Below are 144,179 nucleotides of genomic sequence, written 5' to 3' on the forward strand. Positions count from 1 at the left end.
AAAACTGAGATAGAGAAAACTCTTTTAAGGTTTTTAACGAGTTCTAAACAAGATACCGTTATTTAGGTAAGTTCATTAGGTGGACATTTCTTTAAGCTATTCGACGCCATAAAAATCAAGATTTTGAGATACCGCTTTTAAGCTTAGCACGGCAGAATACCTCTTTAAATGTTGGTTTTAAATATTGGCATCAAAACCTTAGCATTTGAATACGATAGTAAAGACTACGATCCTGCCCGACTAAAACTTTAGTCTCTGAACACATTAAAATAAAGCTATAGATTTCCATCTAGCCGGGGCCTATGCCTTGCACATTTCAAAACAAATATCTAATGACGTAATAGGTTTAATGCGAGCCTAAATAGGATTAATAGCGACAGGTCAACGACCCATACCATTAAAACTAGATGGTTACGTAATTGAAATTGCCAGGTGCAACCGTTGCTCTATTTGCCAGTTGCCAATTCGTGTTGCGGTCGCAGTTGATCGATGTTCCATGTGGGTTTTTGTAATTGTCGGAAATTTTCGGTTTTCGAACATATTACGTTTTGGTTAGAGTTTTGAATGAAATAGATTTATGCTTTTTTATCTTTGTTGTGTGTGGTTCTTTTTGAGAATTGTTATATACAGCATTCAATTAAGATGAAGTTTGATTTTAAGACTATTTCTTAGTAATTTAGGTTTAGCGGCGTGGAGATAAATAACAAAACGAGAGTACTTGTGTTCAATATTTAAGTTAGGAAATGTAATATATCTTAAAACGTTTCGTCAAGGATTCGATTCTGCACTTACTTATGTGTATAATAAATAATTGACTTTTGTCAAGCATAAGGTGTCGTGTAGACTGGAAACATGTTGCATCAGACACACACAAAATGGCGTAACTAGTTAATAATTTGTTTTTATAAAAAAATATAAATCACTCAAATTCATATAGTAAAATTTTATTACTTCGTTTCTTGATTAGCATATAGTGATTTTTATTATACGCATTGTATTTTCCTTTTTTCCATAGACTTGTAAACAAAATATTCTTGGAAAACCACGGTAAATAAGGTATTATATTAATATTGTAAGGTTTATGATCCCACAATATTTGCATATGCTCTTAAATGTTTGTTTTTTTATTTGCATATGCACTCACGACTGCGCAAGAGCTTTGATTTTACTCCTATCTTATAAATCAATGTCACGTCATATTACGTAATAATTATAATTTTATTTTAATAACTTGTAATTTATGATCAACTGTTGAAAATGCAGAAGCAAAACTTCAATGTGAAAGAGGCGAAAAGGTGTTTCAAGATCGCATGCGGCGGTCAATACTCTCTGCCTACCCCTATAGGATGAGTTCGTGTGTATGGGAGTGCTATCATTTAATTTAACAAACTAAGCCTTAACGCCGTGCTCCTAATATCTGACCAGAAGCATGTTTCCGTGTACTTGGATGTCATGGTCTGACTTCAGAACATGCCGTGGTTTACGGTCGATCCATGACGAAAGGTGCAATTTTCCAAATGGCAACTCGACACAACATATAGGTATGCATATCGTTTTACAAATCGTTCTGATCAGAAATAGCGGCGCAAGGTGAAATTTTCCGAAAGAGAATCAGACATAACATATACGTACTTATATGCAAAAATTGTAAAGCGTTCTAACGATAATTAGATTTTACAGAAATTCTACATGAAGGAATCGGGTTCTATGGACCCTTCACTGCGATCGATGCCAATAACCTATCCAAACCGTTAACTACTAGTTTATGGTATAATGAACCAAGTAAGTCATTTGTATGCTTGTCAAACAAACTTTGTTCTGATTGGTTCAATTTTACCATGGATCTGACGATAGCGGTTAAGGTAGTTTATAGGAATTGGCTCGTAGCGAGTTTTTTCCTATGCTAATCGATACTAGATACAGAGTGAAGTATGAACCTTCCCGCTCCGACTCTTGCGAGGGTTGGGGTAGCATGCCCCTGCGCACTTCGTGACCTTCGGTCTCAGGGAGAGAGTCTAATGGCAGGGTTTTAGGCGGTAGGATGGTTTATACCAGCAAGTCTGGCAGAAATCCGTAAATTTCCCCGTGTTAAAAAAAAGGTACCTTCCCGCTCGTGTTAAGTTTTAAGGCAATAATGGCAAAGGAAATAAATCTTACGGCCAGCTTTATTTAATAAATATTAGACACAATATATGAGATCCCGTCCATTCAGTGTGAACTTGGTTAAGGTTAATCAACAGATAAAGTATTCATAGTATAAAATAGAACATAATTGGATTAAACATGACATTGTATCAAGAGCGTTGTTTAATTTTGTCCACATTTATAATCAGTCGGGTTATAAGTTATTTCATAGGTAAGTTTTATTTTCGTTTAAAAATTAGTTCTTAAAGGAATAGTAATAAGTCAGTATTTTACTAAAATATTTCCTTATTCGCGATGACAATCGCATTGTGAAGTTCCGATTAATTTGGATGCAGTGTTTGATTTTACTGCGGTCAGATTATAGTCATATAACCTCTTTGTTTCGTGGAATCGTTATGGGATATGTTTTTACTGTCGGAGGTACTTGACTTGACTTTAAATGGCCAGTGCCATTTTGTTGGCGTTTGATAAATCGGTAGCGTTGATTAACTTTGTGGGTTCTAGATTCAAATTTTATATCGGGCAACACTGACAGAATTGAAATGAGCTGCATAATTAAAATAAAATATTAACGGTTTTTGTAATTTGTTTAGAAATAATAAATAATATTTATGTGTTCATTGTAATAACATTTTTTTATTCAATCTTTATCAACGCATCCAGTTAGGAATGCTTCATGAACGATTATAAATTATCGTTTATACGCCTAATGTAACTGATAATAATATATTTTTTTAAATATGTTTATTTATTTGAATAAGGAATGTCTAACTGTGAAAAAAATTAAGGCCGAAAACATACGGCCAGTCTTGATTATGAAAATCAAGTCAATTTCTGTTATAATCGTCTAGGCTATTAAGGCTATCAATTAAATAAGAACTTTAAAGACAAAGGGATAACGTAGGTATTTGAGTATTCCCGTTGCCTAGTCAATGTAAAAAACGACTCAGAATTCGTGGAAGGGTTTATTTAATTTCTCAATCTGATTTTATTCTTAAAAGTGGATGATCTCTAATATCCTTTGATTTATTAAACGTTTTTAGTTGGCTTCAAATTTGTTAAAGAATGTTTTGCTTAAAAATCGGAAAAGTACAATCCTGTTAGTATAATTACAGATTCAAGCCCTGTCATTTTATATCAGATTACGGCACAGTCCATCCCACGCACATTTCGGGACATCTTCCGTTCAGTATTTTGTTGAGAAAGAGCGGCGGTAACCTAATGTTAGGATAAAAATAGCTTGTTTCAAAATATTTGTTACTCGTGATTTTGTGATTTTTTCTACAAAATTCATTCTGTTTTGTATAAAAATGAAAGATTGTGAGGGCCATTAAGCTATTGAATTTTAAGTAAATTGACAATTAGAATACTTTTAGTGACACTTACTCAATTGTAATCGGTGATATTATTATTCTACGGCCAACCTTCTTTACCCTCACATTTTGTGAGGTTAAAATTATAATAGGAGTGGGGTTTTAAGCCCTGGAAATCTCAATCACTGTACTAAATGCACTGAGGCATCATTTAGGTACTCTTGGCACGAATTTACGCGTTTTCGTAATAAACGAGTTTGAGTTATTTTTGTATAGAAATTTGAACAGCGCCCCGGTGAACGTATTTGGAACTAAAATATGACATGAATATTGCGCGCGTGTAAATTTCGAATAGTAATTCGTGTAACCATAGACAAGCGTGACCCAAAACGTATGGAAATCGCCAGCATGTGTCTCATTTCGGCGTATGGTATCGTCTAATCAATACGAAATATGTTACCTTACTCGATATTGGATACTCGATAATGCGTAAATTCATTCATGGGTAGTTTTCGATGAGACAGTATTACTCTCTCAGGTGTGCTATTCTATAAGATGTCACTAATAGGACAATAGTCCTTATTTGTAACTGGCATTTCCAATAAAAATTCCCGTTCGCTATTTAAATCGATTGTGAAAATGGATCATCCGGAACAGAGTTTTGACATGTGTAGTTGCCAGCTTAACTACTCGACATAATAAGAAATTACTTCTCACGTCTCAGGATAGCGAGCGCAGTGGAATACCAAACAATATTTTCTCATTCGAAATGTTGGATGGACTTCTACTGTTTATAGGCGATCGTATCGTTCACCATCAGGTGAACGGCAAGCTCGTCTCGTCATTTAAAGCAATAAAAAAGAACTACGGGCTGGGCAAAGCGACCGCCCTGCTCCTGATTTTAAAGTAATATAAAAAAAATGATTACAAACGCCCTTTTATTAGTTTATTGTCGGGAACTAATCGAAGTTTAACAATTGTACTGTTATTTTACCACCGTAAATCTGGAGTGGAAAGACTTAGCGACCACTAATTACTAATTACTAATTCAAGATGTTGGATGGACTTTCTACTCTTTATGGGCGATCGTATCGTGCACCACTAGGTGAACGGCAAGCTCATTTCATCATTCAAAGCAATAGAAAAACAAATAAAAAAAAGCATAATTTACCCGAGTGTCTATAGTCATAATTCATAATATCACTTCACGTATTTATACAGAATAGCACTACATACCGCTATACTTATAGCTTTACCGCTTATCTCTTATCTTAAGCAGCTGGTACAGCAACTGTCAATACACGCAACCCTTTCACAAACGAGTTTAAAGGCGCGTAGATCACGAGCAAGTGACTACGCAATGCGCACGCGCATTGGGAGTGTCCGTGGCGTACTGGACGCCAGTTGTGAAATAATGGTTGCAGGTTGTGTTCCCGTGCGGAGGTAAGTTTGGTTGGCAAATGTTTATTTCGGGTTTGCATTTTTTAATATATTTTAATCAGTTGTAATATAAATTCATAAATACATGTTTATGATTTTATTTACTATTTTCTTAGATACTTTAATTAAAAACAATAATAAACAACTTAGGTATAAGTATGTTAGACACTAGCTTTTGCCCGCGGCTTTGCCCGCGTTATAAAGTTTTTCGGGCTAAAGTTTTCCGTACAGATGCAGCGGGCTACTTTCTTTTATAATATATTTTTGTAGGACTTTTTAAGAGGAACAATCCCGTCATACATCATTGTTGCATAACTTTACGCAGCGCACGCAACGTAAGCTCTCAAAACTAATAAATTTTCCCCGTTTTTGCAACATTTTTCATTGCTGCTCCGCTCCTATTGATCATAGCGTGATGATATATAGCCTATAGCACTCCACGAACAAAGGGCTATCCAACACAAAAAAAAAATCAGTTTGAACCGGTAGTTCCTGAGATTAGCGTGTTCAAATAAACAAACAAACTCTTCAGCTTTATATAATAGTACCTATAGATAGCTGATAAGTAGATATGAATAATTTACATTTCTTTAAGGTAACTGCCTTGGTGGCGTAGTGTGTGTTGATGAGGGAAGTGCTGAGGTCTCGGAATCGATCCCCGGGTCGAGCAAAATTATATTGGGTTTTTGAACCTAGTACCAGCCCGGAGTCTGGAATTTGTGCCTGATATGGCGATAGGTTCCTATCACATCATGGGACGTAAAACACTCGGCGGAAAGTGGGTGCTCTGCCAACCCCTTCGGAAATGAAAGGCAGTGTGTGTACTCCTGAAAGATCTAGTAAATACACTTTATATCACGGTGTAGTATATTTCTTTTAACGATTAAGGCATATTACGATTTACCATAATATTATCTCAGATCTTCGAATTAATTATGCTCAACATAAATAACCTAGCATTCCTATTGTCCATGATTCATAGTAACTTAATAGTCAACCGTCGATCTTGTAATTTGCAGTACTTAGCTCGATATTACATTTCCGTCGTATTGCCAGACAGTGAGGAATTTTAATCGAATTTCTAGTATTCTGGCTTTGGTCTGAGCATTTGAACGACTATATTGATGCTCTCTAATTCATTTTTATTATGTGGTGTTAATAGTATTCTTCGTGTATCTATACATATTATAAAACAAAGTCCCCAAAAGCTGTCTCTTTGTATGGATTTTCTCAAAATCTACTTAACGGATTTTTATGAAATTTCAAAAAGATGTCCATCTGTATGTGATCGAGTTTCTCAAAATCTACTGAACGGATTTTTATGAAATTGGGTATAGACATGTTAACCCTGGGAAGGTTTTAGGCTACTTTATATCCCGAGGAAATATATAGCGGTTGTTTTATTCTGGAACACTCTTTTACAAGGACGAAGCCGTGAGCAAAAGCAAGTTTTATCTATAACTAGCATTTGATTGCAGCTTCGCTCGTATGTAAAAGTTTTTGCGTTATAAAATGTAGTCTATGTCCTCCCAGGGTCTTAAATTATTTCCATACAAAATTTCATCAAAATCCGTTTAGTAGTTACTGAGTTTATCGCGTTCGGACAGACACTGCAGGGGACTTCGTTTAATATTTAAGAATTCCACATATTAATTGATTTTTAATTCTGCAAGGAAATTTGATAAAATGATACCAAATAACAGTAAAATATTTCTATTATAACAGCAAATCGTTTTCCTTACTGCCGTAAGTTTAGATTATAATTAAACCGGTAAGCTATTGTTTGTTTTACCCACGGCCTTACTCTTGGACGGAGTTATTATGTCAACCATGAACAATATCAGTGCATGAGGACGTAACTCGTCAGTTTTATTTTTGTTTTTGGAGATCTGCCGTGGTTATCACTGGGGGTACCCTGCGAATGGTATATAAGCGATCCCCGGTTTAACAACCACGGCAGTCTTTGTGAGGATTTGGTGGGCCCTACCGTTATCACCGAGGGTGCCAGCGGACGGTACGCTGGCGACCCACGGCTATCCGGTCTCTGGGCCTGGGAGGAAGAAGGGAGAGGATAGGGTGAAGGAAGACAACAGGAAGGAGAAGGAGCCATCTCTGGATAGTTGGAAGGAAGAGGGAGGGAAAATGTTCGCGAACCCTTATAGGCCTTAATGTGTATTAAGCAACCATGAGGTATACACACTGAACTGTGTGGCTAGGGCCGTGGGCATTTGGTGTGGAGATCAAGCGCACAAAAATGGCCTCGGTGGGTTGTTTCCCCCCGGTAACTCTATCGGTTAAAAATATTTGAATTATTAGTATAATACTAGTGACAAACATAAGTTGAACTCAGTTATGATAAATTGTATACCAGAAAATATCCAAAACTAAGTTATTAATGTTTCACACGAAATTATTCCAATTTTGATGCTTTAAATAGATCATATCATAAAATAGATCTTGGCATATTTTGTTGCATCAACATCTATTTATATCTGACACAAAAAAGGATAGTAAATAAAATCATATCCATCACGCTGGCCTTGTGCGGATTGGTAGACTTCACATACCCTCAAACGTCTTATACAGAATTTCTCAGGTATGCAGGTTCCTCACGATATTTTCGTTCATCGTTAAAGCAAGCAAAAATTCACAAGAATACACACATTATTTTAGGAAATTCAGAGGTGTGTGCCCTTGGGATTTGAACGTGCGGACATTCGTCTCGGCAGCTCGTTCCATATCCAACTAGGCTATCGCTAATTTTAATGTATACGTGAACCAATCCACTTATTTTTTATAGTATATGGAAAAATCCAGATCTATCAAATAACATTTTTTTTAAAGTTTGTACATTTTGACATAACTTGGTCCAGTTGATATTTGGTGAAAATTATCAATTTACTATATTCTCTCATTGACAGACTGAAAAGATTCCATTGATTCTAAACTCAATATGGCGGGGGGCCTAAGATGTTGGACTAGTTATCTTTCGTGCATATCCATGATATGAGTATCAAATGAAGGGGTTTGCTGAAAAGGTACAAATAAATTTTTTTGCACTCTAAATCTAATTTGGTAGACCACCCAAGATGGCGATCTAGTTATTATTACGTATTATAATATGGTTATTAAATTAAACAATTTTCTGCGAAAAATATTATTAAGTATTAAAAAGGATTTTTAAATACGTTTTTATTTAAATGCCTTAAAAAGAAACAAATAACCTTTAAGAAAATTTACTTTTAAATTTAATTTTCTCTCTCCGGTCAGCATCAGGGTTGAATCTGGAGCGGATTATCTGCCTCCACCAGTTTCTGTGAAATTGAATTAATCTTTCTTTTATACTATTTAAATATTTATTTTTACTATATAAAGATAAAGCTTGTCGTGAAATTTAAATTTAAATGTGTATAGATAGTACAATAATTATGCAGCTTGATCTTGAAAAAAGTAGATCTCGCGACAAACTTATATCTACTATTATATAAAACAAATCTTATTCATTTTAAAAGTTATTTATTATTAAAGCATTTACTTTATAATTATAAAAAAGAATCCTTGCCAAAGAGAGAAAAAAATTCCATTCCAAAAATTCCAATTTCAAAATGCACAGCGATTCTAATTGCTGCAAAAGTACTAACTATAACAGAACAACTCGTCACCGCGCAACATGTTCCGTTTTTATTGAAACTGTTGGTCTTGTCTCCATTGTTACCAACTTCCAAACAACTGTTTGTTCAAACTCGTTACAGTGTTGTGCTCTAACTCAAATAACAAGAAGACAAAGGAAAACGACAGACGTAGGACCTGTTGAATAAGTCTTTGTCAACTAAATCTTATTTTAATAATATATTGGCGCTGTAATCGTGTTTGCGTTTAAGTTGGGATATGTTTGTGTGCTATGTTTGGCGTAGTGAAATATCAAATTGTTAGTATATAAGACAGAAATACCTGCATACGATTTAGATGATTTTCTTTTGCTAAGCCAGTTTATCCACTAGATAGACTGGCATAATTTGATGACCATTGAGGAAAGCAATATCTCTCGTCGGTAGAATTATTCATCACAATTAGCACAAACATTAAGTAAGTGGACATAATTCGGATATTTAGAAACGTATCGTCTCTCGATAGTATTAGAAAAAAGCCGATTCTTTTTAAATATCAGATCAGTTACAAAGACTGTTCGTAGGCTTGTCTAATCTGTTATAGTTGTTGGACATGTTCACCTGTGCATTGATTGCATCGGCATGCGGTCAGCGCAGTCGACGCGCATGCGCAATATGGCTCGTGACAAATTTTACAATTACGTATCAATGGAATATGTACTATTAATATCTAATTTAACTAACTATACTGTCTTTTGTCTATTTCTATCAAGTAATGAACAAGTGCTTATGTTAAATTATAGTTACTGATTTGAGTGTTCTGTTATCTACCAGAATTGAGAACCTTATAATATTTATATGCAGTTTTTTACGGCCTCTGCATAGATTTTTTTTCCGCTAGTTAAGTATTCGAAATTGTACTTATAATTATCACAATTGTGTCCCACATAGGGATAGGGTGAGGAGAGACGAGGTTCCGCTATTTGATACGCAATTCGTCCCCCCCTCCCTAAGTAGACTTAGCATAGTTACCCCCTGCACCTGATGGTAAGTGCAGTGGAGTCCAATAGAATGTCAAAAAAAATATTATTGTCTGGTATACAGGAACAAAATAAACAAAAAAAAAATACTATTACTATAGCGTATATTTAAGCGATATAATATTTTCTTAATAAGTTCATTACACTTAGTTCGTACAAACAAATTAACAGATCTTAAAAAAACGAAAAAATAATAAAATCTTCTTAAATAGCCATTCCTATAGACATTAATTGGTGTTAATTTGATGTAAAACAATAAACCACAACCGCAGATCACGAGAACGTGACATTGGGATTAATATCCTTTAAATATCATTCAGATGTCATAACCTAAACTAAGACATTATTAAACTTATTCCTACGCGCAAATAATTTGACAATAAAACAAAACATTGACATTTGTTAATAAAAAATAAACATCCCACGAAAAATTTGCGAGTTTGTTTATTTAGGCGACGAATTTTGGTCCAATTTATAAGGTATGAGATGTTTAATTCATTAACACTACAGTGTTGGATCGTCATTATATACTGTGACATATAAAGTAGGTATGATGTTGTATTAAGGCGCGTATCCAATAAAGATGTGCGAGAGAGCTAAGTTAAAAATCTATCAATATGATACTAATGACCCACATTCACTACTACAACTCCAGTACGTCAGTAGTAGGTAGAATTAGGTAGTAGTAATTTTATGACATCGAGCGGTGAAGCTCGGCGAGTCTCAGGGAAACCTTATTTGTCTTTATCCTGCAACGAAATTATTGCAATAGAAATATAGGATAAATAAATAAATAAGGTGGAGGTGGAAATATAAAAAATCCACCAATAGTATAACTTAATTTTCTAAATCTTTGCTGTTAGTATGATATTTGCAACTGTCCGGATAGCGAGCACCATATACATGTTTTAAAACCCGCTATAATCATTCGTCCACGTAAGGGTAATACATCCGGGATCAGCCTGTGTATATACGGTTATAAACAGGCCGGCATAATTGTATCGACTGGCAAGGGGACCCTCTCGTCAGTCGACACTATTTAGATACTACTCCACTTACGGTCAAGTGCAGTGTGATCGTCACCGAGTTCGTTAAAAAAAAGTCATGTTTGAGAGGTAAGCTACAGAGATAAAACAAAAAAAAATCACTTCATTTTTCCAGCCTCGCTTAAAGCAGTTGGGAAAGACTAACATACACATTTGACAGCGTCACTACGGGTCCTCCCGCAGTTTAGCAACGTCATACATCTGTAAATGAAATACTTTTATGCGGGGCGCATGGATGAAAATAAAACATAGAACATAGTTTACAGAGTTTGCGGTCTACATGCGAGTAGGAAAATATATCTCACCTATGTAAGCTAAGTTAAATAACGTAGCATAGGTTTCGGTCTGCAACCGGCGTCAAAATAGGTTATACGTAATTTTTTAAGAGTTTGTTTTAATACACGAATATGGAACTACTGCACTGATTTTCAAAATTCTGGTATCAGTAGTGGCGTACTAATGATAAATTTGTAAAAGCAGTGATAAGCCTAGTTGGGTGTGGAACGGACTGCCGAGACGCATGTCTGCAGGATCAAAAACCGAAAGGACACCTCTGAATTTTCTAAAACTATTTGTGTATTCTTCGTGAATTATCGCTTGATTTAACGGTAAAGGAAAACATCGTGAGGAAACGAGCATACCTAAGAAGTTCTCTATAGGCATTTTTAGGGTGTGTGAAGTCTACCAATCCGCACTAGGTCAGCGTGGTGGACTAAGGCCTAATCCTTCTCAGTAGTAGAGGAGGCCCGTGCCCTACAGTGGGACAGTATATAATACAGGGTTGATATTATTACTAATATAGCAAGAACGAACTATAATAGACGGAATCAAGAGCTAGACTTAGTGTTATAAAGCAGGTTTCTTGTATGCTGGATTGAGATCAGGTATGTACCACAGTACACCAAGGATCCAAGTGTAATTGCTGCTGTTCCGATTTGAAGGATATTGACGTTAGTTTTTTAGTTACATTAGACCTGATCCTTTATTGCATAAAGTAATACTTGTTTTACTGGTTGAAATAATGCTATAACATACAATTCTAGGGGGAAATAAACAGGGAGCCAAAGGTTAAATACAAGTTTAATTTATATAATAGCACTGGAGGTATCGTGTAGTTATGTAGTTATATAACACTAACTTGTTTACTTATAACAATTGTTCACGGTTGTCGTTATTGATTGTGTTTGAATGCATATAAGATATATTGTTTCTTACAATGGTATTTACTTTTTAATAAATCATTTGTGTGTTCGATTTATTTTCTGCTATTAGACTCTTGAACTGGGTCCTAAATGGCTCTAAGAAGTAGAATCTTCCAATTTTTTTAGTACATCTTAATTACCAGAGTATATTATTATATAACAAAAAATATGTGCACTATATTACTTACTAAGCAAAAAATAAAAATCTTATTATTATTAGACCCTTGAACTGTTAGGACTACAAGCTCTTATAAAGACTGCCTTGGTGACGTAGTTGTATTACAGTACGATAGCAGTGGTCTAGGGTTCTATATTCTGGTAAAGTTATATTGGGTTTTTCTACTCAGTATCAGCCCGGTGTTTGGAATTGTGTCGGATACGGCGATAGGCTCGCCTTCTATTACATCATGAGTTGGAATACGCACGGCAAAAATTGGTGCACCAGTTGCGCCTCTGCCTATCCCTTCGGGAATACAAGGCGTGAGTGAGTGTGCGTATGTGTGTTCTTTTATACAATTGTATGGCGCGAAGTAGTTGCTCTCCTGTTTAGAAAAACTCGAACAAAGTATAGCTCGACTGGACTCTAATTAGGGATATTTCGATCCATAATCCCTGTATAGTGTTTCTAGATAAACACGACATAACTCCTAATTCCTTAATATGATGTGCTAAGTGTTATGCTGTGTCATTCAATTGCTTTGTCATCTGGGAGTGTGTTCGGCCTATCATAATTCATCACTGGGCAAGCCACTAACTCTTTTAATAAAGTATTATGTCACTCATATATTTTTTGTCGTCGCTCAGTACTAGATTTGCTATATTTTACATTACCGTTAACTAAAAAAGAATTATCAAAATCGATTCACCCAGTTTAAGTTCTGTGGTAACAAACATAAAAAAATATGTATAGATACAGTCGAGTTGAGAACCTCCTACTTTTTTTGAAGTCGGTTAAAATGGTGACGAGCGTATAAAAAATTAATTGAAGTATATTAAAAATTATGCCTCGCGTAGATGTCACCGTTAACTGCAGCAAAAAGACCGACACAAACTATAAAAAAGAATTTTGTAATTCGATGTAATCGTTATCGTAAATGGTTTCCAATAAGTACCGTAATGGAAATTTATTTCTTTTTTGATATAACAAGTTCAGTTTGTTATGTACAGTGTAGCTGATTAAAGATACATTCAAAAAGTAATCATATTATGCTCCTATACTGAATACTTTTGTATTAAAAAATGTACTGTATGCATCGATATATATGTACTACGTACTAGATCTGGTGTTACATACACTCATTGTTCGACTCAACTGTACTGCAATCCATACACCTGACTTTAGTATGATTTCAAAATTGACAGCGTTTGGTTATGTACGGAGTGACGCTCATAATAAAAGAACTCGAGTCTATTACCCGCTTATTCATAGACGTTTTTTATCTAAGGACGGAGTAAAGCTGTGATAACAAGCTTGTTTCTTAGTGCTAACGGCATGGCAGCCTTCGCAGTGCGTAGCCATTGGGCTGTTGTGATTGGCTAATATTGTATTTCAATTTACTACCTTTCTACAATTTTGACATTATGCTGGGTAACAGTTTTAAATTTCCGTGACATATTTTATTTTATATTGACTCATTGAATTATCAATGTATAATAGACGACCGACCGATCATTTTGTTGCACCAGCCTTAAAATTTATAATCTAAATTATATTGACCGAGATCTATGACAAAATATGAATGAAAAATATTATGTTTGTAAATGTAGGCGTATGCACGCTGTACACTGACTGTTTCATAGTTTTTATAATTTTTTTAGTATTATTGTTTTTTTTCGTTAATTTTTAGTTATTGCTAAATACTTTTATGTGGATTTTCTCCGCACTTTTACGGTGATGTGCGTGTATTAGCTTATATAATTAATCAGACTTTGTATAGAAAAGACTTATTAAAAATATATATATATTTAATAACAATATTATAAAAGAATGGACAATTGATGATAAAAATAAAGCCCGGAGTTTCTTTCTGCCTTTCTTCTTCGGGTAGTCATCGCTTAGGTAGTTAGTGAAAGGCTGGTAGGTTAGCTAGGTTAGGGCTTCTATTGTCCTCACCGGTGAGGATCGCGACGCGTTTCTCCCTTATTGCTTATTTAAAAATACATATATACATAATTTTATTTCTTCTTCCCTGCCAGCCCGAGCTGGCTTCTTTGTTTACCAAGTATATTTTTCATTTATTTTATTTTCAATATAAATTGTCTTTGTTTATATAAGCTAATCTAATTAAGTAATAATTTAATATTCTCATGTACCTTGACTTATCATAAGTGGAACTATGTTCGCCTACGTGATGAATAAAGCATTTTTATTTTATTTTTATTTTTTATTTTATTTTAAAATTCTATCTCAAGTTAAGGTATTGAACTATTTGAGCTATCACTTAAGCGTTTGTCGTCAGCTGAGTTAGCGGAGTTCAAAATCTGTAACACGCTACGATTTAAGATAACATGATTTGAGATGTTGTTAAAATCTGTTAATGAAATAACGACGACATTAAAATGCTGTCTGTCACTTGAAAGCGTCTCAATTAATATAGCACTTCAGACCAAATCTGAGTTGCATCTATTCATACATGCTCAACTCCGAATCAATAGAATTTTCCTTGTTAGCTGATGGCTTAGAATGACAGCATTTTATCTACTTACCGTAATTACTTACTTGCGGTCATAATTCAACGGTTGTTAAAATAATATAACCTTTAACATTTAATGGATTGTTATGATCAATAAACACGCCAGAGGAATTAACTGCTTGTCGATGAAGCTCTTATGTGAAGTATTTCGTGCTAGATGTAAATTATGTCTATTCATATATTGTGTTTGATGTGATATCATAATTTATGTTAACTATGTTTCAATCATTTATGTATAGAGAATAACAGTTTTGACTTTCAATGGGATTATATCACGGATTTCGTAGTATAAGAGAGTTCAGGTACTAAAACATACACATACCTCTGAAACACAGAAATATTTTTTTCGAATTGAGAATCGAATTCAAAGCTCTTGTTTAGTTAGCTCACTGACCGCCGTGTGCAGCTTAGGTGTCAGCTCTCAAGTCTATGAATAAATTTACTAGGATCACGCTTTGTCTTCTTTTCAAAGCAAGGATGTCACACCTATGTCTGATGTACCTAACTATGAAATAGATGGCGAGTTTAGAGATATTTAACGGCAAATTTAGAATGCTTCGGTGGCGTAGTTGTATAAACGGTATGACTCCATTTCTGATGTTTCGAGTTCGATACTCGGTTCTAACCAAGTGATATTAGGTTTTTCTACTCACCATCAGACCGTACTCTAAATTTTATGCCCGATGCGGCGATAGACTCGCTCACTATCACATCACGGGATGAAAAGGGCGAAAAGTAGGTGCACCAGTATCGCCTCTACTTACCTCTTTGAGGATAAAACGTGTCAGTATATGTATAAAGCCTGCGTGAAGTTGAGTAGAAGAACTCATCACTTTACTCGGTCGAATCGGACACTTCGACCGGTAATTATATCGTAATATAAGCCATCGATGCATTATAAAATAACTGTTATTAAATCTTAAATCATCGGCACATACAAGGGTCTGTTAAATATTCCGCTACTAAACCATTCTACGTCACTTAAACAACGATGTACGCGTTCTGCATCATAATTCTACTGGCAGAAATAGACTTGAATTTACGTTATGAACTTGGGTGCGATTGTGACACCTGAATGGAGAGCGGGGTTAATGGCTGTCGAAATTTGGAAGGTTATTCAACTGTTCGGATGTTTTTAACGACGTAAACGGGGTGGATAGGAACGAAATTATAAATGAATGCTATAAAAATCATTTTGCAAATCTATAGTAATAATAAAGCCGAATTATCTGGTCTGAACGTGGTCATTTTAAGAACTAGAAAACCAATTTAGATTTTTTCTCACCAATATGAAGCAAAATTTCTTTTGAGTGCTAAATACTACTCGGAAAAATTCTTTCACACGGGCGAATCCACAAGCAAAAGTAAGTCTTCAATAAGAAGGGTTAGTAGAACTGTAGATTTTTATTTTAGGGGGTCGGCATATTTATATTAATACACCTGATAGTAAACGAAGTGAAAATAGTGTTCAGTCCATTTGTTTAAAATACGTCTTCTGCATAGCCCCTTGAGAGATTTTACCATATTACGCACGATGCTCGCTGTCTAGATGGCTATTATTTTTATTTCAAATACTTACGTCTTATTCATGTCACCGTTTATTTCAATTACTTGAGTTTTACTCTCCTCATGTACTGCGTATGCTGCGGGGTATAAGGACCTTACAAAGAAAGATAAGTATATTTTTGAGTATATTTCGCAACATGTGAATTTTAACAGATCGCATCTCTTAATTTACACGTTGTTTAAAGGAAAATATTTTATAGTGTGCAATAATACTCTTCAGAAATATCACACATTGGTTTAAGGCTACCTTTGGCTTTGTAAAGCGACGTGACCACTTTCCTTACATTTACTGTCAATATAAAAAAACAAGCGGCGATAGCATTTGTGTGTGGACGGTGGAGATGAATGTCCGCAGGTTTAAATCCCAAAAGGCACACCTTTAACTTGTCTTAAAATTATGTGTGAATTATGGCGTGCTTTAACGGTGAAGGAAAACATCGTGAGGAAACTTGAGTTCTCTATTGGTATTTTGAGGGTGTGTGAAGTCTATTACTACTAGGCCAGCGTGGTAGACTAAGTTCTAATCTCTCTCAGTAGTGGAGGCGGCCCGTGCCCAGCAGTGGGATAGTATATAATACAAGGCTGATATATAATTATAATTATAAAAATATCAAAACATTTGTCAACCTAATTGTCGTTTTAAAGTAGTCGTTAAGCAAGGTATTACAAGTAGGGATAATAAATCAACAACTGGACGCAATTATAAAAGTTTGGAGAATATTCTAGCATGTATTATTTTATTTTAGTTAGCTGGGAATTCCATGCTCTAGATATTGTGATCTAAGTCTCTCATATTTGACACTACTGGATACTCTTACGTCTTGGTATAGTATACCATTGTATCTGCTTGATACTATTGTTATTGAATCTTAAAACTAGCGTTAAAACTCGTATTGCATTCATTAAACACACCTTAAATCTCAAAACATTTAAGTCTATCAACCTTATAAAATCATACTAAGTAAAATTTCACAATTAGGTCAATACCACAGTGCGAGCGATCGCGATTTGAATGCGTCGCGGTCTCGCGGCGCGCGGCCTGCTCCCGAAATGCTTAGGCATTCGCGACGGTCGCCAAGGGCGTGTGAGGACTGACTGCTAACGAGGGAGCACTGAGTTGTTATGACGGGTTTACTATTGTTCAATATTGACCGTGAAATGTGAGTTTGTTAATGTAACGGATATTGTAAAGGGTTCTGTCGCGCAATAAGGCAAAGACTTAGCGATAGACGCCATTGTGTGTAAAATGAGAAAGCGACGAGTGACTGTATTTTCTATAGTTCCTACTCCTCCATTGTGGGATCCATGGGAGTAGAGACCACGTCTTGGCAGACGTAGCGTGGGATGCCCTCTGGTCAGATGGCGGGACGACTTGCACAAGAGGGCCGGCAACGACTGGATGCATAACGCAGCAGACTGGTATCTGTGGCGTACCTTGGGAGAGGCCTTTGTCCAGCAGTGGACTGCAACGGGCTAATGATGATGATGATGATGATTGTGGGATCGGCATAAACATATTTTAACGCGTGTTACAGAAGCAATCCAGCTTACTTAAACTTACCGCGTTGCGCCGATCTCTTTATTAAATCAAAGATCTTGTCCAGACGGATCTGTTGGAATAATCTTTTCAGTGTTGTTCGATATTACAAACAATCCAAGACCAGTCGGAATATATACAGCTACACACTGTCAATAGACCAAAGACCGATGCAGTGTATATGTTTTCCTATTTCCTATGCTCGCGAGGGCACATAAACTGACAGAATATTTGAATGCAAGCGGTCCAAGTCAGAACATCATCAGGCTTATTCAAGGCGGTATATATTTCCACTTTTTTGAATCTCTTTCTATTTAAGTTCTCAACGCTAGGAAAAACTAAGAGGGAAGTTTATTTGAATGTCTGCACGTGTTAAGAGGTATACGGATAGTTGACAATCGCTTACTTCGAATTTCAAAAACCAATAAAAAAAATTGAAAATATTTCTAACAAATTTTATTCTGATTAGTCAATTTTCGTTTTTAATACGAAGGCATTGAGATCGTTTTTGGAAATTAGCTGACAATGGCCTTCGAAAACATGCTATTGATGACGATACGATTCAATTGAAATTAATTAAAACCGTCTTTTTGAAATAAAATTATAAATAGGTCGTTTCTTTAGTATTTTCGTAAGAAGGTAGGCATTGCGTCTTTTACATTAATGTGGATTTATTTGCATGTATTTGCTATTAATACTTTCATGGAAAGTATACCTAAATTTTATGCAATTCGATTTTTAAACTATGTTTTTTTTTTAAACTATTCTGGCCTTGTTAAAAATATATGTAGAACCCACTAATCTGAATGATGAAAATTAAATCACGGATATACCATTTCCTAAATTAACATATAGGCAACCTACTTTAATAACCGCTCTTTTATACAAACGAAGCCACGAGAAATACCATATATACATATATTTATAACACGCATTACCGGGTTTTAAAAAAGCAAAATTCACCACGGATTAAAAACCTAGGCACACATCAGCCAAAGCAGGTTGGGCATAAAAAAACTATTTTTTAATAGTGGCCATGCTTTTATTATGCAAAAGGCTTCAGAAATACCTAAGCAGCATACTAATGTATATAAATAGGCAATAAAAGCAAAAAGCAGTGGTATCGACCGCACGCATTTTCCTCTTACTATGTGTCACTATTGTTACAATAGCATAATGGATATGATAATAGGCTCGCCCCTTATCATATCATGGGACGGAACATATGGCAAAAGGTGGATGCTCTGGTTACATCTCTGCCTAGGGGATAGACGTTAGATGTGTATTTTTGTTAGTATCACAGTAGTTAACGTGTAGCTATCGACGAGAGATCATGATATTTTTCTCCTATTAAGTAATGGTGTGTAAATAGTATGTGTTTTTTTATTGCAGCAAATATATAGGAGGTGTTACGTGATTTTTAACGCTCATGAACATTTACAATATCAAAAGGCTGCAGATTTTATTTTTAAAAGACTTTATATTATAACACGTGATGCCGATTCTCAAAAAAACCAGTACAGACAACAGACTTTATTTTCCCTATCTTTTAGGGATAAAAAAAGAGATGAGGGCCTATGAGTTGCCAAAAGTCACATTCACAACCACCCAGTAGGTAAACAACAACTGGGATACATTTAATGAAGAAAGTTTACGATTTCGCGGTGGCTTTAACTTTCAAATAACTCAAAAATAACCATAACTTTTCCTTAAATTATTTCTCTACGGTCGAAAAATGGTCTATATATAAGTTCATAGGCTTCATAGTAATTTCAATCTAAATTTAACACTTCCTTATATTTATAAACATGTGTAGCATTACGAGTTTATTAATGACACTTGTAATTTTCCACTATTTTGGCGAACGTAGAATTATACGCAACTAATCTGTTTACGCATGAGAAGAAAAAAATTCCATTGGGATAAATGATTAATCAAACATTTATTTATATTATATAATTGACGTATTTGGTGATTGATATATAAATAACCTTTTATATGGTGACGTCAAACCTACATTATTATATTATTAGATATCAAAGAATTATACACAAAACCAGTTGACCAATTAAACTATTCCAAGGGTCAACGTTCAGATGTTTTTCTGTTAGAACGAATACTCTACAAGGCAACTGAGCTCTGTCCCAAGCGTTGTCAAATATTTATAAGTAGCTCTTACTAGATGACCATAGGCGTGTTTAACTAACTTAAAATAAAATAGAGTATTAAGAACTTATAAATCTGTTAAAAAATTGCAATTTTTTTTAAACAGATTTATAAGAAAGTTTAAATATTTCTTTTATACATCTAATCACCTAAATAATCATTTAAATAACCGCGATGAAATCCTTAATTTTATTACGTTTAACATTCGCGTAAACATGAGAAATCATTATGAATGTAATCAATAATGTTTACTTAGTAACAACTAATCAGGTACCTAATTGTAATTAGTCTCTCGGTTCTTGTTACGTGTACACAAATGGAGAACTTAAAGTGATGATTAAATTTAATAACAATGTGAGACAACTAAATACGGGACCCTTCAAGAATGTTTAAACAATAGAATAGAAAGAAAAACATTGTCAAAGTAAACAAACGTTTTTGATGTTATTTGTCTCCTCGCAGTAAGTGTTAACCATTGAGTAAACTATTAAAAATTCAGTATAGCACCTGCAATGGGACGCATTATAAATCTGTCTGCCTTACACTTCTAAGGAAGGAAAGAGAGAAGAATAGTGAAGCGGAAGCCTGATATTTGCTTACACGTATTGTTTGTGATCGTCTAGATTTAATGTTTGTTCGAGCCATTACAATGTATTATTTTAAACAAAACGGTAGCACATTACACAGACCACACACAAGGATACCTTGTGTGACAATATCAAGAAATATGACAGACTTATCACTAAGATATCTATACATATTATAAAACGAAGTGCGTAAAATCTGTCTGTATGTGATCAAATTTGTCAAAATCTACTGAACGATTTTTTATACGATTTTTACTAAAAGATAGTGCACTTTTTGAGGAAGATTTAGGTTAACAGTGCATAACGGTTTTATGTAAACTGACTGAAATATAACGATTACTGTTGAAGAGGTCGCGTAGTCTTAAAAATATTCGTAGGTCGGGTTTGACGTGGGAAAAACTTTGTGACACACTGATTTCCACGCGAGTGAAGCCGCGAGCACAGTTAGTAATATGAAGTATATTTGAGCTTCATTGACAACGAGGATCAAAACTGTCCAGTCTTGGAGTTAGCCAGGAGATGCATTATAAAATCAACTTCTGTAGCTACCAAAGACCAAACACGATCTAAAAAGCCTCTTGGCGCTAAATTCGTAACCTAGAACTAATCATAGATCAAAAAACGACTTAAGTATTTTTAGAAGTACCCATAATGGCCGGATCTTGACAAGCCAAATTACTTTCCGTGGCGTTGTCAATGCTACAGGGAAACCATTATGGTGTTGAGGACGACGCGGCTCAACCATTTTCCGCAATCGGACAACTCCTTTGTCTAAAGATGGGAAGCGTGATGGATGAGGCAGATTAACTATGAGCTTCATTAATGGAATTTTAGATATGTGGTTCAAGTTCGGGAAAGGTTTTATTGTTCTGGAAAGGCCAGCTAATGATTTGGATCAAATTCTCTATGGTATTATAGACAAAAAATTACATATTTCGATTTTTTTGTGGAAAGATAAGACTAGAAGTCGTTAATACCAAGCACCAGGCTATTAAAAAAACAATGTTAACCAAAACTGTGAATTACAAATGCTGCATGGCACTCAATTGTTCGTTGCCTTTAATATACTTCAAACTGGATCAACAGTACACATTACTTAACGGAAGAAATGTGAGTGTGTCGATTTTGTAATCTGATGCATGCCGTGATTTGTTGACGATGTTAACAGCGTACAACCTTGCACTAATTTATGCATATTTCAATTGAGGTTTTGTGTATCAATCAATTTGTGTTTTATTCTACCTTACAGTTTGTTGTGATATTATGGTGTTAAGAAATAGAAATATTAATCTTTTATTGCAGAATTCAGATAATTAATGTACAGGTGGTTTTTAAATTTAAATTGTTCCAATACATTTTGCCGGGATAGATACCCTTGAGGTACGTGTGCAATACTACTGTAATTTATAGTGTTACTACTTTTAGATAGATTTTTATTATATATATTTTATAATATACATAGTACCTGTTTCATTTTTTTACTTTCAAAATATTTTATGCAGAACGGAAGTCATCATTAATTAATATATATTATATTCAAAGTATTCCCGTAATGCTATTAAAATAATTTGATAAAAATCAACTGTTAATTTTGTTTTTAAATGACGTCAAGGAATCAGTATCTTTTATGACGGATGGTATTTATTTTAAATTTTTATTGCCATACCATACACGTTGCTAAGCATTATAGACTTGCATTTGGGATATAAGATGAGTGATACAAGAACAAAAATTACTATATTTATACACTTTATGACTTATTTCAATTTAAAATTAAAGTATTTCAATTATAGTTCGTTCGTATTCGAAAATATTCAGTTGTGTCGAGGAGTTTTGTCATCCGTGTCTTTGACAGTAAAGGCCCTCACGCTTTTATATATTATATTTTTTAATACACACATACACACATCCCGAGTTTATCCTCGAAGTGGTATCCAGAGGCGGAACCAGGGCACTCACCTTTCTCCAAGTGTGTTCCGTCCCATGATGTGATAGGAGACGAGCATATCGCCATGTAGGGCACAAACTCCAGACTCCGGGCGGATTTATATTAATAGTTTCTGAGAAAATACCAACAACTATCATTTTACAATACAATTGAGAATATTGAAATTAGCTGTCGCGCGCTTCATTAATAGTTTTTATTCAAGTATTTTTCCCGCCATTAACCTTTAAAGTACGGAGACTTTCTCAAGTTCAAAGCAAATGGGAAAAGGACTCTTGAATGTTCAATGATTTTAGACATTACTGTAAGTATTACAAAGAGCTTGTTAAATAGAATTGTCTCATGTATTTTTAAGTTAGTAAAGGAAAAAGAAAGTAAAACGTTGTTAGTAGATTAAAAAAAACGTTTTAATTAGTTAAAAACCCCTCCTTTCTGTGATTCATATTAGCGGACAAGGTTATGTCAGAGTAGAAGTGACGTCAGCTATGCGTCATGTAATAAATTCATAGAGTGCAGACCGAGCAATAACCCCACAAAATGTTTAATCTATAGAAAAAGACAATACGGCCGTGCGAACCTTAAGTGTGACCAATATCTGCAGTTTCTGTTAGATGCCGGCATATTGCAGACTATATCTGGAGACTTGGATCAATCAGAATATTAAATAAAGGCCACAGACTTGTTAAAAATGAAGACGCATAATTCACCACATTTGGTCGTGATTTCAGTCAGTCAGATTTTAAATTCGACTTGATTCGCCTGGGATTTGAATCTTGGGTTAAAATTAGCTTGGTAAACTGTATACACCGTGATTCTATAGTCGTTATGGAACCGAAAATTTTATTTTAAATAATATCTATACCACCACATATCGGTTCCAACACGACTATAAAATCACGGTGTAAGTAGTAGGAACTTTACATATAAAGAAAATGATAAAGAAATTATTGTCATTGAAACTATGAATTATAAATTATAAACTTATATGTCACGGGAACGAAGATAACGGAGAACTGAAATTACAATTAGTTCGGAGTTTGATCAGTTGAATTGGAATGAGTCGGGCAATTGAAGTTTGACTAAAGCCATCCAACGTCCAACTTCCCTTCATCGGGGAAGCGAGGGGGATCGGATGCTTCCTTTAAACTCACGTAAACGTTTGTGAAAGGTAATATGGAAATGGAACATTAAATCTCCTTTGATAAGTTTTTCGACTTTTATAACTATTAATCAGTTAACTATTCATAGTATGTCTCCCAGAAGTAGTACTACAATTTGCCGCATTTATTTACAATCTATGTGATAATGTTGCCATATCAAGCTTAAATGCCAACCATGGCCACTCACGGGTGTAATGTAATGTATTAACAACTGTTACAAAATCAAAAACCTATACATATTTTGATTGAATTAGTGGTGAGACATATGACGTCACCGATTTTACGGCCAAGTCCGCTGCTATTACATCAAAGACGATCTCTGACGTTAACTTACCAAAAATCGAAAGCATTTTACGACTCTTTTAGTTAGCTATACTATACGTTGAATCAGCTAGTGCGTCATTAATAGCTAATATTTTCTTTTCAGTGTTCGATGCGTCAGCCAAGTCCCCACAAGGTCTTCTATTTGGCTCCTCGTACCATCTTGGTAATTTCGACGAATGCATCGCTATTCAAGACCCTGGGGATAATGGAGTCACCATCGAGGGACAGTACTGCCTTGCGACTATCAACTGGCAACATGAAGAGGAGAAGAAGGTAAATACATATACCTATTAATAATGAGTGTTGGAAATTAAAGGGAACTTTGTAGTATTCTGGACCGTTATAACAAAGAAATATCTATTTACTTTTCATACACCAGGATATACAAATCTTATTGTATTGCCTCTTCGATTAGTGAAGATTGGCAGACAGCATATTATTGTTTTCTTTTATTCTTTACACGGCGAAATACTTCTACAGCGCTTGCAATCCCCGCCCATTAGTTACTACGATATGACTAACCAAATGAATATTGCAAATTTTGTTTTTTGTTTTCTATTCTTATAAGCTTAAAAAGATAAAACACAAATCAAGGTACCTTCGATAGGTAATACACAAGTGTACACACACAAACACAATATTAGAATGGTTATTTCGATTCGTTTATTAACAAAACCACGTAACGCAGTACAAACGTTGGTGAAATGTATGTAAATAGCCATGTATACAAACAGATTTGTAACTTTGTAATTGATCCCGTTGAGCCAATTTACGACTTTCGCCCCCATGCAATTTACTTCGCGCATTATGTAAAGGCAATTCAAACTTCCCCATCTTAACAAACACGTGTACCGAACAAAGTTCAGGAGATCGATGCCCTGCATTATGGCCGAGTCGAAGTTCCATGCTAATTGAATCGGTTGTCTTTACTTCCTTTCTCATGAGTTGGTGGTTTGCTCAAACGCTTTGTTTAGTTATATATGGGTGTTTAGCTTTGTTGTGTTAGTTTAGTGATTATTCTGTTTGTAATCCAACGCATAAGCTTATTAAATTGTAAAATTTATTTGGATTCTTATTCGAATCAAACATGGGTAAGTAAACATTAAGAAATTACAAATTTTTGGATATTTGATTATATAGTGGATGTGGAACGAGATATTTTTAATATTGACAGATAGTATACTTGTTTATAGAACTTTAGTATAATTAGATAGATTGATTAACTAGTATTAATATTTTGAAAACTATTACAATTCACAGTTCCAGGTTGCCATTAAAAGTTAGTTTAAATACATTTCTTCACATCAATTCTAAAGACTCAAAATGCAATCAACGACACGAAAATTTTCATTTACCAAATTTCTATGAATTGTATTGAAATAAATATGTAAGGCTTCGTCAATTAGGTGCCAATTTCCACACGTAACGTCCGCATAGTGTAAGCGGTTACCGCGCCTTATAAGCAGTGTTACGTAAATCGACAATGTCATGTTTGTCGTCTGTATATTGGTAAGCTTCCAAGTGAATGGATGCTATTGTTTCTTTGGGACTGCATTGAGGCGTCGTTTGATCGGTCTAGAGTATTGCTATCGATCCTGATTTTAGGTCTTGGACTCAAAACATTTATTTTACGATTTTGATTAGTTTTTTTTTGACCGGAGAGTTATAAATTCGTCCCCGTAATAAAACAGAAAATAGAGATAAGAGACCTTACAGGTTCAATTGAGTTCGATGCATGGAGATTGTTCGCAATAATTCTATGGATTTAAATAAATAATGACGTCTCTAAAATATTGGATGATCCTTCTGAAAACCGCAATGTCCGTCTTATCGGAACACGTTAGTGCACACTCATTGGGTTTTGGGGAAATAGATTCTAAACTTCATAATTTTTCTGTACAAAAGTACCACAGTACTTTGTATTTATGGAGATGGCCTGACTTTTATGAAATCTAACACTTACTTACACATGTCACATTTCTCTATGGTGTTACATTGCGGAGTATATAATGCAACTCATCCGCATCATCACGAGGCGATAATACTTAAAGTAACTAAATATGATTTTTGTGGACATTTATATTTGTATTTAATACTGTATTAGCAGTATCTGAAGATATATTTTGTTTTAAGTGCTAATGAGTTGTTAATAGGAGATACGTACTTTGAACTTGCGTTTACGTCACACGTTCAAAATTTCGATTTGCTAATTTAATCAAGTTAGGTATTATGAAGTATCAATTTTAGGAATTTGATCATTTGATTTTAGGACCTTTTTAAATATGTTTATGTATGACATGTTTTTCAATTGGTAAAGACCAAAATGATCACTGCCATTAATATTATAATTTACCAGCAATTTGATAATTTATTTTTTTTACTTTAAACCATTTAACGTAAGCAATAAAGTGGTAGAACGATGATTAGTTTCAAGACGTTTTAATACTTAATATTGGCAAAAGATCGCGTTCTACTAACTTCTTAGTAGCGTAGTGGTATGGCTTGCGTGGTACCACCACCGCTGTGAGGTCCCAGATTCGAATCTGGGCTCGGGGAACATGATATTGGGTTTTTCTGCTCAGTATCAGCGCTGAGCTTGGAATTTATACTCGATATATAGCAATAGACCCGTCCTCTATCAATCATGGGATAGAACACACATCTATCTTTATTATTACTGTATATTGATCAAAATGTGAATATATAAATATAACAATACCAGTCCTATAAAATAATGTCCTATTACTATGTACGAGCCTCCTCTAGTACTGAAAGGGCCTTATCCACCACGTTGAACTAATGCGGGTTAAAAAACTTCACATATCCTCGAAATTCTTTATGGAGAATTTCTCAGGTATGCAGGTTGCCACACTATGTTTTCCTTCACCATTAAAGCAACCGACAATCCACTAAAAATGTGGTATTTTTTGTGTATATTCATGTCCTTGGGCAGTCTACAAATTATGCTAATTATCATTGTTTTGTCGACATCATACGCTTTTTATCTGTCTGTACGTACTTTTTCTATTTTGGTGTTTTTGCATTATTTCTTTTAAGAATGTTTTTAGATGTTTATTACTTTGCACGTCGCCTCTAAATCTTTTGTGTGGGTAGTCAACTAAAAGTTGAAATGAGTTTTGCAAATAAGAGCTATTTTTGGGTAAAAGATATATAGATAATATATCCTTTGTGACCTCAATAGTCTAGGTACAGATAATTCTTAAATCAAACCTACAAATCCTTTCAGTTTTATGACAGGACTCATTCAACGCATGTATAAAAGTAACCTCCGCATTTTATTCGGCTTAAATTTCAAGTCCAAGAAATTATAGTTCGTGTTACCTGTTTCTTTAATTAGTTTGAGCATATATAAAAATTCAATTTTAGTTGATATCCCAAAACAACGAACAACTTTTGGTGTCTCAATATTCTCATGTTTGCGGATCAGACAATTGATTTTTTCAAGCAGGGTTCATACCATCGGCTTGTGTTGCCGCTGGCACATAGCCTATAATATATAGCCTAGGAAAACTTAGTAAGTTCGTCCAATAACTAGGCATGGTAAGACTTAAATTACTTTCGTGGTGATAAACGCAAAGCGGTACCAGTTACCACAAAATGGACTGTAATCCAAAATTTTGGGTGTAGTTGTTACCGACGGGTGTAGACGTTTATCAGGCGCGTTGTTTGTGTTATTACCACTCACACAGCTATTTCAGTGTACACACTAGAAACGTCTATATCTACCTTAGAAAGACCCTTGCGCTTCTAAAGCCCTTATGAGACGCAGGTCTTACATAATTTTTTGGCTCTTTCCTATAGCTTCCGCCCTTAGAGAAAATCCGTAGCTATGTCAATGGTCATCATAATCATACAAAGGTGGCACGGGTCTAGAGATTCCTATGAGTCATTAAAATGTAAACGACATATCTATTCTGGGCTTTTTGAACTTGCCCGAGCTACGTGAGATAATGTGGTGAATTAATAATTCCATGTCAGTACTCATCGCTGATGTCGGTTGCCGATTGTCGCTTTCTGTGGTTGGTTTTTCCCAATACAAATATTTATTTTCGACTACAGACGACGGGACGCTTCCGCAATTGTGGTTGAAAAGGTGTTATATCTTGCGAATTGTCATAATTTGCTTAAACGCCTACTAATATTTCTAACGAAATTAGTAAAATCAAACAATTTTGACATGAGTAATATTTAAATGAAAAATTTTGTCATTCAAGTTCCCCATGATGAATTTGTACCGTTATAATAATGTTAATTTGAATACTTGAATATGTCGTAACTTCCTCAAAAGTATTAATAGACTAGAGCGATTGTAATTAATTAACTATCGAGATAAATGTTGCTGGTTTGATCTGATTTGTCTGACTTTTAAATATTTAATTGTGAAATAATAATGTATTCGTGATCAATTATATGATACTATATTATATTCTTGCCTGCCTTGGTGGCCTAGTTGTATTGCATGACCGGTACAATAGTGCTCTGAGGTTCTGGGTTCGAATCCCGGGTCGGGCCAAGTGATATTTGGGTTTTTCTGCTCAGAATCAGCCCGGAGTCTGGAATTTGTGCCCGATATGGCGATAGGTTCGCCCCCTATCACATCATGGGACGGAACATACTTGGCGAAAAGTGGGTGCCCTAGTTGCGCCTCATACCCCTTCGGGGATAAATGCGTGATGTTATGTATGTATGTTATACTCTTATCACTAAATAAAAATTGCTAGTGGAGGTTAATTTTTGTTGATAGCCAGATTAGGCATCAAATTCTAGTCACGTAGGATCGATTCCTGGATAGAGATCTATCAGTTTAGTGCTGAATATAAATCCTGTTTGCTTCATGAATATTAAAATTTTGGTTAGTACTCTTCGTTCGTTCCTTATTCACATATTTTTCTATGGCAAATTGATGGGGTGGACTTAATGTGAAGGATAGTTGTACCCAGCTTCCTTCTTTGGAATACCAGCACAACTTTTTTAGTACTAGTGGTCGTCGAATAGTCGAAATTCCACCGTCGAATTTGAAATATTCGTAACATATTATACATAAATTTAATATGACGAAATTTTAAAGGCAGAAATATCCATGATTATTAATTATTTTTACATTTTTCTTTCAACTGCGAGAACTAATCACTAACTAGACGTGAATTTAAATTCTTTACTTGCCAATACTTGTTTAGTTACCCAGATTAAAGCCGAAACAAAATGTATGAAAATGGACCTTGAGCTACCACCTTAAATTTAAATTTAAGCTATTAGAAACAAACAAAGAACATATCCAATCACACCAATTTGTGTGATCGGAGTGGGCCTCATACTTTGAGCTTTAATGTGGGCAGCATAAATAGCTTTTCGTCCATTCCAGTATCGGAAGAGGCTAAGGGTTTATTAAAAAAATATTGTGATTTTATAAAAATTTAGTAGGCATGGATAAAAGTGGACGTACAGAGCGACATAGTCGTGAAATAACGACCAAGCTCCTTAAATAAAAAAAAAAATCACACCAATCACTAATTATTTCATTCAAAATATTGTCTGATCATACGTCGTTTATAAACTGCGTATACTGCACGAGTTACGAAGAAATCTTACCTCAACCTTAACTTAATACTAATTATATTAATTCCAGGTTCGAACCGGGCGCGGTGAGACGTTGCGTTGGGCGGTTTGCGTTCCCAATGGCTGCAACGCTAACTCCGTCCAGAGCTTTGTAAGCAGCGTCCTTTCTTACACGGTTGGGAAGAACACTGGAGTTGATGTCACCGAAAGAGACTGTTATACCAGAAGACCTATGTCCATCACTAATTTGGATGTCGGATTTTTGTAAGTCATAAAGTTCTGTTCTATTAGATTTCTTTAGTAATAATATTCAGCCCATGTATGATTTTCTTGTTGAGTTCGGCTGATACCGCTTTCGTCCACTAATCTGTTTTAGTGCAGGTAAATAGTCATTGTCTATCTGCTAGATTTTCATGGTGAAGTTTACTTTTAAACCTATGTTTAATGAACCATTCATACTATGTAACTTAGAAAAATCTGTAGTATCTTGGGGGATGAGATAAAACATACGACTTCCGTCTAGAGTCCGTATCATACCCTACCAAGGCATCGCAATGAGCTCTTTTAAGTAGATAAGGTGTGCGGGAAATACAAGCCTTTATTTGGCTGAATTCTATTCGTGATGTTTATGGTCAGGACCGTTCACTTACAAATTCCTGGTTATATTGACGCTAGTACTTGATCAATTGGAAAAATTCTAAAGAAGTAGAGTATTCATCATCAATCAATCAGCCTATTGCTGTCTATTACTGAATGTAGGCCCCCCTAAGTGAGCGGCAACCGTTCTGGCCTTGAGCAGCCTGCATCCATCCGCTACTCACCGTCTTTTTCACCAAACTTAAATATGTTTTTAATTTTGAAAAAGTCTATGATGGCAAATTAAGTTCTTTTACGATTATTTACAATAGCTATGGCGTGGGCTACGCCCGCGTGAAACTGTTTTTCCGGGATAACTTTCATGCGAGCGAAGCCTCGAGCAGAAGCTAGTTCATCATAAATTGTTTGCCACTTGTCTTTCCCCATTTCAATACAGAGCGTTTTACAGTTATCCAGCAGTAGTAGTTTACTATGCTCTTATAAATTATTTAACAAAAACGAATATAAAACATAGAACCTGGTCATTGTCAGCTCAAAATCTCTACATAATCATATTTATACTGTCTAAACAAAACCAGGTCATAATTTACGCATCTTTTATTAAGAAGTTTCTAAAGATGACAGACCATTGTTTATAATACAAAAAAGCGTCGGAGTTTTTTTATTCTACTTTAAAAACGTTGCATAAATCACGAGCCAGCTGGCCGACTGTATGATATATCTTCATTTTTCAAGGGATTTCGGTGGTATAATCGTCTGGGGCATTGTGACGTAGAGACGAAAATCCGCTACATTTTGAATGTAATTACTGCGAGTGTGAATTTTCGTAGATTGTGATAAACGATCCCAGTCTAATTTTGTTTTGATGGTTATTTAATACTAGCTTTTGCTCGCGGCTCCGCCCGCGTTATAAAGTTTTTCAAGCTAAAGTTTTCCGTTATAAAAATAGTAGTTTCCCGGGAGCCTATGTTCTTCCCAGGGTCTCAAACTGTCTCCATACCAAATTTCATCTTAATACGTTGGGTAGTTTGTTATATTATTTAGAACTTTTTAAGTGAAACAATCCCGTCATACATCATTGTTGCATAACTTTAACCGTTTACGCAGCGCAGGCAACGGAAGCTCTCAAAACTCATAATTTTCCCCGTTTTTGCAACATGTTTCATTACTGCTCCGCTCCTATTGGTCATAGCGTGATGATATATAGCCTATAGCACTCCAGGAACAAAGGGCTATCCAACACAAAAAGATTTTTTCAGTTCAAACCGGTAGTTCCTGAGATTAGCCATAACTGCTCCGCTCCTATTGGTCATAGCGTGATGATATATAGCTTATAGCGGTCCACAAATAAAGGGCTATCCAACACAAAACGAATTTTTCAGTTGAAACCGGTAGTTCCTGAGATTAGCCATTACTGCCCCGCTCCTATTGGGTATAGCGTGATGATATATAGCCTATAGCACTCCACGAACAAAGGGCTATCCAACGTAAAAAGAATTTTTCGGTTTGGACCGGTAGTTCCTGAGATTAGCGCGTTCAAACAAACAAACAAACAAACAAACAAACAAACAAACAAACAAACAAACAAACAAACAAACTCTTCAGCTTTATATAATAGTATAGATTTTCGTTGAAGATATACGTTATTGCATTTACATATTTATGTATTTGTTAATAGCCTGTATTATTCTTTTGTAATAGAAGTTGTTTATCTTTATTTGGTGACGTGAAACATTTGTTATAAATGAATTATGCACCCTCTTCTATAACCGCTTTTAAATTTATGTTACTCTATTTAAAAACATCTAATTAAGTTCTAAGTAATCTAGAGATTTTAAAATTAGAATAATCATTTAAAGATATAAATATCGTACGTTTTAACTCGAATAATCTTTGAGTGTTTCTACCATTTTAACAACTATTTGTTTTTATTACTGAGAAATGGAATTCAGTAACTAAGCTACAAACTCCACGGTTCATCCTAAATCAGTAATGTTATACCAACATTTGAAACTTGTTCTTCGTCAGAGATTTGTACAAGAGGTCAGTTACTAACAATAACGCCCGTTTTGTTATACATTTAATGGAGGTTCCGACAATAGTGAAATTAAAAACCATTAACAGGGTAGTTTAAAAACGCTCCCTTGGTCCAGTAGAAATGTATGATTGTAGAATGGATTCGATTCTCAGGTCGGGAAATACTTTGTGCAAGTTTTTTAACACTTTAAAGGGGGATGATATCGTGCTGGCGCTGGTCGTGAAAATTAACTCAAATATTTCTGCAAAAATATTTTCTGGAATATTTCCTCGACCTCATTCTATACTAGTATAAGGAGATAGAAGGATAGAAACAGAAGTCAGGACTATATTGTGAGACTGTTGGGTTTCACTAAAACTCCATTAATTGAAAATAACTTCTCTTATAATACGCAAAGATACACACAGGAATAAACACACTTGTTCCAAGAAGCTCCTCAGCCACTTTTGACGTATTATGATTGATGTTATATTCGGTAGATAATGTTTCTTTTTCATTAATACTTCTGATAAGTTATTTGGAATATTTTAGGAAAATTGTATAGGGTATCAAAGACAATAAAGTTATCAGTATATAGTCCTATGAAGCATTAATTTATTAGCAAGAAACTGTACGTCTGTCGCATTGGTATAAGAATTTTAAGTCAGCATGGCTAGTCGAGAATGAAGTGTCATTAAAGTCTTAGGTTAAAACATTTTGAGGAATCTCACATACCTAAAAAGTTTTCTATAAGAATTTGCGGGTATGAGAAGTCTGCCAAACCGCACTAGGCCAGTGTCGTGGTCTAAAGCCGTGCCCAGCAGTGAGACAGTATACAATACAGAGCTGGTATTATGATTATTAAAGTCCTTAAGTACTTAATTTAATGTGAGTTTTAGTGTTGGATAGTTATTTGAGGTCTCAATTAGAACCTCTGATTAACTTAAGACGTAATTAGATCTTTGCTTTATGCATATTAGTTCGACCTACAACGTTGTCGGTGAGTTAATTTCAAATCATAGTTACACTATGAATGGCTTAAAAACTTATAGATTTTCACGCAAATATAATTCATTTTATTTGCAAGATTTACAAAAGATTTATTTGGTTTAAAGTGGGTTTAAGATGGTTAAATATGCTTCATGAATATAAAGAATAATGTATTGGAAAGTTTTGCTCAGATTTCCATACTTCGGCATGTGTTTTCTGCATTAATCCGTTTTATATACGGGTGTTGGATGACTTAATTTTGTTTAGGGAGTTAAAATCGTCTGTGAATATTTTATTTTGTAGTTAAAAATACAGTATGATCACTTCGTCTAACTTTACGATTGGGAATATTTGTGAAATATATTAAGGTATAGCCAAATAAATATAAAATTATTTTTTTACAGATCTTTGATCCTGGTGTTCATGGCTATTTTATTCCTAAGCACACTGTTCGAGATTGTCACCGTTTACATGGGAAAGAAGAAGGAATCTGCTATCAAAGATCTTATCATCTCCTTCTCCGTCATTAATAATGTAAAGAAGATCATCTCCACCAAGCAAAATTCGAGTCTTGGGCTGGAGTGTGTTAATGGCATCAAGGCTTTGGCCATGATCTTCATCTTGGCCGGTCATGCTTGTCTTTTATTGCCAGTGGACCTGTAATGGATGCTGCTGCTTGGGATCGGGTAATATATCATTTATAATATAAAATACATTTTTTTTAATTTAACATCTTCTTCTTCTTTTACCTTTAATTAATTTATACTTGATGAGTTCAGGATAGTCTTGATGTGTTAATTTAATTATGTATGTAAGTTTAAAAATTTTATATGCTTTTCTAAACTAATTGATGGAATCAGTATTGACATTACAACTAACTACAATATACAACAATACATCTTCCATTCTTCACATGTTATCTGTAGTCAAAATGAAACTATTGTTTTTATTGCAGTTAGTTCGAGATCCAGTGAATGGATTCATGTTGAACAATGCATTGTTGGTGGATACGTTCCTTTTGCTCAGCGCTTTCCTGTTCAGTCGACTTCTACTTCTAGAACTGGACAAGAGACGAGGAAGGCTTAATGTTATACCTATTCTAGTCTTTAGATATATAAGGTAAGAATCTTTTGTATTTTATGCGACTGTTTTGTTGCTCAGGTATAGGACGACACAATATATCGACTGCGGTCATTAAAGCATCGTTATTGGAAGAAATACCGTAGTATTATAGAGAAGGTTTTATCTTATATAGCTTAATAGTCTAACATTAAATAGCTACCATGATCTGCTGACGTCACAACTGAAAAGCAAAATTAACAATATAAAACATCAACAACTACGAAATAAAAAAAAATCAATCCAGAATATAAAATACAATTTAGAGATGCAAAACACTCCATTGCTCCGGGCGCTGTTCGCCATTACCAGTCGAATTGTACTATACTGCAATTGATAATACAGTTCCAAACTTATCTTTAACTAAAGCGTTGAATTCCACCGAGACTCGGCAACGTGATGCGATTGTGTCTAGTATTGTGCTCGTTTTAAGGACATCGTTGCTTTAGTTATCTTAGTTTGCAATGGCGATGTCTGAGTAGACTGAAAAAAATACGATAGTACTAAGCAATGTTTAAATTTCCTTGATGGATCACTTTTTTAAAAAGTATTTTGTTTAGTATTCAATTTGTCTAAATGAAATCCTTTAAATGATGAGACGCGCTTGCCGTACATCTGATGGTAAGCGAAACGACCGCTCATAAACAGTAAAACACCATTCAACACCTTGAATTACAAAGTATTGTTTGGTATTCCACTGTACTCGCCATCCTAAGGCATGAGATGTTAAGTCAAATCCAAATTTTCGAAGATTAGCGAGTGTTAACAACAGAGAAGTTTACTACTATGCTTAAAAATGTGAGATGGTCATTTCTACTTATATTTTATAAATAATATAGGAATACTGAGAATTATGCTTATGTATTAACAATTTCAATAAAAAAATTGTATACAATATTTTTTTTAAAAAAATCGCAAGTCATAATAATTTGAGCTAACATCGTGTGTATTTTCGTAGATTTCGTGGATATATTCGTAGATGTTACGTAAATATTGTATATTGTAATTTTATATGTCGACTGTTCGACATCAAGAATAGTTAATAAGGTTGTTTGTAGATATAAGATGATACTCGTGTTAAATGTTTCTTCCTTATTTTTAAACGAGTTATCAAAAGGCCTAAGAACAAGTTCCATCGAAAATATTAATTAAAAATTCAAATATTTGACTTTTTTAAGACATAAAAATCGATTTACCAAGGTTAAATAAGTAATTAAATAATTTAAAAAGAGCACTTATTACTGACAATTTGGATTTCCTCACTGGACAAGTTAATTTTTATTGTATGTCGTATTTAGGGGAAGCATATGAGTGATAATAAAGAACATATTATCTTTCTTCTAGGGTAACTCCATCTTACTTAGTGGTGATGCTGTTCTACATGACATGGTTTCCCAAGATGGGAGAGGGCCCGTTATGGGAAGATCGTTTGTTGCTCGAACAGGAGCGTTGCATGACCTCATGGTGGACGAATATTCTTTACATTAACAACTATGTGAACACTGATAAAATGGTAAGTCAAAACTGGAACAGATGTTGCGAAAATTTTTAATAACTTTAATTAAAGGAGCATTTATTTTTATGTTACTGTAGGTATTTGTGTATGGTTTATTAATATAGCATAGATACACAATAATATACCGATCAATGTAACTAGCTTAAAAAGTAACATAAATTAAGTAAAATTTGTAACCAGGTCTATGAAATTATAGAGTCTCTTTATTAACACTGGATTATTTGGTGAACCATGAACTGCAACATGTTTGTCAAAATAATGTTTGCCAGAATTAACATTTTATGATACAACACTTGCAAAAAGGCTAATTATAATCAAGAATTTTAAGTAACACATGTACTTATATTATTAAAACATCTTTTTCAGTGTATGTTCCAATCCTGGTATCTATCAGTCGATACGCAGCTGTTCTTCGTCGCTCCCATATTCATCTACAGCGTTTGGAGGTGGAGGAAATTTGGATTCATCCTGATGGCTTTTGGAATCGTCGTGTCGCTGATGATCCCAGCCATAATCACATATCGTGACAAGTTGGACCCAACTTTGCTGTTTTATGCCAAGTAAGTGAAATAGAAGCATGAATAAATTAAAATATAAATGTGAAATAACAAGAATAATTTAAAGCTCTTCAGATATGCGAAGAAGTGTCATGACTGCATCGTAGATTAATGTAACTTAGAGTTTTATGATGTGTATTTGTAAATCGTATCTTAAATAAAGGTGGCTACCGACTAAAGAACTACAAAAAAGTCTCAATTTACCCACTACATCGGGTACACCCGGGTGACATAAAAAAAAAATATTTTTCCAGGCAGTTGTGTTCTAAATGTGATAACAAGCACTGGCTTCTAATTGATATAATATTATTATCCATAAACTATTAATGTTTCCTAGTTAATCTTAAAAATCATTTCAATTACAGTCGTATTTCATTTAACTGAAAGCTCGTTGATGATCAAAACAGTTCACAAGTGATCACAAATCGAAAACCATTTATGCTGTTTGATGTAGCGGTATTTGATTAGTAGCAATTTTGGGAATTACATGAATATGGAGCGTATTATAATCGGTTGAATGGTGTTCCATGTTATACCATTTAAAGTTTGCATAGAATTATATTTATAATTGTAAAACTACATTGAATTGTTGCACATAAAATAACGTCTTAATAATTGTTTTATAAGTTAAACTAATATAAAAAAATTGGAAAGTTTTTAATTAGTAAAATCATAAACTGGTGAACTAATTTGCATATTTGACATATAGAACAAGTCCTAGATTAACGTATCAACAAATTTTCTCAAAAAAGTGCATAATGGTACGTTTATTTTAGAAAACGATTTAACACGGGCTTAGCCGCAAGCAAAATCAAATTTTATATAATAGTAGGGCATAACCGCAAGACACTTTTGTTTTCAATAAATGGTAACTGATGATTTGGTAGTATAATTTATAGAAATTGATTTAACTGAATGTGATAGTCTAGCGGTTGTTCTTTTCTAAAGAAATTTGTTAGATTAATTCAGTTTAATAATATAATAATAATAACACCAGCCGTGTATTATATACTGCCCACTGGTGAGCACAGGCCTTCTCTACTACTGAGAGAGTATAGGCCTTAGTCCACAACGCGGAGGTAGTGCATATTGGTAGACTTCACATACCCTCAAAATACTTTTTGTAGTAAAAAAGTAAGTTTCCTCACCATATTTTTCTTCACCGTTAAAAGAGGTCAGGTTGAAAAAGACGTATTTCATTAATTCTCGTTTGTTACAGAGAATTCACAGACATCGTGTCCAATTTTTATTTTAAAGAAGCGTACATCAAGACGCACATGAAAATGATAACTTATTTCTTGGGATTGTTGACTGGATACGTGCTACATCGGATTCAATCAGAAAAGTAAGTATTCATTATGTATTTCTTACATATAACAAGAGCTAGTTAGGCTTTGCTATGCAGAACAATCTTTTGATGATCCAGATTTTTTCTAATAATTTCAATATTTACCATTTGTAATGATAATAATTATGCAGTAAGAAGAAGAATTACAACACTGGTTGAGGTTTAGTTTCGATAAAAAAATTGTAATCTTTGAATTGATTTTGACGTAATTATTATCATTCGAACATAGAATGCGAATAAAATATAATATTATCAATAACCGTTATCAATACTGGCAATTGTATGATGACCCTCGCCATCCTGTGACATCGAATGCGAAGTTTTAATCAGAATCTATTTCGATACTGACACAATCATTAATTTCCCTACTGTCTAATTCCTTAGGTTTGATAATTTATTTTACTTTCAGCTACCAGTTGTCTGCTACGCTGAAGTCCTTCGGGTGGACGATCAGCACCATTCTCGGCGCAGTGACCACCTTCTCTGTCAGCATATTCTACCAAGAATGGTACCAGTACAGCAGTCTTGAAGCAGCCGCTTACATCTCCCTGCATAAAGTCGCCTGGGGCATCGCCAATGGATGGTTGATCATCGCCTGTGCCACTGGCAATGGTGGTAAGTTTTTACCGAATTCTTTAACTTCTATATGGGATCTGGCGGACTATGCTTTTCACGCATGTAGTAGAAAGGAATTGACGTTTGCATTGAATTAAAAACAGGGATTCAGTCATCATTATTATCAGCCGATAACAGACTACGGCTTGACAGAGGTCTGCCTAATACACGCCACTTTATTGTCTCTGGCTTGTCGAAACCTATGACCTTCAGTAAATTGTCATTCCAACCAGCTGGAGGCTTGCTACACAACGCTTGCCGATTCAGTATACTTTTCTAATTTCTGAATAATTTTTTAGGTATTCTTGGCAAGTTGTTATCCTGGAAATTCTTAGCTCCGATGTCCAGGCTAACCTTCTGCGCTTATCTGGTCAACGGTATTGTCGAGTTGTACTACGTTGGACAGTTAAGGCATCCGATGCATATCACATTCTTTACTGTGGTAAGTTTGAAAATTTCATCACGCCATCGATGTTAATGGTCTAGGTTTAAGGTCTTGGTATGGTTACCTTCTAGAATAAAATAAAGCTCCTTCCGAGAGACGTTGGCTTACATTACAGAAAAAAAGCTCATTACAGAAGATAATGTTTTAGTCAACATTTAGGCGAGTTACACAGATCTAGTGATAGGAAAATGGTATAGTAATAGAAAAGGAAAACATGTTTAAGATCTACTTTAAAGAATGCGGAACTAGCTATTAGGCCTTGGCAACCTCAGTGCTAAAAAGTAGAAATCGGATATTTTTTGTTATATTTAATTTATATATTTGGCGCCGTAAGCACTTAATGCTTTTAGTGGCAGGTGTATGGTCTTATTTAATTTCACGAAGATTCGAATAAATACTTGCGTAATAACCCTAAACTATACAAAATTTGTTTTGTATTCGTTACTTGATTCTTTGGCGCCAAGAGGAAGCCGCTTCTTGTTAATTAGAGAGCATCCGTTTCCTTAACGAAAACTTTCTATATCTTGTATCGGGTAGAATAGGAAGCTCCCTGTAATTAGGGTCTTTGACGAAGTTTATTTTTGCTTGTAAAATACAGTCACGTATTTCACGAACGAGAAATAATGTTTACACCGTATATTAGATGTATTCAAGACTTTACGGCTAGAAAATTGAGACCAGCCATAATTTTTTTTATTTAAATTGAATGATGTCCCATAAACAAATGTAAAACCATACAGAACTGTGTATTACAAAGTACGTGACACTCTACTACGCTCGGCATGAGATCTACTAAGTTTGGTCTCATGTTTAATAGTTACGCTAGCTACAATATCCTTCAAATCAGAACATAACAGTGCATTAACACTGCCTCTTGGCGGTAAAAATAAATATTGCTGTGGTAATGATTCAGACTGCACCTCGTATACGAACGAATTAGTTTATCAGTACTGGATCTTATTTGATGTTTTTGCTAAAGAATTACATATCTCTTATTAGACTATAAATAATTTATTCCAAAAGGTATGGTGCGGGTTGGGTTAGGAGATTATTTAACCTGAATTGCATTTTTTTAGGCAGCGTCGGCGATCTCCCATATAATATTGACATTCGTCCTTGCCATGATGCTGTGTATAACATTCGAGTCGCCGTTACATGGGATAGAAAAAATACTGCTAAAAATGTTCGGTAAGTTATTTTGATTCCAATAACAAGGAGTAATAAAGTTTCTAATCCAAGCAAGCATCTACATGTTTGTTTGGATTAGATAAATCTACATTTACTATTGCTGTTTAGATTAAACATAGAAGAAGCCTTAGTAATCGGAGCGTTAATTTAGATTTATTGTTTTGTTTTAAGACTTTTTGTGTCAATATTAAATTATAATTATATATACTTGTAAAAGGTACCTATTACGCCTTCTCAAAACGGATCCTAAAGGACGTGGCATCATATTATTTTTGAGTCGACTTCTCCCTTACATTTCGAGTTTGACCGTAAAATATTTAATGCATTAATTTTCATTGCAGCCGGACCAAAAAGAGACAGCGATAGTAGCAGAACCGATTCTGGAGAATCATCGAGAAATACTAGTCAATCCAAACTAGATTCATAGCGTTTTTAAATGTAGATATTGACGAAACGAAACGTGTGTTAGTTATATTATCAGGTGCTATCAACTAGTTGGTTGACTAGTTGACCAATTCTCTGCAAGTCGATCAACCAGTTCGTATACTGCACTTGCATTATTTAGGTTCGTCCTGTCATGGGATGGACCGTACATGCAGAATAGTGGATAACTTGGTTGCATCTTCAGGGATATAAGGCGTTTTTTGAGCCTGCCTACATAATGATTTCATGTCTTTACGCGAATGTTAGACTTTCTACTAAATACAATTGTAAATATTGTAAATGTATGTACATTATATAGTACTTTAGAATACTCAGGTATTTTTGTAGTGTTTGCATGTGGTGTGGTGTTAATGCTTTGTTGATGTGTGAAATTAGTTGTGGTTATGAGAAATGTAAATATCTATAGTTTTATTATACCAAAATGTATTTTTCTACCTTGTTAATGCAATATAGGGTGTTCCAAAGGCTTCTTTCTGTTAGTTATATTTTAAAATGTAAATGATTTTCGTATAATATTTGACTCGACTTATAAATGCCATTATATTTTTTAACTGTGTATTATAGTTTATGTAGTCAATCAGAATCTTTGTTGCAATGTTAACAAATTAGTCGAAACGTTTTCTGGAACACCCTTCTTGCTGTCCTGAGGTTGGTTTTATTTAATAGCGACATCTGTTGGTATACGAGGAAAATTATAATTAGTTATATTATTTGTAGATGGCGCTGTTTTATATTATATTTTACTTAGGTTCTCAGTGTTAGTTTCTCGAAAGTTTGTACAAACTCTGAATAATTTTAGAGAAATATTTAACTAACAGTACGAAAGAAATATGATCTAATACTTTTGAATAAATAATTTAATGAATACTTTTTATCTCACAAATTTATTGTGATTTAGCTTTGCAATCTACACCTCTATTATTTATTTTTGACCAACGTTGGAATACACTAATCTCTCAGCTTGTAGTTTAGGCAAATATTTACCCAACATTGGATAAACGCGCCGTTTTTCATCCAAATAGGGAAGGGTTGGCGCCATCGATCGGCTTACCGTCCGCAACTTTGTCATTTTGTTTGCTATACGAGTTGTTTATGTTGACTCTGCTTAGTGTTTGACTCAGAGTTTTTTTTACTAATCTGCAATATTTGAGCCAATATTGGTTGTGTTACACAGACCAATTACATTGGCATATTTACAACAATAGATTGAAATGACGTGTGTATTTATTATCACACAAAATAATTTAATCTAGGTTTGGGTCTGGAAGATTTAACCTATAAAATTTTAGCCCTAAAATATTCTGGTCAATACTTGGCGTAAGCTATAACACTCTTTTGGATGTCTCGATAAACTTATAAAGCGTAATTTTAAAGAGAAAAAATTTAATTTATCCAGTAAATAGCAACGTGCGCATGACCTTACGTTTTAAATATCTCATTACATCAACAATCATGTAAATACGTGCCTTAAAATTTGGAAATAAAGACCCAAATCGATGCACTTAATTGCCAATAGATAATAACAATTTACGAGGCGGGAAATACGCGAGTTCAAATCCCATTTAAACGTTATTTATGGTTTGCTAATTCACTAATTTGAAAACAAACTATGGCATTATTTATTCAAAAGTGCAGAGGCCTGTGATTCGGCACGTAATGAGGTTAAATGTTTATTTGATTGCTTTATATTATTTTTTGTACCTCGGTTGTATACTGATTTTTATAATAAAAGGATATGTTATATTTTGTTGTTTTAAATTTTTATGCCTTTTTTATCAGTTGCTTCAGTTATCATTATCATAGGACATGAAATATTATAGAATGTATAAGAAAAAATGGGTTTACACTATTGAATGACGATTGTTGAGCAAGAATATACTGTAAAATAAATAGATTTTAATGTTGTCGGCGATAAAAATTTACCTCACCTGGGTTCCTAAATCAAGTAATTTTTATGTGGTATCCTAGATCTACAAGACTCAGTACCACATTTCTCAAATCCGACAAAAAACATTATTACATTCTCCACAACAAAATGATATCGCATGCATACTTTTCGTCTCTAGTAAGTTCTTGATAATTTGTAAAGGCATGAAGCCAACGATCCCTTTGCACGTTGCAGATTTTACAATCCGTACATGGGAGCTAGAGGTATGCTTGAAATACGCTCCTCAATTACATCTAATTTGACGCACTCTGAGCTAGTGCCATAACATCAACCGTGTACAGATGCCTCAAGGTAAAATATTAAATAGATTTCGAATTTTACTATCAGATCAGTGACTCATTGATAACATTATTCATTGTATAAGGTTTCGAACCCGCAACATTTATATATACATTTAGATATATCTGTGCTGGATGTTTGATTATGTACAGCGCTGACTGAACTGACTGACTGACTGACTGACTGACTGACTGAAACTGAACTGAAACCTATGACGCAAGAACTATTGGGCATCACGTACACGCTGTCAAATTATTGTCGAAATACACTACGCTACAATGAAATTTATAGTTGCTTCAGTCTTCGATTAAGTCATCAACTGTACATTTTATGATTGTATAGTGTTTCTCAGCAATAAATAGCATCTGCACGGTGCCTGAGAAATTTTGTCTCTCTTCGACAGTGACGCAATTATTGCAGTAATCTTTTTCTTTGTTTTATGCACACACGGAAAAGTGACGTCACTGCACCTGATGGTAAGTAGAGTTGGGTCTAATAGAATGTCGACTGACGAGAGATGATTACCCCTCGGCAGTTGACATAATTATAACGGCCTATTGGAACCGGATATACGCAGGCTGATCCCGGAACGTGACACTTACGTGGGCCACTATGTCAAGTTTTAACACCTTGTGTACGGTGGTGGTGGTATAAAATATATCTTACCACCTGTATACTGAACCTTCTGTCTGTATTTACCTGTGTAAGTTTAATTTACACCGACCGCAGTACTCTTGTGCAGTGCTACTTCAATATAGCGCGTACGGTAAGTAATTTCCAACGCGTGCTATAATTGTCTTTATTGCAATTTAATGAGCCATTGTATTAGTAACTCCTGTAATAACTACATTGTTACATTCAACGTGGTAATTACGAACTTATTAAGATATTAATAGAGCTTAATGTGGCTTTAATGCTATTCTGGTTTTCAAATTGCAAAGTTGTTTTGTTATATCGTATTTGTGCTGAATCGTGATATTCAATATTGGATTTTAAAGTCGGAGTCGAATTTTTATTGTTTTTTTTTTTTATTTTATAAATCATGAGTTTTCTAGAATTGGATTTTTTGTCTGATTTGTGACATTACTACACGGCTTAAAATGAACGTGAATGTCCATGAGAGATCCAACTCTTTTTTTTTGCGGAGAAAAACGCGTAAAATGAAACAAAAACAAATAATACTTAAGTTTCGACGACTGCTAGACCCACGATATAACAATAACTATTACACAAATTACAAACACGGGTACACGACACAAAAGCAGATCTTAGAACAATGTTCTCACCGAAAATACGGCTAGACATTTAATTCTTAGAAGAATACAATTATAATCCTTTACAGAGAATCAATATTTAGATAAAAATGTCTAAATATTGTTTTTCTATAAGGGATTATAGAATAAAATAGTGGTTAAATATTCTGTTCTATATTTAAACACTATTCTTTTTTTATTGAAACTTTTATATTAGAAACAATAAAAATAACTATTCAAATTAACTTACTGATTCAACTCCAAATGACTGTGCCCACGGCGTCTTCATGAAAACCAATTAACGGTTTCGTTTTCAATATTTGTCTTGGACCATGAATGCATTTAAATTCAAAGGCACATTTATAACACAACAGGTGAAGCTACGTAATACTTTACCGTAATATTAGATGCTATATTAAAGGACGAAACATTGCTTTTTAAAAACAATAACTGTTTCTTCTATTAATTATATAATATAGAAAATCGTTTTTTTTCTTAATATTACAGGTGCCTTTAGACTGGATGAGTAAGTAAGCTTTTAGGCGTGCCAAATAATGCGTCAGGAAAATACTTTGTGATACTGACATTTTAATATTCATGATAGACAAATTATATTGGATTAAATGACATATTGAAAGAACTCTAGACACCAAGTTACACAAAACACATTCTTCAAGAGGTAGACAAGGGGTATTTTCACCCACTTTTCACCTATGTGAAATAGCAAGTTATCATGTGACCTAGGCATAGGAAAATACAAATTTCAAATAGAATACCCAAAACTCCGTAAATCAAAGTATTCCAATACCATTCCAGGCCCTACGTCCAATATCTAAACGCACGAACGTTGCTTCCAGCTATGTGCGGCAAGTATGCCGACGTACTAAGTGATTTCAAGTGTAGCAGTTTGTACACAAGACTCAACTTGGACAGTTTTCAATTACTAGAGACTTAGTTATTCCAGGCTTAAGTGCACGCTCGTCAACTATTTGCGAACTTGCATAATCTTTGTGTCGGATCGTGTGGACGGAGTAACTCTGATATATTGCATTTGATCCGTTCAACAGAACAGTGAAAGCATATTAATACAGTGGTTTATAATGATATTGTCTCTAAGATCAGGGTTGGTAATTCGCTGGTGTTTCGGTTTTGATTGTAACTCACTTAACATCAGACGATTATACTTTTGGACATTACTAACTTTTCTCAGTTGAAGTGGATTCATTGTTAATTGTAACTTGTTTTAGGAGAGAACAATTTCATTAGAAAACATACTTATTTATCTAATAGATCTCCATAAGAATGTTAATGAATTCTAAGAGTATGTACTAAACCACAATTGCGACAAATCGCTTATCAACACAAGTGATTCATAACCAGCAGTGGGATATCACAATTATAATATGACATAATTGTATAAATATTTTAAGTATATTGATTTTCATATAAATTATATTAATTCAGCATCAAAGCTTATTATAGTATGATTGACGAAGATATAAAAACATATTTTTCAGATACTGAAAGAAGCTATGGAATACTGTACAATTTAATGTACATTTTTTTAGAAAGATTCAGACGTTCGAGACACATTCCTATTCACTGTTATTGAAGATATCTTTGGCACAAAATTGAATTGCATTGACGCAGTCGAGCTTGCCTTTGAAACTTTACTCTCAATAGTGTCCAATATTGAACAACCGTTCTTAGGTCCCAAACAGAGATAGTGTAGAACCTATCTTTTATCAGATGTGACCCTTTATTGCTTGCGTTGATGCGTTTTACGAAGACCCAACACAAGATTTTTTAGAACTTCATTAAACTTTGCACGGAATGGATCCTATCTTCGGGAATCTGATCTGGGCTTCATTCTTGCCGAAAATATTACATTCTTTATAGTTTAGGAGACGCGAATTTCTATGCTCGAGATATTCGTGTATTTTACACAGATTTTGTATTTGGATCATTGATGTCTTATTATTTCGTATACTTACGAATGCATTTCATATTTTGTTATTATTGGAATTTGATTTTTCATAAATTATAGTAACTTATTATTATACATTTCATTTAAATCATATATATTTATATGCATTATAAGTTAATTGGTACTTTCTAAAGACGTAAATAAAACGTATGCAGTAAAAAGTTAGATAAATAATTATATTGTAATCAATGTTCCAGCTTTTGTTCTTGCAAAACATTCTAACACTAAACTAACATATATTATGGTTTATTGATCAAATTTTCACTCCTCGATTCAACCCTTCCACTACTTCTACGTGCAATGAACGCCAACTAAATTTAATAGCAGTCCGACACAAGAAATTAAACCCGTAAAAACAGCCGAGAAGCATTGTTTACAGCTCCCAGACTACCCCTATCTGTCTGGAATAAAATGACGCCACTACACGTCTAGCGGCATGTGGGGTTGTTGGGGGCCAACCCCGCGGCGATATTAACACACGACGAATACTTTCATTGGCATGGAATTTTTCGCCAAACGCCACGCAATATTGAAAGCACTACGCATGTTTATAAAAACAAAATTAAATTCCATATTGCTAGCTCGGCTTGTCATCATGTGACATTGAATTTTTGGAACTATGACGTTTTGAGTATAATAATATCAGCCCTGTATTATGTCCCACAGCTGGACACGGGTCACCTAGATTACTGAAAGGGATTAGGCCTTAGTCCACCACGCTGGTCTGGTGCGGCCTGGTAGACTTTACACACCCTCGAAATTCGAATTCCCAGGTAAGCAGGTCTTCTCACGATGTTTTCCTTCACCGTTAAAGCAAACGATAATTCACAAGGAATAGATATATAAGTTTAGAAAAGTTAGAGGGGTATGCCCTTGGGTTTTGAACCTGCAGACATTTCGTCTTGGCAGTTCAGTCCGTTCTACACCCAACTAGGCTGTCGCCGCTTTAAGTGACGTTTTGAGTGGTTAATTATATTTTAACTCGGGATGATGTTTGTTGACTATCTCCTTCGATTTTATTTCAAGTAATTATGTTTTTTTTCCAAATACGAGCTGTGGATTTATTCTTTTTCCTTGAAAGCGATAACACGTTCCGAAGTGGTGGTAGATTCATGACAACTTAAAAGACCTTGTGAAAGACTATTTAATTATCAAAAGTATGTATTGAGTTTGAGTTTTTTTCTTGCTTAGTCTTTTGTTTGGTTATGGGCACAACTGATTTAGCTTGACAATTAATGCCATCCATTACATAATACTAACAGAATTTTAAATAGTAGATATACATTACTTAATACAGCAACGACGTACCTTCATACCCACAATAAATATTCAGCATTTTCTAAAACAAAAACGAGACAATTTGATTTATCATCTTAGAGCTTACCACAAGAGATTACCTAACACGTAAATAATTCAGCCTAGACATTCCTTTATTGATATAAATGATGTTCAAACAACGTTGATTAATGACAATGGAGCAGAAGTGACAAAAACATTCCAAAGTTTTCCTGCGCAGCGTGCTGTAACTTTTAAGTGAACTACCAAGGTTGTGAATAGAAAGCAGTTCTTCATTAATCAATTTTATGTCAAATGGCATACGGTCTTGAAAGGGTTGTTTTTCCTTATGCAGATGTTAGAAGTCGATGACCAGTTTTAGTTGAGCTCCCATTAAATCAGCAATGTAGTTCAGCTTAGGCCATACTGCAGCATTTAAAAGTCTTCTTAAACCTCTCAGTAGTAGTGGAGGCCCTTGCTCTATGATATAGTATTGTATTATAGGGTTGGCATTATCTATTATATATTTATACGAGAAGAAACTATTTTGTACACCTTTTTAAGCACATTGCGCACACCGAGGAGTTGCCATTAATAAGTTCAGATTATGGAACGGAAGAGAAAAAAATACGTATAATATGTATAACAAATATATTAAATTCGAACGTACAAACTACGGGACGATAAATAGTTATTATTAACAAAAGCATGGCTCTCTTTTCCTTAAAATATTCCCTATAATGTAATTACTAGAGGGAATAATATAGGGAATAATATATATGACTGCCTCGGTGGCGTAGTTGTATTGCATGCCCGGTACAATAGCGCTCTGAGGTCTTGGGTTCGAATCCCGGGTCGGGCAAAGTGATATTTGGGTTTTTTCTGCTCAGTATCAGCCCGGAGTCAGGAATTTGTGCCCGATATGGCGATAGGCTCGCCCCCTATCACATCATGGGACGGAACATACTTGGCGAAAAGTGGGTGCCCTAGTTGCGCCTCTGCATACCCCTTCGGGGATAAATGCGTGATGTTATGTTATGTAATAATATAGGGTCGGGATTTCTATGTTGCTTTTAATTTGTTGCTCAACATATGCACTTTGTTAGCATCGAGTCCTACACTCGTCAAGTTATATTGGAATTTTAACAAGAATCAATGAATAAATTAACTGTAGATAATGGAAAAGCCACAACTACTCTATATATAAAATAATAGGACACTCTAATGCCCAGTATAGACGCTGTTTCATTTTATTACGAAATATAACGACATTAAGGGCTGATTTTATAATCATCCCACAAATACTTAAGATACAGTAAAACCCAAACGAATTAAAAATGACAGTTGTATGCATGAAGTTATCAATTAGTTACACATTTACATTTAGTCAGGTTATAATTTATGTGTTTTGATGATTGTACTTTATCAAAAACAAAACAAACCATCACGCAATTATCTCCGAAGGGGTATGCACAGGCGCAACCAGGGCACCCAATTTTCGCCAAGTGTGTTCCGTCCCATGATGTGATAAGGGTTGATCCTATCGCCATATCGAGCACAAATTCCAGGCTTCAGACAGACAGAAAAACCCTAATATCACTTTGCCCGACTTGGGATTAGAACCCAAAACTTCAGATTGCTGCCGTACTGCGTATGCAGTACAACTACGCCACAGAGGCAGATAACTTTATCGCACCGTTGAAAAATCAGCCCTAAAAGAGGAATAAGCTACTGTTAAGCGATCAACAATTTAGTTGAGCCAATACCTGATATCAATTTCATGATATATGTAACAAATATAAATACATTGGTAACCAAATGCAAAAAGCCAACATCACGCAGTGTTCCCAGGCGGTCACCCATCCAAGTACTGACTGCGCCCGACGTTGCTTGGCTTCGGTGATCGGACGAGAACCGGTGTTTTCAACGTGGTATGGACGTTGGTGACAATGATACCTAAATGAATGTTCTGTTACCCTAGCAGTGGCGATAAGGTGTTTGTATCGCATAAATTACCGTATTTAGTGATTTCTTATGTTTACGCGAATGTTAGACATTGAAATAAAACTAAATACTATTTAACGGATTTTATCGCGGTTTCTTATATTATTATTTTCTCCCGACGTTTCGAAGACTTTGCAGCCTTCATGGTCACGGGGGGGACTGAGGTGTTGTTCATCCGTAAAGTCAAAGTTACAATATCTACCTACATTTTTCAAATATACAACTTTTTAAATTTTTAGCTGTTGACGGTCCGATCTACGCAGAATGAGCTCACAGTATCTTGAGGTCTGGCAGCCGGTCTTTTGGGATCCGATTTAATTAAATGTAGAACAGGATCCCATGCTTGTGCAAGCTTCCAACCATCTTCCCTATTGAAATTTGGGTGTTTTTAATTTCAATAGCCTCGCGAATCATCCTAGGCAGGAATCGGTGTTCTTTGGCAAGGATTTGTGGCTTGTCTAATCGCAAATAATGATTGGAGCCTCCTTCAGAATGTTCAGCGACTGCAGACTTCGTAGAGCGTCGGTGTTTCACGTCAGCTATATGTTCTTTTACGCGGGTCCCTATATTTCTTTTTGTTTGTCCTATATAAGAGAGGCCACAGTTGCAGTCTATCTTGTATACACCCGGTTCTTGCAGAGGTATATGGCACTTGACAGGTGGTAAAAATTGACTAATCTTCTTAGGCGGCTTGAAATAGGTTTTTATTGAAGCACGCTTCAGGATGTAGCCAATCTTGTCGGTGACTCCTCTCACATATGGTAGTACAACCGGAACACGTTCAACTGTGGCTGGTTTCACTCGGTTTCTGTGACGGCGGCGTGGAATTTGGAGCTTGTTGTCTCGCAGTACTTGCTTGACATGTTGCAGCTCAGCGGCCAGGTGTTTCTCGTCACAGATTCCTCGTGCTCTCTGAAACAATGATTTGCCCACGGTAGCTAACTGTTTTGGATGGTGGTGAGATTCACCGTTCAGATATTTATCAATATGGGTCTGTTTCCGATACACAGTATGACTTAAGGTCTGATCAGGATTACGAATGACTAAAACATCCAAGAAAGCAAGAGATTTGTTGTGTTCTAACTCCATAGTGAATTGGATTTTATTATTGATGGAGTTAAGGTGATTTAAAAATGCAGATACTTTGTCCGATGGTAAAATTGTGAAAGTATCATCTACGTACCGTTTGTAAAACCTTGGAGAGACCGGTGATGTTGTCAGGGCTGTCTCCTCGAAGTCCTCCATGAATATATCGGCGACTACCGGAGATACAGGTGAGCCCATCGCTACACCCTCTACTTGTACATAGAACTGATCATTCCACAACATATAGCCAGATGTAAGGCAGTGTTGGAGTAGTTCTGCATATTCCACAGGTATGTTATTATCTACTAACTTCTTAGACACAATCTTGATGCAGTCTTGTAATGGTAAGCTCGTGAAGAGAGACTGGACATCAAAACTGACCATTGTTTCATTGTCAGCTAACTGTAGGTGTTTAATGTCGCTGACAAATTGGTATGAATCCTTCACAGATGCTCTAGTGTTTCCTCTGAGGGGTGAAAGCACTTTTGCTACGTGCTGAGCCAATCTGTAGGTTGGTGTGTCGATCTGACTCACAATGGGACGTAGTGGAGCATTTGACTTGTGTATTTTCGGCAGTCCATACAGTTTAGGCGGTTTTGCACACGAAGGAACGAGTAAGTTTACGTCGAGATTTAATTTTTCGGAGTAATTTTTTATTAAAGTGCTAATAGCCTTCAATATCTTGTTAGTCGGGTCTGATTTGACTATTCTATATGTGCTTCTATCCGATAAAAGTTGTTCCATTTTTTGATTGTAGTCTGACGTATCCATTACTACTGTCGCATTCCCTTTATCTGCACGGAGAATGGTAAGGTCTTTCCTTGATCGCAAGTTCTTCAAAGCGATATATTGGTGTTTTGGAAGATTTGGTTTCGGCATTTTCTTTCGACGCAAAATTGACGAAATGTCTTGGCGTATTGCCTCCGAATCTTCCTTTTTTATGTTATTCATGAAAAGACTGTTCTCAACATTGCAAATAATGTCTTCATACGGCATCCTTCGTGGTGTAACAGCAAAATTTAAGCCTTTGGATAAAACCTGAATTGTGTTTTCGTCCAATGTTTGTTTTGACAGATTTATCACTGCGCGTTGTTCATGGTTGGCGCAGGAGTGTATGTTATCTATGGTCGCGCGCGTTCCATTCCTACACTCGGTGTTCTTAATATTTTTGGCATTTAATTTTGATGTTAGTTTATTATATTTTATTATGTGTTTATTTTTGCATTCATTATATTTAGCAGTTTCGCGCTTATTTAAGATATCTATGCAATTTTTAAAATCAAATGCTGATAACTCTGTCTTTAGTTCATTGGATATAATCTCAACACAATTATTTATGAAATGAAGGTCGGATCGTGTTTCATGTATGGTAGCTCGTAACAGTTTTATACTCGCCTGGTTTAGAATTTTAGCGCTCCCTCGTATGTTTTTCTTAGGTGATAGCTTTACACACGTAGGGATGAGATTGTGGTCACGACATCTCTTCAAGAAATTCAATGATGTGCTGAATCTTGCGCGCTTGGTTTTCAAATTCTCCAACCGGCGTATTTTGTTGGCAAGTTCCAGTCCGTACTGGTTTGCATAGTGACAAGATAGACTGCAACTGTGGCCTCTCTTATATAGGACAAACAAAAAGAAATATAGGGACCCGCGTAAAAGAACATATAGCTGACGTGAAACACCGACGCTCTACGAAGTCTGCAGTCGCTGAACATTCTGAAGGAGGCTCCAATCATTATTTGCGATTAGACAAGCCACAAATCCTTGCCAAAGAACACCGATTCCTGCCTAGGATGATTCGCGAGGCTATTGAAATTAAAAAAACACCCAAATTTCAATAGGGAAGATGGTTGGAAGCTTGCACAAGCATGGGATCCTGTTCTACATTTAATTAAATCGGATCCCAAAAGACCGGCTGCCAGACCTCAAGATACTGTGAGCTCATTCTGCGTAGATCGGACCGTCAACAGCTAAAAATTTAAAAAGTTGTATATTTGAAAATGTAGGTAGATATTGTAACTTTGACTTTACGGATGAACAACACCTCAGTCCCCCCCGTGACCATGAAGGCTGCAAAGTCTTCGAAACGTCGGGAGAAAATAATAATATAAGAAACCGCGATAAAATCCGTTAAATAGTATTTAGTTTTATTTCAATACCGTATTTAGTATTGGATAGACGATACCATACGTCAAAACGACACGTGCTGGCGTTTTCCATACGTTTTATCACATGTTCGTCTACGGTTACACGATTTACGCTGTCGCGCAATGTTCACGCTGTTATACTTTAGTTCCAAAGAGGGTCCACGAGGTGCTATTAAAAGTACAAAATGTATACAAAATTTTACTTAAATGTAAATATTACGTTAATCATAGTATAATCCGTCTATTGGTTCTAAGAGCATTGTATTGCGGTCTGATTGTTACGTCTTATCTAGTAATAATACATTCATCATATTACGTCATCTCTACTGATAATACTTTAATTTTATGTTAGATTTTGGCCAACATCTTAGTAGTTATTTCGGAGAATTTTATTTTATTGACGACACAAAATATATAAAAAAACACGCATCACGCCTTTATTCAAGAAGCGGTAATCGGCATTACTACCAAGTTACCCACTTTTCGTTTGTGCGTTCTGTCCCATAATGTCCGTCCCATGAAGAGGGGAGCCTATCACCATATCGAACTCAAAATTCTGACTCCGGATTGATACTGGGCAGAAAAGAGCACAATATCACTTTCACCGAACCGGGATTCGAACCCAGGACCTCAGAGCTATGTCATACCATGCAATACAACTACAGCATCGAGGCAGCCAAAACACAAAAAATAATACAGAATGAGTAAAAACGTAATTTACTAAAATCAGATGTTTTAGAATAGTAGCAAATTTTGTAAAATAATAAGAAAATTGGAAGTTTTGTCGGATGTACGAGTAAATTGAGAGCGCGTATGACGCTTATTAATGATATGTTGAAATATATTACGCTTAGTTAGTTTTGTTATTAGATTTTTTCTTGTTATAGTTTTGAATGACGAGCCTAACAAGCCGTTCGCCTGATGGTAAGCGATACGACCGCCCATAAATAGTAGAAACATCATCCAACACCTTGATTTATATTCCACTGCGCTCGCCTTCCTGGGCCATGAGATGTTAAGTCTTATTATGTACAGTAGTTACACTGGCTACAAAGTTCTTCAACCCGGAACACAACATTGAATACACACTGCTGCTTGGCGGCAGAAATGAACATTGCGGTGGTACCTATCCAGGCGATCTCTCACAAAAGAGATCTACCACGAGTGAAGTTGAATGAAATGCAATCTTGTGAATACAAGATTAAAATGCATAATGAGTATTCTAAGTACCTAAATCGTTTCCTAACTTGGTAAACGTATCGTCTTCATTGAAATGCATAAAAAAAAATCTAGATAGCATTTTCGTCAAATTGAGTAAAACACATGAGGTGTAAATGAATAACTACATTCTATATAAGAGTCGTGTGATAATGTAAGAACTTTAATTAATTCGCATTGCAACGAGTGTGCAGTCTATTTGTCAGGTGAGTTTATACTTGCTTTAATAGTTTTGTGAAAATTAAATGAAGTTTTCATGTGTATTTATTGTTGCATTTCTACATACATTTGTGTGAAAGGTTTGAAATAGTTTTATTTATAAGTATATTAGCATTTCGTAACATCGGATTCTATATTAAATTATAATATAAAATCCGCAAAATAGTTTTATTTAATGTCTGCCATTCGCCTAGACATAATAAATCATTATATCAAAATATACACACACAACATCACGCATTTTATCCCCGAAGGGGTATGCAGAGGCGCAACCATGGCACCCACTTTTCGCCAAGTGGAGCCTAGGCGAGCCTATCGCCATATCGGGCACAAATTCCAGACTCCGGGCTGATACTGAGCAGAAAAACCCAAATATCACTTTGCCCGACCCGGGATTCGAACCCAGGACCTCAGAGCGCTGCCGTACCGTGCATGCAGTACAACTACGCCACCGAGGCATACGCATCAAAATATAACAATATAATAATAGAATAGCCGACGATTATAATTATTAAATTACTCTTATGTTCAAAGCAGAAATGATACAGTAAGATATAAATTGTAATTAAGTACTAATTATAGGAATCTCCATAGCTTCTATGTTTTAACAATAATGGCTGATTGTCGTTCCAAACGGTATTTTTTTTTTATGATTGCTTTGAATGACGTCATGAGCTTGCCGTTCGCTTGATGGTAAGCGATACGACCGCCCATAAACAGTCGAAACATCATCCAATACCTTGAATTACAAAGTATTGTTTGGTATTTCACTGCGCTCGCCATCCTGAGAGATGTTAAGTCTTATTATATCCATTAGTCTGTAAATATAGTTGAAGGGATTTAAAAATGCTAACAAGAGTATTATTTAATTCCAAAATGAAAACAATACCGATGATGTAGGTATTAATTTTTTACAAGTGCATCTGACCCGGTTGTATTAATTCTTAAGGTATTGATACCAAATTAATATTAATTGGTTAGAGAAATTTATATTTGTACCTAAAATTTTCCACGGCAATGGTGCGGGACACTGTAATAAAAAATATTATATATTCATGCGTAACGTAGTAAATACGATACTCTGCTTAATTTGTTCTCACGCTCAGTAAAAATAATAAACGGATATATTGAACGATATTTTTATCAATTTAATCGTTATGTGATGTGTTTTTAAGAGTTAAGTAAAAAAATATTGATTTCGTGTAAGTAATAATTTTCTTTTATTTATGGTTGCCACCGTTTGTTTATCGGTGATTTACCCATGTCGAGTAATAATAGCAGATGCAAAACAAAAAGACTCTAAAATCAGATCGCCATTTTCATGAAAATATATTTGTAAGTAACATTAAAACCAAAGCCTATAGTGAAATAGAAGCCTTATTATATAGCATAGAGATGCTACCCGTTATTTGATAGTGCATAACAAACACGTAACACACCGTGTCACGTTTAAGACAAAAGATATCGGCATACAGAATACGATTCCACGCTAATTTCACGCAGACAACGTAACACGGCCATGTTACGAGTGTACACTGTTTCGGAATGTACACAAATGATTTATTTTTATTGGTTCATTTTTGGAATTGGATTGGAGATTAGGATTTGGATCGTATTTTGATTATTCTCAATTATTATTATTGTGTGATAATACGTTTATTTACCTTATTCACTAACAGCTGTTTGGACCCCAGCTGGCCATTGTAAACTTATAAGAGCAAAATGCATCGCAAACTAATATTCAATGAAGTGCAGTCAACTCCGTTGACTCACCAGAAATAGCTTAAAATTAGATTTCGATGTGCAGATGCTCCAGTAAAAGATTAAACTCGGATAGTTGCTGATGTTGAACAAAGGTCGCAGTAAGCTGCACTTTGCCTTTTATTTATGACTAGTTTTGCGTTACTATGCATTTTGTTCTTCGTAATTATTGTATTATTTATTTCTGTTAGCCTTTAACAAACGTAATAAATGATGTAGTATTTTTTTAAATTTTATTTCTAATTGTTTTATTTCTTTGAATAATTCCATTTTAGGTAAGGTTTCCAGCGTGTAATGTTATAAAACTTCCATGAAATATGACAAAATTGTTTTAAAATACTTTATGTTTTTTGTACCCGTTGAAAATTAACTCTTATTCTTCTTAATCCTTATTGACTTATTTTTTTATCTTACTAAACAATATTATAGACATTTTATATAATATATAGATTAGTAATAGCGAAACGTCAGAAATAGTCCAAGTTGTATCTTCTACACAGGAGCTAACGAACGAATACATTATTATTTAATTTCCTTCTCTATTCCAATAATTTCTTGAATACACTTGCACGTGAAACTAAATAAATGTACCTTTGCTTAAGAATTTATTACATCTCCATAGCTTCCACACACCAGTCTTTATAATTATATTCCATTTGCGTTTATTTTTTTTCTTTAAAAATAATGTCATATTATTGTTGGTTAAAATATACCGTAAAAAGTTTTTCATATAACAAAGGCCAATTAAACAAATTAGATAAATTAAAAGACAAAAAAAAACCAGAATTTTATTAAAAAGTAAATAACATTTCGATATAATTTTTATTTTAAATCAACTGAATCCGAATGTTGCCGAATCAACGCCCGTCATTACAAGGGTTACACACAGTTAAAACAGTATTATTCTTTACTTTGCTTTTAATGCTGTATATTTTATTAAAAATATGAAATATCAATACGAGTGATAATTGAGAAACAATATTCTGGTATCTTCAAAAAGTCTGGCGAATGCATTTGGTTTTGAACCTTCGGACATATCACACTCTTAATAAAATAATGACCCATTACAAAATTGCCAATTTATGGGAATCGTCAAACAACCAATTTCTCTTTGCGACCTTTTAGTTCTTTCCCATTTTTTTCATGCTATAGGTTTCATTATTTACCTATCTATAATAAGCTAAATTTTATAGCTACTTCAAAAAAGTATTTAAAATGTGAAGGTAATTTTTTTTTTAAATTAAATGTGTTGTTAATTTGTGCGAGAAGATCCAGAAAATATGTTTTAGAATTTAAATGTTTTTAATTCTGTTTATCTTTATGTAATGCTGTCTACTTTAATTCCCCAACCTCAATATACTTTATTTCTTGTACAGATAAATGCCAACCTAACGACATTGACATCTGTCGCCGACGCACACGCCGCGCTGGTAGTTCAGTTTGCGGCAGCCTTTGTTACAAGCGTGGATGCGGCACTTTATTGCTCTGCCTACGCTCTCCAAGTTCCCTTCATCCTGTATGTCCTGTTCTGGAACAGGACATAATGTTTTCTTATGACTACTCCAACTTCAGATATCAAAATATATTTTTTTATTTAATTAAAAAAAGGAAGAAAATCCGAAAACTAGTTTTATTTCTATACTAGTTTTTATATATAATATTATTTTATACTGGCACAGTGCAAACACTGCAACAAGAGTACAGTGTCGTTATAATATAAAGTTACTGAGCAGTGGCGTTCCTTAATGATCGCCTGACTTATGCCCTATTCACTGGAAGAGCTCCGCGAGCCTATTGGATGACGGATACTGTGGTGGAAATGCCAAATATCTATCGTCTATGTATTTTTTTTATTCAAGTATTTGATTTAAAAGGTCGAGCTTGTAACCCGGTTTGTAGATTCTAATCCAGAAACTGAATTCAGAATCTGAAAAACGGGTGCTTGTCTCACACATTTCTTAAATTCAGAAGTGATGTCACTTTTCAATTCTACGTCTAGACTACCTTGGAAAAAAATAATTTACGAGAGAGATTTATTTTGAAAGTAAATTAAGTAATCATATAGAAACGTTCCCTAAAAAATGTCTACACATTATTTGTAAAATAAATTTAATATGGAATGGAGATTATACTATACACTTTTAAAAACAACATAATATATCGAAATCAAAATATGAATTTATTAAATTTCGTAACATATGAAATATTCAATAAAAGATACGTTAATATTTTAAAAGTCCTTAAAAGTGAAATGTTGCTATTTATTGGCGTTTTCAATATAAACTGAGTGAAACGGAATGAATCCTGATCTGAATGCAGAACGCTCGCCAATTGCATTCTTCCAAATCAATCTGAGAAAATTAAGAATCGAGATGCAGATTTCCGTTATTGTTTATTCTAAAGGCTTCATTAAAAGAGACAAAATGGATATTTCTCTATGAAATAAGACTACAATTAAAAAAAATATACGCACCAGAAACAGGATCAGCAAATGCAACCGCTGCGAACAGCAGGACGACAGTAAACACCAAAAAATATCCCTTCATTGTACCTTATTGTACGCAAAAAGTACTAACGATAACTCTAGGTAAACAATGGTTTATATACAAAAGTATTCACACACACAAATGTACGATATGCAGTTGATAAATGCATAATAAGCTTTAATATTTACGGAATAGATGATATATGCAATTTCCAAGAAGCAATAATATATTTGTAACTGATAACAATTAGTGGACACTTATACATAGGGTTGCGACATGTTATTTTAGCCTGTAAGGGACAAATGCATTAATGCGCAAAAAATACGAGATTTTAGTTTTTTACCCGGGACAAACAAGAAAAAAAAAAATTGTGATATTTTTGAATATTTTACATATTTAGTTTTGCTAAGTTTTGCTTGCGGTTTCGCCCTATTGAAATCCTTTACCCGCTATAAACGTTACTGGATCTGTCTATACTGTAGCGCCATCTGAACAATGTGTACCATCTGTTTAAAAAATCGGATCAAAAATCAAATAATATCGATAAATTCTACACTTGTTTGTTTAGATTATTTATTTTTTTAAATGGGCACAGTCGAAAGAATACAAATCAATGACGCAAGCGTACACAACAATAGAGTAATAGAATTAAAAATTTGCGTCCTTACCATATCTGCTCACAGCATTCGTTAGGAGAAACGTTTAAAAGTAGATAATGGTGTGTGATTATTACATTAAATTGACAGTTAATGGTGACGATAGCCTAGTTGGTTGTGAAACGGACTGTAGAGACGAATGGTCGCAGGTACAAAACCTAAGAGTACTTATTATCTAACTTTTTTAAAAAAAAATGTGTGTATTTTTTGTTTATTATCGCTTGCTTTAATTGTGAAAGAAAACATCGTAAGGAAATCTGTATATCTGACAAATCAGGAATTTTGAGGGTGTGTGAAGTCTACTAATCCGCACTAGCCAAGCGTGAAAGACTAAGGCCCAATTCCTCTCAGTAGTAGAAAAGACCCGCGCCCAGCTGTGGGACAGTATATAATGCAGAGCTGATATTAGAAAATTAAACGACTGAAATATTGTGCTAACGAGATATTTAATTAACATTTACATTATTTTAACTTAGATACAATCTATTACATCAATGAACTATAACATGATGCAAAGGTTTGAGAGGACAATACAATATTTATAGTGATAGAAAAATATTAGTAACAGTATATTGTTCAGTTTTACACTTTCTTAGATGCGTGTGATATGTCATAGAGAAAAGTCTTGATTCTTGTTAAGCGTATTTTATGATCTACACGTTCTGGGGAAAGGGTTGTGAGTGACGTTGTTTTACTGATAGGCAAGGAGAAGAGACCTCCGATTCTCTTGCTACCTATCTTTATAAAAAACTGGTTTTACAATTAATAACAATTGCTCGTGTTTTTAGTAAATTAAATTTTTGCTATCGCTTGTCAATTAGATAGATTTTGTCGTTTTTCCAATGTTGTATTTAAATGATGATGAATCCATTTTATTAAATGTATTTTTAAATTAATTTCCCGAATATAATTTTAAATTGCTCTTATTTTTTTAGTTCGGAGGTTTTGCCAATTCTTCATTATTAGGATAATTTGACACTTAATATGATTTGCTAGTTTAGTGCTCTTTGGTAGACGATTAGATTTGTCCGTTAGCAGTAAGATGCTTTTGCATGGGAAATTAGTTTCATCTTACAGATATTTGGTAAGGTACCATAAAACTAAAAAAATATGTAACTTTATTTATCAAGGCTCAAATTGGATGTTTCTCTATATAATTTTAATCTTATAAGAAAATTATAATATTATAATTATCACTACTGCGTATTTTCAACTTTTTTATCTCGGTGATGTCCCTACATCATTACATTCACGTAAGGACTTGAAAACACTCATGTAGGGACATGAGTGCACAACTCAAGTTTTCGTATTGCCATGATTACTTAAACAATTTGCTATATTGACAATTTCTCTGATTCATCAATATTAGGTCTTTAGTAATCTTTATTTTCCACGTTATTATCTCGCTGTGGCAAGAACGCTTATTTTTGCTTTTATTTTAAACTACTATATGTAGCGTTTATGTTCTATCCTAATTTTAAATTTTGACGCCTGGTTCACAAGTTTCAAGTAAATTTTATTTATCAGTTATCGTAAAGCGGCGAATGTAGATAGTTTCCCTTGCCTGTAGCAAGAGGCGTCTAATAAGCGACATCGGGAGACAGCCGGATGGTATGGGGCCGTCTAGCCCCGGATCTATGGGGGGGCAAGCCGGGGCCCATGCCCCGGGCGGCGAATTCATGGGGCGACAAATCCAAACTTTGACTACTGAGACATCCAGAACATTACACACATAAATTATTTACCGCGGGGCGCGAAATGATGATGATGAGGTGGTTGGGGCGGCATTTTCAGATTTTGCCCCGCCTTTAAAATATTCAAGATCCGGGACTGGGGGCCGTCCGCCGTTAACTTACATTTGTATTTGATTAATACATTCTTATGACACTTGTGACGGAGGACACCGCGGAAGGTAGACCTCGTGCTACAGTTGAAGCTGAGGGCGTCTAATGCGCGGAGGCTTCTGAGTCAACAATAGGAGACGAGCTGAACCAGGCGGCACTGCGCATGGGCGGTGGAAGCCCTCAGCCGTCTCTAATCAGTCGAAGATGGCCACAGCGGAGTTTTAGTAGGTATGCCGTGTATAGTGTGTATACAGCGTTAGGGACTTGACCCGGCAGTCGCCCGATGTTTCCATTTCTCCGCGCAGCTCAACATCAGGTCGTAACGCACGGTGAACCCAATAAAAGCGCTCAGTACGAAGGCTGGGCAATAATAATAGTTTATGTAAATAATAATAATTACCATTTATTTGGGAGCATATATTAAAGTGTGACTTTTGTATTTTGTCGGCTTACACACTTATGTGAGGAGTAGCATTTACTCAGAAGATTTAATTAAATAAATCTTTATAACTATTGTTATCTCATCGTCACTATGATTTACATTTTATATTGTATCTACATACATTTTCTTCTAAATACTTCTACCTCCTACTTATACTGAGTCCTCAGTAGTTAGACCCTCTAAAGTATTTTCTTGTTAACCAGACTGTTGCATTTCAGCTCACAATGTTTTTCTCTTATTGGGTTTCGTGAAATGTGAGGATGCAATGAAGTGGACTAGTATAATTGGTATTTTTTTTGTCCAGTCTGCCATCAGGAGCGATTGTCTTTCGGTATTTTGTGAACTTTATTAGAATCTAAATAGGTCTAATGCCACTTACATTAAGTGGTAGAGAAAGTGTTCAATTGAACATCGGAAAATACTTTATTCGAGTGTAATATCAAGTGCGGAATATAGACCATGTCATGGGTTAACACCATGTAGGAGATAGCGTTATAGACCGCTCATTTTTCAAGCATGATATGGTGGGTATACATATTACATATTATTACAAATAATAAGTCTATGAAAGACGCGTTAAATTGTAAAATGAATCAGTTGTAGCCAATCTCTGTTTTGATGAATTCCAATTAACACATATTTTTTGTTATGGCACTGAGCGAAAATTGTATATTTTTAGGATGTCGCGCTCTTCTATAAATTTGCTTATAATGAGATACAACATCCTCCTAATGACATACAGAAGTTGTTCTTTTCCGCATATCGCGATGTCAGCAACGCGATTACCTTGTGATTATCTTTGGACTGGTATTCAATTTATAACAGACTAGTTTTTGCCTGCGGCTCCGAACACGTGATAAAGTTTTTCCAGCAAGTAATGTTGCTTCGTATTAGTGAAAAAAAAAATGTGTTTAGTAGTTCCTGAGATTTGCGCGAAACAAACAATATCTTTTATATATAAGTTTATATGATGTTGATTATGATCTCCATTTCAAATATCATAGGTATAATATGAACAAGCTGACGCTATTGCGACTTAAAGTGGGTTGAAGGGCCAGTAGCCAGAACCACTCGACATAATGATATCATTTTAGTAAGGAGTAAAACATCACTATCTACCACCTGATATTGAAACGTCTTCATTATAAAATTAACTTTCACTCAGTTACATATTTAATTATTTTGAAGTATAACTTTAGAATCGTTGTGATTTGAAAGTCGATGAAACGAAAATCCAAATATTTTGAAGTGAAACTTCTTTAGAATAGTTATGATTTGAAACTCAATGAAACGAAAATAGGTCACGATATTTTATTATTGCCTAAGTAGGCAAACGAGCTCGCGGTCTACCTGATGGTAAGCAGCATCCGACGTCCATGGATTTAAACAATGACAGAACCACAGCCAAGCTTTGTCTATTGGGAAATGGGCACTCTTTTTAAGCCTTGTTCAAAGGACAAGTCATATCGCTCAGGAAACATCGATGCAGGGAGATCATTCCAAAGTTAGCACTTGCGCGGTAAAAACGAGAGAATTTATATAACAGATAATATGTTAGGCGATGTATTTATTTATAATAATAATAATAATAATAATAAGCTCGCAGGGGCGGCTTTGTGGCGAGCCGACGGTGAGTGGCGACACCGCGTTCCCTGATTCCGTGGGGGCTAAATGAGACCCCCTGACCCTTGGCTTGCCTTAACTGGCCGGCTAGGGGTGGAAGTCGCAAGAGCTAAGAACCTCAGCTCCAGGGTGGAAGTGCTCAATCTGCGTAATAGCGAGGAAACCCGCTCCGGGACGCGATAGCGACCCGCGATGGTGAAATCGGTGCACACCTCTCGACACCCTTAAGCCACCCACACCGGTGTTGCGTCCTTGGCTTACGCCACTTATGGGATGCCCATCTAGTGGGAGGCAAGTCACCGTCTGCCTTGAATACATAAGATTGAGACATTTTACTTGGCAGGCGTCCCGTTGTCTCAATCAATAGCCCAGCAACCAGTCCAGCTAGATCCCATCCATAGACCCAGTATAATTCCCATCTTTTCTGCAATAGTCCCTGCACCTTGCAAGCGCTGTCTTTGGCTGTATTTCCTCCATAAGTACAGACAGAGAGAGTACTCGCAAGGTTTATAAACCCCAACTAGAGTAATGTATCTTAAAGGGGCCTCTACGTCTTGGATCCATGTCCCCACGCAAGCCTTCCAAAAGGACCGGCTTTTATGCCGTGATTTCCCGCAGGAAAGATAATAATAATAATATCAGCCCTGTATTAAATACTTGCCCACTGCTGAGCACGGGCCTCCTCTACTACTGAGAGGGATTAGGCCTTAGTCCACCACGCTGGCCTAGTGCGGATTGGTAGACTTCACACACCTTCGAAATTCCTATAGAGAACTTCTCGGATGTGCAGGTTTCCTCACGATGTTTTCCTTCACCGTTAAAGCGAACGATAAATTCACAAAGAATACACACATGATTTTTTTTTTAGAAAAGTCAGAGGTCTGTGCCCTTGGGATTTGAACCTGCGGACATTCGTCTTGGCAGACCGTTCCACACCCAACTAGGCTATCGCCGCTTTTTGATATTTATTTATTATGATATTATTTATTTAGTATTAGCTTTTGCTTGCAGCTTCGCCCGTGTGAAAGAATTTTCCGGGATAAAAGTCCCGCTATTTTCCTGGGATAGAAAGTAGCCTATAACCTTCCCAAGGTCTTAAACTATCTCTATACCAAATTTCAGAAAAATCCGTTCAGTAGATTTTGAGAAAATCGATAACATACAAAAAAGTGACTTTGTAATATGTATAGATATGTTCACTAGTTATGTGCCTGCCTTATCTTACGACTGAGAAGCGTGAAGTTATATCTATCGAGATACTTTAATACGAAAGTACATGAAACGTGCGAACAACGGCTGTTTATCTACAAAAAACATCATCCCCGAGCCAGGATTATGTGAACAGGAAAATTCGAAGGATAATCTCTTCTTAATCCACAACAGTCGCGCCTCGACAGAGCGAAGTGAATAATCACAAATCATTTTTAAATTCCACTTCTTTCCGGCTTTGTAGCAGGATCTTAAGTCAAATTGGGCTTGTGAATACTTTTTTAAATGACGAGATCCTCTCAGTAGAAGTCCGCAGTAGTGGGATAGTATATAATATAGGGCTAGTATTATTATGATTCTTGAATACCTTCCATAGTGGTAAGTGTGTCGCGTTCTGGGATTAGCCTGTGTATATCCGATTCCAACAGGTCGGCATAATTGTGTCGACTGCCGAGGGGTAATCGTAATTACGTCGACATCCTATTGGAAACCTCTCTATTTACGATCGGTTACAGTAGGTAATTTTGACATGCTCGTATGAAAAAAATGGCTTTTATTGTGTTCAAGCATGGAGACTACAATAAATTTATTACAAAAATAGCATGCATTTTACTTTAGTAATAAACCACAAGTATGCTACATTATAACGTATTATGTCTTCAAATAAACAGCGGGCCTCCGAGACAGAATTTCAATTTTTCGCGATCATAGTAAATACGCATATTTTTACGAGAGATATTCTTTTCGTCTTCGAATTCTATGAACATAGTTAAGAAATATTGTATTTTAGCTGATATCAGTTTTTCATTTTTAGTGCTGTGTAGGATGTTAGCACCAAAGATCGGAGTTTTGATATAGATTGAAAAATATAAATATAAGATACCCCTGATCTCTGTACATTTTAAGTATAAATACGTAAAAAAGGAATTAGATGGCATAAATTTGAAACGTCAGTAATAATGATTGTTTAGAAGTCATAAGTGGGTCTAAAATAGGACGTAAAAAAAAGAGTTTTTCGCATAACAAAGACCAATTACCACGCAAATTCCATCATAAGCCACAAAAGAAAAACATATTACATTAATATAGAATTTTAATGAGATAACAAAAACATATTAAATGTTAAACCAACCGAATGTTTCTGAGTCACCAACGATCACAATCGCATTTGTCACCGACGCATGCGCCTCCCGGGAACTTCAGTTGGCGGCACCAGCGGTCACAGGCGTTGAAGTCGCATTTAGCTCTGCGCATGCGCGATAAGATTCCTTCACTCTCTACATCATCTGTAATATAATTATGTTTACTCTGAAACACAATGTTTTATATTTATACCTTGACCAGGAAAATAAAATACCTGCTTTGGGACCACCACTTTTGCTTTTTCGTTTTAAAGTTCACTTTGCCAATACAAGAAATAAATTCCATATTTTATCATCCTGATCAGGCCATAACGAATAGTGTGTCTCAATGATCGTCAGAATTATGCCGACAAGTCTCAGGTACCGTGAGGCCGCCGGAATGATGCACGGTTGAAGCTTTGGTATATTATATCCTATTATGTCGTATCATTTTGGTTAAAATATACATAGTGCCTAATAGTCATTTATATGCGCATAGAAAGACATTATTAGCTTTCGAAGATTAGGCACTCTACAATACTAAGTTTAAAGATAATTAGATAGAGAGATTCTTAAAAACACTTTAATTATTAATATTAACTTGATAATTGTATAACATTATACAAACGTACGAACACACACAGTTTAATGCTACAATATGCTATATATTTTTTTTATTTTATTTAAAATATAAAGAAATATGTGAATTTAAAACGAAGGAACGAAACGAATTTAAAAGATGTTTTTAAATAGGGAACAGCTTTGTGTGGCCATCACCGTTAAAGCGAATTATGCACTTAGCTATAATTTGGATAAATAAATGTTAGATAAACCAACAAACAATATTAATGTAGACTGAATTTTTAATATCAATAAGATCTAATTTATATTCCCGCTTAACAAGACTACAACAGACAATTTATTACAAAGGCAGCCTAATAGATTCTCCTGTTTATTTAATATCGACTTAATGTGCCATTTTATTAAGTACACGAAGGTTACTTTCATCATATATTCAACATACAATATATTTTTTCTTTGTATCACTCAAAACATAAAAAGCCAAAAATGTATTTTGCTATAGACGCAGAATTTAATCTAAATTGTTTCTGAAGGCTTCATTATGATGGACAAAATGTATGTTCTATAAAATAAAAGATTTTGAAAGAGTCTACATTATTTGATATCATATATTCGCTACTTAGAAGTATGATTTAGAACTTAAGATAGGGAGTAATGCTAATTTACGTCACATAACATTGAGAGTTAGAAAATCAATTTGTCATTAATAATTTTAACAAATGTATGTCTAGTTAGGCCACAGGACATTACCTTATTGAAAGTAGATGAGTCAGTGAGAGTTTACTGCCTCATTAATTCTTTAACATCAATAAAAGACCCAGAAATAGTGAAAAAAAACATCTTTAATATCGAAAAAAAAAAGTACATACCATAAACAGGATCAGCAAATGCGAACGCTGCGAACAGCAGGACGACGGCAAAGACCAAAAAATAACCCTTCATTGTATCTTATTGTACACATAAAGTACTAACGATAAATCTTGGTTTACAGCGGTTTATATACCAAAAATATGTTTACTCACAAATCCGCAATGTGCAGCTGATAATAGTGTATTGGTCTTTAATGATTACGTAAGAGAGGATATGAGCGATTTGCGAGAAGCAATACTATATTTGTAGCTGATAACAATTGCTAGACATTTATTTACTAAATTATTTATTGGTTGTAGTGCTTGAGATTTTTGCAATGTTTGGGCAAATACAATCAATAAATTCTGCACCTGTTTGTTTTGATAAGTAGTTGTTTATTGGCAAAGTTTGTATTCATTTGTGGTAAAAACTCCTCGTTAGATATTAAAAACGGTTCATTTTTCTTCCCTCATCAAAATGAGTGCAGGAGCATTGGTTTACAAAAAAAAATGTTTTTCAGTCAGCCAAAGTTATCTTAAAAAAATCATGGACACGTTTAATGGTCTATAGAAAAAAAAATGGCCGAATATGCACCTAAATTCGTCACGTTGGTTCACAGATTACTTCCGCAAGTCCAATGTCCGTTAGTATTTGTATAATGTCGTTGTTTAATAGTAAAATGTACCATTTGTGGCCATCTTAATTTAGTCTTCAAGATGTGTGGTGAGATCCCATAAAACTTATACCTAACTTATCAAATCTAAATTTGATGTTTCTAATTTAATTCCAATCTCATAAGGAAATTATATTATTACGTATCTTCTCCTTATTTATGTCGGTAATGCCCTCCATGAGTACACATTTCAAGTTATCGCAGCTATGTTATGATTGCGTAAACAATTTGCAATATTAACAGTATTTCTGATTCATCAAGTTTTAGTATACCTTTGTTAATAATTATAACTATATAGTATTATATTATAGAATAAAGCTGAAGAATTTCTTTGTTTGTTGTAACCCACTAATATCAGAAACTTCTGATTCAAATTAAAAAAAATCTTTTTGTGTTCGATAGCCCATTTATCGAGGAAAAATGTTAAAAAACGGGAATAATGTATTCCCTTTGACAGCATTCGTTGCGTGCACTGCGTTAACGTTAAAAGTAACGCAACAATCAAGTATGACAGAATTGTTCCTGTTAAAAAAATCTAAATATATATATTTTGAAACAAAGTCCCCCCCAGCGCATCTGTCTGCCTGTCTTTACGCCATAACTACCCAAAGGATTTCGATAATATTTGGAATGGAGATAGTTTGAAACCCTGGGAAGGACATAGGCTACTTCCTATCCCGGAAAACTTTTAAACGCGGGCGGTGCCGCTAGCGATTGCTTAGTTTTAATATTTTGATCGTCCAATTGTGGCAAGACCGCTTTCTTTTCAACGTGTTTGTGTAGCGTTTATTTTGTATCCACATCTTAATTTTTAATATCTAAATTAAGTAATGAATCCATTACCTTTATTGGTCTATCATTACGATTGTCATTTTTTTTATTGCTTTGAATGACGAGACGAGCTTGCCATTCGCCTGATGGTAAGTGATACGACCGGCCATAAACAGTAGAAACACCATCTAACACCTTGAATTACAAAGTATTTTTTGGTTTCCACTGCGCTCGCCATCCTGAGACATGAGGTGTGAAATCTTATTATGTCCAGTATTTATACTGGCCACAATGTCCTTCAAACCGGAACATTTATATTTTATTGATAAATGTTATACTACTTACTCTTTCTAATCCTGAGTTTACTGTAAGAATAACTTCAGTAGCTAAGTCTTCTAAAGCATTATTTGTTAATCAGACTGTCGAATTTCGGTCCACGATGTTTTTTGTCTCTTTGGGTGTCGTGACATGAAAAGATGCAATGAGCCGGACCAGTATAATTGGTTAATTACTTAGCCTATTCTGCCATCGGGAGCGATGGTTTTTCGTCACTATGTAAATGTTATTAGAATCTAAAATTCTATACCTTTCTTTCAAGTGACTTCTTCTATGTTTTAAAAATTACAACTATTTTAGCATGATGAGAATTATTAAAGTCATGACTTAGTAATGTGATTGTAGTATAGTGTATAAGTGCAAACGTAAACTAACATACCGATAACCGAGTAATAAGTATTTTCTGAATGTCTTTATAGAATTTTTGTTTCAGGTTAGTTAAATGTCGATGATCATTTGTTAATGAATATAGTCTTTAACATGTTTTCCAATGGCTTGCCTCCCTATTAAATTTATTTTAAATAAACGATCGTCTAGCAAATATATAGACATATTCATATACGTTTACGATACTTAAAAAGATAGATAACTCATTATCGAACATTATTTACAACAACTTAGGCCTAAACCCTCTCAGTAGTGGAGATATGCTACTCATGCTAAGCAGTGGGTAGTGTAGATATAATGCAGGGCTGGTATTATTATTACAGTCTATAAACATATTTTTAAACTATGTCTAGGGGTGGTACATTGTCCTTTTTAACGTATTTTTCGTACTAATCTAGGAGTACAATCACCTGTATGTAGACTTCTTGATTGTATAATATTATAAACAGCGTTAAAGAGGAATTAACATGTTTCAACTGTCAACGAAGAATTTAAAAAAAATGTCATTACAATATCTCAGCATGTTAAAATATTGTTTATATTAATTATCTCTATCAATCATAGTTAATCATCATTTATTCTGGTTAATGATAAATGCACTTTAAGTGTCAAGTATATCATAGCTTGATAGTCTTATATAATGTTATAGAGATAAATAAGCATAAATGAAATAAATAAACGCTTAGGTATAACTTTGATTAGAATTTTGGTATTTTTATTGCTTATAATTTCACGAATAACAATCTATTTATTTATTGACTAATAAAAATACAAATTCAAAAATATACTAAACTAGACTATACTCCAAAGCATGTTCCCTGATCCAATTCAGATAAATTTGCTTGTGTGTATCTAGTTAAAATACATATGGAAAGCTGCAAAATTAATACATCAGGTCGTTAAATATAAATAAAATAAATATCAAACCATATACGCATTGCAATCTACACATTTTGTATTTTAAGACATGCGCGATGTTACAATCGGTTCTCCAGCGCGGCTAACCAAGTAATCCACATGGTCGCACGTGAGGCTGCGGCGCGTGGCCTCAGTAATTCCTTCTTAGAATGTGAGAACTATTGCAGGTTAATAGTTGTGTAAACTTATATATTACTTATTATTAATGCGGATGTTTTTGAAGAATTTATATGTTAAAAAAGAAAAAAAATCTTTTAAGTATTATAGTCCTAGTTGAGAGTAGAAAGGACTGCCGACACAAATGTCCACAGGTTCAAAACCCAAGGGCGTTAAAAGTTATGTGTGTATTCTTTGTGAATTATTGCTTGCTTTGGTGGTGAAAGAAAACACCGTGAGGAAACCTTTATATCTAACAAGTTCGCTATAGGAATTTTGAGGGTATGTGAATTTTGCCAATTAGCACTAGGTCAGCGTGGTGGATTTAGGCCTAATCTATCAGTAGTAGGAAAGGCCGTGCCAAGCAGTGGGACAGTATAATATAGGGCTGATTATACTCGTGTTGGAGTTTAGACTTTCAAAGAGTTTTAACGCCTTTTAAAGCTATCGCTTCTATTTACGTTTACGTTACGTTAAAGTTTCGAAAAGTTGGTTCATTGAAGATGATTAACTATCGAAACACATTTGCCGTGAGGGTCATGAATTCGACTCCCGTACTGAGACACATCATTGTCTCGAAATTTCTTTTAAACGATGGTTTGTGGGTTCGATTCCGGCACATGAAAAATGAATGTATGATCAAATATTGGTTTCGGATCTAGCGTAATCCATTATAGTTGCTAATGAGCATGAGATCAACTTTCGTCTATGTATGGAATCTGTCGTCTCTGCCTCCCCCTATAAGATAGAGGTGTGATACTATGTACTTATAGAATTAGTAATATGATTTGTTAAATTCTGTGAAATCACCTCTGAAACAAAGTTAAACTGTCCGCGCAAACAATAAAGCTTTTAATAAAATCCTTTATTCGCTTGGATTAAATTTGTCCGTCACGACGTCTGAAGGCTCGACGTTGAAATGCAATGCATTATGCACAATATTAATATTAAAGAATCTAGTAATGGCTGTGGCGGCAATGGGAGCGCCGCCAGCTCTCGCCACATTTCGTCGTTTAACTGACGTCATAGATTAGTTTTGTGGGTAGATTGAGTTTAATGCCTACTAGTGAAAGGTGGAATTTTCTGAAAGTTCCCAAACACAAAATATAGGTACTAATAAGTATAAATGCGGTCTGCAATTCGTTGTAATCATAATTAGATTTTTCAGAAATTCTACATACAGGGAAGGCGGTAAAAATTGGGTTATATGGATACATTACCCCATTGATGCCTACGCGTATCAAAGACCTTATTCTCTTTGATAGTATTAACTCGTAAAACAGCCGCGTTATCTTCGTGAATTTTGCGTGGAATGGTATTTTGTATGCCAATTTCAATTGTCATAAACACGATGAGGTTCGTAACGTGTTTATTATGTGCTGTCAAAATATCGCGTGGCATCGGAGCCCAGGGGCTTCATTCTCCGTCACACGTTATTTTTAGCTTAGTTTTACCAGAGATTACATTAGACTAGGTCTGTATCGTGAGACATCTTTATGTGGTATATCTTATACGTGTACAATGATACTGACATGTTATCTCCAGGAGTGCAAAGATAATATTTTGTTGGATGTGAGAATTCAATAAATAAATAATTATAGATAATTCATAATACAAATACTTATAGTTGAAAACTTTTATATTACCTTATATTAATGCGGAAGTTTTGAAGATGATTATATTATGGTAAAAATAAAAAAAAATCCTTTAAGTATTATAGTCCTAGTTGAGAGTAGAACGGACTGCTGACACAAATGTCCACGGTTCAAAACTCAAGGGCGTTAAAAGTTATATGTGTATTCACATGTTTTTCGATACAATACTAATAAAATTGTATTGAAAAACATAGTTAAACAAAAAGAAGACACGCAACATAAAATATAAAAATAAGATAATTATATACGAATTATCATCATAAAATGCAACTAAAAAAGGAATAAACGAAAAAGTATTCCCGTATTAAGTTTGTAATACGTTGGTACAACAACTAAATCTAAATATGATATAAAGTGCATAAATTGTACAAAACTATTTATTGCCTCCCTCCACTGAAACTCATTTGAACTTTTCAAACTTTATTTCCAACTAAGCTGCACGATAAAACTAAATTTCAAACTGGTTACGTATTCTCGAAATTATTCACATAAAACAAGCATTGTGTTACATGTCTAAATTATGAGGCTAATTAGACTACTGAGATTTTGATAGCCTTTTTGTGTTATTTGGGTTAATGTGGTTCTGATATTAGACCGAAAATAGGGTCGAAGATGTACTGGATCTCTGACCGTTGCTTAATATTAACCATTTCAGAAAATTTTATGAGGCAGTGAGAGCCTAACCAAAGTCGCAAGAGGTCACTGAATGCGGAAGAGATCCAAAAACAAGATGAGTTTCCCGGAGAAAAAATACTTTTTCTGGTGAGACGGTACTATGAAGCCGCCATCAAAGGTAAAAATAAAAAAAAACTGCGTGATTAGACGAATAAAATAAACGGAGGAAATAAAAGAAAAAGGTTTCCGAATTTTTTGGGAAACAAAAAAAATTCGAATAAGGACCGACCTATCTGAAATAATTTTATAATCTGTGGCACGTGTGTTTTTAATACGTAGGTGTATTAAAGTAGGATGTAGTTTCTACATTAATTTAATTGAGTGCTCACTGCTCACCCCGGCCGGGTTCAATGTGTGACGTTAGCGAAATTTGCTATTTCGTGATTAATTTTAGGGAATTTATTACACGCCATCGGTGGATCTTGACAAATATATGGCTTTTTAAGATTGAATTTTGGAGTTGGTATCTACATCTATTAAGTTTATGAGTTCGTTTTGTTAGAAGAGATTTTAAATAGTGATGATTAATTGATTACTTGGACAAATAGATATTTATCTTAGTGTCTCTGAGTTTTTAAATTATTTAATTAAAAAAAACAAATATTAACTAACATCACACTATTATCTCCGAAGTGGTACGTAGAGCCACAACCAGGCCACTTTCTTTTTGACTTATGTGGGCTGTCCCATGATGTGATAGGGGGCGAGCCTATCGATATATCAGATATAAATTCCAGTCTCAGCAGATCAGGAAAACCCAATATCACCTTTTCTGACCCGAGAATTTAAACTAGTGTTGTACTGCCAAGCAAAACATTTAGGCCATCACTCAAGATTTGGAATGATTATTGAATTATTTAATATTATATTTGTGTTCTAAACATACTTTTTATAAAACTAACGTTTCTGACTTCTTTGACTCACGTTAAAGTCAATGAAATGTCAGAGATTTATGAGAAAACATTTAAAGTATCGAGTTGACTAAGTATCAAGAAATACTTTTTTATTTACAGTTAGAAGTGGAGTTACTGCTTTGTAGCATACTTCTAAACGAAAGCGAGGAACTCGCCTGGATTTTCTATTCATAAAAACTTTATTACTAAGGTTAATATACAGACCAAAGCCTTTTAAATTCATTTATAATAGTAATAATACTAGCCGTGTTTTATATACTATGCTAATGCTAGGAAAGAGCGTCACTATTTTGAAAACCTTTAGACTTTATACGCTGGGTTAACGCGGGTAGGCAGAACAAACAACTAGTAACAACATCATCATCACGCTCGTGGTGTTTTTGTCATTAATGCAATCAATAATTGACCATTACACACGAAACTTCAAGTCATGTGTTATGTTGGTTTTATTTTGATATAGTTAATAGAGAGTGGACATCCATAAAAGTGGACGTATGGAGCCAATGTTCGGGAATTTACGACCAAGCTCCTAAATTAAGATTAAACAGAAAAAAACTTCATTTCCGACGAGGCTAGCGCTGTACCTATCATAAGCGTGAATAATAAGGAATATAATTTACCTTAATGCAACAGTGCTGAGAAATGCTACGACGTTAATTGGCAAGAAAGTATAGACCGTGTATTACAAAATCAGCTTTTTCTAAATAAATGTATTAAACGTGATACATTAATGATGGCATTAAAGCATTTTGCAAATCACCGATGCTCAACCGCATTGCGGTTACGACAAATTGCGCATAATGTATTATAAATTTTGTACAACTTAGTCCTCGGATGTTTTAAAGTAAAATATATACATTTTATATTTAATTAAAGCTTGATTGAAGCTACAAATTAACGGGTTACATGATATGTAGGTATTTTACATGTTATAAAATCATTTTACATTTTATAAAAAGACCCCGCCGCGTCTGTCCGTCTAAACGTGATAAGCTCAAAAACTACTGAACGGATTCCGTTGTAATTTCGTATGGAGATAGTTTGAGATCTCGGGAGGGACATACGTCTCTTTTTACCGCAAAAAAAATATAGATGGACTGATCGTGGAAAAACTTTCACACTGATGATGCTGAGAGCAAAGCTTGGAAATTAATGAGAGATCGTCGAGGGATCGTCTGTTAGATGACATTTGGAATTTACTAAAATATACTCTTAAATTTTCCTGCAGTGTTAGAATAAAAAATGGACGGCAAATGACCCAAATGCAAGGCTACGACGGAAATTCACCACCTTTTTTTCTGCCTTATCGATTTCATTATTTCCAATGTAATCTAGTGCTAGTATTTGTATCTGCTAGGATAGTGATAACCGTACAGAAGAATAAGACCCACTATAGTGATCTACGTAAAGGTGTTGCATTTCGGGATCAGCCTGTATATACCTGGTTACAAAGAGGCCAGCATAATTGTGTCGACCGGGCCTCTACAGTGCCCCTCGTCACTCTTTTTGGACCATTCTTAGTCTTTTAGGGTTAAATTGCTGTGCTCGTTTAAAAAAGATGGCCGCAATGACTTCTTTCAAGCATGCTGCAGAGTGGATACCAATTGGCCCAAGAAAATGTAGCAAAGATAACATAACTTGAGTATAACGAACCAATGCAAAGTTCATACATCCAACACATCATAATCCGGGTAACCGCTAGATGTTTCCCGTATTCGAAGTTAAGCACTAACTTAGTTCTAAGTTACTAACAGCTATGATTTAGGATAAACCTTGAGCTTGTAATATGTCCAGCGTATTATTTATACTGGTTGATTTGTTTTGTTTTTTTTTTTACATACACTCACGCCTCACAATTCCTGTAGGGGTAAGCAGAGGCGCAACCAGTGCACCTACTTTTCGATGTGTGTATTCCGTCCCATATTGTCCTATATTGTAAGAGGCGAGTCTCGTCATATTAGTCACAAATTTCAGACTTCGGGCTTAAGATAGTAGAAAACTCCCATCCATATTTTTTTTTTAAATATTTTGTTATTTTTAATTGTTACTTGTCGGACGCCCGCCTACAAGGTGGACGGACGACCTGGCTAAGGTCGCAGGAAGTCGCTGGATGCAAGCCGCTTCCAACAGGTCGACGTGGAGATCCTTGGGGGAGGCCTATGTTCAGCAGAGGACTTCCTGTGGCTGAGATGATGATGATGATGAATTGTTACAGTATGTATTAGAAAGAAGGCTTGCGCCTGATGGTTTTTGCTACCTATAACGAACGCCTTTGATACCCGAAGTGTGGTGAGCTTCATCTATCTTTGACGGTAATATCGGCTGCAAACAATTTCATTGACTACCCCAAAATCTTAGTTATGCAATACCCTTCAAGTAAGTAATTTAACCTAACTTTGACAAGGTAGTTTCGCGAGACATGGCATCGAATTTAGGCTTAATATCAGGCTCGCATCATTTAAAGTCTAGACGGTCCTCTCAATCAGCTGAATTCACTTTCCTTACAAAGGAAACTTACAAATAAATAAAAAAAAGAAATCTCATCCAATCCATCACAAAGAGAACTATTCAAAACGTGTTCGTGTAAACAGTTTTTACGGAGCCACTTGGAGTTTTCTCATAAATATTGACAGCATGGCTACATCACTATTCATAACATGTGCTTGGACGAGGGTGACCCTTTATGTCAGATTCTATGGACGGCCTCATTTGGCGTCGGGCGATTTCGTCGGAAAAATGTTACTGTCACACGGTTATCACTATTTTACTGTCGTGGGATTAAGTGGTAGTTAGTTTGTGTGGGAATAGTGAATAGCCGAGGTCGAATAGGAATTGTGTGAGAAAGCGTGCTTGTGTTATTAGTAAGCTATCAATAAAAAATTACGCAATTACATATTTTTCTATGGTTCTAGGAGTCATACATTTTATTTTTTTATTAAAATAAACTGTATATCAAACGGGATATATCAGTGTCCTTAAAGGGCCAATCATGCAACAAAAAAAGACTGAATTATGGCACTTATGTGAAAATTTCATGATCGCAGAGCTGCTTTTTGTAAGTCATTGTTAAAACAATTTTATTAAATAGATCATTGTTTTTAGACCATTTATTTCTTATTTTGAATTTTCAAATGATAATCTTTATTATTTTAATGATATTCTTTTATTACGTAGTGGCCAGTCAGTGTTCCCCTGTGTTAAATAAAAATATTATAGAAGAGCTAGTGTATTATTATTTTTGAATATTACTATTATAATATTCCTTTTTTGAATTTTTAAAATGATATATATCTCATTTTTTAATCTTTAATCATACTGGCCAGTGCGTATTCCCCAAAGTTATTTTAAGTAATGTTATATTTGTTTAGAATTATAAAGTAGTTCTAGAACGAGTGATTGATACTCCTTGTGAAAATGAAAGCTACGTGCTTCGATCTGGGAATATGGGAATATACACAAAGATAAGTATTAGTAATTTGTATTTTAGTATTTAATTATTTATTTTAAAGTAACAAGGTCATGCAAAGTCAATGTAGAAGGTCTACAGAATGGGTCGACTCCATCGAATGGTACCATTGTTCGACAGAAAACCAACGTTAAATGGCAGTTTTGCCAGGATTTTATACGGTGATTAAGATTGCCAGATGTCCAATAAATCCTCTGCCTTAATTCGCAATCCTTAAAGCCAATACGCTCAATTAAATTACTCAGCCTTATTTGTATTTGTGGAAGGTTCATTACTTACTAATAGGTGATTCACTAGCCCGTTTCAAACTTACTGTGGCTTTATACATATATTTTTTTATTAATAGCCGTTTTTATTAAACGTTCCCAATCTCAATCTTGAATCTGTTTCCGACAATGAGCCAATCAAAATAATACATTTGTAAGTGTGTAAAAAAAACTTTGTTCTGATTGGTTCATTTTTGAGATAGATTGAAAAAACGATTGGGATCGTTTATTAAAAAGGCGGTAAGAGGAAGGTACCGATTTTTTGGCATAGCAATCTAACCCCATTGTTACAACTATTTATATTAGTTGTAATAAAGAGAAAAATAACATCCAGGGCATATATTATATATGGTATATTTAGGGAATGCAATCTCGCGAGGTTGAGGCTTAGGCGAGATCTCGCGAGTTTATAAGTAACAATACCGCGAGATCTCGCCAATTTCGAGATCTCGCGAGATTGGCAGTTTTGTGTGTTTATAGAAATAAATATTTGCAGGACCACATAATCGCAATATTTGAATAAATCCGGAAGAAAATATTAATCGATCTCGCGAGAATGAGATTGCAATCCATAAGTACATATATCTTTACAAGCAAAGTTATCCGGTCTGCCGTGCGTTCAAAAAAGGTAACATTAATTAAAAAAAAACTTATCCGATTATTCAGAAACAAAGACACACGACTCGATTTTAACTTTGCCCAACAAAAGATAAGAGGGCTCGAACATAATTTCGTAACTAAAGGCATTCTATAAATCTTTTAAGAGATAACGAACTTTGGGTTTTAACAAGTCAATTATTAAAGTCGAGTCTCGAAGTTCGCCGGCTAAATTAAGTTTTGAGTTCCATATTGAAGGCAGGTGATTGGCAGCTCTTAAATGATAGACGATCTAATGGATTTTGAAGGTTTGAGATAATTTTGATGCAGTCGCTTTAGTGCAAACTGGATTATTAAATCATATTTGTTAATAGCATAATGTGTAGGAAATATTCATTTTGGGTTTGTCTGCCTGGAGTCAGGAATTTTGTTCAATAAATGGTAATGCAAACTAGATTACTAAATCATTATATTTGTTGATAGATTATGATGTGTAGGAGACAGTCATTTTGTTTTTTTTTTGCCTTTAGTCTGGAATTTTGTTTAATGACCACTAATATTGAGAGCTTAATGTATGTTTGAGTGTCTCGTGGCGTTGTAATTGTACGCGGTATGAGTACGACTACCACGTTGAGGTCCTGGGTTCAAATCCCGGGTCGGGCCAAAAAATAAATGTGACGGGTTTTTCCATTCTAAAAATTACCCAGTCGCAGCTCGTAGGAAGTTTGCGGTGTGATAGCCCCGTGCATTAGAAATTGCGTAAAGCCGTCGGTCCTGCGCCGGATTTCCTGTTATAAAAATAAAAACAAAATCAGATTAGCAGTTCTTGAGATTATAGCGTTCAAACAAACAAACTTTTCAGCTTTATATATTAGTATACTTTTAAAATTGAACATATCCTATGACCTAGGTCTTATATATATTTGCTCACTAAACAACCACCACGCAATTACCAAAATATCTACGTAGATCTCGTTTATTATTTAAGTGCTATCTTAAAAAAACTATAAACATGAAATAAATTTTTCGTGGGAATGTTTATCGCGGTTTTATGCGTCCAGGGCCGGGAATCGAACCCGTTTACGAGGTCCACGTAATAAAGTGGCGAACGAGCTTGCTCACTGCTATTAAAATGTATCACAAAATGACATTGATGTGCAGAATTATCTTTGTAATGTGTCTGTTTATGGTAACGATTTGGTAAATACGTTTATTTGAACTGCCTAGGATTCTAAACATTTTGAACTCTAAACTTGTAGTGCTAAAAACTTTAGTTGTTTAAAAGTTTTCTTTAAATAGAGACCTCATGATTTTCATAATGCTAGAATTCTATAATTCTATCGAACGATGCACTTTTTCTTTTTTTTGTTTTTCGGCCTGAAGTTACATTTGGAGTAAATTGTGTTAAAAACCAACAGAACATATTGCAGGAACAGGAAATTGAAACCAGAAATGCTCAGCCAACTAGATCTATAAAGCAACCATGTCTAGACAAAAGTTAATAATTCAAATCATTGTATTTTGTAATGTTCCAGTGCTGGGCACGGGACTTTTTTACTACTGAGATTAGGCCTGAGTCCATCAAGCTGGCTTGGTGCTGATTGGCAGACTTCACATACCCTCAAAAGTCTTATAGAGATTGTCAGGTATGCATGTTTTTTCACGATGTTCTGCTTCATCGTTAGAGTAAGCGATAATTGACAAACATTAACAGAAAACAATAGCCCATACACGTACATCATCCTATCTAATGTCAGTTCCATTTAGTTCACAGTTTACCAACTAACATTCAAGTTTCATATATCGGGGCCGGCAAAGTTGTACATGTAGGAAGTTTAAGCCGAGTTCCAGGGGCGTGTGTAGGTGCGGGGGATTAGACCCCTGTTGCATTGGAAAGTAGGACTACTTCAAAATATTTAAACTGGTGCTGTATTTTCATGACCTTGATTTCAACGGGAGTAATGCTATTTGTCACAAATTGACTATAATCATAATTTCAGCCGAGAATCGTCCACTGCTGGACATAGACCTCCCCCATTGAGCGTCATAGGGACCGGTTCTGGACCGCCCTCATCCATCGGACTCCGGCGACTGACGACCCTCACCGGGTCATCAATCCATCTCGTGGGGGGCCTGCCTACGCTGCGTCTTCCGGTCCGTGGTCGCCACTCTAGAACTATGATCATAGTCACCACTAAACAGACCCCTCGTGCTCCCTCCTTCCTATAACTTGGGGTCCTTCAAGCGGAGCGTAAAGAATCAATTATGCAGGCCGGCATGACTGTGCCGACGGTTTGGAAATGCTTGTATCTTCGACCGGTCGGCACTTCATTTGGCCTTCACTTCGCTCAACATCAGGAGCAGAGAAGCCACTTTGCTGCGCCTCGATAAAAATAAAACAGAGTATAGATAAATATAGATAATTATTTCCACCCTATCGAAAAATTCATCGTAGTAATAACTATATTTATAATTAATAGACCACAATCTTCATTCCCAACAATGCTACGATTTTTGATATATCTCCCACTACAAATCCCTTAATGCAACCCTGTCTTTGCTAGACTTCGCCTTAGCTTGGTCTTCGTTGGTCCAACACTGACACCGGTGAAGTTATTAACACTATTATTGAGACAAATTTGAAGCGAGCGAGTTATTTGACACTACCCGTTTATGTAGATTTCTGAGTGTAATTAGTTAACGAGTTATTGTAGCTTTTGATATGTTGGTTTTCATATTAATCACACGTTTTTGAATTGCGATTTCACATTAATCTAAATCAATGTTGAGGAATGGACTTTAGTATTATAAACTAAGTTAAAATTAGTAATATTACTACCCATTTTCGTAAGAGTATCTATACACTGGTATATAGTAAAGAGTATTCACTGGTCCAAAGTAATGAACACCAAACCGCATATTATAAACAAATAATAAGATATTATAGTAAAAGTTTAGCTTTTTGTTATTACAAATAATGTCAGGATTAGGATTTGAACCCATGTCCTCAGAGAGGGCTAGAATAACCGTATCCTCAATGCGGGAAAGTTAACTTGAGTCTGGAGCCTTAGACCGCTCAGTCATTCTTACTTTTCAGATCTATGTCCAATATTGTAAAGAAACCATAAAATATCCAAATTTAATAAAAAATGTCAGGAGTGGGATTCGAACCCACGCCCTCAGAGAGGACCAGAACGCCCGAACCCGCAGTGCGGGCAAGTTGCCTTGAGTCTGGCGCCTTAGACCGCTCGGCCATCCTGACTGATGAAATCGCTGTTGAATTTTGCTTAGCTTAGGAAAGGGCTTTCTTTCTTGAAAATTACACACTTATCTGTATGATATGTCATTCCTATTAATTATTTTGTTTTCTAGCGTCAAGGAAAGAAAGGAATTTAGCTACGGCCCGTAAACTAAGGATTACTTTTAGAATTTACAGGAAAAGACCTCTTGACAGGCTCGCTCCCTACAACATCATGGGAAGGAATATACCTATATAGGGCATAAAGCGGATCAAAGGGTATTATAACAGTGTTGTGCAGCTAGAGTTATGGGAATACCTTGGAGATAATCGTATTTGTTTTCTTGTTTAATGATTTTCACTTTTTGTGTCATAAGAAACTTTTATTTTTTTATTATTTTTAGCACGGTGGTAACCTAGGCCCCTTCTCGGGAATATATACCGCTCTCTCATACATCGTGAATGAAAAATAGGTTTAGCGATTCGTCCAGTAGCTTCGCTTCTGCCAACTCCTTCAAGGATACAAGCGTGAGTAAAGTGTTTAACTTTATTACAGATTAAACAAGGATAATGACATACAAATCATCCCTTACCTCGTATAAAAGTATTTTAAATTTAACCACCACAGTTTCATTAATGCAAAACGATCCGTTAAAATGCGTAACAGGTATTTTGCGGAACCTAATTTAGGATTTATTCATTGGGTTTATTGCTCCAAATTGGGGGTTAGCGTTCTGCTGATAAATTATGATTTTGTGTTAGTTTCTAAACGTTGTTGCCATTTTTAGTAGTATCATGTAGGGGCTGTGGATCGGAAAAGTACAAACCCGAGCAATTCTTTATGTGGGTCTTTTAACACGCTTTACCTAACACTGGATCCTCTATTGAGGGTTATAAAGGCAGCTGGTTAAAAAACAAAGAAAATTCTCTCCAACAAGTATGTCTTTAAGTATAAAGAAGTATGCTACACCAATGAAGTTGAAGAACGGCAGAAGTATCAAAACAATAAAGAAATCCAACATTACGACAGATCTTCAAAGTTATTTGCATTCAATTGCATCTATATCTTTATTTATCTCTCTTCAGATTTCCGCGTTAATCCTGCAAAACAAAAAGTAAGCATTAACCGGATTTAACCACTTTATCATGGTAAGCATAGCCGGATATTTTGTTGTTACCCAGTTTTGACTGCATAATGGAACGGATTTCAATATATTAATATTTATAAGCAATTCGTTTGTTATAGGGCCGGTTGCTCCTGTGTATTTTGAGTTAAGCTTTTCGCTTTTATAAAAGAAATATTCGTTAATTCCGCGTTGTTTATAGTTGGTGTTTCTTTTGAAAGCTTTGTGGCGTGACGGTGATTGTGCAATAATAAGCGACTAGGTTATTTATTTGAGTTTCATGTATTGACAGTTTTGATTAATAGTTTAAGTTGACTTTGTAATATATTTTAAAGAGTTTTGGACATATATAGATTTTAAATTTGACCGGATTGAGAATATAAATGCAGTGACAACTCGTTGTGGAATTTACTGGTGAGTGAGATTTTTTGAAGCCCGAATCCTTTCATAATCTCTATTTCTCTCCGTTAACGGCAGCAATCAAAGATTTGTTTTCCAATGAGCGGTGGAAATAATTAAAAACCATGTGACCACACTACCTCGTTTACTAGTTTTAACAAAAAAAAAAACAGGACGAAACCTTGTCAAATCCGAAATGTATAACCATGTAATGGGAAAAGAGAAATCCTATACCAACCAAATTACTGGTCACTTACAACGCGAATCACTAACCGAGGCCCACACAAATCATCCTTACAAACGGCAGATCCTACGTAATCGGCTTAATTTACTCGTCGTGTAATTAATAGACCAAGCCTGGCATTGGAAGTGATGAGCGGTCGACGATCGTTAACCGAGACGTCACAGTAACCCATCATATATATAATAGGGGACCGGACTCATTTTTGTTCTTTATTATTATCAAATATTTACGTTATATAAATTATAACACAGAAAGAATTATTTAAATCCGGTAAAAAATCAACAAGTTATAAGCCTTTTAATTTCGGTAGAAGGGGTAAGTAACAAGAAACAGAAAAAGAGAGCGCAATACCCACGTGTGACGTCATCGGGCATTACGACGCGTGCGAAAGAAAGAGATGAAGCGATATCCCCACTTCGCGCCCACTTCGGCACATAGTAATATTTGAAATTTGAATTACTGGCTCATTTTTTAACCAATTTTAATGCAGTTTTTGCAGGAGGGTTTCTTTTTCGTATTATCAACCATTTCATATAGAATAATGTACAAAATCGAACACAGGCCGGTCCCCTATTATATACTTTATAATAAAGTGAAAAAAGATTATATTTGATGCAAGTTCATATATTATACAATAGTAAATAAATAAAATAGAAAGGCTTTTATTGCAAATTGTTTAGAGGCTAGAGATTTTTTTTAAGTACTTAATAATAATTTTACTTTGAATTTATATACTATTTCACTTGCAAGAATCCCTCAACAGGTAAAGGGCCTACCAACGCTAACTAATCTCTAGATTGAGCTATATAAATCTAGTTTGGACTTTCTATTTTCTTTATGTCTTCGTAGCATCTAGTATTAGATTTTACTTGTTGTCGGTCTTTTAATACATCCTGAATGCGTGCTGTATGTCATTTTTTCATTTTTAATTTAAAGCTGTACAATACTTTGTACATATACAATATTGCATCAATTTTCATAGGTGATGTATGTTACCAACGAGTAACTGTGCCGTGCTAAATTTAGTTCACTTTGTGTTGTATATTTCGGTCCTTGCCCATTTAGGTAAGTATACTATCCCAAAAAAGCCAAAGTTATTCTTAAAAATATGCGGTGTCATAATTTAAGGTAAAGTCAACAGTTCATGAATCTTCATTAATTTACCCAAAACCATAATAACTTTATTGTTCATTCTATTGTCAGCTTTAGCGACGTCACGGAAGGCCACAAAAAAACTAAAATTCGCTTTTAGCGCGAATGAAAAAAAGTCACGAAAGTGGAAACCGTGGGCAACTGTCGGTTCCACTCAGGATTTTTAAGCCCAACCCGCTGAAAATCTGACAGCCTGTCGTTTCCATGTGGCGGCTGAAGAGAAAATACTCGTATTCATAAACAACCATAATTCCGGCTGGGAGGGTCAAAATGGTCTAAGTAAAAAAAATTAAGTAGTTAAGTGTAGTCAAATATAATTTTTGTTATAATTTGAATTAGTAATTTCAGTTAAAGTTATTCATATGATTTATCCATTTTTATAACAATGATTCGGAAAAACAACAGCTAAACAGGAAATAGTAAGAAGCTAAATATTTATTGTCATATAACATTGAAAAATTATCTTACGTACGGTATCACAAAAATAGGTGAATGAAACAGCATTTTTTTAAAATTACACTTAAATCAGTTTGATTCTCGGGCCCTAAATTTCATTTCAGGTCACTAACCTTTTACTAACCTTGTATTAACATTATTTCGTTTGTTTTTCTTTATTTCCTGTTATTTTGTTGTCCTTCGGGTTAATGCGGATGCGTGTCATCATCAGTCATCATCATTTAATAAACCTGATTTATATTTGTAAAATAAGCTTTTGTTTAGCATTGTGTCGTATATATATCTATACATATAATAAAATTGTAAACGGTAAAATTAAGATGTCTTTTTAGAGCAACAAATGCTAAAATAACCGTTTTCAGATTTTTTGTTTGTCCGTCTATCTGTTTGTATCTTTGTACACGCATCATGCAAAAACTACTGCATAGAATTGAATGTAGGTTTTACAGATGTATTGTTAGAGGTCTTACTTATAATATAATCTCTATTTTATCGCGGGAAAATATAAAGCGGGACTTTTATCCCGGAAAAACTTCTTACGCGCGCGGAACTGCTAAACTGGGTACCGTAAAGTAACCCAAGTGCACCTGATGGTAAGTGGAGTGGGTTACAATAGAATTTCGACTGTCGAGAGATGATTACCCCTCGATAGTTGGCACATTATGCCGGCCTGTTGGAACCGGGTGTACACAGACTGATCTCGGAACGCGACACACTTACGTGGGCCACTATGGGTTTTAACACCTTGTGTACAGTGGTCGCTATCCGGGTGGATATAAAATATATCCTATAACCAGTTATTACTAGGATACCTAAGTCTATCAGTGAAGACCAATTAAATAATGCACACAAAATATTGTCAGTTTTGAAAATCAAACTCCGGACTTTAGGTTCGAAATCTTTATAATTTTTTTTCTTCTTCTTGTAGTGCCTCTCCAACTAGTGAAGATTGGCGGTCAGCTCAGCATACTTTCTCTTGTCCTTTGCAAGGCGAAATATTTCTTCAGCGCTTGCAATCCCCGTCCACTGCGGATGTTCCGTAACCACGATTTTTTCCTTCGACCGATTTCCCTTTTACCTGCTATTTTTCCCATCATTATGAGCTGAAGGAACTTGTACCTGTCATGTCTTATTATGTGTCCCAAAATTTTTATTACACTTACTAATATGAAGGTAGTTAATAAATAAACAAGCAAAGATATACATTATTTCACTACAAAATATTCTAGTCACGATTGTTATAAATATAAGAATATAAAACATTATATTGCTTCACAAAGGATACGCTTGAAATATAAATGCTTGGTCCCACACTCTCGTGCAGGGCCCGGGCTTGTGCTCCTTCTGGACGTCAACCACACATCAATTGTCACTGTCTGTATCTCTATTAAATGTTGATTTCTTAGGTTTACGCCAATGTTGGGAAAAACTAGGTTTCGAAGTTTTTTGTGATAATATCCGAAAACTAGTTTAATTTCGATGATTACGTTTGTTTTTTTGCTATAAATAAAAATGTACTTACTCAAGCCGATAGGCCATGGACTATGTCGAGGAGAAATCATCTCTCGTCAATCCACATTCTATTGGACCCCTCTCCACTTACCATCAGGTGCAGTGGGATCACTTGCCGTGCCCGTATAAAAAATCTTAGACCAATTGCTGTTGTTTTTCGTAAAAAATATTTATTTATTTAAAATGTACAAATCGACAGCTGCAATTAACACTACGCTATCTTGAAAATGTCAACTTTACAGGAGAGACGTTTATAGTGAAAAATAAGATAAATTTTATAATATTAGAGCTTTCTTAATGAGCGTTTTGTGTAATTCAAGAAGTTTTTATTTTATAGAAAAAAAAGAGTTTTTGTAAGCTTTGAAAAGATAAACAAATAATTATTTTGCTTTCTAACGGAAATAAGCCAAAAATCTACTTAGTGTTGTGTTAATTGCGGCTGTGGAAATACCATTTTTACCCCTGACAGTGTGCGACTCGGACACTGCCCGGCCCCTGCTCGCTGCGTACGACTAAACTTTAAGAGTTGCCTGGCTGCATTCTTATTAACTTCACGTTGGAACTAAGGTAATTAAAAACTGGTACCTTTTTCTTGGCAACTTTAATTACCCCGGAGTTCATTATAATGGATTGTTACTGTAAGTTTTCAGTACGAACGAATTGTTTCTCAGACTTGTTAATTAATATTGCAGTATCGAACTACTTGATGCGAATGTAAACGAGGTTATTAAATATTTTGCCGCCGACCCCGCCCGCATTAAAGCCTTTCCAGAACAAACATTTTCTCAAGATAAAAAGTAATACTCAGTAGTAATATAGATTTCTATTAGTGAAAAAAAAAGCAAGAGATTAGCGCATTCAAACAAATAAACTCTTTAGCTTTATGTATGTATGAATAGATTTGCTTTAGTGTAACAGCAACACCACCATCATCATAAAGCATTTGTGTTACTGACATAAGATATTAAAAATATTTTGAGATGTCCTGCCTTTGGAGATCATAATATGCCACTCTAGTGTTGACCATTGGCTTTCATATTGAGACATAATTTTACCACATTCTATTCGCAATTTTAGTGATTGAAGAAGTTTTTGGGTTGTGGATAAATTACAATTTGCCAACGCATTGGATACGCGAGCAAAATCTTAGCTATAAACTCAAATGTAAATATTCTTTAGAAATGTTAAAACAATTTCTAGGATCTGTTAATAACCTTACAAGGCTTCCACAATCGCTTCACTGGAGCAATTCACAACATTTGTTAAGTATTTTACGAAGATAAAAAAACTGTATTATATTTTAACATTAATTACCCACTTTTCCACTCGAATTAATTTACTTTGAAAGTTAGAAGAAAGAGGAGTCCTCCTTTGATCTCGGCTTTTAACCTCGTGTTTAGATTAGATAATTAGTAGATATTAATTCAGCTTAAGCGAAAATTGAGGGCTTTCTGTAGTTAATTAAAAATATTTCAATTCTTACATAACGTGTAAGGTACATCTTAGACGATCCAATTAGAATTTCAATGAAAAGTCCGTTTAATCGTCTTACTTTATTGTCTTTGTTTTTATAATTGTTTCAGTTTTGTTGAATTTCGTTATATTTTTAAGTATCTATTCGTTGAATGCTTTTTAAAGGATGCCGAAAATTTAAATTACCTAGCGTTTATCAACTTTCATCTAACATTTAAATTAATATTTTGATTATAAAGAAAACAATAATGTAGGAAGCCCAAATCTCACACGTATGTTTACTAATTGTAATTAAAAATCCCATTTCATAGAAATTAAATATAATAATAATTATCAGCCCTGTATTATATACCGTCCCACTGCTGGGCACGGGCTTCCTCTAACTATTGAGAGGGAATAGGCTTTAGTCCATCACACGGGCCTAGTGCGGATTGGTAAACTTCACACACCTTCACAATTCCTATAGAGAACTTCTCAGATGTGCAGGTTTCCTCACGATGTTTTCCTTCACCGTTAATGCAAGCGATAATTCACAAAGAATACACACATCATTATTTTAGAAAAATCATAGAAATTAGTGAACTTTAAATTATTTGTAATATTTCCAATTGAGTTTACAACTAATATTCGGAAATCCAAAAGGATTTGTTGGCATCAATAAAAACGCATCAATAAGTATTAGCTATTTTTCTTTCGAAATCGATATCTGGGGATCCTAGCTATTTTTCTTCCGGACTTAATATCTGGGGGTACCTGATGTAACAAAATGCAGATATTAAAATCGAAAAAGAAAATCATCTTATGTCCTTAACTACCATTTCCTTCAAACCGCATCTGTGATCCGTACTCAATGTTTTAACACAAAATCTCAAAACTAACACCTGTTATTGAACCATTGAGAACACCTAGCCACTACTTGTAATCCATTAAGGCGAAGCATTGTATTCCTCGCACAATGCGCTCATTGCAGTGTGACGTCACGCGGCGGTGGAACCGCTGGGTAATGTACCGTGCCTTAATGCGAAACCTCCAGGGATTATCCTCGGAAATATTATTTATTTGATCGAAAATTCAATATGGCTCGTCGTTTATACTTAACCTCGTTTCTGTTGGTGTTTAAAAAAGGGGAACCCCCAGTTTTATTGTTCAACTAGTTGACCCGACAGACGTTGTCCTGTCTTAACTATGTATCACGCGCGCATTCTGTCGATCGCTGACAGCTATGTAAAATTAATATTGTCGTTAAGTTTTCTTAAATTTTCTAATTTTCCGCGCAATTTTTTAAATTTTTTCTTTCATAAGAAACTTCTCTTGACACAAACAAACACAACAAAAAAATAATAGTGAAATCGGTCCAGCCGTTCCAAGTGATGGCGTAAACAAGGGAATTAGGGATTCATTTTTATATATATAGATATATTAATGTAGGCACACATAGTGTGACGTATTAAAACTCTCAGATTTATTATTCAACGAATGCAGTCCCACATGGTGCGATGTACTAAAAGTATGATACTAAAGACTTCAAAATCCTAATGATTTTAATAGCAATGTCAAAGAAAATAAAGCAAATGGTCAGACGACTAGGCATCACTTTCATGTGGTTGGTAGGAGGTTAAGATTAACAATGCAGCTATGAGTCTTCAGGGAAACAGTCCTTCGCGCACGATGTTGTGCCATCTGATCCGGTTTTTGGCATAAACAGCCATCACGGTATTTTACTCTAATGAAATAAATATTTTCATTTTGCGTAAATAATTCCCGTAAATTTTATTTATATTTAAACTAATAAGTAACAAACACGGACTGTAATATTATAAATAAGTATGTTTTCTTATTATTTTAAATGACGAGACGAGCTTACCGTACGCCTGATGGCAAGCGATACGATCGCCCATAAACAGTTGAAACACCGTCCAACTCTATGAATTACAATGTGTTGTTTGGTATTCCACTGCGCTCGCCATTAGACATGAGGTGTTAAGTCGTGTTATATTCAGTAGTTACACTGGCTACAATATCCATCAAACCGGAACACAACAGTGACTACCCACTGCTGCTTGACGGCAGAAATAGACATTGCACTGGTACCCAGGCGTACTCTTACATATTAGAGACCTATCACCGATCCTGGAATTAATCCCACGACCCGCCTCCTTTGACTTATCGAATTATTCCTTGAATATAATCGTTTGCTTCAACAGTAATGAGAATCCTAAGCAAAATGTAGCTCATAGTAAATTGCTTGCTTACGTGAAGCCAGAAGCACCCAACAATTTCATTTATGTTCAATATTGAACGCAATTTACGCGACGTATGCAAGTATTTCACCGAACAACGAGATATCGGATTCCATGAGATATTTGAACTGGCGACGGTAACAGTTCTCGACTAGGTAATATTTTCAGAAACCAATAAAAATGTTGAGAAAGTCTGTGCGGAATTGGAAGCATTGGGTTCTAATCTCATGATTCCTTTTTTTTATTAAAGATAAAATCAAAGAGAGTACTGAGTATGTCATCTCCTATGACCTTAAATATCCAAAATCAGAGATGTCTATGCATTACTCGAGATAATATTTCCAAAGCGCATGAGTATTTTATTAATTACCTTTTAAATTTGATAATCTTTACATTCCCACTTTACGAAATATGATTATTCTAACTACTAAAAAACGATTTATTGTCTTTGTTGGTGACGCAAATACTTTTAGTAAAATATAGTTTTGCTTTTTTAATTATTTAAATTCCGATCCCTCGATAAAAGGTTGTTTTTTATACTTACTTAGTTGACACTTGAGAGTGTTTCATCGTATGTGAATAAATATTTTTAAACCATATAAACCATTCATTTCTCTACACACACATAAATACAACAAAAAAAAGTATAAAAGAAAAAAAAACACACACACACACACACACAGCCTTATATCGCCTATTTTAATTTTAACTGGTTGAGTACTGGCTCATTTTCAACAGTCTGTCTTAATGTAGTTCGCATATAATGTCCTGTTGGAATATCAAATGCAAGACACGTAATTCCTAAAACCAAGATCAAGTCATCTTTCATACAGGATGTAAGATAGGATGCACATCCCGTGAAAATGTACGCGCAAACACAAGCGACTTCTAAATCTAGCGTCTACATCAATACAACAAACATTCAAAGGCACGTAGAAACAGGAAGTATTCCAGATCGCCTGCTCACACCGGACGTAGTCATCTGATCCAAGCAGATACTGACAGAAGGCTCAAATATTTGCACATGAGTGAAAGAAAGAAGATTTTAGAATATACAATCTTCTATATTTAAAATGTTCTAAATTTAAATTATGTCGTTTCTAAGCTATATATTTATGTCGTTTTCAACATTGATGGGATTCACACACACAAACACCTAGGAATTAAAAGTAATAACTCACGCACAACATCAAGCATTTATCCCCGAAGCGTTATGCAGAGGCTCAATCAGGGCACCCACCTTTCGCCAAGTGTGTTCCGTCCGTGATGTGATAGGGGGCAAGCCTATCGCCATATCGGACACAAATTCCAGACTCCAGACTGATACTTAGCAGAAAATCCCAAATATCACTTTGCCCGACCCGGGATTCGAACCCAGGCCATTAGAGCGCTGTCATGCCGCACATGCAGTACAACTACGCTGCCGATACAGTGTTAAAACTAGTAAATCTAAATTTATTAGGTTTTGGAAACGAAAATTATCTGTTTCGTTTTCGCCACGTTCTAGAAACTTTTCTTGTATAAATCAAAGTTTATTATCGTGCGGCCGCAGCCGGACGCAGCGTGGCTTCAAGGCGGGACCGCACTGTAGTGGTTTCCGGTCGTAAGCTAGGGTGCTTTTCTCCTCAAAGCCGAGCGGTAGCGATAATCGCGTTTTCCTTAACGAAAAAGGTTAGGTCTTGAAGATTTTAACGGTTGATAATTTCAACAATTAATTAAATTAATGGTTAGTTTTAACATTAATTTCTGCTCGCGGCCATGCTTGCGCAAATTTAGTTTGGGTCAAAAGTAACCTAACCTCAGGGATAAATTATCTTCTTATTAGTTATAAAACTGGATTAATATTATCAGAGATTGTTGTTTTCAAATATGGTATAAACAAAGTAGCACGCCAATCCTTATATGTCAAACAAAGTACCCCGACGCGTCTGTGTGTCTCAAGGCGATAAACTCAAAATCTACCAAACAGATTTCGATGAAATTTGGTATGGAGTTAGTTTAAGATCTTGGAAATAATGTAGGCTTCAGTTATCTTGGGAAAATATATTATGGCGAGACGTTATTCTGGAAAACTCTTTCACGCCGGCGAAATCGCGAGTAATAGCTGTTATCTAAATGGAATAGATGCGAAAGTATGTTTGTAATTTTGTTCTTTATTCAATCAGCTACGAACCCGTATGGCCGAAAAATGCAGGCGAATGAACATTTACATGAGCGAAACAGCAAGCAACAGTTATTTTGAACACCCATACCAACCTAACCTTCTGTGGACATCGCAATTGTGGATATACAGCTGGCCTCTGATTTTGACTCGCTTCATGAATATTTCATACTTGTGGCATATGTGAACACTGAAATTCAGCGAGTGAATGGTACAGGTCAAGCTGTTAAACTTGGTTTGAGATGTATGTTATTTCCTAGTTAGGTGTTATGAGAAAGTCCAGTGTCATCAAAACGAAACACACAAATTTCGGTTAATATGTACAGAAAATACTGGTTAAATATATTTATGTCTTACAGATGGTTTTAATAAATGATCTCAATCTCAATCTTCAATCTGATTCTGAGAATGAACCAATCAAAATAACTCATTTGTAAGCGTGTAAGAAACTTTGTTCTGATTGGTCGAAAAAAGCGTTTGGGATCGTTTATTGAAAATGGCGGTTAGTAATGTATCTAAAAGTGGTAGCCGCGAACTGTAAAATGGCTATCAAAATGGTACTACAGAATTACAGAGAAACGATTTGAAATAACACCTTATATAGTGAGTGTATTTATGTATTTATACAGACATGGAAAATTGACCCCACTACACCTAATGATAAGTGGAGTTGAGTCTAGATACAGGGTGGCAAGTCGACATAATTATGGCGGCCTGTTGGATCGGATATACACAGGCAGATCCCAGAACGCGACACTTACGTGGGCCACTATGGCGGCTATTAACACCTTTTGTACGGTAGTAGCTATCCGATTGGATATATTGTGTTCATGATTGGTAGAAATAAAATAACACCAAGTGACCCATTTACGCGTTTGTCGGTTTAAACCATAAAAAACAATTTATTTAGCTGTCGTCCAAATGTAAATCTTATGTTTGAAGCTCTTAAAGTTGGATTTTAATTTGAGTGCATAATCTTAATATACTCTATTCTCTAACTAAATATTTAAAATACGTTAAAAGGAGCAGTAGCAATATTTTATTACACGTTAGACAACGTCAGGATTACAGAAGAAATTAATACTTTAATAGAGATAAAAGCGAAAATTTCTCCAATAACGATAGTACAACTGTTTGAATTATTGGAACATTTCGCTTGTTCGGATTAAAAGCCAAGACTGATACTCCGAAATCGGTTTAGTGTCAAAAGGATCTCACAAATTGGAACGTTTATAACAAGCGGTTCGAGATAGGAGAATTTAATTCTAGTAATGAACTATGCTTTAAGAAATACTTCCTTTTTAGATTGCATTTACTTTAAATATACTCTTCATTTGTATTCTATCGGAATTCTTTCAAGTAGTGCTAGTAAAATTGTTCTTCGGAGAAGTTCTTTACAATACCTGTAATAGGCTAGCGTCGCTAGTATGTTGGAATAATCTAAACTCTCTCAGCATATCTCTCTTAGTAGCAGAAGACGTTCATACTGAGCTGTGAGATAGTATTTAATACAGTTGACATTACTATCATTATTATTGCCGTATGTTACTGACAGCTTAAATGTTTACTTTTCTCTTATATAATTAGGCCTTTAGACTTCGTCTACTCGCAGGAACCAGTTTATAGGCTAATATTGAAAACATAAATAATTATGTTCTATTGCTCTGTCTTATCACATTATGTTAAAGCTATTTGTATCCAATTCTATCTTCATCATGAATAAGGCTGTCCACGGAATACCGACGAAGAAGCAGCTTCGCTTTTGAAATTGATATAGTCAATACCATATTCTTTTTCATCAAAACCCTTATCCCAATAACCAAACACAGTAGAATGGTTAACTAGTCTGCTCGTTCATCCACTTTAAAGAGAACAATTTAATCCATCGATACTCCAAGACGTACGATACCTGAGATTAAATTAAAGGTTAAACTGTACCAGTAGACACGTACATTTCTAATCTGTATGTGCACTCGGCTGCATGACTCATGGCGCCCGCTCGGCCCTGCATCTGCCTGCACAGAGATCATAAATTCGCTCGTTCGATTTACGAATACCGATGAGGCTTCCAAATATAGGCGAGGAGATGTGTACCTTGGTCAGTTTGGAGTGTTTTAAATTTGGAATGGATGGGGAATTCCCTGGGAGTTTCTGTCCCGGGATACGCACTTAAACAATACAAACTTCAATGGTATGTTTAAAAAAGAATAAATATATTTTTGGATAACTGTAGCTTAGACAATTATTCAAAATTGGAATATCTAAATGTTTAGTTACAACCAGTTCGATTCAGCAAATTAGGTTTAAGTATACACTAACTTCTAACCTACACCTTTAATTAACTATCGTCAATTTGAAAGATGTTTGAACTCTGCTTCCCTGCAGTCCATAAAAGCAGACAAGAGGCCAAGAGAAGCAAGCAATAAAAATCTATTGATGTAGAACCGTACCACAGCGTACTGACCAAGTAACGAGCTAAAAATTGGGAACCCTGAAGCACGTTCAATTTCCGTGGCGTGACTAGTGTGTTGACCGCAAATATTTGTTTCGGACAGTGTTGTGGCTCCATTTTTTTCGAGTATTTGGTGCACAGGGAGACCGTAGGTTGGTGTGGCATTTTGAACTTTTTGTGTAAATTATTTATTGCTGTTTTCGCTCGGAGTTCAGTTGGTTACGTCATATCTGTCAAACTTTTATTTTAAGTAAAATTCATTGGTGCGGCTCGACCAAGCTATAGCCACTACCTCATACAAAACCTCAGTTAAAATACAAAATTCAACAAGAATCACTTCAAATCATCTGTGATACAGTCCTGTCCAGCCGTCCTCATGCCGTGGAAAAATACATCAGCATCTGAATGTAGATGAAAAAAACATAGCGTATTCTATACTTCATTAAACTGACACATTTGGCGAGCGCTGGAGTGTGCGCCTCCCAGATCGATATGTACGATATTCAATGCAGATTTGGTCCGGATATTTGTTCCGCAGCTTTACTTCCATAAAAAAAAATATACGGACATATATCAAACTTTTGTTTACTGTGAATGAAATTTATGACAGCTATATTCATAACTTGCGAAATCTGTCATACATTTTAATAAAAGTTGCCATGAGTTCATTTGTTTTGCCGGTTAATTTATGTGTAAGATATGGTTTTGTTTTTTCGTTTTGTTTTTGGATGTCTGGTAAATTGATTGTTGTATTGTATTTAAAATATTTCAGTAAAATGGTATATGAGCGGATTGTCAAGGCATGTACAGCAAATATCATCATTGAACATTACATTAAGCTTCGTGGTGACACTACAACAATAATTATCAATGCGCAACGTCCTATATTAGGCAACATTTTACTCCAGCCCTCGTTATGTTCACTCATAATCAAAGACAGATATTTGAAAACATAACTGTGGCTGAACTTTTTGTGTTGCTAAATATGTTGTGCTTGAGTGAGTCCATGAGAAGCTTTAATTCAATAAATAATTGATTTTTTTTTGTTCCAACAATAAACTTCTTTCTTTCAATTCTCATTAATCTGTTTTAATCAATGTCATCTTTCATTAAATATTCTATTTCATAATTTATTTCATACAAGTTACCTGTTAATATATTCAAACGTCCTCACTTCAAGCACTTCAATTTCCCTTAAATCTCAGCTTTGATCAAGCCAAGACCTTGGTAAAAGAGCACGGTATAAATTTTCCATTCCCCGTTGAAACAGGTCGGTTCTTTCATTCTATAAACGTGGTCTCTTTGAGAACGTGGCGCGGCCGGCATGGTTTGTTTGTGAACTCATCCACTTATGACGAGTGGCAACTGATTTCATAGATATTGTACTGACATTTGTTATAGGAATCTTTGTGGTTGAATGATCGTTGCTTTTTGTTTGCAGTTGCGTGGTAATTATTAGCTTGGTCGCAACTAGGATGTGTTAAAATGAATTTTGAAATAAATAGTAGCAATTTTATTATTTGGAATAGTAGTAGTTCCATGGTTGTAAGTATTTGGAGGTTTGGATACTTGTTAGTTATAACAGTCGACAGATTTGGATGAAATTTGGTATAGAAATAGGCCATGTGTAGATTCATCATTAAGGCTATTTTTATACAGGAAAACTCGCTGTGGCATTTATTTTCAGGAAAAGGCGTTTAAAGCGGGCGTAGCTGCGAGGATTTATATTATAAAAATACACAACCGTCTGCACATAATGCCCCTAATTCATGACACGTGCGTTGTAAATCATGCTGTTTAAAAATTAAACTACAAAGTTAAGATAGCCGCGGTGCAGTTGGTACGTGACCGCGGGTTCTAATCGTTGCAGTGAAGTGGAACGCGCCATTCTATATTTAAATAAAAATTTGCGCAAGAAATCATTCGGAATTCAAATTTGGATGATCTTATTATCTTGTGCTGGTTGGTTAATTCCTTATACCTTAACTTCTTAATAATAAGCGTCGAAGACTTCCGCAATAGTTATACAATGTTTTGTATTGCTGTGTTGAATGGCATTTATTTAAAGCAAGACAATTATATTACTGTGACAGGCGAATATAGCGTTTATACTAAGTAATAATAAGGTCCAGGATCACAGTTTTGGTATTCTTTTTTCGGTTTTGATGCTTGTCTTGTCTGTGTTTATTCAGCAAAGCAAATTCACACCCTTGCATTGTCTAATTATGTGTTGGTAAATTATTTCCATTTTATAATATCTATTATAGTAATAAATTTGGTTATTAAAAGAGGTTAGTTAGAATCGGATTATTTGCTTCTGCATTATGCTCTTATACCCATGTCACTAAACCAAACTTTCTAAATTTAAAATTATGTAAATATAAAATCTATTACTACAGCCTTAAGGCAAGAAATAAAACGACAAAATTAGCTTATCGCGGCCCCCAGTTAAGCCGAATAGATAAATAATAACTATTCCACGAACAGAATTCGTCTTAAGCCCATATAGACGGCCGTTTATTTAGGCCCTGTTTACAGTCTCCGTTATAAATGACTACAATAACTACGGATTTCATTGTTTGACGCATTATTTATAAGCTTTGTTTGAGTTGAATTTGGGTCGTTTTTTCTTTGAATAAAATTACCTTTTAGGTTAAGGTGTTGACTTTTTTAAATTTAAATTGTAGGTAGGTTTATTTGAGTTTTCTTTACTAAATAACAAACAAATAAGCTGTTCTACTGTTATTAGTCATTCCAAAACTTGTAACCAGTTGTAACCTTTTATGTTAATTTTTTTTTTTACTTTTAAGTCTTTTTGAAAGTAGTAAATTTTTTTGTTCGTTTTTTTATTTACGAAGCACAGACTCTCTGTTCGATAAATTCATTAATTTTAACCGTGATTACTTACTATCACATGAAGATTATGCTCGTTTGCTCCTATAAAATAAATTTAATATTTAGCTAAGCTATCACTCTTTAATGCATTTTTATAATTTTAAGGAGGCATTCCAACATGTTTGTAAGCTTACTTCTCTGAGATGAACTTTTATGACATACATTAAGGCGGAGTAAATTAGTTAGTTAATTAATTACTTAATTAATTAATTACTAAATTACTCATCCATTAGGATTTCAGTTAAATTCCGCAAACGAAATGCGGATGAAGTAGCGCGCACCACCTATTTTATTATATCACAAGTTTATATTTCACTTGACTGTTTCGGTGGCGTAGTTGTACTACATGTGCGGTACCGCAGCGCTCTGAGCGCGGGTTCGAATCCCGGGTCGGGCAAAGTTATATTTTGGTTTTTCTGCAGAGTATCAGCCTGGAGTCGAGAATTTGTGTCTGATATGGCGATAGGCTTGCCCCCTATCACATCATGGGACCGAATATACTTTATATACCCCTCACGCCTTTGTATACCTACCCCTTTGGGGATAAATGCATGATATTTGTTTGTTTTGTTAATATTTTACTTAACCTTTAAATACACTAAATACAGACAAGATTTTTTTTTTATCAAATATTCAATATCTCATATAAATCCACATTCGAGCAAGTGTAGCTAAAGGCTTAGATTTCGCGCTTACTGACATCGCTGTGAGAACGTTATATAAAACTCTTGTAAGGCGAAATGTCGTCCACGTAAATTTTTTACAGCGCATCGAGATCTCGCGAATAGGCACTTAATAAAAATTCAACGACGGGTACAGTGGAATCGTCGGTTTTATTATTTTGATTGCACACAAGCGTGTAAGTGTTTGCGTCTAGCGATGTGAGTTTTCGTATTTGTACGTGTATAGTTTGAATGTTTGTTTATAGTTTTGCGGATGAAAGTTGTTTACGTGTAGTTGCACTAATTCTTTCTAATTACCTCTTTCATTGGCCCTTATGACTCTCTAAACTTCGTTGACATAGCAAATATATTTCATTCACAAAAGGCATCCGTAACCTCATACATACTATATTGAATTCATTCTAATTACTCCTTTAATTTGTCCTTATGACCTTCAAAAGTGTTGTCACCCTTTTTGTCAATTATCCTAAGGAAAACAATGACGTATATTCTATAGACACGAACGTCCATATAAAGTATTTCTTCAAAATCTGAAATAAACAACCAAAACGTCACTCTTATAACCTATTTATTCACGTGAACAACAAATAATTTTACTTATTTGACTAATATTTTTTATTCAAATCAAGGTTTACTTAGACTCGCGTTTTTATATTATGAGTGCCACTCCGTACACAACCACAAGCATCAATATTGACACCATACTGAAATCAGTATGAATGGATGACAGTTCAATTCAGTTAAACACAGTGAATGTTCGGAGCGCCAAATCTAGTACGTAATACATATATATCGATGGCTGTATATACATGTATATGAAATATGAGGTTATCACCAAACCTCACTTGATTGTTTTAATTCGTTTTTTGACTGCCTCATTGCATGTCCGGTACAATAGCGCTCTGAGGTCCTGGGTTCGAATCTCGGGTCCGGCAAGGTGATATGTGGGTTTTTCTGCTCAGTAGGTATCAGTCCGGAGTCTGGAATTTGTGCCCGATATGGCGATAGGTTCGCCCCCTATCACATCATGGGACGGAAGATACTTGGCGAAAAGTGGGTGCCCTAGTTGCGCCTCTGCATACCCCTTCGGGGATAAATGCGTGATGTTATGTATGTATGTATGAGGTTATCACAAAATCTCACTTGATTGTTTTAATTCGTTTTTTTACCTCATATATGTTTTTATTAATCCATTTTATTTGTAAAATTCTTTCAAATAACATTACCAACCCATACATAAGAATTAACACCTCACAAAGACTCTAGACAAGTTATCAAAATATAATTCTAATAGCAATAATATCAAATTAAAAGTTCGAAACTTCGTCCATCAACCGCGCAGCGGGTACAGCCCGAAATTAATTAAAGCAATTTACGAGACATATTTCAGATTAAATTGTATTTTATTAACATTTGCTGGATCAGCCGTAGTGAACATTTATGCGGTTGTAATTAGGTTTTTTTATCAATTTTCGGATTCGGACTATTTACTGTCGGTCTGATTATGTTTTTCCTTCCTACCTCGTTTAAAGTACCTACTTTATATAAAATATTTATCATTCATTTAAACTTTTTATTTCAACCGAATTTTTATTTTATTTTCAAATGGTTATACTTCTTGATATAATTATAAATTTTAGTAATGGTTTCCCTATAATTTCGGCTACTTTTACTGAACTGGTACCGCACGATACAAGCGCAGATTGATTCCTGGACCCCTGTCAACGATAAGAAAGGTTCATCTAACTCATGCAATATCCATTTATACATTTGTTATGTGGTATGTTTATTAACAAAAATCTTATATTTACACATGGAATGAAAAGATGAACGGTATGAGGAAACTAACTTATAATTAATAGCCCACACATGCGCACACACATACACGCACGCACTCACGCACGCACGCACTCATGCACACACACACGCAAACATGGGCGCGTGCGCATATAAATGCACACACAGCGGACTTAGCAGGTAAACCCGATATCACTGTGCCCAAACCTGATTCGAACCCAAAATCCCAGAACGACATCCGTACCGTGGACGCAATATACTACGCCATCGAAGCATTGAATAGGTAATAAATGGTTGTCGACAAACGCACCTGGATCGAGTCTCGCACAATTCAAAGTAAATATTGATAAAGTTCCATATTGAAGTTTAGTTTCCTCATTTCTGGATACGGCGCGAACTAACATAAATTTGATAATTTGAAGAAACTTCATTCGGAGCAATCCCTTAATCTAATTTGAATTTATGGGGTAATTTTAATTAACTGTACGGTTTGGTGATTAGTTTTCTCGTGTTACATTTTCTATGTACAACTAGCTTTTGCATGTAGCTTCGCCAGCCTGAATAGTTCTTCCAGGGTTAAAAAGTAGCTTGTGGCTCTCAGGAATGATGTAGCTTCCTATTACAGAGAATCAAAATCGGTGTAGTAGTTTCTGAGAGTAGCGCGCTCAAATAAACTCTTCAGCTTTATATATTAGTATAGATTACCTTTGTGACAAATCTAGTTGGATACAAAGAACTATAATGTAGCGGAGAATTAAGCGAAGGTAGCTAGTTCTAAACCCAAGGCATACCACATCTAATTATTTGATGTTTACGTGTTTATTGATTCTTAGTTATCGCTTGCTTTAGCGGCAAAGGAAATAATTGTGAGAAAATCTACGAACCTAAGGATTCAGCATTGGAGTTTTGAAGATTGTGAATTCGACGAACCCGTATTAAGCTGATGTTGTGAGCTAAGACCTAAACCTTCTCACTAGTAGAGGAGGCTCGTGACCAGATGTAAAATAGTAGGATATTGAATATTTAAAGTATTATCTACACTTTTTTTTACCGTACTAAACACACTCAGCTAACAAAGTTAGTTGATAAATTTAAATATAAAAACGAATTAGAATAAAACGTAAATATTTCCACTGGACCAATTAGTTTGGAATACAAACATTAATTAATAAAAATTTATGGAAACTAGGGTTCATAATTAAAGGTCAGCTTTATTTGCTAAAAAAAATATTAATTTTTTAGTTGCGAAAGTATAAAAAACCTTTGAACATTACAAGCAAAATTAGTGGTGAATATATTAAGATGACATTTGGTAAACAGATACAGTCTTACTTATAAACTTGTTTTAGCGTTAAAAGGTGATTAAGAATTACTTAAATAGCTGTCAAATCATCACCGGTTTCATAGTTTAATCCTTATTAAGACAAGATGGCGGGTTTTGACTTACAGCTGATCGAGTAAATTTATGTTTTAACTAAGCCAAGCTTTACGAATTTTTTAGAAGACTGATAAATCGTATCTCGATTGACGTATAGGCAAATTTGATCCCAGAAATATACACAGAGGAAGATTCTGAAAAAGATTTCACGCGAACGAAACCGCCAGCGACACCTCATTGCAAAATTAAATTTAAACAAGTAAGTAGCAACAACAGTATAATATGAACAAGAAAAACGAGACAAATTAGCATAAACTTTATCAAGAAGTTGGGACCGAAGTTCTAAGACTTGAACTTGTTTTATACAGACTTTTCGGATGACCAACATCTTAGTCCACCTCGTGACCGCGAAGGCTGCAAATTCTTCGAAACATGGGGAGAAAATCATATTATAAAAACCTCCAAAACAAATTATTTGAATGTCTAACATTCGCGTAAACATATTTTTTTTTGTTTTATACAGCTGTTGCTCCCGATTTCATCCGTATACACACCTATTTCTGGGACAAAGCCTATAGTTCTTAAGATTAATGTAGTTTCCTGTTGGCGAAATAATTTTGAAAATTGCTTAAGTCGTTTTTTAGTTTATCTATTACAAACTAAAAAAACTAACCTTTTAATAATATTATTAGTGCTTGCTCATGGCTACGCCCACATGAAAAGACTGGATAAAAGTCCCGCTCTATATTTAAACCAGGGTATAAAGTAGCCCAGGCATTATCTCTATGCCCTCTGGAATTGCAGATGTTCATTTCAGTGATCACTTACTAACAGGTGAACCGTATGCCCCCTATAGCATAGAGAAAGCCTATGTCCAACATCTCAAATCTCCATACCTCGGAGGCGAGGTATCTATCAAACAGCGGAACTTCGCCCGTCTCCGTCACTTAAATTGTTATTATATAAGCTAAAATAATAATTATTAGTTAATAATTGTATTGGAAATATCTATATATATAAAAATGAATCCCCATTTCCCTTGGTCACGCCATCACGCGTGAACGGCTCTGGACCGATTTCACAATTTTTTTTGTTGTGTTTGTTATTGTCAGGAGAAGGTTCTTATGAAAGAAAAATTAGAAAACTTAACGAAAATACAAATTTTATATAACTGTCAATTGTTTGAAATAACTGTCAGTGATTGATAGAATGCGCGCTGCAAATTCATAGTTAAGACGGGACAACGTCTGTCGGGTCAGCTAGTATAATATAGATTTTTTTGTGAAATCATTTGGTAGTTTAATTGTATGTGATATATAGCATTTTTATTGAAATTGTTTAAAAAGAAAGAACTACCTCCATACCAAATTTTATCGAAATTGGTTCAGTTCAGTTGTAACAGCGTAACGGACAGACAGAGTTACTTTTGCATTTATAAGTTTATATAAGTATCGTACAAATGCAGTTTGGTACAGATGGCAACATTTTATGCATACCAACGTGCAAGCAGTTAGGTCCACCTGGCAAGACCACCGCTATGGAATATCTGATAACTAAATAGATTTACATATAACGTAAATATTGTATATAGTGTATGTTTTAGACAAAATATTAGTCTGGAAAAACTCGCTTTTGTTCGCGGCTACATATTTATTGATGCTATGAATGGGGGTCAGTCGCCTCGAGGAAACCAGTCCGCCAAGCTGGTCTGTGGCAAGTGTGGAGCAAAGTAATTCAAATTCATGAAAATTGATTTCACTTGTGTTATACTAGCTTTTGCTGTTGGATTCGCCCGCGTGAAAGAGTTTATTCGGGATAAAAGTCCCGCTTTCTTTCTTTCCGGGATAAAATATAACGGGCCTTTGTCTTTCCTAGAGAATCAAACTTTTTTTTTCAGTGTAAAATTCCAATAATTTCAAACGATTGATAAAGAGCGAATCATGGATACCTTTCTCCAAATTTTTTACAACATGAAATTTATATACAATTTTTTTAAACATAAGTAAAAATTTAAATATTACCTTGTATTGAGCCAGCGAAGCGACAGACAACATAATCATTCCTAATATAAAAGTAAGCAAGCTTCCGTTAGTCCAAGCCTTATTTATTAGTCCATAACCGACCTAATGCCCGTTTATATAACTCAATAACCATAACTCGAAACGATTCATGAAACAAAATATGAAGGACATAACGCGACGTATTACCAAAACACCGATATAATTTGTCACAAGGTCCATTTTTACGTAACTTTTATACGATATCACACTCCCTGGGGGTAGAGTGAACTTTATTTTGCGCCTGAACGGTCAGCCCAATCAATGAGTGTCGGGCATCAGGCCGGTACAACGGAAATATTGACAAACTTTATATTGGACTTGAGAGTTTGTACCAACTTGGAATGTTGGGTGAGGGCGTTCGACTGTGTTGTGTGCGGCGTTTTGAATACATTTTTATTTAATGCTTTAAGGTGGGAATGGCGTAAAATTTGTATGAATATGGAGTTGTTTTAGATCGTATGTACTATGTAGTTTACAGGTCATAATATAATAATACTAGACCTGTGTACACTGCTGTGCCTAGGTTTCTATTACCGAGGGCGATTAGGCCTTAATCCAACACGCTGGCTTAGTCGGGGTAGGTAGATTTCACATACCTTCAAACTTTGACGTAGGCTTCTTAGATATGTAGGTTTCCTCACGGTATATTTCTTCACCGTTACAGAAAATGACAATATATAAAAAATAAAATGATCCTAATGTTTGAAGAGTAATAAAACGAGGGTTTATTTTGTGTTTCTGAATGAAGTAATATTTTATTAAATATTTGTAATACAGGGCATTAAAATATTAATGTATGGAAGCCGAAAGACGATCTAGAATGGTATAAAATCCTACTTGAATACATTTTCAATATCCAACCTTAATATAAATATAAACCATAATGTCAGCCCTGTATTATATACTGTCCCACTATATAAACCGTATTAAGCTTGTATTTTTATTATTAATTTAAGACGTAATTTATTACACATTGATTTCCAAATTATATTAAAGATTATACGGAAAGAAATCATAACACTCTACAGGAGTATATCAAAAAGGCGCAGATGCATTGAGCGCACGGCCTGTTTTCCAGGAAGTATTTTTCAGCACTGGCCAGTTCAGGCATCTATAGAATGTTTCACTTTAGTCCACTACTGCGGGTACACACGGTCGCGGAGAAGAGACAATGTTTATGCATTGTTTAAAATTTTTTCAAAAAGTAATGTAAATTTAAGTAATTGGTTATAGTTGGTGGTGATATATATTTTGTGAATCTGTTCCAAATACAAAATCAGTTTTCGACACGTAGACGATTGCATTGAAAATTCCAGTATGTATTAAAAATTGTCTTTTTAAAGTAGACATACTTAAGACTTATGTTACCTTTCCATTGTATGATAACGTTTTAATAGCTACAGGTTATAACAGACATAACAAGTCCAGGTTTTTATTACTTACGAAAGTATATATGCTGAGTGGCTTTACGGTGATTAGTTACTGCACTGTCACCCAATTATTTGATATAGTTTTTAGATATACAGCCATTCCATTACTAATAAAAAAAGTATTACATTCATAGTAACCATTTAATGCATACATCGCTTTTTGTCACCTAGAGATTTTTTCCTGACGCTATTATGCTCAAATCTAAAAGTCTGTATTAAAACGGCCGCCGAGCAATTACGTTGGCGGTTCTACACGCCCGTGTGTCTCACAGCTCACAACTTAAGCCCTACTTTGCTAACGATTGCGCTATTTGTCCCGCCCTCACTATACGTAACGATTATCCGCACATCCACTTGTTAAAACTTTGCCTCGATAAATGAGTTTACGCTTTCGATCACAGATGAACGGGTTTGGATAACTTAACTGTACGAGTAAATACTTTAGTTACGATACTGGGTTAATTGCACTATAGTAAGGTTATAAGAAGAAAATCTCCTAAGAAACTTGTATTTGTTTTTCTGCCTTCCTAGTGAGAAAATGTTTTTCGAAACTTGTACCTGATTTCTGCCATACTGGTAGAGAGAAGATAAAGACAGTTTATAATAATATGAATGTAATATTTAGAAGTATCAAAAACCAAGTAAATTTTTATCTTGAGAAAAGTGAAGACAAATAAATGAGCAGATATATAGTTGAGAAGAGAAAGAGATATAAACATTTACACACACACACACACACAGAGAGAGAGAGAGAGAGAGAGAGAGCGGAAGAGATAACATTTAGCTATGTGTCATTGAAAACACAGGTGATAATGTGAAGGTAGATCAGTAAATATTGCGCAACCGGTCATCAAGAATCTTTTAATAAGACTTGATAATATTAAGCACTCTTTAAAAAGTCGACATCTTTGACGCTGCTATCCCTTCACGGTTCGTGAACGCGAGAGCTACCAACATAAAACTAAATGTTACTCTACTTTAGACAAATTTACCAAAACTTTATAAAAAAGTTAACAAGACAAAGTGCAGTCAAATTTATAACTTATACACATTTCGACTGCGAAAATATACTCTATCGTCTCCCTATAAACTTCTATTTCCCTCGTCACTATCCCAAGTGTGGTGTCCGTTACGCGAAGGAGCAAGTTTGATGAGAGTCGCATGACAGTGGTCGAGACAGCTGACTTTTAGTTCTTGTAGTGGGTTTGCTTTTGAACTGACTAGTTTCTGTCTCAAGCAGTGCTTAATTAACCACTTGGATGTAAAAGGATAAAGATGATCTTACTGCCAAATCTTGAAGTGGTAAGTGTGGTTTTAGATCTAAATCGTTTTTAGTCGTTAACGTAATAGCTAGTACTGTAGTGGCGAAGGATGAAATTTCCGAAAAGGTACCCAACACAACGTATACGCACTTATTAATAATATGCATACATGCGATCCAATGGATGCATAAAGCAGCAGACCGGGCTCTGTGGCGTACCTTGGGAGAGGCCTATGTCCAGCAGTGGACTGCAACGGGCTGATGATGATTATGATGATAAAAGCGATCTGGAAATCGGTCTAATGATAATTAGATTTTACATAAATTACGAAATGGAAGCCGACAGGTATTAGGTTATATGGACTTTTAGGCATTACTGTATTGTTTAGGCAAAAAAGGCGAAAATCAGTTGAATTTTCAGCAATGTTACTGATGGTATGAAACTTAACAGCAAAGTTAATACAAAAAAACTTGCTGGTGGTATGATATATTTTATGTCCGCCCGGATAGCGACCACAGTACCCAAGGTAATAAACCTGTCATAGTGACCCACATAAGTGTGTCGCGTTTCGGGATCAGCCTACGCTTTCAACAGTTCTTCTTTCGTCAGTTGACATTCTATTGGACTCCACTCCACTTACCATCAGGTTCAGTGGGGTTTCTCCTCCATGCCCGTACAAAAACAAACAATATATTTTTGATGAAGAGACATAGATTAAAGTTGCTACAATAAAATAAATACGACTACTTTTTTCTTTGTTCTGTCTATGAAAATATTCTATTATATTTTACGAAATCAAAATACCAAAATCGTTTTCGTTGAATATTATTTTCAATTAATATTTTAAACCTGTTTCGACCGAAGGTTAACCACTAATTGCGTTTGAGACAAATTAATCGGGCTTAATTGTACTTTAACTTACCTGGCTATACAGCTGTATTACGTATACAAAATCAGAGAATTCTGTCTGCTGATTTTTATTTCTGGCATATAAGGCAAAACAATTGAGTGACGTTTGTATCGCATAAATATTAATGTCAATATTTATACGATGGAAAGAATTATAAGTGTTATATAATTTTTATTTTTCGACATCGCCCCTGTTCATAAAATTCAGCTGTCAAAATCCGTTATATACTGGGATTTGTGTCATTTGAGCTAATGTTAATATGGGATTATTAAATAGCATCTATCTTAAGATAGCGATCTTAATTTGACAGCATCTTATATCTCATATCACAGAACGAAACTGAATAGCACTTATTTATATGGACTTAAGACATATGATCTTAAATCTTAAATTTAACTTGTTATCCAGTCTACCTAGATCGATATTTATTTCTTCATTATACAAGCCTGGGGGATTCGCGAGGTGACCGAGGAATTCTTTATTGGCGTCTCCCTTAGAGAGCTAACAATGCACACAATCACGATGAACACAGCATAATTTTTATGGTATTTTTGCAAGCTTGGTGTTAAAATCTTCTAAGAAAATATTTCACATATGAAGAGTTAGTTACTAGTGGCGATGGGTGGAATTCACTGAAAAGGAACCCGACACAACATAAGTACTAATATTCAAAATGCGATCTGATAACGATATTTAAATTTAAATAAATTACGAAGGGAAAGCCGGTATTGGGTTATATGGACCTTTCGCCACTGCCAGTTACCTCATCTGCGTAGATGTATCTACCACCAATCTCCAGTACAAATTCCGTTGTGGTTATATGTTATTATCATTATGTATAAGACAATTCATCAAAAACATCGTGAGGAAACCTGCATACCTGAGAAATTCTCTATAGGAATTTTCGAGGGTGTGTGAAGTCTACCAATCCGCACTGGGCCAGAATGGTGGACTATGGCCTAATCCCTCACTGTAAAAGAGGAGGCCCGTGCCCAACAGTGGGACAGTATATAATACAGGGCTGATATTATATTATAAGTCAATTCTCCTCATGGCTCTGTAAAAATATTACCACCGCAACACAGGGACAAATAGCAGATATAATTTAATGAAAACGGGACGAAATTTAATTCAGTCCGACTTAAAAAAAATGTACCGTCTATCATTTTTCTTTTTATAATAAGCAGGTACCCAGTCAGTTAATTAAGAGAGCAGGTTAATCCGGGATTACAATAAACCAGTAAAGGTCTTCATAACGCTTTGCGAATGAATTTAATGAGCATTTTCTGAATTTATTGTCGACTGTGCCAGGTTTAGCATTTTAATATTATCTTGCATTGCGAAAGTATACGTACAAACATTTTCAGTTAAATTATTTCTCCTTGCGCTATTAAGTGGTTTAGTAAGGTTTAAGATAATCTTCAGGTTTAGTTAAATGATTTATATTTTCTTAGATTTAAGTGCATTGCGGAGCGATGACTTGAGAATCCTTTTGTTTTTTTTTTGAAAGATTAAGAGATATTGTGACCTCCCCAGAGAGTAGTAGCAGCAGCTTAACTTCACAATGTTATTAAAATAAATAGTTTTCAGGGGGTTGATGACATACGGTTCGGTCGGTCGTAAAACCTAAACCAAATCTTTTCTTTAGGATAATTGACAAAAAGGGCTCCATAGTCAACAGTTTTGAGGATCATTCGGGCAAATTAAAGAAGTAATTAGAATGAATTCAATATAGACCAAACTGAGACGTATGTATATGATGTTACGGTTGCATTTTGTGCATGAAATATATTTGTCATATCAACAAAGTCTACCAGTCTACCACTCCAGTTTAAGAGAAAGTGGTTGACGAAATGCCAACCTACCTCAATTGTAGGAGAGTTATACCGTGGTAAAAATATGATATCAACGTTCTTATTTCATAAATATCCAGAGAATTTGGAACTTGGAATTGCAAAAACGAAAGTCATTCTCTCATGCCCGTATTTCATATAAATGACCTTCAAACAGCAATCACCTATAAGGAAAAGTTTGACTCCCTAGCAGAACGTGTTATAAATCAGTCGACTGCTTTGTGCAAATGAAAGGCACCCAACTGAGAAGCTTCTGATGAAATGATGGGGAACTAAACGATCTAAGTTATGAATACATTTTCTGTTTTACTTCCTTTTGAAGTGTTGAGTGAATATAGCTCGACTTTTAATTTGGGCAATCAAAATATAGAGAGTTTTGGGATTGAATATAGCATGACAAAGCCATTTTGTGAGTACATTGAAAATTACTTGATTTATAAAACGAGATCTAATATAGATAACATGATGGAGTCATCAGTTTCACCTAGAAGTAAAAAGATCAGGATTTATTTCTCAAAACATAATAAGAGATCAGAACATGTAACCACTGCCACAGCTACAAACAAACGCAGCCAAGCTCAGCAAAAGCAACTAAAACCCAACAAGGATATTAACAAATATAAGTATCATCCACCATTATACGTGATAAAAGCCCGGGACCGTTCGTACGGAACCTTAACTGAGTTTAAATTGGCCTATTAATGGTGTGGTCCGCAGAGGTAATTTTGTCCTCTCGCATTGCGCGGTTGGGAAACGCGTTCACTAAAGGAGTCGCGAATTAATCTGGATATAGTTACAGCGTATTATTAAGAATATAGGACACTGTCACTTTAATAAGTACAGTTTTTATGTGTGAATAGTCAGCAACAAAAGTAGCTGAACAAAATCAAAAATTCCAAATCACTTCTACACATTCAATTCAATTGAAATATTATTTTTCTATTATCTAAATCGTTTTAGCTAAGAAAAAACGATTGTTAATACGAATGCGATACAGATAAAACAGTTTGAAAGCGATTTAAAATTTTGAATTTGCTCAACTATTTTTGTAGCTGACTGTATTAATGAACACGTACAATCACGCAACAAATAGCAAAAAATGATGCATGCATAAATATTTAGGTAAAAATTAACTTTTTTCGTAACACAATATAAGTAAGTCAATTTTTTTTTCATTTTAGCCGTAACTTACCGTGTTATAGAATTTATTTTAATAGGTATAATTACGATGATAATACGGGTATATAAATACAACAATAATATTAGTACCAATTTGATATATTTTATCATTATCACAAAGCAGTAAAATTAATAAAAATATTCAGCACTTCGAAAACAATATCTCAACTCAGAGAATTCATAAAACAAATTCATTGTCTCAGAATATTTTTATAGCGTATTTACTTTTATTGGAACTGAAATTTTATTATAACTGCATTCGTTGTAAATTGATGCTTATCCAAACATAGACATTTACAATTTTACAGCTCGCAACAATGTTCACATGTGCTGACTACAATTCTTTTTACGTCAACATTTTGTCAGTAGAAACATAAAATAAGTATTCAGCGATATGTAATAAACCTAAAAATGCTTGGGTTATTTCTTACTTCAGTTTGTTTTACAGCTACTCTTCCATCAATAGCTCGTGGCCAGTTGTATTTTTACGGGCACTGCCAAGTGACCTTCCGTTGCAATAAGGTACCGGACTCATTTTTGTTCTTTACTACTATCAAATATTTACTTAATATAAATTATAACACAGAAGGAATTATTAAAATGCGGTAAAAAATCAACAAGTTATAAGTCTTTGAATTTCGGTAGAAGGGGTAATTAAGAAGAAACAGAAAAGAGACGAAATAGCCACACGTGACGTCATCGGGAATTACGACGCGTGCGAAAGAAAGAGATGAAGTGATATCCCCACATCGCGCCCACTTCTGCACATTACAATATTTTAAATATGAATTACTCGGTCATTTTTTAACAATTTTTTATGCAGTTTTCGCAGGAGTGCTTCTTTTTCGTATTATTAACCATTACATATGGAATAATGTACAAAATCAAGTATAGGCCGGTCCCCTATTGATGGTAAGTGAAGTGCCCAATCATTTTTTTAAATAAATGTTGCTGGAGTCGTATAAGTAGATGGCGTTATAAATCACTTTTTTTAAAGACTATTGTAGAGGGAGAGCTTTTCACGCGAGCGAAGCCGCAAGCAACACCTAGTATAAAAATAAACCTACATTTATTCGTACCTACGTACGTACTAATACTATATCGCATATGTTCTTACTTTAAGCTTTAGTTTGTAAAATGCATTAGCGTTGAATAAAATTTGCAGTACTTAGCAACTATAGTACACTCCCAGGACAATACAATTTTAGCAAGCTAAATAGAAATTTATAAGGATTTATATTTCAGGTATGATATTTTTATAAAAAATATCATAAGATAAAGGGTAATTACAAAAAAGAGCAACAGGTGCAAAACTGCGGATAAGTTATGTATTAACAATAAAAAGTGCACCTCAGTTGGTTACAATTATTAGTTTACATCATTGTGAAGCGATTAAGTTGAAAGTGAAGCGAGTAATAAATACAAGATATCTTTTTTAATGTTTTTCAAACCGAATCACAACAGCGACTACACACTGCTGCTTAGCGGCAGAAATTGATATTGCGGTGGTACCTACCCAGGCGGATATATGAGAGACCAGTGTTATATATTATATTCAAACCTGAAGTTTATTTTGACAGATCCCTACAAATGCTCTTTGTGAATTTATCGTTAGCTTTAACGGTGAAGGAAAACATCGTGAGGAAACCTGCACATCTGAGAAGTTCTCTATAGGAATTTCGAAGGTGTGTGAAGTCTACCAATCCGCACTAGGCCAGCGTGGTGGACTGAGGCCTAATCCCTCTCAGTAGTAGAGGAGGCCCGTGCTCAGCAGTGGGCAAGTATATAATACAGGGCTGATATTATTATTACAAATGCTATGGACGCTCGGCTTTATCCAGTTTTGCCGGATTCGCCCACTGTAAGCTTATTAGGCATTCTGTATGTAGTTGGAAGAGATAATAACTGCACAGTGACGTATTTGGTAACGTCGAAATCAATTTTACGCCATTATACACGTCACGAACACTTGATCCGAAGTTAATCTATTGTTAGTTGCAGGAATTTTCCGCTGGTTAGTCGTGTTGCTGTTTTTGATGTTCCAATGTGTATATCAAATAATTGTGCTACTCATGTCCGCTTTTGAGGGTTAGAAATGATGAAATTACAGTTAGTTTATTGATTGATGTTATTGTTATTTTGATGGTTGTCATAAAATATTTTTGTTTTGATGCAAATATATATTGTTTTTTTGTCTTTGCTCAATTGTTGTATTTCTATTTTTGGGTATGTTATTCTAGGCAATGTCGGATTTTCGTGGAATTATTAGTATTAGCGAATATGACGTATTCATTTGTTTCATAATTTAATTAGTACACTTCGAAATATTAAAACATCAAACCCAAAACGAAGAGGAAACTTGAGTTAAATATGACTGAAAATATTTACGAAATAAATAAAAAAAAATAGAATGCAGCCAGTCTTCGAAACGCGGGAGAAAATAAAATATACAAAACCGCGTTAAAATTCGTAAAATAGTTTTAATTCCATGTCTAACATTCGCGTAAACATAAGAAATCATTATAAAAAATTAGACACCAAATTTCGGTGTTAAGAATCTAACTTACTATGACTAACTGACTAACTTACTACTACAAATATGCTATTTTGAATAGCAGGAGAGGCTTTTATCGATACTTGAAACTAGGTCAACATACCTTCCAGCATTCGACCTGAGTATTCATACGCTGTTTTAATTACTTGCCATAGATTGAGATTAGCTCGGAAAATATGTCATTGTTCGAAAACGTGATTGTTTTTAATTTGTTAGCCGAGTGTCATGTTTGTTTCAATGCAATTTCTGTAGTTTGACTACTGTTTTTTAGTTTATTTAATATGATAGTCCATTTGAGAACGTCTGTTTTTTAAATGTAACATATAACTGTTTTTTGTCGCCAGTAAATAAATAGATACTAACCGGTAACAAAAATCTTCATTCATGTTGACATGATTTACGTATTTTGCTCCAATTTAAAAAAAATGTAATCTTACGGCATTCAAATAAAAAATAAAATCTTTAATACCAATAATGTTTCATAATTATTATAGGGCAACATTCATCGAAGTATTGGAATTTTACAAATAAAATCTTAAAAATGTGTAGAATTTTTCAATCAAACCTAAAAGAATCGACACTTAATAAAAAGGCAACAGATGCATTCGAAGCCTACTGAAAATGACCCTTACGTTATCCAAGCCTTTTCAAATCTCGCACAATTTTGAAACGAATCAACGCGTTCAACAGAAAATATTGGATCGAGTGTAAAGTCGTATCCACACTAGCGAACTGTTTATCATTTTTATAATGCAAAAGTAAAATGGCTTGCATGATAAGAACAATGGCAAATTAAACCAAAGTTCTTTGCATCCTTTATTAGACTTTCTATCCGAATATACATCGATGGCCACTATGAGAAATGTTTACGTCAGTCGTTGCCATTCGAATGTAACATACGTGCCACCCCATTACATGTAACCGAGCAGTTACAATTGAATTTAATCATTCCTATTTGAATTTCGGAAACGGCGGCCAATTCCAACGGAGATCAGCCAAGTACGCAGGAGATATTATAGTGCACACGTTTGAGTGCAATACACAGGTGCACTCTGTTCCTTCACTCTAATAGGCCGATGATATGGCATGCATGGTATTTGTACTCGTACTGCTTACGCATCTATTCTACCGAGGCAATCTGCTGTTACAAAATACTACTAAATCCCGTCCGAATGTACTTAAAAACAGCTACCTCGCACCACCACTCGCGCTTCATTCATTCGTTACTGTAACAGTTGCAAGTACAGTTTGCTGGTGTGTACACTACAGCCCTGCCATTTTATAGCGTTCACATCACGACATTTATACGAATAAGCACATGATGGAAATATCTAAGGGCAATTTGCTCAAGTGAAAGACTTATGCTTCGCTCGTAAATGCAGATTGGAAATTTTTTGAACGTTTTATAGTAAACACGTAGATAAGATGGAGATTCATTTTGGTCATAGAAGATTTATGAGGTGGTTAATGTGGGGAGAAAATACTTGGACCACGATTCTTTTTGACTGATAAACTTTGATATAATACCAGTCCTGTGTACTGGGCCATTGGCCCACTGTGGACACGGGCCTGCTCTACTACTCAGAGATAATAGGCCTCAGTCCACCACGCTGGCCTAGTGCAGATTAATAGACTTCACACACCCTTAAAATTTCTATAGAGAACTTTAAGGTATGCAGGTTTCCTCACCTTGTTTTCCGTCATCGTTAAAGCGAGCGATAACTCACAAAGAATACATACTTTTCTAAAGTTATAAGTCAGAGGTGTGTGCCTGTGGGTTTTGAACCTGCGGACATTCATCTCGGCAGTCTGTTCCATACCCAACTAGGCTATCGCCGCTAGATATCGACAGATGAACTACCTTCACTTAAATATACCTAATATTTCTATATATAATAATAATAATAATATCAGCCCTGTATTATATACTTTTTTAACTTACATTTAAATTATCCTTAGGTCAATAAAAATGTATTTCCACAGATGGTGTGGCAAAAGTTGTCTTTCCAAACTTATTCCTTTGATTTATAAAATGCAACTTATAAAAAATATACATTGAAAACCCAACAAATGATGTCACAAAGAGCGTTAAAACACATGTTGCAATCGCCTCAAATCCGGTCTTTGACAGCGTAAAAGCATTGGCACTTTTTATTACATTTCCTTGCAATTATCGTCGATTCCCATCTCGTGTCGGAGTGCTCACTCAAGACTTTCATATGGAGCTCGGAGTGCCATCGATTCTATAGGAATGTCACCGTTGGCGATAAAATGCCGCATCTGTAGATATGTTTAGGTTTTATTTATTTCCTCAAATTGTACAAATATTAATAATATAGTATTATAATATATAATATTATAGGAACTATAAATGATATGATATCACACATACTTTACGCTTTTTTATTAGGGTAGGCTTAGGTGTAACTAGCGCATTCTGTGTTTAAATGTGTCCCATAATGTGATCGGGGCGAGCCCATCCCATAGCAGGCATAATTACAGATTCCTGAGAGATATTGAGCAGAAAAACTATTGCAAATGCTATTTATCAGTGGTGGAGGGTAAAATTTTTCAAAAGGTAACCCATCGCAAAAAAAATGCCTTAGGTAACAAATCGCGGTCAATTTAACAGATAACAAAAACTAAGACAAACGGAAATAAAACTAAAAGGGAAGCCGGTAGGAATCGGTTGTATGGACGCTTCACCAATGCTATTTATACTTCTTTATGATAGAAAGCTGCACTGTTATTATATAAAATATATAGGTAAATTTTGTTCTAATTTCTTAATTTTTTTTTCGGGTTAAAACTTCTACGACGTTGGAGCCACGAGCAAAGTCTAGTCTATTTTCAGACTGAATAAACACATCGTTAAAATACATAAACTAAACAAAAAGTAGTTAAATTTTATTCCAACATTCAAATTACATTGTAATCAGTTTTACAGTTCGTAATTATTTTCGAATAGCTTTAAATTAAAATACTTTTATTTCTGCCTAATTACACGACTACACGAGTGAGCACGATTTAAAGACATGTCCACATTATGTTGATTTTTATTCAAATTAATATTTAAAGCATTTTAATTTATAAGCCTAAACTATCCCTTTCAGCGTGTAGTGGTTTCATCATAGTATTGTAAGAACTTTGCATATTTGAATAATTTGAAATTCGATCAGAATTAAATTTATTTTACTACTGGCAATATTAATGGAGGAAACAAGTAACGCATTTGAAAATAATGATCCAGCGTCAATATTATTTTTAATATAAAGCTGAAGAGTCTGTTTGTTTGAATACAGTAATCTCAGGAACTACCAAACCGATTTTGCAATTTTTCACTAAAAGGAAGCTACACACTTAATGACATTTTATCCCAAATATTTAACCCGGTAAAACTTTCTCACGCGGCCGGTGCCGCATATATATCTCAATAATTGAGGAGAATGGATAGTAAAATTTATGGCGATAATCCATAAATACCATGAAAGAATCATAACAGCAAAAGTACGTGTAATCCAGAAACTCGAGTACAGCCTGCATTATATTCTCAGCCTAAGTATAGATTAGGTGCCCAAACGTTCGAAATTAGCATAAACAGTACCGTTCAATTTGTAGTGAACTCTTCAAAATTCATTTATTCAATTCAGTCTCATTACATCGAGTTAATGTAAACGTTACAAATGATCTCGGCCTTTTAAAATTATATTTTTAATTAAAGCACGTCTAAAATAGTTTTTTTAATGGTCACGTAAAACGGATTTTTATGTTTTAGATTTAATTTTGTCTTTACGGGCTCAGAATTAAGGTTTTAAATTAATGAACAGGTGCTGTGGTACTTCATGTTAAGTGGATGGACGTGATTTTTATATTTAGTGCGTTGATATTATAATACAAATAAATATTTTCTGCTCCATTTTGTTATTGTTGTTATTTTAGATGTATTATGACTAAAATAGACCGACATGTGGTTAGACTATATAAGAAATCAAGTTAATTTAAGGGCAAGTTTGGTTAATACTGTAAACAGAAGATTTAATCTTTACTATTATATAAAGCTGAAGAATTTGTTTGTTTGATCGGGCTTCTCTCAGGAACTACTCGTTTGAATTGAAAAATTCTTTTAGTCTTGGATAGCCCATTTATTAAGGAAGGCTATAGGTTATATAATAACTTGAATTTCAAACTTTTAGTATATTTTTAGTGACCAAACCTGCGCCATTATTTATGGATAAAAAATAGTGCTCTCATTTTTTAATTTAATGGTGAAATAAAGTTTGAGGTCAGCAGTTTACGACATCTGCTTATTTTCCCCGAATAAGTAGATGGATATTTTTAGGACGCGTTCTATTATGTAGGTATGGGATATAACAATTATAATGGAGAAGCTACAAAAAAATGGCGAAGTGACGCTATACAAGATTATTAACTTTTAAATAGAATACATTTTCACAAGTATGTCTTATATGATATACTAACGAACACCCCGGTTTCACACGGGTAAACACTTAAATAGATAGAAATATGAGTTCTGATGGTCCGATCGCCACTAAATATCAGAATCACACGCTGTGCTAATCTGAAAGTTACCTAAAAGTTTCATTAAAATCGTCATAGGCGTTTTGGAGTCCTAAGAAACATATATACACACATTTATTTTTATATTTATATTAGATATATTTTGTACCTGAAAAATATATTACGTGAGAAGCCGGTCACAGCTGGAAAACTCTTCAAAGAAATATGCTGGCATAATTAATTTAGTAGTTATTGTTTACTTCAAGTACGTCTTCACGTATAATTGACATAATATTGTCTTTAATATTATCATGATAAGGGGTAAGTCATTGCTGTATAGTAATAGAGGAGTGTGATTATTAATATATAGATTCATACATACTAGTAGGATGGCGGGTAAAACAAAAACAAAATTAAGAATGTCCTATTCAAAATAAATCTATGTCAAATTATAAATAACCTTTAACCTTTGAAGTAATTATTTACATTATTTGTTCAAACCTTAACCTTTGAATTCGGTATATTTCCATATTATTTTGTTTTACCGAACCGAGAGTACACGACTCCGCCCACATCTAACCAAAATGGATTGCCATTTTTTCAGCCTCACCATTACTATGTTCGCCTTGAGAGCTACCAAATATTGACGCAAAGCGGGCAAATAAATCATTGATATGGAGACTTCGGTAAAGGATAGAGTAATATTAGGTACCATCCCTCACTGGCACATTTATGTGATAAGTGGTAGTTCTGTTTAATATGGGAATGAATCATGTAGGATTCAAGAAGGAAGGCCGAAGTAATTCAATTCATGGGCCCATATGAGGCAATCGAATCAAAGTAAACTATGTTTTCGTGTTTCAATTTGGGTCTGTTAGATTGAGGATTGTATTGAATGTTAAGGAATTGAATAATCTAGAAAAAGGGACTATAGTAATAAGTTAACGATCGTAAAGTCTTGCGATGCAATATATCGAAAATCGGTAGGACAGAATTGTGAAATAGATGTACCGACCTTAATACCATGGTTTTAAGATCTAAAAAGAAAATATACCAATAGGGTGCAGACATTTTTGCTCGTTCACCGGCCGAGATATATGATAGCAGCGGCATTCGGTAGCAACTGATAAGTCGGTACGTGCCGCCGAATAAATCGTGTCGCCGTGATCGGCATAACACCAAATATTATATAAACATTTTATTTATATATCGTAAGGTTTTTTAGTTTAGAATGACTTTATTCAATATTTTACATGTTGGTTTGGTGTTTTTTTACTATCTTTCCGGAGTCTGGAATTTGTGTTCGATATGGCGATAGGCTCACCCCCTATCACATTTTAGGACGGAATACACATATCGGAAAGTGGGTGCAACAGTTGTTGTTCTGCCTACGCTTTCGAGGATAAAAGGTATGAGTGTGTGTATTACGGGAATTATTGATAGTCTTAAAACTAAAGATTTTGACAACGAAGTAATTACTTATTTAGGAAAAATCAAAACGTATGCAAAGATTTGCCTGTCTAGCTTTGAGCAGCTGCATGTCCAAACACTTTTATATTTCTATTCGAAGGAATGTATATGTAGTAATCAATGAGCATTTTAAGATATTTAATATCTTAGCGTGTGTCTTGATTATCATGAAGAACTTTGCAATTCAAAGCTGTGGGTAATATTGCTTCTTTTTCTAACAGCGTTCCAATTACCATTATGCGAGCGACTAGCCCCTCCGATGATTAACTTGTATAAAAAATATTACAGAAAAGATTATCGTCCATCTCAACTTCCAAAAAAAAATACTTGATTGCAAAATGAAAGGGTTGGCAAGGCTTACCCAGATAATTACCGAAGGACAATCTAACTTGCGTAAAAGACTTTTTCATCTATTGTACGGTTGATCGCTTCTCTATTCGCAAAGCCAGGTAATAGAAGTTTGCCCTCCGAAATTACTTTCCGCACAAAATTTCCACCCCTTATCAAATTCAATTCGAAAACTGCTCGGTTTGCAAACTTCGGTAAGTCCACCTATTGGGTTTGCGATCAATTCTGACGAGAAACACTTGTGTAGGTACCTATATATATTTAGTTACAACACATACCCTTACTCCAAAGGTTCAGGTAGAGGATAAATTACTGGGACTACTCAGCCGATGTTAAATCTGTCTCATGTGATGGGGTGAGCCAAATTGGCTACAAATTTCAATTACGAGCAAGTAAGTTATTATGTGCTAGACTTAAAAAAAAATAACGTTATGATTATTATTTAAAAGAAGTCGGAAATATTTTATAGTTCTAGTTTGAGATTCATGATTGAGAAAGAAATTAAGAAAAATTAACAATTATTATACCAAGACATCATAACACATGAACGTATTGCAATTTAAATACAAAACTTGTCTACCCTCGAGTATTTAGTCTTTAAAAGTCGCTCCTTTGCATATTCATCAACCTCTAATCTATTTGCAATCTCAAGAAACTCTTCGCGATGAATTTATTCATAGTTTCACGTGAGTTATATTGCAGATGGGTGGAAATTAAGTGTCGCTGTGTTCCTTTTAGCTATTATGTCCTGAGGATCAGGAAATTGGAACGTCAGGCGAACCGCTACGTGGTTTTTTTTATGCCGGACAGTTAATGGGTTAGACAGTGGTGAGTTACCATCTATGTACTTAATTACGAATGAGTTTCATTAGATGTGCTTGGCATTGTTGAAAAGTAATTTTGAAATTTGAATTAAATTGTTGGGAATATACTTTTTTTTTGGTGTTGTGGCTTCCATAATCTGTCTTATCTGTTAACGTAAATAAAAAACTTTGTTAGGTTGAAGATGATGATGAAAGGTTGCAATCAGTTCTTACCTTTATGACGCATGCATTAGAGTATATTATTTTAATAACATTTGTAATGTACGCAGCTTAACGTTCAGTATACGATATCAACTTATTACCAAAAGAATACATTATTAACAGCGGTGAAACGAGTAGCTCTTACAAACAAAGCCAATCTAATATAGCATCAAAATTTTTCCTTATTAAGTTCTAAAGACAAAAGCAACGGTGCAAGCTGTCCCTTCCATAATTAGACGTACATTATGCATACACTTATAAATGGAATTTTTAAACACCAAGTTTTATAACTACGTGTCCGTACTAAATTCTTATAAGGAATTATTAATTCAAATATTCATTAATGCTGAATTGGAATTACGCTGGCGTGGATGTACGACAGATGTCCGACTTTAATTTAATATAAGTCCCGTTACAGTTTCTTTTAATATTATATCTGTTGAAGGCCGTCTCAGATCTCATTTCTCAAGACAATTCGATGTAAATTCAATTTAATATCAGAAGACTTCGTCCCATGAAACAACTTAGAAATGTAATATTTCGGCTTTTAGAGCGGTAAACAAGTTATTGGAGACAAGAGGCCTGAGTTTTGTGAGAGTATTTTTGAATTATCGGAAACCCTTTAAACGTTTTGATTTGAGACAATGGGTGTTTGTACAACTTGGAAGGCTTATTGGAAGTTGAGGATGTAATCAGATATTATAAGTAAAGTCAAGGTTGAGTTTCTGAGAAACGTATTGTTCCAGGGGCGTGCGGGCTTAGTGATGCTTGCTAAGGCTTCATTATTGATAGATCTCGTTCATATTAATAAGTATGAGTACCATTTTCTTAGTAACAATCGATGCAGAAGTTTATTTTATAAATGGTTAATCGATATTATGAAGGTTTAATAAAATTTTAGAGAATTTCTTAACAAACTCTGAGTAGTCAAAATGTTATAACTGTGTAATATATTATTTTGATCTAAAATTCTTATAGACAGCGTTATATCCCATGGTCATAACTGACAATAAGGTAATTTACTTACACATCTGATTTTATCATTTCTGCCGTACCTTCCTTTGCACCTGCGCTTACCCCTGTTTCTCCTTTTATCTGCATTTATCTCACTCCAACGTAGACTAGGTGCAACAAACTTTATAAAACATGATGCAGAAAGTATTTAGTTTTTACCACTAACCTTAAGCCCCTCTTAGAGATAACCTAGTGCTAATTGGCCTTTAAAGCAAATCCAAGACTTCCTGATCCACAGTCCAAGAAGGAGTATTTCCTAAATAAACAGTATTTAAGTTTGGTAGCCGTGAAAATAATATGTCATTTAACCTTCAACCATCAGACCTGGTCCACAGTCCAAGAAGGATTAGTTTCTACGTAAACTATATTTATCATTTGTAGCCGTGCAAATAATTTGTCCTTTAACCGCTAACCCTAAACCATCAGAACCCATTGCCATAAACTCAAATACATAAGTACATATCAAAACAACAATAGATATTCTTCGCATAATACAAATTGAGGGTTCGAGTAAGGAAACAAAGTTATCCTCGTATAAATCAGTCGCAGTATGTAACCGCTAAACTTGAGGCTTGCTCGTGACACCACCAGGGTTGAACTCCTTCAACTTTTCAACTGTAAATTTATCTTCGCTGCGAACGGTTTGTTTGCTTTAGTATATTATTTATATTGATGGCTGTTTATATCGGCTTCTAATTCTGCCCTGGTTCTTACTTTCTTTAACTGATGAAAAGTATTTTGAATTTCGAAATTGGTTGAGAAATTGTTGACAACATTAAGTAATTTCAACGTCTAAGCCAAATCGATTCAAGCCCCTCTGTTCTGGTTTGTACGAAACTTCTATCAAGTTTAAACATTTTTTTCTTATGACATTCATTAGGTTAGCCTACTTTGTCTTTTAGTAAATAAATAAATAATATGATTTCTATGTTATACCACCATCCCACTTCTGGGCACATCCTCCTCAACTACTGAGAAGGTTTAGTCCCTAGTCTACCACTTTGACCACGCGCGAATTGCCAGACTTCACATACCTACGAAATTCTTATAGATAACTTCGGAGATATGCAGGTTTCCTCACCATATTTTCCTCCACCGTCAAATCAAGCGATAATTCACAGAGAATACACACATTTTAGAAACGTCAGAGGTGCGTGCCCTTAGGTTTTAAACATGCGGACATTCGTCTCGGCAGTTCGTTCCACTCTCATCTTATCGCAAGTTTTTACTGACTATTCACTTGCTATTTTACTACCTATAATATTTTTAATATATTTATTCATTTAAAGCAAATAGTTACCTTTTGAACCTTTTGAACTCATTTAATACAGTTTGTATGGGCAGTACAATTTGATTTCCACGCGGTCTAAAACAACTAGTGTCGGTGAAAATTGAAAACGGTTAGTTTTATTAGAGGTACATTACGCAATTTGTTCTTAACGGTTTCAAGGTCAGCCTAAATTGGGGCTCTGTAACATTTGTGATAGGCCTTGTTCACATAGCGGCCAGAATACCAAGAATATAACAGAATTATAAAACTTCTATAGTACTAACATTTTCTATTGAAATTAATAATTTTGTTCGAAAGATTAAAACTACCGTAGTATTCATCACGTCTCATTTTTGTTACATCTTGGCAACACATAATTCTTCTAAGAAATTAGCGCAATCATTTTTCGATTACCCTCAGGTGATAAAAATGTTTATGGGCGACGGTAATCACTTACAACTCACTACAACGAAGCTTATTAGCTTGTTTGGCCATTCTACTATAAAAATACACCTATTTTAATTCTTTCGTTATATAGATCGCACGTGTAAACCCACTGATACACCCACCCTTCTTCGACCTAGTTACAACAAAACATTTGAAAGTAAATAAGTCTTAAGAGCCGGAGATTTAGTAATCGGAGATGTCTCGACTACAAAATTTATTTCGCAAACTTCGTCTTTAAGACTGTCTTTAAATTAGGCTACGAAAACAATACTTTATTTTCCAACGTAATACGAGGCCAATTAAGCAGTATATTTTGATAATAAACAAATTTCAAGGTACTGTTGATACGTAGAATATGTTTGAATAAGGAAATTATTTTATTTTAATTGACTACATTTTTCATCAGGATGTCTTTTGAAATCCTTCAGAGGTTTGCAAGGATTATTTTAGTATGGGTTTTGTATTTCACGTCAGGAAATTTACTATATCCAATAGGATGCATTACAACTAATGGCTAAAAAACGATCTGCCTGTAATAACCAAATATTGTAATAGTGAACGGTGGTTGCCAATAATGTTCAAAATATGATAGTATCTCTCCTATTAGGAATCTATAATCGGTCACTTTAGAAATTTATATGTACGGCAGTCGCCAACCAAGTTCAAAACATTATACTGACCACCATCAGAAAATTATAATTGAAGTCTATAACTAAATACCTAACTACATTTCCTATAGCTTCTAGTATGAACGCAGCCTTATAAAAAAGGGTTGCCATCGTCAATGCAGATCACGTACAGGTTCTAAGCGTGACTCGTAACGAGAGACATTAATGGGCGCTGAAATTTTTTCAGATATTACCTAAACCATCGTTAAGCTTAAGGTGCGATAAACTGGCACGTTTATTAGTATCCGAAAATAAATAAAAACGACAATAACATTTCATGTTGATTGTAAAAGTTATGTATATTAAAGCCGAGTTTTGATGTACTTTGCGGTGTTTATGTCCCTTTCCCACTTGTTTCTTAATTGAAGTAATAAACTTGTGTTGGTATGAACAGACGTCGCCTTCTGAATGCTTATTGATTCCTGGTAATTGAGAGAGGGAATGCATCGTGCGAGCTGAGTTTATAGGTAAGATATTAGTTTTATTTGATGTTGGAAATTGCAGCAGTATTCTCCTTCTTCAAGTATGGTTCATACTTTTTATACTGCAGTTGATGGTATGGTGATGGTATTCACTTCAAGAAAATGTCGCTCGGATGATCACCAGAATAACTTCGGTCTCCTCACACATATAAAATGTTATAAGTATTAAATTTAAGGTAGTCAAAAATTAACACATTTATTTAACTGATTCCAAATCATGTATTTGCAACTATCACTAGCTTTTGCTCACGGCTCAGTCCGGCGTGAAAATTAAAAAAATCTCGCTATATATTTTCCCGGGATAAAAATGCCCATTTGCTTCCCAGAGTCTATTCACACTATCAAACAAAACGTATCTAATTTGTATTCCACTTACCCTAAGCAGCCTATCAAATCATTACTTTTTGAGTAAATGACGTTTAATCAAAACAATCTGATATCTAATATCATGCGAGGTTAAACTCATTTAACAAAGGAAGAGGCATCGAACAATATATATATTGTATACATTAATTAACTTAACGTGTGGTTTCATTGATTTGTTCGTAATATTGCGAGTAAACAACTTTGTAAATATGTATTAGCTTTGCTTACAATTTCGCTCGCGAGTAGTAATTTTACGAAATTAAGTGCTTTTTACTTAAGACTAATCTGCAAGTGACTGATCATTCAGCCGTGGTAAAATGTGACAAATAAACATTCACACAGGGTGGATTTTTGAGATGGAACAGCAAGGATAGGTACCTTAATAGATGTAGCTACGACTTATTCTTTTCAAATTTACCAATTTGAAAAGAATAGACATGAGCAATAAAATTAGAAATTTATGCAAGTTTGATGTTTATCGATCGTGGTACCTTAAGGATCAAAATACTCTATGGTACTGTTAATGGTTTGCGTACTTTTACAGTCAACAGTTGCAAAATCTTCCTTCATACATTTTGTGGGAAATACTACTCTAATTAGCTTTAAAACATAACATAACTTTGATTCAATGCAGATCTGAAACTTAACAAATTATGGTCAGTCTCGCAAGAAAGTTTTTTTTGTAGCTACAGTGGTTAAGGTAGCTGACCTAGCTGCCCTATCTCAATCCACCCTGTATAATAATGGTATGTATCCACCTCAGGTGCTGCTAAATATTTATACACACATTCATAAACTGTCTAGACTTAAGCTTGGGGTAGAATAAACCCTGCGGCGTGCCACTTATACGTCTGGGTTTTCAATCTTTCGAAGATTCTGGAACCCTTCACTAAAGCCGTCGAAAGCCGGGGTTTGTAACGATATCTGTCTGCTTCCTTTGAACCTTGACTGTATGAACAAATAAAGAGAAGTATTATGTTAACAAAATTAGTGTTGAAAATTGGTGTAGTACTATCGCTTCTAAACGTTATCGTCGCGGAGAAAGGGAAAATAATGTATTCGGTACAATATCTAATGAAAGAATACACTGAATGGTTTTGTGTTTGTTTGTTTTTGTTACTATAATACCATAGAGAAAGATAATGTAGATTGAGATATTCTAGAAACTAAACAGCAATGGCGAAAGTTGAAATTTTCCGAAAGTGAACTCGACACAACATATAGGTACTTATATGCATCAATACGGTCTGCAAATCGATCTAATGATCTTTAGATTCTATTTTAATTCTACATAAAGGAAAGCCGGTGGGAATCAGGTTATATGGACCCTTAGCCACTGCTAAAAAGTTGGAGTTTAATACAGGGAAAGGTCTTTCGTGCAGGCCGAGCCACGAGCAAGAACTAGTTGTAAAACATTGTAACTATTTTCAACCTCTGGAATAGTAGGTGCTGTGTTTTATTCGTCCTATTTATAAAGATCAACACTGGCCACAAAAAACTACATGCAAAAAAGAATATTCACAATATGCAAATAAAGATTTAAATAAACACAAATATGAAAGGGACCGTGCCAGCTACTCGACATTGGTGCAAAAAATACAAACGTATCGATATTGAATACTCGGACTCTATCGCAGTTTTGACAGACATAAGTTATTGGAACAATCGAAATCTATGAAATATTGGAAACTAGTTTCCGAATTGTTTTAGGGATGTTATTTTGGCGGCAATTGAATAAAATGCTATGTGAATTGTTGCTTGATACACAAACTGTTGTGTTGGAAATAATATTAGCTTATTAACTATAATTAGCCCCGAGTATGTATGAAAGTTGCCAAAGCCTTTTAGCCATCAGCATTTCATATTACTAAGGTTAATTCAATTCATAAACCAGACATAAAACTACAAAAACGCTTGCAACAATCTAAACAATCAACAATCTAAACGGGGCATCTCCAACCTACACCCAACCAACATATTAACCCCATCTCGCGGCATGAGACTGAAAACCGCAAGCTATTAGCAAAATATAAAAGGCTGGCCGGAATTCTCTAGTGGTCGCTTAGAAGTGTGAGCGGGAAGCTCGTTACGTTGTGCCAGTGTGGCAATTTCGCTTAAAACTGCTAAAGAGTACAGAAACTTCCCATTTTAAATAAACGTAACAGAATGTTGCGATGAAATCAGGTGCAGCGTTAGCGGGGAATTGGTTCTAATGGAAGTAAAAACATTTTATCTAGTAATTGATGACTACACATATTGCGTATGCTAAGTGAATTACGTCACTTATTTTCCTGGATTACCTCGGTCGCGTCGTTGGAATGCCTACATGGTACGAGTAAGATTACCGAGCTGAGGTTCTGGATTCGAATCCCGGGTCGGGCTAATAGTAGCTGTAACCGGGTTTTTCCATCTTAATAATTATTCAGTCATTTAGGCGGTGTGATACTCTCGTGCCTCGGAAAGCACGTGAAGCCGTTGGTCCTGCGCCTGATCAGTCTCCGGTCATGTCGGATGGTCTCACTGGACTATGAGTGAAGGAACAGAGAGTGCACCTGTGTATCACACTCACTTGTGCACTATAATATCTCCTGCATACCTGGATAATTTCCGTTGAGATTGGCCACCGTGGTCGAAATTTGATTCGAAGGGATCCGTTCATTCTGCTGATTGTACAGTGTGATCGTTCAGGAGGCGATTTGGTGGATTAAGCCATCTTATTAGATTTGTTACCATACTTGATGGTCGGTATCAGTCAACAAGAGCTTGAAATCGCATTTGTCCAGGTTACTTCTTAGTTTAGAGAGAACTCAATCTGGTTCAACAAATCTTCAATCTGTTTACGCAAACCCAGTGGAAGTAAACTGACGAAGTCATATCGAAATTTTATTAAACGCAGTACTTCGATTACGTGGTCTGAAACAGCTGGCTTTAAACGAATTAAACTTCGAAATTGCATTCCACGGGGTCGGATTTTCTGAAAACCGCATCTAAATCTTCTATCACTTTTGGAATCAAAATAAACTATGTCGAAACGTAGCTAATCCGGCACGCGCGTTCGAGTTTAATTTCCGCTTTAACTTATAAGAAACTTGCAGGTGCATTCAGGTTGTTTAGTAGATGAACTTTTAATTTATCGTGATTTTAATCATCTTTCCTTGGACTAGGTGTATCAGTTTCGAACACGTACACGATGTTTTTTATTTTTTTGATTGCGCTAGCGTGTGTGTCTTTACGTTCTGGTCGGTCTTCAATTGGAAATACTTCAATATGTTATTAGGCAATGAAATCTTTTACTTAGGCAATGATGTTACTATTGTTCTTCTGTCGGGATTATAATATAACATGTTAAACAAACCTCATTTCTAATTAACTAACAGTTATATAATTTCAGGACGGAAATTATTTACTAGATGTACAATTTAATGACAATCATCACGCTTCTATTTGTATTAAACAGTATTAGAGTAGCAGTTTTAGATTTCAGTCCATGCACTTCCAGCATTCAATTGTTACAATCAATTATTACAATGTGCATTGCACAATACAAACTTATTTACTTTATTGTCGTTCCAAGTTCCAATACTCTCAGCATATAACTAGAAAATAATTTATATAAATAAAAGACATATTTTGTTACAAAGACATTCCATATTGCAATGTACACACACTGCAATGTACAGAGGTTCCAACTCAAAACATCAATTCTTCTTACACATCATAATATAAACCCCTGTCAATGAAGAGGCACTACCATATCGTTAGTTTTCTCCAGGTGTACAACATAAAGGTGTCTAGACACAGCTCCAGACATAGTCTCGGCTCAGTTACAAAATGATAATATCTCGTATTATGAAGACAATAAATTAGCTCGATCTCCGAAATATAGTACAGTTAATATAAAGCAACTTCAAGCTAACTTCAATGGATTTATTAACAAAAATTTCACTCAAACTAAATTTCTCAAACGCGACATTAATACGTTTTAATTCAACCAAATAAAACAGAATAAACAATGAGTCTAAACAGATAACCGGTGTTTGCGCCGCGGCTAAGAAAACACACTGCAACTTTTAAACATTTGACATTTTCTTTGAAATAAACGAAATTTAGATAACGCCGGAGCAGAGCAGTAGTGTGGAATAAATAGATAACATTGTTGTCTTTTGTCTATGGTAGCTCATGCGATTTTAAAGCGGTTGTAAAATATATGCGGCCATAAATCCCAGAATTTGTGGATATTTGTTAATCAGTTTTGTTGGGATGCTTTTGGGTTAATGGTTGCGCTTTATTCTTGTGAGATATGACTTATATTTAAATGGGATCGCTTGTTTAATTTGTATTGCTGCTATTGATATAAAAACTCAAATTTCGTAGTACAATAGTAAAAAAGAATATCAGTAGGTCAGTGTCTGGCAGACTATCTTAGGCACTCCTAAAAGTCCAATCTAACTGGCAAGACCTATAAGGACGTTGACATTGCATTAATAAATGAAAGTACATACTTGTCTTTATCTTTGGTAACATTATGTCAAAAATCAACCAAAACCACCAAAAATCCCGGTTTTAATTTTCTATTTTATTGGTTATTAGTTGTACAGTGCAAATATAGCGTGTGTGTATTTCTAACTGAAAGAGTGATGTTGCCACTGCGACGAATTATCTTAGAGCAGTGGTCGTCATTAACACGTGTAAAATTAAAATGCCTTTGTATTGATATCTATTTTGTTCAAAACTTGTACTTCTTTATTTAACATCTACGGTTTGAATAGTTACTCGAACCGTACTATATTTATTACTATTTTTTTTATTACTATATTTTGTTTAATTACTTATTTAAATAAGTTTATTGTAAGATGTTATTTTGAAAAAAATAAGTGTCTGGTTTCGTTAAGTAACGCAATGCCAGAATGACTCTATATGCCTTTGAGTTCTAGATCTCAGATTATTCTAGATATATAAAGTTGGGCTCAAATAATATCACTAACTGCATGAATTTCTACAAAGAAGCTATTATTATTCGTCTGTTTTCTGTTACTATCGCGATCTAGCCTCTCATTTGCGGCTGAATAATATACCTTTTTGTTTACTTTATTTTTCTAGCAAGATTTTTCAGACCTTTTTTAAAATAACAAAAATATATTAAAATCTCACAATATCTTAAGCCCTAGTCTTAGATGAGATAATCACAGAAGCCTTTTGCTCTAACCTTTTGTTAATTAATTATATTAGTTTTCTTGATCCGTTCATAACAATATAAAGCTGTCTTATTTGCAAGCTGAAAGTAGGGCATAAAAATGTCTTTGTTGCCTTTACTATGTTTTAATAGGCAACAGCGAGGTTCTGCTATATGGCGATGTAACTAAATTTGTCACGAAATGTTTTTAGTAAAATTTGATATATACTTAGTTACTTATGCCTTTTATCTATCGAGCCGCTAGACTAGAATATAACTATTAAATCCATTTTACACTAAACGTATACCCGATCTAAAAAGCCATAGTCCACCCCACCTAACTAGAGTGTGGAATCGACTGCCGAGACGGATGTTGCTGGTTCAAAGTCTAAGGGCACATACCTCCCACTTTTCTAAAAATATGTGTGCCATCATCATTATCAGCCGCAGGATGTCCACTGCTGAACATGGTTCTCCCCCAAAGATTTCTACATAGTCCTAATGGAAGCAGTCCACATCCAGCGACATATGTGTGTTTTGTTTGTGAATTATCGCTTGCTTTAACGGTGAAGGAAAACATTGCGAGACCTGCATATCTGAGTTCTGTATAGGAATTTTAAGGGTATGTGAAGGCTACCAATCTGCACTAGGCCTGCGTGGTGGACTAAGGCCTAATCCCTCTCAGTAGTAAAGGCCCGTGCACAGCAGTGAGACAGTAAATAATACAGGGCTGATATTATTATTTCCGACCCATGTTGCGATAGACAGCGAGCCACAAATTCTATGCAAACTGATTTATTTGCTAAAAAATCACACGAATTTAATATCCCAATTTATAAGAGAACTTTAGGACCGAATGATGCAAAGCCAAGTACGCTGCAAGTAATGCCACAATTTAATTTTAATTCTAAACTCAACAATGCCAGTATTTATCCAAAATGGAAACAAAAGAAGATAATACGTTTGTTTGGACAATATTTTCCACGGCGTCGAGTGTCGTATTTCGTAAAGGGTAGCATTTATGTTTGTCTTAAAGAAATACTACCTTGCTGGAATGTACTCTGTTTTACCGGGTTGAGATGTTTACTTACCTGCAGAATAAATGATTATATTTTTACATTGCATTAATTGTTAACTGTACCTTATTTTTACGTTCGTTGAAATAGTTGTTTACTGTACTTTATTCGGGTACAGAACTTGGTATTGGACTGCCTTGGTGGCATAGTTGTATTGGGGTATGGCCGCAGTGCTAAGGTCCCAGATTCAATCTCCGTGTCGGGTAAAGTGATATTGGGTTTTTCTACTAAGTATCCGCCCGAAGTCTAGGATCTCCCGATATGGTGATAGGCTCGCCTATTCATATTACGAGACGGAGTACACACAGCGGGAAGTCAATGCACCAGTTGCGCCTCTCCCTATCCCTTCGGGGATAAAACGCATAAGTGTGTATAGTACTTGGTACTAAAAATTGTCTAGTCATCATTAGTCGTATAGACATCTATGGTGGTGATTAACTGCCGAAGACTCAAGAATGGAAATCATTTAAATATCAGTCCTGTATACTTATACTGTCCCACTGCTGGGCACGGGCATCATCTACTACTGAAAGGGATTAGGCCTTAGTCCACCACGCCTAGTGCGGATTGGTAGTCTTCACACACCCTTAAATTCCTATGGAGAATTTTTCAGGTATGCAGGTGTCTCGCGATGTTTTCCATCTTCATAAATGGAAATAAGAGTCATCAATAGCTTCGTTCGTAATCTCTTTCCTTATATATTTGCGAGGTTCGTACAAAGACATTTTTTTTTGGCGCGACAATGTGCACTGTACCTGATGGTAACCGCAATGCCGTCTAGATAGAGTATCAACTATAACTTTAATTATCCAAAAATAAAGCGCTTTTTATTACAGTTAATTCGTTTTTACTTCTTTCATTATGGGGTATTTAATGAAACTAATCAACGAGATCATAGGACAATGTTAAGTTACTCATTGACTAAAACGGCGGACCTTTGACAAATAGTGAACAAATAGCCTTCAATTTTAGGTGAAGCGCGATGTTACTTCTGTATATAAGCAGCTTGGTTGGCTTGTTCATCTTGTTATTTAGGTCTGTAAACCGTAAGTAACAATCAAAAATTTTCGTTGAAAAAACATCGACTTGCGTTATACCATACCTAATTAAAAAGATATATTTTCATGACGTCGAGAATATTAGGTATATATTATATTTATAAAAAAAAACTTGAATGAAATATCTCAGCATCTAGTTTGGTAGTGTGTCGCTGCCCTAACCAGTCAAGTCTGTACGCAAACATCGTCGAGTGCGTTTCGCGCGATACCCATGAAACTGGGGAAATATTTATTTTTCTGCAATCTCCCTCGGGGAGTCCACTGTTTTATTTATTGCTTCCATTTCAGTTCGATTTTGTTTTAAATTACTCGCGTGATTGTCAGATAATTTGTGCGCAGTGTTTTTATAGGGTTACCGAGGGCTCTCAATGCGGTCGACATCTGATTATCATTGCTGTGGACAGGTATCTCTGGTATTTTTCCTTTAACGTATTATCTCTGCATTACGTTTATACTTTGCGTCATCAAAAGCGGAAGATTTATGTATTCGTCGTAATTTTGTTGTTGTGATTTAAATGATTCTGTAAGACATAAATATTGATAATTGCGTAGTTGCATGTTTGTTTAGAGCTGTTGAGTAGTTGAGTTACGCCCGGCACACTGTAGAGTGGTTTAGTAATAAATGTTATATGTGGTAGTTTATTTAGTGGTTTGATTTAATATAATAAGAGACTTTTTATGAATACTATATAAAAGGATCAATGTACATAATCTATGTAGACCCAAAGATATTATTAAGTTAAATGTGATTATGCAAATAATGTTATTTTATTTGAGTTGTGCTTTTGTTGGTTACAGATTAATTATAAAGTGGTTAGTACTGCAATCGCGTAGGAGGTGTACTTCTAGCTTCTACAAGTTACTTTATTCCCGGAAAATTTTACAAGAATTTCTTCATCTTATATCATTGTTAACCTTAACTGAGTGAAAGTCAGTTTGTAACAAATGTCTCCTTTGGATATTAGGCATCTAAATCAGTAATAAGTTTATAGATATTTCAACTAAATCAACTTGATCTTGAAGTATTTATCAGTTTCAAAGTAAATGTATGTAAACGATGTACTTATTTAATAATCGATTGTCATTTTGCATCATTTATTTGGTGGAATAACTCGACCATTGTAAGATGCGAAGTCTCTCATATTTCTTTATTGTTACTAGACTCCACTGAACTTTTATATGAAGCGCTCTTTATTGTGCCAGAACAAAAACCGCTGTCTTCCATAATTCAACCAAGAACCTTGGTAAAAGAGAAATTATGCTACTACATAATGACTACGGAATAGAGGCTAATTAATTGCAATAGCAAGCTGAAGTGGCAATGGGCAGGGCACATAGCTCGCAGAAGTAATGACCGATGGGGCATGAAGGTTCTAGTGTGGAGGTTACGAACGAGCAAGCGCAGTGTCAGACGTCCACCCACGAGGTGGCCAGATTACCTAATAAAAGTCATAGGAGGTCGCTGGATGCGTGCCGCTTCCAATAGGTCGGTCAGAAAATGTTTGGGGGAGTCTCATGTTCAGCAGTGTACATCCTAAGGCTGATGATGATGAGGCAAATTTAAATGATATCATATAATTATCTGTCTTTCGTCTTGGCATAGTTATTTTTCTTCCTTCCTTATATTATATTAAATATGCCGTAGGTTCACGTAGGTTAGAACATGTTAGTTCCTTAATAAAGTTTTCTATAATAAAATATAAATGTTTTACTGCGGTCATACATATTATAATATATCATACAATCAAACTCAAAGTTAATCATCGTTGTCCTTTTTTACCAATCTATAATCTGTATTTTCCAAGCATTAAATTCAAACGTCTACCCCGACGTGAGATTAAAAGCCATCCTTTATTTAAAACGTATGTTAACTCCAAAGGCTTCGTCTATTAAAATGCGAAGATAAATGTTAAAAAGCTCACCGCGAAGCTTGTTTAAGCCCTTAACAGCGAGTAAGTTAGGCACACATGTACGTAGCTTTACGTCTGTGACCTATTTCATATAATTAGAAGGAAAGTTCCCGGCGCCTATTTATCTTCATACAGTGAATGTATGTGATATGTTATGATTTTTGGGATAAGCTCATGCTTACATACCTGTAAGGTTTTGCAAAGGATAGAAGTCATAATTTTTTATTGGTGGTAGGTCTCTCATATGTGAGCGTTCGCCTGGGGAGGTACTACCGCAATGTCTATTTCTGCCGCCAAGCAGCAGTGTGTAGTCACTGTTATGTTTCGGTTTGGAAGAACATTGTAGCCAGAGTAACTATTGGACATAATAAGACTTAACATCTCATGTCTCAGGATGGCGAGCGCAGCGAAATACCAAACAATACGTTGTAATTCAAAGACCTGGATAGTGTTTTTACTGTTTATGGGCGGTCGTATCGCTTAAAATTAGGCGAACTGCACGCTCGTCTCGTCATTGAAAGGAATAAAAAAATAAATAAGCGAAATCACACTATTCTATAGGTCAAAATACAGGTATATTTTTCGTATCAAACACTTACACCATTTGGTCCTTTGGTGTTGTTCTATATTGGGGCAATCTAAACTTTATGTTTCTCAGCATAAATACTTCAGACACTTGAGAAGTTTAAGTGAAATAAATGTAACGTTAATGTCCTTTACAACTATAAATATTAAAATCAAAATGCACTAATTTTAATGCATCAGACAACAAAATATGTAACATAATCCGCATTTGTATATTTTCTCAACAAAAATAAACGGCTATAATTATTAGGTGTAATATACGGGTATATATACGGATATAAAATTATAGTTTCAATAAACAACTTACCAAAAATAAAAGCCAAACTCCAAAAGGTGTATAATTTGGCTTGGACATCTGTTGTTAGCGTCCGCTGACTTTAATTTAAATTAGAATTACGACTGATACAAGACCTCAATATTTAATTAAGTATTTACAATTAGATTTTTGTGTAGCTTAAGTTTATTGGTTGGTTAGAGAAGGTTGTTGGTTTTATTAAACAAACTCTTCTATAAGAATTAAATAACCAAAAAATCTCGATTAACAAACATGAAAACAAGATTTTAATAAATATGCAAGATATTATAATATTTTAATAAAATCGTTAAATTTTTATTCACGACAGAATGAGTTGAATGTAATTTCAAAAAATATTTAAGACATCGATTATTAAAATTTATTTTACGCCGTTCATAACCAGCTATAAATCTCTAGAAATGATGGATCAAAGCGTAATTGAATTTTTTTGTTTGGGTTGCAAGTTGGAAATCATAAAATCCACTTATAAAATATCCTTAGGTCGGCAAAAATACAGAAATAGCAAATTCTTCGAAATCTATTGTTTTTGATAAGTCTTCGTGAAGATAGTTATTCGTTGTAAAACCTTTAAGCTTCCCAATTTAGATACTTAAGCCCTTTTGATTTAAAGGAGGTAAAATTTGTAATGGACTGGTATTAATAAATAAATAAGATTATGTTTATTTCTGCTTTAACTAAATAAAATCACAGGAAAAAAAATCTTTCGCGAATCTTCAAGTGCTAACTGATAATAAAAAAATTGTCTGTGGATAATCAATTACTATATTCAAAAATTCATAAAATACTTAGTATAAAGTAAAATTCTCGTTAGTGTAATATTTGCGCGTGGGTTTCATTTCACCGCTGAAAAATATCTAGAAACGACGTGGGCGACCCGACGACGAGAAAAATTAAAACACAGTTTCTCGACCTTGAGATTAACATCCCCAAAATTTCTTGTAAATAAATTTAACAAAAAAGCCACAAATTTAAATTTAATAAATCTGTTGTGAATTGAAAAATGATTTAGTCATGCACAGCTCTGTTTCGACCCATACCGTGTTCCTTACTGTTATGAAACAAGATGTTAGGCGTTACATATGCAAAGGCACATGTCGGGGAAAAATTATATATATAAATTTAAATACACATTTTTGCATTTTATTGTCTGTAATTATTTTCCATACTTAATGTCAAAAAATATTAAAATCGCGCAACAGATTTTTTTTTCGCAACGAATTTCTCAATTTATATTCCTTCATTAAATGTAAACGGAAACGTTGGACCGGGCGAAACATCGCGTCTTGTTGCCCCCAAGTTACTACACTTCCATTTTAATGAGGGACTTTGAAACTGAAGGCGAGGTGAGGAGAGTTTTGTTTCCTTTGTCATAGTTTGCTAATTAACGCCGTCCGATACTCTGCTTAGAGGAAATCACGAATATTATAGACAGGGCACGAGTTATTTTTTGATTTTTTATCAATTTAATGTATAATAGTCTGTCTGAAGCGAAAAAAGCCACGATATATCATCAGTTAAACATCAGGAAGACAGTGAAGAATATACTACTATGTTAATTTCCTCTGTTCTTCAAAGATTTAAATGTTTAGAATATTTTACTTCATATAATTTTCTAATAACAGCAGTTACTTATAATTTGTTATTTTTATTTGTAGACGTAATAATATCTTTAGACAAGGTTCGGTATATACCTTCATATTCCTACATTACTATTAACTTGTAGATTTAAGCTAGATGATATCAATGTTCCTTTAATTTTAGACACTAGACTTTATATGACAAGAGTCTAGACCCGTAACTTCTAATATCGTTTAGACTAGGAGTAATATTGCTATAATAGTTGTATTTTCGAAGAAAAGTCCTAAGACGGTATAATATGCTGCTAAAATGTAAACGAAAATCGTGCTTATTGGTAACATTAGGTGCAATAAAAAATCCAAAATCCACGACAAATATTTTTTTGAATTAGAGCTAAGATATATTTGTTCAATTCTGATTCGACAAAGTGACTGCAGTGCTTATGGTAAGTACTATGCCGTACACATAAAATATCGAATGACAACAGTTGGCTATCTCTTGCCATTTGACAAAATCATGCCAACTTATTAAGATGTTTCTTCACGCTCCATAGAGATTAATCATTGTTTAAAAAAGTTATTTATATTAGTTATATTCCTTAGCCGCTGCGTTTATGTTTCACCAAGGTATTAATATCCTATCCCTAGAGAATCACCGGTTCGTTAACTTACACTGATCTAGTTATTACTTTAGCGATTAAACCAAATAGTGTTGTAAAGTCACACCGGCAATATTGAGATTCTGGCTCGACTTGAGACAGTTCATATCTTCCTCTTTTTTCCAGTTCTATTTTCTTTAAAGGTTTGTCGATGATTTGTGACTCCTCTTGTATAGTCACTGGCAAGATTCTTCTAATACATTACCATTCTATAAAGGTTAGTTGATATGCTTTTGCTATCCTGTACTATCACTGACATTGTTATCCTCTTCTTTTATGTAACCAGTTTACAATTTGTTGACGTCAAGCTACCAAAAATAAAAACTCAAATAATATATTATCATGATCTATGTTAACCGAAATTCTAGCTTTCGTAATTACACATTATACTTCACTACTAATGTTTTGAACCGGCCAAATAAATATAGTTGGAAATAAGGGTGTTTAGACCCTATTCAAGCTAGATAATTTAGTACAATCTAGTGGACCGTTCCGAAGGTTTTATGCGGTCGTAATTCTCACTATATATTCGGTTAACCGCAATCAACACCTTAATTATCTAAGTAATTATCTCTGGTATATTTTGACCCTTCTGGTAATTCACTGGCAGAAGAGCTTATCACCAGACACTAATTACCAACTTGTTCGCAAACTTCACTTTCACTTTAAGTAGAGCGATGGGGGTTATGTTTCGCATTGACGTTTCAGAACGCGCGTGCGTTTGCACGCGACGTGAACGGCTAATTAAACTTGAGTGTTTTTAGGTTAGACGCACGCGAAACGTTAGCGTGTTGAACGAAAAATACCGTTTTTTGTTGAAGTCTTTGGAGTTTTTAAAGAGTGCTTGTCAATGGAATGCTGACATTCTATTAGCATTACAACGTGATGGACCTGAAGGAGTAGAAACAAAGAAGACGGGAGAGCGAAAAACTCGCCTTTCGACACCTGAGCTTATCAGGAGTATATGCTAAATACTTTGCGGTTAGGTTTGTTGATGAAGTTTCACATACATGAACGTGCAAGCAGCAAATAGGCTGACAGTATTCCCTACTTAGACGGGAGTATTTCTGGGATTAAACCAAAGTGTATACATTCTATTTTTAATGACAAAAATAAGTTTTACTGCCGTTAGCCGAAATAAAGTAAAAAAAAATTTTAACGATTTGGGACGAAGCGTCTTGCAAACCAATTCTTAGGTCTACAACATCAACTACATCTTATTTTCTGTAGTTTTGTTAGCGTACTGACATTTACCCCAATTTACTCTCTTGTCTACATTAATTAAAATATAGTCATAATTCATATTTTAATGGTATTAATATGAAGCATTAATAAATAAAAATACCAATGATTCCTTATCTTTACGTGAATGGTAGAAATAAAAATGAAACTATTTTAATATTTTATCGTGGTTTCCTATTATAGGGCAACAGCAAAAATTTTGAAATATTATACAATTGTAAAATGTAGGTGGTTATTGTAGCTTTGTCTTTTCTGACAACCAACACTTCAGTCCACCCTGTAACCACGAATACTGCAGTCTTCGAAATGTTGGGAGAAAATTATAATACAAAAACCACGATAACATCCGAAAATAGTTTCATTTCGGTCCCTAACATTCGCCTTCATTTAATTTCGATGTAAAATACTACTTTCATTATAACTATTTTTTTTTAACTATTTCTTTGTATGAATTAGTTGGTGTACTTACTTGGTAAAAAAATCCAGACGCTTGTATTAAAGGTACAATATTTTTTTGAGATGAACGAACATTTATACCTAATTAAAATCAGCATAATCCATGCCGTAGAGAGTCTAATGTGATCACTTCACAGCGCCGTGATAAAAAAGCGGTTATTAAACGCCAGTGCGACTATTCCATCTGGCTTTGTTTAGCATTTAAACTTTGTGTACATCTGAAAGGTGATACTCAGGGGACCGGACACTTCTACGTCTTCCAAGATCTTCGCTCATTTCGAATACAACAACTAAACGGATTGTATTTTGTTTCCGTCGAACGTTTTCCAAACTTGATTAGTCCCGAAGTTTGACAAAATTATACAGTTTGAGAGTATGGTTCTGGAAGACACTATACTGATTCGATCTTGAAGTACATTCATAAATTAATATTCCGAAAATATATTAAGTTTTTTTATTCGTGCACGGAAAAGTAACGCCACTGCACCTGATGGTAAGTGGAGTAGGGTCCAATAGAATATCGATTGACGAGAGATGATTACCCCTCGGCAGTCGACACAATTATGCCGGTCTGTTGGAATTCGATATATGTGGGCTGATCCCGGAACGCGACACACTTCGTGGGCTGCTATGGCGGGTTTTAGTACCTTGTGTACTGTGGTCGCTATCAGGGGGAATATAAAATATACCTACCACCAGCAGATATTGATGAAAAAAGAATAATCGCCACCTCGCAGATCTGTATTAAAGGTTAATTATCATCATGTCCTACAATGTTTAAAACTACACAGCGGTCTCGCTCAAAGATTTCCAAACTCGCTTATTGGAAGACGCTTGGTTCCAGCGCTGGTCTGCGACTTTTACCACCTGATCTGTCCATATTCAAAGTCCATCCCTACTTTTGCTGCTATACAGGGATATACTGAAATTGCGTTACTAAATAGAACCGCATCATTTTCTTTTTTATATAACACTTTACATTAAGTTACTAGAATCCTAGTTGTAAAATAAAAATGTGTAATTTTCGAACGAAATAAATATAAATAAAGTTATTTTAAATTTAGTCGCCTTAATGTTACTACTGCTCTAAAAGAATTCATCGCAACGGCATCACACTTTCATTCAGAAGTACACTCACGTACGTATTATATTCGCACTAAATTACAAATTTACCAAAAAAAAAAAATATGTAAATCTGGCATTTTTGATAAAATTATTCGTTATTCATGGAATGTTAGCAAAGGCTCACATTGTGCTAAATATCAAAGTGTAACGAAAAGTATGCGGTTTCATTTATTACCGCAATTAAAAAGTGACACTGTATACATAATATTACCTCCTGTCTTACCCATATTGCTTACAAGTTACAATGGTTGGCAGAGCCTATAGGTTACGCATTTCTACATATGGCGATTTGTTTTCGGGATAGAGCCTTACATAAACGCTGTATACGTCCGTGTTAGTTATTCAGTGTTTCGTCTTATTATGTTGAGTAGCCTTTATCGTCAGAGGAAGCTTGCCTGGATAGGTACCAGCGCAATGTCTATTTCTGGTGCCAAATAACAGTGTGTAGTTACTGTTGTGTTCCGGTTTGAAGGACATTGTAGCCAGTGTAACTACTGGCCATAATAAGACTTAACATCTCATGTCTCAGGATGATGAGCGCAGTGGAATACAAAACAATGCTTAGTAATTCAAAGTGTTGGATGGTATTTCTACTGTTTATGGACGGTCGTACCGCTTACCATCTGGCGAACGGCAAGCTCGTTTCGTCATTCAAACCAAAAAAAAGCGAAACAAAACATCGTATTACCATAACACACGTGTACTGCGTTCATTAGTAAGGCCCTTTGTATGCAGTTACTACTTTTGATAAGAGTTTTAACGTGCTCTCTATTAAGGACGTTGCGGATTTGGCTGTATAATTTTGTACTATGTTATGTCTTTGCGAATCGCTTTTTTCGTATTAACATTGTTTTTCGTCAGCATTTAAATGCGTAAACTTATTTATAATTGCAAAAATTAAATCCATAATGAATGAAATAACCTGGTCCCTGCTAAATCACACCTAAAGACGAACAATGAAGATTTTATATAAAATATTTGAATTTTTAAAGAAAAATGATAGCACGGGCGTTATTAAAGCTTAGTTACAAAGGAGGTTGTCTGTAAGGTTTAACTAAATGTCACGGTTAATGATATTCAATCTCGCCAACCTTTGGACGATCATTTTCACGGGTAATTTATACAGATATTTGAACTAGACAGTGAGACGGTTTTTTATAGATATTAAATTAATAATCCTTTATTGGCGTAGTGGCAGTGTATTTTGACAATTAATTGTGAAGCTTTAGATTCGATTTTAGATCGAAGATTTACTACTTCAGTGGCCTCAGTTATTTGTGTTTGATTCCCCCGATTATGAAGGTTGCAATGTCTTCGAAACGTCGAAAAAAATATATTAAAAACCGCAATAAAGTCCGTAAAATAGTTTTATTTCAAACATTCGCGTACCCATAAGATATCATTACACGGAAACTAAATTGAATAAGTATGTTTGTAAGAGCGAACACTTTACAAATCAAATCGCAGTCATCCAGTTAGGTCTACGAGACGATACTTGTTACTAGTCTCTCGTCGACCGTAACAGACATAATAATGTTTGTATGTGCACAATTTTATTTTATTGTGCATTCGTGTCGTGGGAATGTTTCAAAAGACTTTTATACAACATTGCTTTTTCCTAGAGCTCTGTCTGTTTTCCGATATAAGTATATGTAGATAAATAGTACTTACCCTATAGCAGTGGCGAGGGATGACATTTTCCGAAAAGGAACCAGGCACGACATATACCGAGGTACTAATACGCATCAATGCGGTCTGCAAATCGTTCTTATGATTATTGAATGTTCCATAGATTACGAAGGGGAAACTGGCAGGAATAGGGTTATATGGACCACGCCACTGCCCTATAGGACCTGCGTGAATTTTTTTTCCGGAATTAATATCATCATCATCATCATAATTTCAGCCGGGAATCGTCCACTGCTGGACATAGGCCTCCCCCATTGAGCGCCAGAGGGACCGGTTCTGGGCCGCCCTCAGCCATCGAATTCCGGCGAAATTAATATTATCTAGGGTTAATAAATAGCCTATAACTCTTAGGAGTAATGTAGCTTCGTATTGGTGAAAAGAAATCAAAATCGGTTTAGTAGTTTCCCACATAAGTGTTTTCAAACAAATAGCCTGTTCAACTTTATATTAGCATAGATAAGAAGAGAATGTTGATCGCGTATGTCACGATTGCCCAAAAATGACAACACTATGCAGACTTACTTACTAGAGGGTTACAGCTGAACATCAGTGCTTAAACAGTATATACGGAGCTGGTATTTCTTTTACCATATTGCTATAAATCTATATAATTCGGTTATGGTACAGTGCCTTTTTAAGATTGTTTTTATGTATGTGTTAAACCCCTATTTTTAATAAATGAAGCCAATCGCATTTTTCGGTCTATCTCAAAAATGGACCAATGATAAAAAAGTTTTTTGAACATGTTCATAAATAAGTTTTTCTGATTGGTCCAATCTCAGAATCGGATTGAAGATTGAGATTGGGGTCGTTTATTGAAAACGGCTGTAATTGCTTTCAACTTTGGATTATAAAAAATTGGTTGCTATCCTGAAATCTCAGACGTTAAATTTAATAAGGCATATTTTAAAATTTATTTATTTGGGGTAACGAACAATTGGACGATCAATTTTAAAGTAGGATTACACGAATATCCGATATAATAATTGTACAACTAATTGCATTATCCACAGTTTAAACGGCAAAATTACCAACTCATTTTTCATCTTCAGATTTGAAGTGAAACCGAAACAGTCCATTGGCACTTAATGATAGAGAAAATACGGGGACAAATTTTTTGCAAGTCACTAAAGTTTCAAGATGCCCGCTAAGCTTTTCGAGTATTAAGAGGCGAAGACACGGCTAAGTTTTCCAGTCTATTTTAAATAAAAAGATCCTCTTAGTTGGCTTCTTACTTGTGTTTCTTGGACATGTTGAAGTTTAAATGAAAAAATCACAGTTCAACTGCTCATGAAAATTTTGAGTCTTTTATGCATCATAATTAAAATTTTGTGTCTGTTACAGTCTATGGTTTTTTAAAACATAATTGTACATTTTTTTTTCAATTTTCGAATTTTTAAATATATCAAAATGTTAATCCGTGGAAAAAGAAGGAAGAAAGGAAACACCGCGTGAAGCAGATAGTTTTTCTTGACGTCTGGTCAAATCTGCTAAGATTGATGGATGTCATCATTAAAAATCGTGTTATAATATTATGAATTATTAAATAACAGCCATTGCTCGCGGCTTCGCCCGCCTGAAGGAGTTTTCCGGGATATATTTTTATTCCGACTTACTTGATATGTATCGTTACGTGTTATTCTGATGTATAGCCAATATTATTGTAAAGTTTGATCTAAATCCGTTTAGTAGTATTTTCATGAAAGAGGAACAAACATACATACGTACATACATACATCCGTTTTTACGTAATAAAGCGTTCCATGAATGATAATTGTATAAAAGTCTCCGGTATTTCCTTCGAGATAATTGAAGAAACTAAACGGCTGTAACGGTAAAAATAAGTACGATTTTAATTTAAACGGGAGACGGCAAATTAATATATATTCCGTTTTTACAAGTGACATTTAGTAGCACCTTTTTATATTAAACGAAGAATAATGTAAGTTCTTAGTAGGACTTTTACGTGAAACGCAGACGGCTGTGATAGTCGGTATATGTAAAAATATTACAAAAACATAGAACATTACAAAAAAATATAGAACATTGCAAAAAAAAATGATGTTGAATATCCATGTCTCACAACAATATTTTGATCCAAATAATTGTTTTTATGTTTTTGTTATTTATTTGCACTTCATTTGGACTAAAATATTTCCATACTATTTTATTTACGATATATTTTTTAATAATGTTTTCACATTCTTTTTTTTTTTCATTCAATTCTTTTTATAATCTGTAAAGCACACAGTAATTGATAAACTTGAAAGCAAACGAAGGAAAAAGGCAGCTTATTGACATATTCATAGAATTCAAATAAAAACATCATAATATGAGAACCGTACGTAGCTAATAAGAACCGACAATTTCGATTTAGTAAATCCGTAATTACCGTTTAAAAATCAGTCGCCCACGTCCAATATAAGTTGTTAAGGCAAAAGACAAGATGTTTAATTTTCATTAACTGTCTGTACCGAGTTGAAAATTACAAATTACTTTTATACTTGGAACTATTCAAAGGGTAATAAAATTGTGAGATGTTAAACACCTTTTGGTAAGTGGTAGCAGTACAGAAGTTGTAACGAGACTTGATTATCTGAATGAGAAAACTTTTAACCGATTAGAGTACTTTTTGTTATCAATAAAACGTAATTGGTGTATATGCGTACTATGTTTTAATTATATTTTTATTTTGAACTTTGTAAGAATGAATAACAGGGAAAGATACACAAGATGGAACGAGGTAGTGGGAGACTAATGTCAAAATTCTAATTCATGCATTAAATCTATACTAATATAAAGCTGAAAAGTTTGTTTGTTTCACACGATGGAAGGTAGAACAGACCGTCAAAATTTTAATTCATGTATTAAATCTATACTTATATTATACAGCTGAAGAGTTATTTTTTTGAACGCGCTAATCTGAGGATCTACTAAACTAATTTTAATTTTTTTCACTTATAGGACAATATAGCAACACAATTCCCGAGTGCTATAGGCTACTTTTATCCCGGCAAAAGATTTATCCCAAAGTAGCTTTCACACGCGAGCGAAGTAAGCATAAATTAGTTTTACATATTTATCAATATCGTTAACTTGTTACTGATGGAATGATACTCTCACCATCAATCCATATTTTTTACTTTTGTCTGACATTTTGTCTCTGTGAAGAAGACTTCACAATACCAAATACAAAGTATTTATAAACATCTAGTTCTCATTTAAGCATTTCAAATTACCATTCAAATACCACACCGTTCCGTACTTTATCTGTATCCAATCCAAACCCAAACACCTTTGTTGTGGCAGCAAACATATTAATACAACGACTTCGATAGCGTGTACAAACTTCGACATAATATACTGATATGAAAATTAAATTTTCATCTATGCAAAGAACGTTGCCGGATCTAAAATGAAAATCTCCATATTAAGGTCAGGTAAACAGGGGTCCCCGTTTATTTTCGGTCCGTTGATATTGTTCCTTATTATTGGGTGTCATAAATCATAACACCTGGGGTACAGCGTACCCTCTTAGTAGAAATTTAATGTTCGGTTTGAACTGGTGTCGTGTTTTGGTGATTATAATCGGGTTGGGACCTATCTAAAGAATAGGTTGTATTGTCTTTATTGGTTTTACGTTTTGTAACTATTTTGAATTTTTCTATTTATTGGTTTAATTTTGTGACTATTTTTGATGGAGGTCCGATCTACGCAGAATGAGCTCACAGTGTCTTAAAGTTTGGCAGCCGGTCTTTTGGGTTCCGATTTAATTAAATATAAAACTGGATCCCAGGCTTGTGCAAGCTTCCAACCATCTTCCCTATTCTATGCGAATCATCCTAGGTAGGAATTGGCGTTATTTGGCAAGGATTTGTGACTTGTCTAGTCGCAGATAATGATTGGAGCCTGCTTCAGAGTGTTCAACGACTGCAGTCTTCGATATTAAAACGGCGATAAAATTCGAAAATTAGTTTAATTTTGATGTCTAAACATAAGAAATCATTATTTTTGAATTCGATTTAATTTTAAATATTATATACATCAATACCGTGTAGAGATCCGTTTACTGTTTTGCTGTTTCCGTACAGTTTACTGTTATAATAACCGTTTGTGCAAAGGTTTTGACCTAATTTTGAAGGCCGATGCGAATTGCGAAGCTATAAATTTGTTGGAGTATTGACGTAAGGACGGCCTACGGATGATTGGAGAGTTAACTGTACTGTTGTTTTAGAGTTTATTACCTAATTTCTAAATGAATATTT

The 144,179-nt window shown here is 34.8% G+C and overlaps 1 protein-coding gene, 2 long non-coding RNA genes and 2 other non-coding genes across 5 annotated transcripts; 1 reads left to right on the top strand and 4 right to left on the bottom strand.

Moving 5' to 3' along the window:
- The first annotated feature begins 23,623 nt into the window (after window positions 1–23,623).
- On the top strand, window positions 23,624–40,877 carry LOC115453428 (nose resistant to fluoxetine protein 6). The gene is given in 13 exon segments (XM_037441524.1): window positions 23,624–23,639; window positions 23,876–24,045; window positions 29,420–29,613; window positions 33,358–33,590; window positions 33,593–33,639; window positions 33,909–34,072; window positions 35,417–35,585; window positions 35,955–36,148; window positions 37,365–37,490; window positions 37,903–38,108; window positions 38,408–38,550; window positions 39,630–39,741; window positions 40,083–40,877. Coding segments are annotated over 13 exon segments (1,860 nt in total). The 3' UTR covers window positions 40,169–40,877.
- Window positions 40,878–48,753: 7,876 nt separating this feature from the next.
- LOC115450641 lies at window positions 48,754–48,872 on the bottom strand. Its single transcript, XR_003939315.1, has one exon. It is a non-coding gene; the product is annotated as a 5S ribosomal RNA (ribosomal RNA).
- A 7,789-nt stretch (window positions 48,873–56,661) lies between these two features.
- LOC115450640 lies at window positions 56,662–57,960 on the bottom strand. The gene is made up of 2 exons (XR_003939314.2): window positions 57,836–57,960; window positions 56,662–56,890 (listed from the first exon to the last, which is right to left on the bottom strand). It is a non-coding gene; the product is annotated as an uncharacterized LOC115450640 (long non-coding RNA).
- Window positions 57,961–64,697: 6,737 nt separating this feature from the next.
- Window positions 64,698–66,303, bottom strand: LOC115450639. Its single transcript, XR_003939313.1, has 2 exons — window positions 66,195–66,303; window positions 64,698–64,908 (listed from the first exon to the last, which is right to left on the bottom strand). It is a non-coding gene; the product is annotated as an uncharacterized LOC115450639 (long non-coding RNA).
- A 13,835-nt stretch (window positions 66,304–80,138) lies between these two features.
- Trnal-caa lies at window positions 80,139–80,250 on the bottom strand. The gene is made up of 2 exons: window positions 80,213–80,250; window positions 80,139–80,183 (listed from the first exon to the last, which is right to left on the bottom strand). It is a non-coding gene; the product is annotated as a tRNA-Leu (tRNA).
- Between the last annotated feature and the right edge of the window lie 63,929 nt (window positions 80,251–144,179).

This window comes from Manduca sexta, chromosome 22, assembly GCF_014839805.1.
Source record: "Manduca sexta isolate Smith_Timp_Sample1 chromosome 22, JHU_Msex_v1.0, whole genome shotgun sequence".
Lineage (NCBI taxonomy): Eukaryota > Metazoa > Arthropoda > Insecta > Lepidoptera > Sphingidae > Manduca > Manduca sexta.